Source organism: Macaca mulatta, chromosome 6 (assembly GCF_049350105.2).
Source record: "Macaca mulatta isolate MMU2019108-1 chromosome 6, T2T-MMU8v2.0, whole genome shotgun sequence".
Taxonomy (NCBI): Eukaryota; Metazoa; Chordata; class Mammalia; order Primates; family Cercopithecidae; genus Macaca; species Macaca mulatta.
This window is the reverse complement of record NC_133411.1, coordinates 105,779,475-105,921,502: the sequence shown is the minus strand read 5'-3', so window position 1 is coordinate 105,921,502 and position 142,028 is coordinate 105,779,475. Positions and strand designations below refer to the sequence as shown.

The window sequence follows — 142,028 nt, the reverse complement described above, 5'->3', positions numbered from 1 at the left end:
TCGTCTCCTTGGGGATTGTTTAAAAACAAGTCTGTTTGGGTTTGGAAAGAGAAACCTAAGACCCGCGTGCAGGGGTGGGAGTTTCAAGGTTCCTGGAACACAATGCTGGAAGGAATTCAGGCAAAATATTCCATGGTCTTCTGACTGCTCTCTGGTGCCTGTTGTGAAGTCTAAAAGCTGTGATGCTCCCCAGGAATGGCTGTGTTCTGAAAACTTTTCCAGGAGAGTGTCTTGAGCTGGACTACATTGTTACTCACTTTTGTAACAGACCAACTCTTGTGATAAGGAACCCACTCCCCCAATAACAACATTAGTCCACTCACCAGGGCGAAACCCTCATGACCTGATCACTCCTTAAAGATCCCTCCCCTCAGCACTACTGCATGGGGGATTCAGTTTCCAACACTTGAAATTTGGGGGACAATTTCAAACCATAGTAAGAAAACAATGGCAAAAATAAATTACTTATACAGTGTTTATCACTGATAATAAGGTATGCACAAAACATCATTTATAGTCTATATTCACTATAATATGTTGTGCTCTATTTTCATGTTAATTCATGCAAAGAAATAAAAAACAAAGAGAAAGATTTTCGAGAGAGGTATTAAGAAAGAGCACCATAACTTTTAGTGAAACTGAGGAACTGGTGGAAGTAATTGTTTTAAAAATCTTTTTTATTTGCTGGTTGTTTGGAAGTCAGTGGTGACATTTCAAGGAGGAGTTGTCATTGGGAAGGCAGATTTCAGGAGGCTTCAGTAAGAGTGCATGAGGAAGATGGGGAAGGAAGGAGGACAGGTGACTTAGAAAGATTCTTGGTGGCAACTGGAAGTGCAGAAATAGAATGGTGACTTCAGGGAGAAGCAATTCAAGGAATGTTGTGTTTTGCTTCTCTCTTTCTGTCCCTCTCCCCATCTCTCTTTCCATCTCTCTCTGCCTCTGACTTTGTCTGTCTCTGTTTCTCCCTCTCTGTGTCTCTCTCCTGGTTGCTCTGTCTCTCTCTGTCTCTTTTTAAGACTCTGAGTGTGTCTCTGTCTCTCTCTTCCCCTCATCTCTTTCTCCATCTTTCTATGTCTCTCTGTGTCTCTGCTTCTCTGACTTTTTCTGTCTCTCTCTCTGTCTCTCTCACTCTCCCTCTTCCTTTCTTTCTTTCTTTCCTTCTTTCTTTCTTTCTTTCTTTCTTTCTTTCTTTCTTTCTTTCTTTCTTTCTTTCTTTCTTTCTTTCTTTCTTTTTCTTTTTTTCTTTGTGTGTGTGTGTGTGTGTGTGTGTGTGTGTGTGTGTGTGTGTGTCCCACTTTCTTGGCATCTCACTCCCACTCTCCATCTCGCATCTCTCTTTGGTTTCACTATGCAAGCTGACTCTCCCCACCTGATGATCCAGTGGGATTAGCAGGAACCGGGTGGACTACCCCCCCCCACCCGCATCCTGTGCCCATCCATGAACTGGGGCAGAGGAGAGGACTGATCTCGCTACTTGGCCTGGCTGGACGTGCTGACCCTCAGGATCACAGGCAGTGGAAGGAGCAGCTCCTGGAAGGTCAGAGTGAGACCTGTGATGGATGGAAGCCACAACTATGTTGAGCACCAAAAATGATCAGCACTTGGTCTATGGCAGCAGGAGCTCAGAAGTGAGGAATCCTAGGGCCTTAAATGAGTCGCCCATTGTGGCAAAAAATTTTTAACAAAAAAATAGCCCCTTGGGCCGGGCGTGGTGGCTCAAGCCTCTAATCCCAGCACTTTGGGAGGACGAGACGGCCAGATCACGAGGTCAAAAGATCGAGACCATGCTGCCTAACACGGTGAAACCCCGTCTCTACTAAAAAAATTCAAAAAACTAGCCGGGTGAGGTGGCGGGCGACTGTAGTCGCAGCTACTCGGGAGGCTGAGCCAGGAGAATGGCGTAAACCCGGGAGGCGGAGCTTGCAGTGAGCTGAGATCCGGCCACTGCACTCCAACCTGGGCGACAGAGCGAGACTCCATCTCAAAAGAAAAAAAAAAAAAAAAAGCCCCTAAGGAGTGTTCCAATGGCCACCTCTTAAGCAATACAATTGACCCATGAACAATGCAGATATTAGGGGCACCAACTCGCCACACAGTTGAAATTCGTACAATAACTTTTGACTACGCTAAAAAGAATTTACTAATAGCCTATTCTTGGGTGGAAGCCTCAGTGATCACGCAGAGAGTCGGTTAACGCACATTTTTTGTGTTATATGTGTTGTATAGTGTATATAGAGACTACAGGTGTGCCACCATGTCCTGCAAGTGTTTTATTTTTATTTTCTTATTTTTTGTAGAGACAGGATCTCGCTATGTGGCCAAAGCCGGTCTCAAACTCCTGGTCTCAAGCTGTCCTTGTGTCAGCCTCCTAAAGCACTGAGATTATACACATGAGCATGGCACACAGCTGATTTATTATTTTATTTTCTCAGAACTCTATGCAACCTGATTCTTAATACATAAGGAAAGAGAAGCCAGACAAAGGTGGAAGGAGTTACACACGATGTGAGTGTCATTTGGCACTTAGACAAGAGAGGCGGATGATAAAAATAAAAGATCCGCATGTCGCAATTGGCGGTGGGCTTGGATATGGACTCCAGCCCTTTTTATTTTTATTTTTTTAAGAGATAGTGTCTCACTCTCTTGCTCGAAATGGAGTGCAGTGATATAATCGTATCTCGCTGTAATCTCAAACTCCTGAGTTCAAGTGATCCTCCTGCCTCAGCCTCCCAAGTAGCTGGGACTACAGATGTGCCATCGCTCCAGGCTAATTTCTTTTTTTTGAATTTTGTAGAGACGAGGTCTCCCCGTGTTGCTCAGGCTAGTCTCAAACATGTAACCTCAAGCAATCCTTCCGCCTTGGCCTCCAAAGCGCTGGGATTATAGGTGTGAGCCACTGTACCCGGCCAAGAAACCAACCCCACCTGTTTTCTATATAAAGTTTAGCATCTAGATACAAAGCAAAATAATTTTGAAAGATCAAGGAGTCTGAAGGGAAGCTGGTGGGAGGGGAATGGGCTGAAGGCAGCGTTTTCTGGTCTACGGTTTTGCTTATTCTTGGACTTTCCAAAGTCCCGAAAGAAGCAGAAGGAAAGTGAGAAGGGAGGAAGAGGCAGGAGGAAAGGGGGAGGGCTGCGCCTCTGAGGTTGCAGATTAGCCCAAGGCGGCTCAGTGGCTGGGAAGGAAGGAAGGAAACCCCCAAGGACGAAGGTGGAGTCAGAGTACTGGGTCCAGCAGAGACTGGAGGGGAGGAGGGTGCTGGGAGCCAAAGACCTTCCTGCTAGCACTGCAACCTCTTAAACTGCTTAGGTTTTTATCCAAATTTGATGCGTCCACATTTTGTAGACCTCCAAACAAAGTCACTCAGGGTAACCCAAGCAGGAAGGGGAGGATGATAGGAGAAGCTTCCCCACCTGATGATGCCCTTCTGGCTTTTATCCATTCCTGGGAATGACTCTTTCTCCAACTCGGGGGATGCCCCTATGGGAGAATACAGTGGCGTGGACCAGCAGTGGAGAATTCCAAGTCCAAAAAACGATTGGCATTTTAAAGGAAAGTAAGAAATCATCCTGCATATGTGAAATATTGGAAAAAAAGGTTGTTACTAATAATTCTCAAGAGACCACTCTGGTGAGATTAGGTTTCTTTGGGGATGTGTCGAGCAGGGTATATGTACCGAGTGGGCACATCCCACCCTTCAGACTCCTCCCTCAGCTCCTGTCTACTGTAGCAGTCAGAGGGCAGCTCCGGTCCTCATCTCCTCTGAGAGACCCACTCAGTCATTCACTCACTCATTCACTCACTCGTTAACTCATTCACTCACTTACTCATTCACTCCGTCACTCGCTCACTCACTCATTCACTCAGTCGTTTACTCATTCACTCACCCTTTTACTCACTCACTCATTCATTTACTCATTCACTCACTCATTCACTAACACATTCACTCACTCACACACTCACTCATTCACTCACCCATTCACTCACTCACTCACTTACTCATTCACTCATTCACTAAGCCATTCACTCACTCATTCACTCACCCATTCACTCACTCATTCACTCCCTTATTCACTCACTCAGCCATTCACTCATTCACTCACTCATTCACTCACTCATTCACTCACTCATTCACTCACCCATTCACTCACTCACTCATTCATTCATTCACTCATTCACTCACTCAGCAATTCACTCACTCACTAACCTTCTCTCATTCATTCATTTACCCACTCACTAACTCATTTACTCCTTCACTTATCCACTCACTCATTCACTGACTCACTCACTCACCCATTCAGTCTATTACTCACTCATTTACTCCTTTACTCACTCACTCACTCCTTCATTCATTCATTCAGCAGCACCCATGACAGGTTCACTCTGTCCTGGGCTCTGCTGTTGCCCTGGGCCTGCAGCAGGGAATAGTCAAAGAGCTCTGAATCCACGGCATTCAGAGTTCAGCAGGGGGACCGGTCGAGAAGCTCAGCAGATAGGTGAAATGCCCCATGTGTGACACTGAGGAGGATGTTTTAAGAGAAGCAGGGAGGGAACAGGAGTGTGCATGGAGCCCAAAATTTCTGCGAGGGTGATCGGGGGAGGCCTCACCATGCAGGAGACCTTTCAGGACAGACCTGAGGAAGGTGGGCAGAATGGGTAGGGAGAGGAGGGCGTGGCCTCAAGAAAGAGCAGGCTGGGCCTGAGGTTGTTGGGTACCCGCATGGGCCTCTGGGCAGCACCAGGATCTGATGGGACCAAAGGACAGGCCAGTGGGCCATGTGTGGGGCCTGTGACTCCGAGTCAGCAGAGAATATGCCTGAATTACATCCTGATAGGTGCACCCTGACTTTGAAGCTGAGGACACCCGAGGCATGGAAGTGGGGTGGATATGGGGGCAGAGCAGGGCATGGGGAGGGAGCCTGTGCCAGTCCAGGTCAGAGGTGGTGGCTTGGCCCCTGTGGCTCCAGATGCAATGAAGAGCCAAGAGGGACTTTCCTGAGGGACTTAGATGCCGGGGTGGAGGAGCACTGCAAGGTTTCAGCCTGAGTCCCTGGGAGGATGGAGTCACCAGGAGCTGAGGTGAGGAAGACTGAGTGGTGGGGGGTTGTGCGGCGGTGCAGAGGCCTGAGCTCAGTTCGGTCCCTGCAGATTTGAGACGCCCACTCCATGCACAGGCAGAGACGGCAGGGAAGGGGAAGAGGTTGCAGCTCAGGTAGCCCTGGAATGTGCAGCCCCACATGCTGGGGCACTGGGTCATGGCGCCCTCATGGCTGGGAGGATGCTTCCCTCCTGGGATGCCACAACTCCTTTAGGGCACATCGGCAGCTCCTGCGCTCACCACAGAGGGGAAGTGGGAAGGGCATCTGTCCCTATGCATGTTCTCTTTCACTTTGTCCTAGGCAGGTCCCAGGCAGCACCTCCCCTCCCAAGTGGCTCCCCTTGGCCCCTGCCCCTAGTGTTCACAGCCAGACCCTCGAAGAGGGCTGGACTCAGTGGCTCACTTCTAATGAATAGAACCAGGCAAAAGAGGTGGCGGTCTCTCCTGAGATTGGATTGGGAGGGGCTGCAGGTTCCGTCCACTGGAACTCTCCCTCTGGCTCTTGATAGGTGCTAGTTCTGGCAAAGCCATTCACCCGCCCAGGGCAGAGGGCGGCCTGAAGCTGATGCCACGGAGAGACTGGGGCCTTCAGTCCAAGTTTGTAAGCAACAGAATCCTGCCAGCAACACAGAAGCGAGCATGGAAGCATCTCCTCCGCTGATGAGCCTGAGCCTTCAGAAGACACGGCAGCCCTGGGCAGACACCTGCTGCAGCCGCGGAGAGCCCCTGGGGCAGAGGGCCCAGTGAAGCCTGCACTCCTGGCCCAAGGAGTAATCATACCTGTGGTTTAACTGTGTGCTGGTGTGGGCCACAGTTTAGACTAACCTGTTAAGGGACAATAAAGAACAAACACACACCTCAGGTCCTACTGGGTGGAAGCTGTACGGTCAGCACGGCATGTAATATCTTCCTCTTGAATTAGAAGATTCATTGCTAAGGCTAACGATTAAAAAAAAATACCTCTAGTTGTAGCACCATTAAAATACATGACGTGCAAAAAAAAAAAAAAAAAAAAAAAAAAAAAAAAAAAAAAAGAGCTATAGCTATTCTCTTCCATCTTAGCTACAGGCATATATTAATATATGCTAATTCCTTGACTGACTGAGCAATGGGCCAAACTCATGAGAACAGATGTGTGAGGACTGTCAGTGACCACCCTGACCCCAGCCCTTACATACAGACAAACTTTTCAACATAATCCGTAACCTTGGGGGTGTTGACACTCTAAATTTTATTGTTTTTTAATTAACTATTTCTTTTCCCTAAACAATACCTGTTCATTGGAGAGAAAAATAGCATTACCTGTACTAAGCAAAAGAAAGGAAATAAAATGCTCAGAAACATTTACATATGTATGCAGACTCACACACACACACACACACACACACACACACGCACAGGCTCGCACTGTGTCTAGGACTGCCTTTTCACTTATTGGTATGTCCTGAACATATTTCCATGTCAGTAGACACTTATCCTCGTAGCGGTAACAGCAATTAAATATTATTGCAGCATCTATTTTTATCATCATTTATTTAACTCGTCATGGTTGAACTGTTCGGTTGTATCTCTCGTTTTCTGTATTACAGGCAATTTGACGACAAATGACCCATCCCCTAATGTTCAATATACAAATATCTAGTGTATAAGGAGATAAGGGGTATTTGGCTAAAATACAATTCAGCGTGCCCCACCTTCTCCACATGTAATATGCTCTAAAAAGGCATGAATAATTAAATTAGCCCTTCTATTCTCCAGCACAGATCCTGAGCCCAGCGGTGGGTGCGGGTGCTTAGAGCCCCGGTCTGCTCTCCTACCCGCCAAAAGGCAAAGGCCACTCAACTGCCACCTTAAGACACCCAGGATTCTCCTCTTCTTTTTTATTAATAGAATAAAGCTCAGGCTCAGTGCATGAGAGCAGCGCTCTTCGACTTTGCATTCATCAGAGTAACCTAGATGGCTTGTTTAAAAATACACATTCCCTGGCTGCGCTCGAAGAAACTGGACTTCAGTGGTTTAGTGGGGGTGTGCATAGGCCAGGTGATTCTGAGGACCACGAGGGGTTAGGGACTGCCCCGTTAATTCCGGCCAATGGAGAGATCAGACCATCCAGCATTGTCTGCAGCATATTTCTTTTTCCTCTTTTGCAATGAATATTTGATGCTCAGCGGGATGAGCCCCAGGATGACGCACACATGAAAGAAAAATCCATGCCTCTCCATCTTTTCCCCAGGATTGCCCTTTGGTGAGACTCTCTTTTGCGACTGCTTCACTTTCCCCGGTTCACAGAACAAACCTCTTCTTAGTCTCTTTAGTTGTCTCTTATCTGTTCAACAAACACCCACTGCGCAGGACCATCCTCCAGTAAGCCGTCCAGTGGGGCCGTTTGGGAGCCCTTCTTCGTGGGGTGAGCACTGAAGGAACCGGGGCCCCATAAGCCCGTGCTTTTGTCGGGGCTGCCCCCTCTCCCATCTCAGGGTACCTGGCACCAGGCTGTTAAGCTGTGGATAGGCAACCGCACATCCCATTGGGTGTGCGTATTTCAGCACGTGGAGTTGGCCAGTGAAGCCGGCCGATGTCGGCACAGCGTACAGCAGCGCGCCTGTCCGTGGGGAGGAAGGGTCGTCCCGCCTCCCCTCCAGGCCAGTCCTGTTGCGCCTCCTCCTGCCCCACTCTGACTTTCGCGCGCCCAGGGGTCTCTGAGGGTCGCGCCCGATACCCTCCTCTACCCCAAGGCTTCTTCTCCCCAAGGGCCGGGCTGGGGACCCAGGAGCGTCACAGCCTCCGTAGGCCCCGGAAATCGCAACTTGGTCAAAGATAAGCCTGCCGCGATCAGCTTTTCTCACCACCTTGGGGATCCACTCTCCGTCCGTCCTTCCCGACCTCAGGCTGCAGAGAAAACTTGGGGGCGGCGGTCGAGGAAGCCGCGCCCCGAGGCTCCCAGCACAGCCCCAAGAGGAATCCTGCCGGCAACAAAAAGCTGTGCGCGCGGCCGGGCGCGAGCCTCCGCGTCCAGGTGGGGTCTCCGCGCCCCAATTCCACCCCGCCCCGCATCGGCGCTCCCCGCAAGTGAGGGGTTTCCACACGCCCCGGCGTTCCCGCACACTCAGGGTCTCCCTCGACCCCCCGGGAGATGCTCCCCGCTTTCTATCCCGCCCCGCTCTGGCGCGCCCGGTAAACGATGTGACCCCGCCCCGCTGCGGTCTCCCCTCCCCAGGACACTGCCCCCGTCCCCACTTGTGGTGCTCGGGGCATCTCTAAAGCCCCCAACCAGAGTCCTCCAACCCACCCGCGAGGCTCGCGCACCAGCAACGCGGCCCCGCCCGCAGGGACCCCGCCCACCTGTGGCTCTACCCCCGCCTCTGCGGCCTCCCCCACCGCTAGCGCGGCCCCCACCTAGGACGACCCCCGCGTAGGTCCTCCTGCCCACACCCGCCCCCTCGCCAGCCCCTGCCCCAGCCCCTAGCCGTGACCCCGCCCCTAGCCGCCCCCCCGCCCCCGCCCCGCAGCCCCTCCCGTGCGCTCGGGCCCATCCCGTCACCGCCCATTGGCCCTGGGTCCGCTCAGGGGCGCCGGCCTGGCGGCGGTTCCGAGTCGGGCGCGTGCCGGCAGGGTTCCCATTGCCAGCGGCGCAGCCAGACTAGGGGCTGCCCTCCGCCTTCTCGCCATGGACGCGGACGACTCCCGGGCCCCCAAGGGCTCCTTGCGGAAGTTCCTGGAGCACCTCTTCGGGGCCCGCAAGGCCATCGGCGTGCTGACCAGCGGCGGGGATGCTCAAGGTGCGCGCCCCCCTCCCGGCGGCGAGGGAGTGACGGACGGAGGAGGGAGAACAGGGCGAAGTGGATGGGGCGACGGGGCAGAAGAGGGGGAAGCGATGGGAGGACCCGGGGAAAGGTGGGGAAGCGATGGGAAGAACCGGGGAGACGAGCGGGGAAGCGATGGGGAGAACTGGAGAGAAGCCCGTGACCCGGAGCGGCAGGGGTACCTGCGGGGCGGCGTGAGCCGGCAAGGCAGCCCCGGGGTCCTTGCCGGGTGGGGCGGAGGAGGAAGGGACACGGCGGTAGGAACCTCCGTCCGGAAGAGAGTGAGGTTTCCACCCCCTCCGGTTTATGTTTTAAATTGAGCCTGGCAGAGGGGGTCGCCTGGAGCGCCCTTTGGGGACGTTCTCCCTCAGAGCTGTAGGACAGGGCCGGGCTTCCCCTCCGAAGCGTGAGTACAGCGCGATCACTTGCTAAGTGGCCCCCCGCCCCCTAACTCCGCCCCACGTCATCCCCCAGCATGTCGCTTTTCCGTTGGAAGAGTTTAAAAAAGGGTTTCCTAAAAGGATTTAAAAAAAAAAAAAAAAAAAGGGTTTCCTGCACTAGTTGCTTTTCGGCTAGTGACGATACCGAAAACTAAAATGGGTCCCAGGCCCTCCCCGCCAGCCTCTGCGGACGGGAAGGACCAGGAAGCGGGGACTCGGGGACGTCAGCGGAGCCGGGGCGCGGGCTCTGGGCTTCCCCTTCCCTGCAATGTAGAAGCGGCTCTCCAGGAGGGGCCCGAGTCTGGGCCCACGACGCGGGCGCGCCGGGAGGACATTTAACAATGACGAGCCGGAGGTGGTGGAGACTGTGCGCCTCAGGCCCCGGGTGCACGTGGGGGCGCCAGTGCCCCGACGGTGGAGCGTCCCGATCCTTGCAGCCGCTGGATGGTAGATCCGCGCTTCCCAGGCGAACGCTACCTGGGAGCCTTAGCGATCGCGCGGGCTGGAGACGCGACGCGCCCGGAGCTGGGTTTTGATTTTTATTTTCCGGGTTCCTCCTGCAGCAGATGCGTGGAAAGGCCCGGATGGCGGATTTCCTCCCGTTTCGGGACCGCGCACTGAACAAGGATGGAGCCGGGATGGGCCCCCAGCCCACGGCCCCGGTGACCTTCCCTTCGCCCTTGAGCGCGCGGGGCGGGCGCGGGTGCTGCAGGTTGGGGCGCTGTGGGCCCCGCCCGGCCCGCCGCGGGCGCCTACGTGATGCCGGGCCCGTAGTCTCCTTGCGCCCAGGCCGGGACATCCGTCTGCTACGCACTCCCCGAGCCCGCAGCGTAGCCTCCCCAGGCCCAGCACCCCCCGCGGGAGACCCCAGTGGCAGCGCCAGACTCCGCCCTGCAGCCCGACCCCCAGCGCCCCTTCGAAGTGCTCTGGCGTTAGCGTTCTAGTAAAAGGACCCCCCAGCCTCAGCATTCCTCCTGTAGGGTTGGATTCTCAGAGAAAGAAAAGGTGATGCAGCAGACGCTGGGATTGGAGAAATTACCAGAGTGAAGTGGAAATAGTCTGGCCAGCGTGACTTAAACCGGCCCGGAGATGTGCAAGTACCAGTGGAACCGCCTGGGGTCGGGATAGGACCCAGAGTGGCTTCTCAGTCAAAGGCCTTCAGAAGCAGAGGGAACATCTTGAGTGACTTTACCCGGGCCGCGAAAGACAAGAAACCTTTGGCACGGGAAGAGGAACCGATCTCTGGAAGTCACCAGGGCGGGTGGAAGGTCAGGGGTTCAAGGTTATTTTGGAATTTAGGTGCTGTGGTTCCTGCACGGTGGCTCATGCTTGTCATTCCAGTGCATTGGGAGGCCAAGGCAGGAGGATCGCTTGAGCCCAGGAGTTCCAGAGCAGCCTGGACAACATAGTGAGACTCTGTGTCTACAAAAAAAAAAAAAAAAAAAAAAACACGAAAGAAAAACACATTAAGATGCTGTATGTATTGGAAAATATTGATGGGTCATTCTTTTGAGCTTCATGTCCAAAAGCTTGCTAAAATGCTTGGGAGTTTGTGTACAGGCATGTGAGATTAGGATACATTGGCAGAATCGCGGTGTTCTCTGTTATCCTGGTTTTGCCACCCGGGAGGAGTTACACATATTGAAGGTTAGTAAGTCCACGCCTCTTCTCTTCTGGGGAAAAAGGTACTTTGGAAACCAATATTATGTGGGAACGTGGCTTGGTTGGTACAGCCTTGGCTTAATGGGAGACAGCTGCCCTCAGCTCTGCAGGTGGCATCAAATACGGTGGCCTCGAGCCCACATGGGTCACACCTGGGCTGTCCCTGGGGAAGCCCGCCACGGCGGGTCACCTGGGCATTCTTTCCCTGGCAGAGCCGAAGTCACAATTTTTTTGTAGACTCTAAAGAGCTTTACCCTTCCGAGATATGATCTTGAATCTTTTGGAGCATTTGGACGCATTTCTTTTAAGGAAGTTCACCTCCAGATGTGCTCAGACGGCCTGGTCTTAGCTGCCACAGATTTACAAATTCTTACAGTAAGTAGGTTATTCCTCGAGAATTTATCTGTTGTGCCCCCATTCTTTTTGCCATTTTATTCTGATTCTATATTAGTACTTGATTTTCCCTGACATAGAAGACTTGCCTGTAGCTAGAGATCAGAGAACATATTCACATTCGAGTATTAATTTCAGGGGAATTATCTGTCAGATGTGAAATTATGGTAAAATTCCATATATTAAAATGACCATAGCTACCATTTGTTGAAAATATTTTGTATACTAGGAGCTTTACAATTCTTATCTCCAAGCCTAGATACATGATCCCAAGAGAGGCATGCCCTCATTTTGGAAGTGGGGAGAAAGACTCACAAAGAAAAATAACTTAGGTAAGGGCATGAGGGGCATAAGTGATTGTGGTAGGAGCAAAACAGATCCTAATTCCAAATATTGTACTCTCCCTTAGACCATGAAGAGTGCTTATGTCTGGCTCTGTCACCCAGGCTGGAGTGTAGTGGTGCCATCATAGCTCACTGCAGCCTCAAACTCCTGGGCTCAAGTGATCCTCCTGCCTCAGCCTTCTGAGTAGCAAGGAAGACAGGAATGCACCATCATGACCAGCTAATTGTTATGATGATGATGATGATGATGATGATTTCTGTAGAGACAGGATCTCACTATGCTGCTGAGACTGGCCTTGAACTCCTGGCCTCCTCTAGTGAGCCTCCTGCCTTGGCCTCCCAAAGAGCTGGAATTACAGACATGAGCCATCATGTCAGGCCTCCACCATACTTTTCATGGGACTTTCTTGGCGAAGCTCCTTAATCTAGTTAATGCTCAAAAGTGAACAAAACCCAACTTGCTCAAAATTACACAGATATTCTTTGGGTGGTTTTGTGAGGGGAATGGAAAATAACTTTTTATAGCGATAGGAGTCAAGGTGGCAAAAAATCATATTAAGGCTTAATACCAACGCGATGGGCTGCTTTTCTTCCCCCAGTAGAGTTCATATTATTTAATTATAAGATAAAATTGAAAATCTCTTTCCTGTATTCCTGACTCCCCAGGCCTTGAATGAAGAAAGTATTTCTCAGGCTTGGTTTTTTTTGTTGTTGTTTTGTTTTGTTTTGTTTTTCCTACTTCTTTGGGTATCTTCTGTCTCAGGCTGTGGGATTTTTTGTTTTTTGTTTCCCCCTGCTTCTTTGGGTATCTTCTGTTGTCCCAAGACATGTCTGGAAACTTAAATTGATTTTCACTCAATCTAAAATAAGCTCCCCAGCTCTTGATCACGGACTGATCATGACTAAGTGCCCACCGCCACGTCACGCTGTGCCACACACCAAGAGTAACTCATTGTCTTAGTCACAGGTTGTGGCTTCTGCAGGGCCTGATGCCTGGTGGAGCTGAGTGTACTGGGAAGTCCAGGTGCATCCTTAGGGTGGGCTGGATGCGAAAGCAGCGTCCTTTTTGCCTGTGGTGACAGGAACATCAATACAGTATTTATAGAAAGTTCATATAAATTGAGTATCAACCTTTCCAATCCTAGTGAGAATAGCTAGCGTTTAGTGACTCTCTGTTATGTGGCAGGCCCTCAGTGATGCTGGGCACTGACTTATCCCCACTTTACACATGAGCAAGGGATGCCCGAGGTGTTCCAGCTTCCCTGAGTTCACAGAGCTCCGTGGTGTGGCCAGGCCCTGTGGCTGCAGCAGGGATGTTCAGTGCTGCGTGTAGCTGTGTCTTCGCTGTGACTTTCCCATGCCCAGCACCACGCCTGGCGCTTGACAGGAACACAAATGTTTGCTGCCTGCCTCCCGCCTGGAATCTCCAGTGAGGAGCAGGAAACCAGGGCTTCTAGCTGTCTTCTTCATTCATGAAGTCCTTTAGAGGAATTCAACCCTCTCTAATCAAAAGTACCCAACATCCTCAGGTCAATATGTATACACTGTTAAGACTTCAAGATTAGTACCTTAAAACCGAAGTCAGAAGTGTGAGGTTTCAATTGACTGGACATGCATTAGGTCAATGACATACATATTTATTGGACACCAGGCTTGATCCCCACATGGGCACCTTTGGTGTCTGAAGCAATATTCCTTGGGTGGTTTTGTGAGGGCAACGGAAAATGACTTTTTATAGCGATAGGAGTCAAGATGGCAAAAATGATATCAAGGCTTAGTACCAATGTGATGGGCTGCTTTTCTTCCCCCAGTAGAGTTCATATTATTTAATTATAAGATAAAATGGAAATCTCTGAAGCAACGCTTCGGAGCGCAGTCGGATGGAAGGGGAAACTGAGAACAGTGCCGTTTCGCCTCACACAGCTCCGGCGCCCCTCACCATCCTGTACACACACATTCTTTGATGGGATCTTTTCAGTGTAAAGTGCAGTAATTGATTTTGCAGAAATTACTGGGTCTGGGAGGCAGACGATGAGTGATGGTGTCACCCCGTGGCACAGTGGGAGATTTATGTGATGGCATCATTTTCTATGAATGCAGACCGCTTTGTGTGCCATACTCGGAGGACCCTTCGAAGCTAGACATTTTGTCATCTTTCAAAAGAAGCATGTTTTCCTTCTTGGTTACAGAAAACTAAAAGCTTTTGATACAGGACTCCAACCTTTTATCAGGGAGAATCAGGGCTCTTTAAATAAGCTCTACCAATCGGATGGGCCATCAGAAACAATTAAAATTAGAAAGATGAAGATACGGTAACAACGTGGTCAGGGCAAACGTCACGATACCAGATTGCACGTTCACAGTTGCCTTTCTGCTAAGAACGTGCGGGTGAATATGGAACAGAGGGCCATGTGTCAGTAGTTGGGTTGCGTTTTGTGTTTCTTTTCTACAAGCCCTTTCTGGTGTGTTTGTGTATATTACAGAGTAGCTGCCCAGAGGCTGCCATTTCCCTCCCCACTCCTTGGTTCTCTCCATCTTCACCCCCAATTCCCAGTCCTTTGTTTGGAATTACAGTCATTGTGCTTGTCAGGATGGAAGAGGGAGCCAGACACATGGCAGACCAGAGCACTGAGAGGCAGAGACTTACTTATAAGTCCCGCCCTGGCCCTGCAGTCTGGAGTGCTGAGATAGGGTCTCGGTGTTTTCCTCTGCAGAATGGAGGCATCACTCGGTCTCTGTCTTCTCTCCCTGTCTCTTTCTTCACTCCCCTCTTCCCTAACACACATCCACAGTGAAAGTCTTCAGGAGGCAAAAGAGAAAAGGCTGGACTGTGCTGGGTCCCCCAACCCCAGGGCCCATTTGCTGTCTTCCCAGCTTCCATGTGCCCAGAGCTGCCTGGGGGAGCCTTCGGAGGTTCAGATCCTGACTGTGTGGGTCTGAGTGAGGCTCCCACTCTCACCGGTAGGGGGAGGGCGCCAGTGCTGCGGGTCCCCCTGGGGTCAGTGAGGCGGTTTGCAAATCCTGCAGATCAGCTTCTCCACTTCTCCAGGTTTCTCCAACGTGAGATGCTCCCAGGAGTCCTGTGGGATTGTTTTCTGACTTTGACCAGGATTTTGACGGAGAAGATTCATTAATATAGGACCCCTTGTCTTAACGTACATATGTAAATGATCTGATGTGAAGTTTTCTGAATGGAAAATGATTGAAAGGTTGGCATGCAGTAGACTTGGGGAGTCATTCCTTCATATCTTTTCAGCTGTGTCTTACTACAATTAAGATTTTGTTTCTGTGTGTGTGGGGTTTTTTCAGATGGAGTCTCCCTCTGTTGCCCAGCCTGGAGTGCAGTGGCCTGATCTGGGCTCACTGCAACCTCTACCTCCCGGGTTCAAGCGATTTTCCTGTCCCAGCCTCCCAAGTAGTTGGGATTACAGACTTGCGCCGCCATGCCCACCTGGGTTTTGTGTGTGTGTGTGTGTGTGTGTGTGTGTGTGTGTGTGTGTGTGTGTGTATCTTCAGTAGAGATGGGGTTTCACCGTATTGGTCAGGCTGGTCTCGAACTCCTGACCTCAAGTGATCCACCCGCCTTGGCCTCCCAAAATGCTGGGATTACAGGCTTGAGGCGCCACACCTAACCTTATTTCTGTGTTTCTGTAATCATTTCGCACATTAACCGACCGACTTCGGTGAGTCAGGGCAGGCTTTAGGCAAAAGAACCAAGTCCTTTATGCCCCTGGAGCTCTCACTCCTGCGGTGAGGCGTGGGTACAATATGCCTGTAGCTGGACCTGAGAAGAAAAGCTCCAGTCTTATGAAAGGGCCCAGGGGAGCCTCTGATTGGGGCCCTTTGACCTGACCCTACGGTGAGGGAGGAGTCGGTAGAGGAGGGTGGCCCAGAGGAGGACTTTGGATTTGTCTTAGGGGAACTGGGAAGCAGGTGGAGGGAAGCCGACTGACTGGGAAGCAGACTGACTGTCTCCAATTAAAGGTGGCTCTGTGGAGAGGAGAGGACAGGAGGAGAAGTAGTGAGTTTAGGGTCGCACAAGAAGTGGCCATAGATGGAAGCTTATGGGGTGGGGCATGTGGCAGGGCAGCCCTGTGCCCACAGACACACCCTGCCGAGGAGATCCAGGGACTTGAGTGTGTCAGGGCGTGGGGTAAATGGCCACTCAGCTATTACAGCCGGAAGGCAGAGCGTGTGAGCTGCGGCAGACACAGGCTGGTGGGGTAAAAGGAGAGTCTTCATAGCAGTGCTTAGAATAATAGAAAGTGGGAAAACCAGCAAAAAACTATCAATAGGAGATTAATGAATCCATTATGGCACCTGGAATGGAAGGAATTATTGTCAGCGTTTAATAAGGAGCTTTGTGCTGGTCGAAAGTCAAGAGCTGCACAGTACACTCAAGGGCAGTATTGAAGAGCCGAATCCAGAGCAGCTCTGCACAGTAGATCCCCCTGGGGCCAGAGGGGCCATTTGCAAATCCAAGCAGATCCCCTTCTTGGAGGTTTCTCGAACGGGAGCATCTCCCAGGATTGGGGCCTGCGTGGGTGGCTTGTGTTATATATGCAATTTTAAATGAACTAGTTGCCACATTAAAGAAAGGCGGGCCGGGACGGGGGGACACTGGGTGCCATGACTCACGCCTGTAATCCCAGCACTTCGGGAGCCCAAGGCAAGTGGATCACTTGAGCCCAGGAGTTTGAGGCCAGCCTGGGGAACATGGAGAGATCCAGTCTCTACAAAAAATACAAAACAATTAGTCAGATATGGCGTTGCACACCTACAGTCCCAGCCCCATGGGAGATTGAGGTGGGAGGATTGCCTGAGCCCAGGAGTTGGAGGCTGCAGTGAGCTGTGACTGCACAGGTTCACTCCAGCCTGGGCAATAGAGTGAAACCCTATCTAAAAAAAAAAAAAAGTAAAACAAAAAAAAAAACTTTTATATTCAGCCCATTATTTGATAACAATCAGTTATTATGTTGATTATTAATATTTTACACTGTTTTCCATACTAAGTCTTTGAAATCCATTGTGTAAAGAATCTTAAAGTACATCTCCATGTGGACGGGATGCACGTGGCCAGCGGCTCCTCTGAGGGACAGTGTGGTCACGGCGATGGGTGGTGTGTCCTGCCTGTATGTAGAAGGTCCCCGTGTGGGTGTTTCTGCGAAGGCCCTGAGGGATGTGCAGGGGAGGGCCGACACCGTCCCAGCCACGCAGAGGACCCTGGAATGCAGCACGCTGCCACCGCGCCCACGCCCCAGACCCTCTGCTGCCTGAGCTCTTTCCCAGATGTCCATTTAGCTAACCTCCCTCCCCTTCTTCCCTTTCCTTCTTTCCCCAAACGTCACTCTCAGGCAGGTCTGCAGGCTCTCCGCTTGTCAATGGCAGCCCTTCCCCTCCCCACCCTCTTAACACCCCCACCCCACTTGTTATTTTTCTCCTTAGTGCTCATGGCCATCCACCCCTGGGCATCATGCTTTTGTTCACTGTGTTTCTTGCTTTCGGGTCTCTCCTGATCAGAACAAGCTCTGCCCAGACCAGAGACTTTCCATTTTGTCACCGACGCATCCACATAGCGCCCGGCAGCGATGGCGCTTGGAGCACCTGAGGTCGACAGTGGGCCGGTGGTTGAGTGAAGAGCCCTACAGATTTATCTCAAGCCCTCCCCTGACCCTACCAGAAGACACGGTGGTCTGCACAGTCCCGATAGTCAGATAGGCCCCCGGCTCGGTGACTTTGAACCGGTGGGGCTGGGGAGGGGGCAACAGCACGTAGACAGAATCCCCCCTTGGTATCCCACCTCCCCATGCCTACATAATCCCTATATTGTCAAAGGAGAGACCCCTAGAAGGAGCTTTGGCAGCAGGAGTGAGATCAGCGCAGTGTAAGCTCATTTTCTGACAAACCAGTGGCAGCAGTCGGCAAACTGACTTTATTTCTCAAAAAGAATGTATGCATCGAAATTAACAAGTGAGTGATCAGCAGTGTGGGAAAATTCAGGAAAAGCAGTTCAGTGCTGTGAGAGAGGGCGAGGCAGGGAGCTTTATTACTCCAGACAACGGAGGAGGTAAAAGGATAGAACTGGATTATTTCATTAGATTTCATCTCTTCGAACTTTTTTTTTTTTTTTTTTTTTTTTTTTTTGAGACGGAATCTCGCTGTTACCCAGGCTGGAGTGCAGTGGTGGAATCTCGGCTCACTGTAACCTCCGCCTCCTGGGTTCAAGAGATTCTCTTGCCTAAGCCTCCCAAGTAGCTGGGACTACAGGTGCATGCCACCACGCCCGGCTCAATTTTCTTTGTATTTTTAGTAGAGATGAGTTTCACCCTGTTATCCAGGATGGTCTCAATCTCCTGACCTCGTGATCTGCCTGCCTTGGCCTCCCAAAGCCCTGGGATTACAGGCATGAGCCATCACGGCCAGCCTATTCCTTCCTTTTTTTTTTTTTTTTTTTTAAATACAGTTTAGATTTTATCAGAGCAGAATCCCAGGAAACTGAGATTTGTAAACTGGGAAATCCAGCTTCTCCAAGTAGCCGGGAAATAAGGGTGACCTCAGTCATTCTTGCTAGACCCTGGTATGGGCCGTGAATGACTCTGACTCAAGGAAGAAGCGGTCTTGTGACTCTCTTACCTGCACTGTGGTTTAGTAAGAAGCTGTTAAAAAGTGTGTCATATGAAGAAAGTGATTTAATAATTGGTCAGAGTAATGACCACTTATTTCCTATGTAACCACTCCCTCGTTATCTCCAACTTTATCTTTGGTTCTTATGACAAGATTATCACTTCCCTGAAAACTGGGGTTTTTGCAAATGACGAAGAGATGTTTTTCCAAATGGTAAGGTTCTTCTTTGGTGGGAAGATGTTTTCTCCTGGAAATCCTTAGGAAATTTTTTGGTTCTTGGGTTGGGCTCCCAAAACCAAAATGAAAGGAGATGGATTATCCCCAGGATACCTGAGCTATAAGGACAATCTGTAGCTTGAGTGTGGAGTGAAAGACACTGAAACTGCCCTTTGTCCCAAATAGCTGTGTGCTGGGGCCCTAGGACAGCCCTAAGAAGATGGTGAAACAGGTGACATTTACCTGTGAGGCTGAAAGCCCTCATTGCCAGGCTGTGAAAGCCCGCACTGCAGGTGTGCATGTCTTCCTCCCTGTCCTGCGGGTGACAGAGCCTGCCAGTAAATGCTGGTGCATTTCCTTCTTATTTTTCATCCAACCATGTTCTCCTCCCTCCTAACCCCTTACTGAATGTTCCTGGGGCTTCCTCAGGTTTCGCCCTGCAGGGCCCAGCAGGAGGCAGCTGATATGCACTCCTCACCATTCAGAAGTTCAGAGGGAGGGCTTAGAACCACACAGGCTCCACCCCCAGGCAATTAAGTGAGCATCTGGCCTCAGCAGGCATTATTTTCCTTCAAGTTCCCATTGGTGACTCTAAGGCACAGGCATTGTAATAGAGGAAATCAGGAAGTCTTGAAAGTTAAAATGAAATAAGACTATGGTTTACACTGCAGCTTCACCACTTCACTAATGTCGTTACCTTCCAGTAATCAGTTTATCCCCCTCAGAGCCTCAGGTTTCTCATCCCTTCAGGGAGGTGTCAGGAGCTCTGCGGGCTTCCTGTGAGAATCATCCCCGTGAGGGCTCTGGCTGTGGGTGTGCAGTCAGCAAGGGATGCCCTACTAGGTCCCACCAAGTGCTGCCAGCCCCTGAGCTCAAGGATGACACGTGAAGAAAAGCCCTTCGCAATGTAGGGCTCCATCCCAACAATGTGCAAGTGAATAGAAGTCCTTTCAGGACCTAGTGTTGTGTATTTTTAAGTGTGGTGCCCTGTCACCTGGAAATTGTTAGAAATGCACGTTCCCAGGCTCCCTCTCCACCTGTGAAACCCTGGGGGTGGCCCAGCTACCCGGGGTGCGGCGGCCGCCGCTGGTGATCTCCTGCTGTGGGGTGATGTCACTGTTCTTTCTGGGCGGGTGCAGGTGGACACAGGGTTGGGTGGTGGGGAGAATGCTGCAGGGACTTCAGGGACTAGTTTAGTGCTGGGATTCATTTTTACTCTGCACAGGAGTCTCCTGGGGTCACCTTGTGTATCATGTCCAGCTTTTTTTTTTTTTTTTTTTTTTGAGACAGTGTCTCGCTCTGTCACCCAGGCTGGAGTGCAGGTGGCGCAATCTCCGCTCACTGCAAGCTCCTCCTCCTGGGTTCACGCCATTCTCCTGCCTCAGCCTCCTGAGTAGCTGGGACTGCAGGTGCCTGCCACCATGCCCAGCTAATTTTGTATTTTTAGTAGAGATAGAGTTTCACCATGTTGATTAGGCTGGTCTTGAACTCCTGACCTCAGGTGATCTCCCCGCCTCAGCCTCCCAAAGTGCTGGAATTACAGGCATGAGCTACCACACCCACTGGGCTAATTTTTAAGTTTTAGAGATGGATTCTCACTGTTACCCATGCTGGTCTCAAACTCCTGGCCTCAAGCAATCCTCCCATCTTGGCCTCCCAAAGTACTTGGATTTGCAGGCATGTGCCACCACACCTAGCCAAACATTGATCTTTCATTTTAAACTTCATCTAGAGATGTGGCAAAAACCAAAAGAGGTATTTGTTAAAATACTTTATAACCCTAGTACAGTAATAGAGTAATCCAACTGACAATTTCACAAAACTCAATTTTTGGCAACAAGTTCAAGGTTATACATATTAATACAGATAACACATTTATTCAACCAGAGGAAAAAGGTCACAATGACAGAATTTATCTTTTTCTTTATTATGTTGCCTGAGCTATGGTTAAGATTTGGGGAACTAGTACCTTAAAGAACCTTCAGAAATGTCTTATTCTAGAATTTAGAAACAAACTTTATACTCTCAGGGTTGAGAGAATCCAGGAGCAATCACCACCCCTAGTGTCCACATGCTACTCTCCAAAGGCCCTTCCCCACTAGCCACAGAAATCAGAGCTCCCTGGGAAACAGACAGTTGAATCTCTGGAGCAGGGAGGGCCTGGCTGTGCATGCTTTAGGGAGGTGGGAGTAGGGGTGTAGAAACCAAAGAAGTGAGACCAAAATGGGCCAACAGCTGGAGAAAATGTGGGCATAAAAATAAATTCTACCTGATCACATAGTCTCAAATATGTACATATACAGAAATATTTCTGTGAGGTCACAGGGGTGCTAAAAAACAAAACAAATAAGACTGGGGGGAAAAAAGAAGAAAAGAAAGAACTCTCTTCTCCATGTTGGGCGCAATGACTCACGCCTGTAATCTCAGCACTTTGGGAGGTCAAGGTGGGCAGATTGTTTGAACTCAGAAGATCGACACCAGCCTGGGCACCACGGCAAGACTCTGTCTCTACAAAAAAATATAAGCACTAGCTGGGCATGGTGGTGCACACCTGTAGTCCCAGCTACTCAGGAGGCTGAGGTGGCCCAGGAGGCTGAGGCTGCAGTAAGCTAAGACCATGCCACTGTACTCCAGCCTGGGGGACAGAACCAGACCCTGTCTTTAAAAAAAAAAAAAAAAAAAAAAGACAGCCTCTTCTGTCATCATTAGAGGTAGTTCCTGCACCGCCCCTCCTCTTCAAACTGGAATTCCCAGGGAGAGCAGCCGCCCCTGCCTTTTCCACTGAACCATATTTCAAGATAACCCAACAGCCCCAGCTGATGTGGAGCTCTTCTTTGAAGAAGTCCAGCAAACGAATGAAGAATTACAGAATTTGAAAACTTCACAAACTCTAATAAATGATTCAGACAATAATCCTCAATGAATATGAAAACCATTAATAGGTTGATGAGAAACTCATTATCACAGGACACCAGAAACTCAAGTGCACCAGCTGCTCCGTGGCTGAAGGGAGAAAGCAGATCTTCACAAGACAGTGGCCGACTCTCAGCATGCACCCCGCTGGCGTGAGACCCCCCAGTGGAGGCAAGCAGGCCTCACAGGATGGTAGAATGTGGCCATCTATGCAGAACTCCCCACGAGGGACTCTGCTTCAAAAGGCACAGCCTGACTCAAACTAAGTCTTTGGATCTAAGTTCCAGTTCTCAGGAAACACAGGAACATGGCACCCAACACCACACAGAAGCAGCCAGGTCACCTGGAAAGTGAGAGCGCCCGGAGGAAACCCGGCCTGCACACTCCGCTGCCGTCCGAGAGGGTGCCCAGGAGAGACCCGGGCTGACCAGCTGCGATCTGTGGGACCCTGTGCCACAAACACTTTGAGGCCAACTAGAAAATTTGAATATGGAATAAGAAATAGGCAGTTTTAAGAAAGTATGTTTTATTCTATCAAAACTGAAAATTGCATTAGCTCATGTAAGAAATAATCCTCATGTTTTAGAGTCATAAATTCAAATATTTAGGGGTAAATGATAACATTTATAATTTACTTCCGAAAACTTCACAAGGAAAAGGATATCTATTATGTGATAAGTGTTTAGGGGCTCATTATCCTAGTCTACTTTTCTGTATGCTTGAAAGTTTTCATAATTCTTTTTATGTAAAATAATCTTTCAAATATGTTTTTACGTTAGCATTTCTATGTAAATTATTAGTGTTTTATATAATATATAAAACTATATTATTATGATAATAACCTTATATTAGTGACATAAGAAACAAGCGATGTATTATAAATTATGCTGCTATAAAGACACATGCACACGTATGTTTATTGCAGCACTATTCACAATAGCAAAGACTTGGAATCAACCCAAATGTCCATCAGTGACAGACTGGATTAAGAAAATGTGGCACATATACACTATGGAATACTATGCAGCCATCAAAAAGGATGAGTTTGTGTCCTTTGTAGGGACATGGACGCAGCTGGAAACCATCATTCTTAGCAAACTATCACAAGAACAGAAAACCAAACACCGCATGTTCTCACTCATAGGTGGGAACTGAACAATGAGATCACTTGGACTCAGGAAGGGGAACATCACACACAGGGACCTATCATGGGGAGGGGGGAGGGGGGAGGGATTGCATTGGGAGTTATACCTGATGTAAATGAGGAGTTGATGGGTGCAGCACACCAACATGGCACAAGTATACATATGTAACAAACCTGCACGTTATGCACATGTACCCTACAACTTAAAGTATAATAATAATAAATAAAAAAAAAAAAAAAAAAGAAACAAGCGATGTATCAGAACGTGAGAATGTAATTAAGGTTCTGTGACTGCATCCACTGTCGGAAGAGCACTTCTCCGTGCCAAGGACAGACTCGAAGCTTCACACACCCTGGGTCGGGGTGGGCACCATCCATGCACCCCCACTCTCCATGCAACAAAGCTGGAAGTGATGCAAGAAGCTGGGGGCCAGGACCCTCCTCTGGGGGTCTCTAAACACCGTGTTTGTAACCACCATTCTGAGCCCACCGAAGGCTATCGTTGTAAATGTCCAAAATCAATGTCCAAGTAAGATAGGCAAACTTAGGCCAAGAATCTTACCTACACTTAGACATTTCTTAAGCATCGCTAAATGTGAGAGAAGCCATGTCATGAAAATGTAAGAACATAAACAAGTCAACTTTTCACAATCCACCATCAAACTTTTCCAACAAAATATTACCTAGCATTGCTTGGGTGATAGTGAGTGGCATGAAATTGCTTAAGCTGCTCCCACGTAAGCTCCGGGATGCAGAGTGGGTCACCCCCAGAGACCACTGAGTACGTGTGGTGGGGAAGAAGTCTGTTTTGAAGGTGCTGGGAGAATATCCTCTCATTGTCTGTCTTGAAATGTGAAGTAAATAAATAAGAATATATATATATAAAATAATACACACACACTACATTCCTTTCAATATAGCCAATCGATCACATTCTGGTGCATATGCCTGTAATACTTTGCAAATAAAACTCTTCTAATGGTAAAAAAAAAAAAAAAAAAAAAAAGACACCCCTGTAGGCATTGTTTAACACTGTATTCAATCACTCATCACCCATGCACAGAACCCAAGGATTGAGAACAATGGACTTTTGATGTGTGTTGCAACAAACTCATAGCCGAGGGCTGTAAATCGGAGGGATCACCAGGTCTGCCTACCAGCCACCAGGCAAGTGGGGAGAAGCTGTCACCCCAACTTGAGTTTCAAGAAGACTCCTTGGAAGAAAAGACGACCAAATTGAGAATGAAAAGGTAAGAAATGGTTCACCAGCTGAGGGAGGCTATGGAAATCAGAGAGCAGGCCACCTATGAGCCTTAGGGACACCAGCACAGGCAGGTTGTCAAAGTCACAAGGGGACATGAAGACACAGACCCAGGACAGCAGCTCTTAATCCAAAATGGTCTCAAGACTCCTTTACACCCTGAAAAATTAACCCATTTATGCCTGAGGTGGCAATTTTTTTTTGTAAAAATCAGACCTTGGCAATGACCTTGAGCTGTAGGATATAAATAACTCCCACAAGCTTAGGATTCCAATAATGGAACACTAGGCACAAATGGGTTTTAATGAGGACCCAAACAGCTTTTGATTATGTAGGCTTTTTTTGCCTGTGTAGGTACCTGTGTGTGTTTATATAATTTTTCTATATTCTAAATTAAAGTTGATTAAAAAATTAAAGTATTAAAAAATAATTATACATTAAGGTAAGCCATCATTACATGTTAATATAAATATGTTTGAAAAATACTTCTCATAACAAAGTAAAACACTACTTAGAGTGATGCTGTGTTGCCTTTTTTGCAAATCTCTGTAGTGTCTGGCTCAGAGGTGAAGCTGGACTCCCTCATCTGCTCTGTATCCAGCTTGCTGTGTGTCACACACCTCGCCACACAACCTCTAGAAAGTACACCATGTGCTTGGGCAAGAATGAGTGTAAAAGACAATGTGTTGATAGTGGTATGAAAACAGCTTTTCTCTCCCTGCAGATCATACACGGGGGTCGTCAGACATGGTCTGAGACCTGCTGGGAAGAACAGCAGCCTGGCGCTGCTACCCTCTGGCTTCTGTTCACAGCACTGACCCCAGCTAATCCAAGAACATGTCACCTATAATGCGAATATTGAAGAAAAATCAACCATCTTCCAGATGTGTCTATATCATGATACGGTACATGGGTAAGGTAAGCTGAACACAACATAAAAAAGAAAACTTACAAACGCTCCCTTCGTCTCATTAAAGATGACTCCTTTAAAGATGAAGGGCATCTGGGGGTCGCTGGGGTTCTCATATTCCAGCCGCCATCTTTCCTGCCTGAGGACAAATAATTATAAGCTGACAGTGACTCAAATACTAAAGTCTGTATCAACTAGTTAATCACTCATGACATACCAGAAATCCAGCTCATGTAAACCTGGGGAAAAGGTCTCATCCAAATACACTGAGAGGAGATTCTGAAAGTCCTTGGGATTTTGTGTGGAAAATGGATACAGAGTATAATCACTAGCTGGGTACAAATGAAAAGTGAAATTGTAAAATTAAACAGATTTCTACTAAAATTATTGAATCTCAAGCCTCATTTCCCCTTTGTCCTAGGATAGTAAGTTGTAGCTATTCTTGAGATCGGGCAGTGGCTCCATGCTCTGGCCCCCGACCTCAGCAGCTGTCCCAGCTCATCACCCTGAGTGCCAGCTTTCCCATCTCATCTCAGGATCTGCACTGGACGGGCACCAGGTCTTTCTTCAGCGAACATCTAAACTCTCTCAAGTGTCTCCAGAGACTTTCACACGTCTACAAAGATGACCTCATTCTGTAGCAGCATGGATTTAACTTGCTCTTCGATGTCACTCCTTCACAGAGTGCACTGTTCATTGTCACCCTATCCACTAGTGTCAGTCTTACTAAAAGTCAAACATCAACGTTAGTGGTAACTCTGGAGGCCTGGCATTGTAGCGATATCCCAAGAGAAAATTGTTTTGAACCTTTCTGGGAAAAGTTCACGTACGTTTTATTCAAACACTAGTTTTTATAACCTCGCTACCATGTGGCTTTCCTGAAGGATGAAATTTCTGACGTCCTTCAAGTAGAGAGAGATAAAAATTTTTCTAGAACATTAATTGCCCACTCCTCTCATCCCTTCTCAGAAACTAACTGAATTCCAGTGGGTGTGCCTGGCAAACCCAAACACGGTTTTCCGTTCAGGATGCTGGTCTTACCTGTGAAGGCGTTCATGAAGGTGGAGAGGGACTGGTTCAACATTTTGAAGAAAGGGTCTCTGCACGGATACTTCCGAGACCCACAAAGGATGGTATGCTCAAGAATGTGAGGAACACCGGTACTGTCCATGGGAGTGGTCCGGAACTGCACGCTAGGGAAGAAGGAACGGCACGCCAGGGAAGGGAGAGGAACAGAACGCTAGGGAAGGAGAATGGCTAGAATACAAAATGTTCATCTTAGTGCTGCGGACACAGTTCCCAGATGCATCATCACCTCAGGCTACTAGAAATCATCATTCTGACACCATAATCCTCCAACACGGGGTTTCCCAACTCTAATGTAAATCGTTAATTCAGACTATAAAATTGTATTTTGATGAGATTGTAAGTCCGTGTAAGCTTTTCCTTATTTTTCAAGATGCTCTGTCAATAAAAATACTAGTGAGATGATATTTAAACCACATAACATACAGTCAGTGCTTTAAACCAAGCTTGTCTAACCCACAGCCTGCAGTCCGCATGCTCAGGATGGCTTGGAATGCATCCCAACACAATCCCTACACTTTCTTAAAACATTTAGGTCCTCTATTTTTTTTTAAGCTCATCAACTGTCCTTAGTGTTAGTGTATTTTGTGTGTGGCCTGAGACAGTTGTTCTTCTAATGTGGCACAGGGAAGCCAAAAGATTGGACATCCCCGATTTAAATAAAACGTTCAAGACCATGTTCTTACAATGCACCACGTACCTGAACAGATTATTCGTGTCTTCTCTGGCCAGGTGTAAATACCTGGCTCCTCTGTCATCGTGGCTGAGCTTCATGACCGTCAGGAACAGCTCGGGAACAGATGTCACTTGAGTTAACCAGAAAAACACGAGTAGTTAAACGTAGACAAAATAGCCTGTGAAATGGTGATCTTCGACACACTGAGAAAACTGGCTTTTCTGCCTGAAATTAGGTGATACCGGGAAGCCAGTATTTCAGAGCTGGAGAGAACAGAACTGTCCTGTCCAAGTCCCTTATCCTACAAACAAGGAAAGTAAGACCTAAAGAAGGCAAATGCGAATGTGTGCGTATTTATGTATATTTTTGAGTGCTTATTACTGGCTAGGTATTTTTCATTTTTTTATTTTTAAATTTTTTATTCTGTTTTGGCTAGGCATTTTCTAATCATGTCACATAGAATCTGTGAGGGAGGTATTCTCATCCTCATTTACAGATGAAAAAACTGAGGCTCAGGGTGATGAAACAAGCTGCCCGAATCAGAGCCAGGATTCAGGATTCACCCTGGTGTCTGCCCTTCCCACGGTACTGTGCTGCACCTAAATAACACAGCACCCTTTCCAACGCCTGCTGAGTGCCTCCTGCTTTTGTGTACTGCACCTCAGTAACACAGCACCCCTTTCAACATCGGCTGTGTGTCTCCTGTTTCTGTGCATATAATCTCCTGTAGTGTGAAGCACAGGCCTGCAGGAGGGGCAATGCTGGAGTGGGCTAGTCGGCGACAGTGGGGAGAGGGTCCGGGATCAGTCTTTGCTTCCCTTAGTTTGGGATGGATTCTCGATGGTAGCTGTAAGCACAAAGCTGGGGCTTCCAGAACAGCTGGAGGGGCTGGGAGGATAGAAATGCCCACCAAAAAGATGAAAGGCTCCCCACTCCTGGGGCAGGGTGGAAGGTCTTCTCCTACCTTAGGCAAGCCTCCTGGTAAGTGTCCATACTCCTCGGTATGAAAGAAACTGTCTTCTCTTCCAGTCATGCCAGCCGACCCAGCCCTCTCCCTCAATCACATACCACGTCCCTGTGATCACCACATCACTTGCCACCCCCTCCGTCCAGGTGCCATGAGTCACCTGGCCAAGCGCACACAGCAAATCGCTGGCAGATGTGAGACCTCGGGTCTCCTCAGCCCAATCTAGGGAGCCTGCCATCCAACAGTCATGCATAAAGCGGCCCACTACGACCTGCATCATCTACCGCTGTTAAATTACTTGTTTCCAAGCTTACCGTACTTTGTATCAGATGATCAATGCATTTAAAATCAGCAGATACAGTGAGATGTCTGCTTTCTAATAATATATAGCTTTAATAATAATAGCGTTCATGGTAGCTATTTCTCAAACAAGAAACATGACTTATCGTAAGTTTCTATGGCTGGACACAGTGGCTCACACCTTTAATCCCAGCACTTTGGAAGGCCAAGGTGATATGGTTTGGCCTCGTCCCCACCCAAATCTCATCTTGAATTGTAGTTCCCATAATCCCCACATGTTGTGGGAGGGACCTGGTAGGAGGTAATTGAATCATGAGGGCGGTTCCCCCATGTTATTCTCGTGACAGTGAGTATGTTCTCACGAGATCTGATGGTTTTATAAGGGGCTTCCCCCTTCACTTGTCATTCTCTTCCATACCACCCTGTGAAGAGGTGCCTTCCACCATGATTGTAAGTTTCCTGAGGCTTCCCCAGCCATGTAGAACTGTGAGTCAATTAAACCTCTTTACTTTTTGGCTCATTCATTATAAATTACCCAGTCTTGGGTATTTCTTCATAGCAGTGTGAGATTAGACTAATATACAAGACAAGAGGATTGCTTGAACTCAGGAGTTTGAGACCAGCCTAGACACAAAGTTTCCACCTACACCTACACCTACACCTACACACACACACACACACACACACACACAAAATGAGCCAGGCGTGCTGGCACCTTGTCCCAGTTGCTTGAGAGACTGAGGTGAGAGGATCGCTTGAGCCCAGGAGTTCGAGGCTGCAGTGAGCCAAGATCACACCACTGCACTCCAGCCTGGGCGACAGGGTGAGTCCCAGTTTCAAAAATAAGTACATTTGTATAAAATTTGAAAAATAAAGGAGAAGAATCTACCACTCTGGGTGAGGCCCTTATTAATAGTAGCCAGTACTATAAACTCAGGTGTCTGTCTGCCCGACCTTTGCAGGATTTCACAAATGCACTAAGTCTGTTGTCAGGACATCCATGCCTGGACCTTGCCTGGAACCCCCTAGTCACTTGCCTGGCTCCCTTTCTGGAGCCCTGCCCAGAGGCAGCTGCTTTCTCACACCACCCTGTCCAGCTCTTCCCTCTCCCCCCAGCAGCAGCAGCTCCCACTCCTCCTCCCGCCCTTGTCCTTGGCCCTCTGCATGGCATCCACCATGTGCCTCCAGTCACAGCCACGTCAGTCTTTCTAGACAGTAAGCTGTTTGTCTTTTACATTTGCTACAACATCAAGCATAGCACAGAGCCAACAGCTGGCCAAATATGTGAAGTGTTGTCATTTTTAGTTACTATGCTAAAAAAAAAAAAAAATGGAAAAGGTTTAAGCAAATAACAAAACAAAAAACAAATGAATCCATTTTAATATAAACCCAAGTAAGTATAGGTCTACAATTTCTTCTTTATAATTTTGAAACCCAAATGGCTCAGAAAACTGAAAGATTCTGCAGAAGTTTAGAGCAAACTATTTGATGGCAAAACCTGACTGAACAGATCAGGGCACTGAGTCTTCGTGCTCACACTCGGCGAATCATCAGGTTTGGCTGCAGAAACCCTAGTGTGTCTAGGGTTTCTAGAAGGGCGTGCTATGTTGGGCGGGGCTGTGCAAGTGATGTGAGGAGCTTAGTGAGGAGTGGCTCTTTGCAGGTGAGGAGTGGAGCCTAGTAGGGTGGGGATGCAGGTGAGCTGGGCCTTGGGGATGGGGCTTGCAGGAGATGGGGTGGAGACAGTGGGGCGGGGCTGCAGGCAAGCTGGGCCTTGGGGGCGGGGCTTGCATGGGAGAAGCGTGGCCTTGTGGGGGCAGGGCTGGCAGAAGAGGGTGGGGCTTGGTGATGGACAGGGCTGTTCAGATGAGGGTAGTGGTCTCGTCAGGGGCTGCGGGAAGCTGGGCTAGGTGAACCTTGGTAATCCTCTCTGGCCTTGGTCATGTGGCTCAGGCTGTGCCCAGCAGGGAGGCCGGCCCCATCCAGCTGCGGTCTCCACCCTGAGAGCGAGGGCTCCTCTCCCCCAGCACGGGTTAAAGCAGGGAGGCCAGGCCCCATCGAGGGTGGGGGTCTCCGCCCTTCCACGCTGAGAGCGAAGGCTCCCTCCTCCAGGGCGGGTTAAAACACCATGTGTCCACCTGTGCAGTGGCTGGTCCCCATGTGACCTGGAGGGCAGAAACCCTGGGTCCTGCCGCTGGTCCGGGGCGTCTGCTTCCCCTTCCTGCAGTTCCTGGGAGGGTCTATGTGCCCAGGGGGCTCTGATCCCTGCCTCAGGACCACGGGTGAGGGGTCAAGATCGCCCGCTGTGGAGCTGGCCCGGATCTTGGTTCTGTGGATCCTCGCTGTGTAGTTCTGGAGCAGTTCTGTCCTCAGGAGAGCGATCCTCGCAGCTGCTTCCTGGGGTCGTGAGAAGAATTAATAGGCCAACCCCCAGGTAGCTGCTCGTAGCCCTGTGCGGGGCCAGCCCTGTGTCTCCACCAGTTCCTTCCCTTCGTGCTCCACCACACTGTCACATCGCCAGCCTTTATTTCCTTTTCCTTGGACCCAGGCAGCAAGTGCCCCGCTGGCCTTGGCAGCCCCTTCTCTAATCTGTCATCAAATCACTTCCTGACGGACAGCACTGACCAGCCATTGGTGTCACCAAAGCCCCAGAAAATAGAATCCAATTTTCCTATTAAGCTGTGCAGAGCTGTCCCAGCCCCACTTCCCACAGGCTGGCCTCATTCACCATGGGATCCGTGGTTCTCACCTGGGGCTGGGGGTGCCCCTGGCATCCGGTGGAGAGTGTCAGGGATGTCCCTCCAGGCCCAGTACAGTCCCCCAGCCAGTGGCCAGCAGACAGCAGCACCCAGCCTGATGTCCCTGTGGCTTCTGGTTCCCTGAGGCCAGTTGTGCTTTGCTGCCTCTTCATCCTCTCAGACGGGTGCCCTCTCTCCACCTTCACTGGTTAGCAGTGTTCCATCCATTAGAGCTCAATGCACTGCCTCCCGGCAGCACAGCCCCTTCTCTTGGCCTGCCGTCTGCGTGTGCCTCGCGGTCTGTGATATGTCCTCACTGGCCCATCAGAGCGAGGCTCCCAGGGACGGAGCTGTTCCTGTTTGCGTCTCTGTCCCACCTTCTCTGAACCTGGCACCGTGTCCTTTGCTGACAGAGGTCTTGGGTTGATTGTCAGCAAAACAGACAATCTATATGGATCTAAATGGCTGTAAACATGCTTGATTGGGGTATTTTAAAAATAATTGGATATGTAAACATTTGAGTGTGACACAGGTGGATTTTCGGGTGAATGGTCTTGTTCTTCAGGGAATAACCACAGGTCCATCCACAAGGACCATTTCTGGCTGATTTATGGAACACTGTTCTACCTGGTTAATTTTGAACGTTATCTCAGCCTGAGAGGTAGGTCAGCATGTGACGAAGATCACTGGTTTGAATCCTAACCTGCTCCTTCGGAGCTGCACCTTCCATGCCTCCGTTTCTTCCTTGGTTAGGTAGGAAAGGTATGAGCTACCTGAGAGTTGTGAGGCCTGCATTGAGTGACCACATTAAAGTGCCAAGAACTGCACCCAGAATGTTGGTATTTAAAGATCTTTAAACATTCTGATGCTGCATTTTAGTACCCAGGTAAAACAGCAAAGTTATGACAGATGCAGACACAGACCCTCGGTGAGGTGGGGGGCTGATGGCAGGAGGTGGATCACTGACCCTGGAATGAGGGCATGGTCTGTTTGAGGCTGAACGAAGTGCACATCATTGCATGTACCACAGAGGTCCCTCTGGTGAAGTCCTGGAAGGGTCCATGTGGCTGAGCCATGCAGTCTTTCCGTGATGTCCAGCAGGAGCAGAGCTTTCAGGTGCAGCCCTGCTCTTGTGTGCACAGCCCTCAACTGTCTCAAAAGTCTGAGGCTTAAAGCAGGCTTGGGGTTTCCTTACACCTCCCGGACATCTAATTTGCCTGGCAAACATGTTTTTCTTGGGTGTAAAGGTGAAGGAGTGGGTGACTCTGGTGAAAGTGTACTAATTACTGCACTTCTGGGTCAGTGGCGCTTGGTTGAAGACACTATCTGCCCTGGGTGGACATCTCTGGGGTGGTGAAAACCGGTGGCTGGATGTCGCGGGGTTGCCAAGAAGATGCCAGCTTTTTCCTCAGTAACAACACCCTACTTTGTTTAGGGAAGCAGCGCATCCAGCTAAAAAACTAATTCTCTTGCACGGCGGAGTGGCTGGTGACACAGGTCCAGATGCTGGGCTGCTGATGGGGGGTCCTGGAGAGGGAGGTGTCGGGAGGCTTTCCCGACCCACAGCAGCCCTGAGCCCTTGTCCGGCCTTCTTGCCCGGGGCATGATGCCTGGAGGGAAAGCAGCTTCAGGGGCCCAAGTGTCAGAAGACAGAGTCCTAGCATGTGGGGCAGGCCTGGGCCAGGCTCCTTGGATGATGTCACAGAGCTGCTGCCCATGCGGGGACCACCCACCTCTGAGCCCCATGCAGATTTTCGTCTGTAGCCAAGTGAAATCCTGGTACGGCGAGTGAGGCAGTCAGAGGCACCTTTTGTGGAAGGAGGACAAAGCTGGAGAGAAAGAGGTTTTCCTAAAAGGCACAAGGCACTGATACTTCGTTAGGGATAGGTCCTAGGAGTGTGGTTGCTGATGGGTGAAAAACTGTAGCCAGAGAATAAGTGGGAATGGCCCTTGTTGGTATTTAACTGATTCATTCACGAATGGTCGGAACAGTTGTAGTGAAAAGAATATTTTGGACACAGATGTTTTCATCCTGCTTGACAAGCAGCGTGACTGTAGGCTGTTCCATCCTTCCTGGGTGACAGTGAGAGGGTCTCAGGCCCTTCCGGCCCTGTGCTGGCATTTCCTCAGGGTGTGTGTCCCGTCCCGAATAGGCTGGAATGCCTCTGGGTGCAGCTGAGCCTCTTGAAAAGGTAAGAGTCATGTGACATGCTCTGGGTGAACAGGAAAATGAGGGAGGAGACGGAGAGGGGCCTGGAGGTGAGGAGGATGGTGAGCAACACTGGGGACAGGGGATGGAGGGTAACGCCGGGGACAGGGGATGGAGGGTAACACCACTTCTCCAGGTGCCTTTGGGGGATGCTGCCACCTCTGGCACCCCAGAGTGAAGTCAACAGGATTCTGTCCCCAGGAGTCCCAGAGACTGGCAGCAGGGATTGGCCCAGTATGAACCACCGTTCACTGGCTCCACACCCTGGGACAGGCTCCCTGGTGTTTCCACCGTGGTTTCCCATCTGGACAGTGGGATCCTGAGTGTCCCCATCACAGCTGCGCCCAGAGTCCTGGACTGCAGTGTGTCATTGGCACTCGTTAGCGTTTCTTTTGTCGTGGTCGTGGATGAAGTGGCTCTTTCTTTGTGTGTTCACAGCCCTCCTGCTCACTTTACCTTCTGGGAACACTTTTTAACATAACTTCCTATGTGGGGAGGACTTGAGTGATTAATCGAATGTTTCATCAGGTGTGGTTCTTCTGTTTCCCAGTTTTGACACAACATTTGGTGAAATTTCCAGGGACTCCTGTGGTCAACCTCACAGTTTCACTCTGTCACTTTCTAATGCAGTATTCTTTGGGAGTCTTTTAAATTAAGTGCCGTCATTTGAAAATAAGTTTTATAATATGCAGTTTCAGGTTAATTCTTTACCTTTGTGTGTCAGGCAGTGGCTCCTCACCTGTGAGTAGTCAGAAAGGTTCAGGCAGTTTTCCAGGGCGGTCTTTGCATTTACTGGAACTATTAAGAGCTGATTCTTGCTTAGGCCGTGATTGACACGCAGTGCACGTGAGGCCGTGCCTGGCTTAGCGACTTCTGCAGGCTTAGAGGTCTCTTTCTGTTCTTCCCCAAGCCTGCTCTGCTGTGCTGAGTGTTCACTGCGGGCGACGGTCACACTGTCTGGCAGGGGCCACCGAGGCCACAGGGCGGACTCCACATAGCGGAGCCTGCAGAATGGCAGAGCCCAGCCTCCTCGCCGCCCTTCGTGGGGAGCAGAAAGCACAAGCCTGTGATCAGAGCTGTGCTAGCCCAGAAAGCCTCTCAACAGGTTTAATTTAGGAATCGGCTCCTACCAACTGCCCACGTTTAGGATGTGTTTGAGTTTTTGTGATTTTTCCTGCACTGAAGCTACTGGACTGGCTCTTGAGTCACTGTCATGGGACTTCACATTGCCCCGACGGGAAGCCGCGGGGGAGGAGGGCCGCACAGAGGCTTGCGGCGGTGATAATGAAGGGCTTGTTTCCTCTTGGGACAGCGAGTTCAAGCTCTTTGTAATTGTCAGCGTAAACAGTGACCCGCTGAGGACACGGCTGTAATTCAGGGTGGCATAGTTGATTGTCATCGTTGATATCAGGTACCTGCCTCTAAAATGACAGTACCCATAGTGCAGCTCCAGGAGGGCAGCTCCTGCCAAACACACGTGGTCCTGGGCCCCTGCAGCCAAGGTCGTGCTGCCAGCCAGGCCTGCATCTGTGGGTGCACTGGGATCTTCATGGCACTGAGCGACTCCCTCGTTTGCTTGTGGGGCCCAGCCCTCTGTCCCTCCCGGTCCCCAGTGCGGCTCCTCCCTGTGTTCTCCCAGCCCCGTGCACACCTCCGTCTTCACAGCTTCCGTAGTTTTCTCGTGGACGCCCCAGGTGGGCGCCTGGGCAGGAATCGTGTGTTAGTCGAGTTCTCTCCAGCCATCCCTGGCTCGTGGTTCAGCAGGTCCCTTCACATGAGTCAGCCAGCTGTGTGGCTGCACGTTCAGGATGCTTGTCAGGGGCCTTCCTCAGGTCAGAGCAAGACCAAGGCTCACCTCTGTGGGACTTTGGAGCCCACCCTGGAGAGACTCCAGTCACGTCCAGAGGGGCTGCCTGGGTCCCCGCGGGCTGGTGGGAGTGACTTCTGAACCACTCGAGGCCCCACTTTCTGTTCCTACACCCCACAAAGCCATTTAAAGCACCATGTTCTGGTACCGTGTGCCTCTCGAGTGTGGCACACAAGCCTGGACGTGGATCTGAGCGGGCGCTGCCTTCCTCAGGCTGTGCTTGTGTTTTGGGGCCCCTGGAGCACTCGTGGCTGTGATTCCCGCCGCTGTCTGAGCTTCCCTAGACGGTCTCACCCGCAGCCTGAGGGCCACATCGGCAGCCACCGAGGAGCGAGGAGACTGCAGGTCCGGTGTTGGTCCCACTCAGTCCTTCTCGACTTTGGTGACAGAGGAGACAGCAAAACTTCAGCTGGGAACCCCAGGCCTTCTCTGCTTGGGGCCCTGGGACTGAGATAGCACAGATCCTGCCATCCACGTGCTGGGGGCCCCTCTGTGCAGCTCCCTCCTCTGGTCAGGGGCCACGCTCTTGAGCTGGGCAGCTCGGGGTCCTTGCACTCAGGGGCTCAGGGCGGGTCCTGGATGCAGAGAGGAGAAGGGCGGCGGTTTGAGCCCAACTGTGTTGGCTTCATTTTCTGCCTCTTGTCCCTAAATACATTTGCAAAGTTTTCCAGATGAAAACTCAGAAGGGATTTTTAGTGACTGGAATCTGTGAATTCCATGGAAGCCAAGTCTGTCCACCTCTTTCACCCACCTCACTTCTTCCCATTGGGGCTGATTTTGGCAGCGTTCATAGGGACATGGATGCAAGGGGTGGTGGCCAGCCCTCAGCCCTGCGTCCCTCCCCTCCTCCCCTCAGCGCCACAGCATTTCAGTGTCATCCCCTTCCCTGCACGCGTCCTCATGAAAACCAAGTGCAGTTGGAGGGAGACACCTGCGCCCGCTCCCGTGACCTTCCCGGCCAGCCCGGCTGCAGCGGCCCCTCGGCAGTCATCTGTCTGGTGCTGCCTCCGTGCCCCTCCTGTCACCTGACGCTCGTGCTCCTGAATCTTCACGCGTGTGCTCCGTGCAGCCACCTCACGGGCTTCCTGGGAACGGAGACTGTGTCTCACACTGGTCAGAATGCTGTTCTCTGTCCTGTCCACTGAATAGTCCAACACAGAATCATTCCTCTGTGATTATTTATGCTTTGTTATGTAGAGCTGGAATAAAGAAAAAGTGAATTTAGACATTACAGCCATCAAGTTGAAGCTAGGTAATTGCATTAGGGAATTAAATGAGAGCATTTGAGCTTCTCGAGTTCTAATTCCACATCTTCGTATCCCCATCACCCCATACCCAGTGTCTAACACAGCTCTTGGTCTAGGATTTTCTTGGTTAATGCTCATTGAATTGAACTGGACTGAGCTTAACATTCCCACCCAGAGTCAGAAGCCAGTCCCTGAGCAAATTGCATTTAGAACGTGAGTTTGACCTTACTGTGGTAAGGGGTATCCTACACGCCATAATTCCTAGTCAATATTGGGTAGTTAGTCAAATAGACACAAGTATAGAGAGGCATTGGCCCAACTGGTGAAAGGGCAAGGTACAGTGCTTTAGGTCCAGGTCCCCAATATCAACTATGAAAATAAAACGTTGTCAACTCCAATTACAGCCCTGTCCTCAGCTGGTCACTGTTTATGCTAACAAATATAAACAGCACGAACTTGCTGTCCTGAGAGGCAACACACCCTCCATTCTCTCTGCAGTGCAGCTGCCTTGGTGGATGGAACATGCCCCTCCTCCCTCCCTCCCCCCTCCTCTCTCCCTCCCTCCCCCCTCCCTCCCCCTCCTCTCTCCCCACTCCTCTCTCCCCCCTCCTCTCTCCCTCTCCCCCTCCTTCTTCCTGTCTTCTCTCACCTTTCTCCCCCCACCTTCTCTCCTGGGCGAGGGGCAGAAGAGAAGGGACCTCCGGAATCTTCTGCTTCATCCAAGCAGCTTGGGGGCAGCATCAACAGCTGCAATTTGGCTGCCCCAGCAGGTGCCTCAGGGCAGCCTTTCTAATGGGAATCCTGGAATCTTGTCTTTCCTTAATGTGTTCTAAAGGCTGGAGGACATGAAGTGAAACAATGCTCCATGCTCAGTCCTGTGATTTTGTGTATTTATTGGACTTACTTTGAAATTAAACTAAACGATACCCAAGATAGAGCATTAAAAAAAAGAAAAAAGGGCCGGGCGCGGTAGCTCAATCCTGTAATCCCAGCACTTTGGGAGGCTGAGACAGGCAGATCACGAGGTCAGGAGATCGAGATCATCCTGGCTAACACGGTGAAACCCCGTCTCTACTAAAAAATACAAAAAAAAATTAGCCGGACAAGGTGGCGGGCGCCTGTAGTCCCAGCTACTCGGGAGGCTGAGGCAGGAGAATGGCGTAAACCCGGGAGGTGGAGCTTGCAGTGAGCTGAGATCCGACCACTGCACTCCAGCCCAGGCGACAGAGTGAGACTCCGTCTAAAAAAAAAAGAAAAAAAGAAAAAAAAGAAAAAAACAGGCTGTGGTGTTTGAAAAACAAACAAAACCGTTTGGTTTGTTGGTTTGTTCTTAGACCTTCACAGGCTACTAGGTCACACGTTTCAGTGTCTCAGCGAGTGACTTTCTCTCTGGAAGCCATGTCAGCCTCTTGTTTGATGATGTCAGCCACAGCAGAAAGAAGCACTCCGTAGGCCCCGTGCTCAGCACCTTGGCATGAGCTCCTGCCATCTTCTGTTCATGCTCATCACAGCTCTGTGCAGTGGGCGTCCTCCTGATCCATGTGGGAGGATGGAGGATGGAGGCGGAAGGGTGAGTGACGGCAGGAGCACATGAGGGGTCTTTCCTGAGATAGGGAGGGGAACCGGCCCAGGACCTCAGTGCCCATCGCGTCCTTCCTCCTCCTCCTCTGCCTCTGTGACTGTTTGACTCAGACTGCAGCGACAGACATGAGTATGTGCAGAGCGTGTGTGCTCCCCTGGGGGTGTGTGCTCATATTGGCAGGGAGGGATGTGAGCGTGTACAGAGCGTGTGTGCACACCTTGGGGGTGTATGCTGGCATTGGCAGGGACAGATGTGAGCACGTACAGAATGTGTACACACCTTGGGGATGTGTGCTGGCATTGGCAGGGACAGATGTGAGTGTGCACAGAATGTGTGCTGGCATTGGCAGGGACGGATGTGTACAGAGCATGTGTGCACACCTCGGGGGTGTGTGCTGTTGTTGGCATGGACAGACATGAGTGTGTACAGAGCGTATGTGTACCCCTGGGGGTGTGTGCTGGTGCTGGCTGGGACAGATGTGTACAGAGCGTGTGTGTACACCTCGGGGTTGTGTGTTGGTATTGGCACGGACAGACGTGAGCGTGTACAGAGCGTGTGTGCACACCTGAGGGTATGTGCTTATGTTGTTTTGTAAGTGGCAAATACGTGGCCCTTGCGTCGGGAGGCCCTGCGCCCATGCTGAGTCCATCAGTGGCCCTCAGGTTGGGGTCTCCATCTCCCCAGACAGCACTCGAGTGTCTTGAGGTTTCAGATTCTTCCTCTCCAGGTACTTGGGCCTCCTCAGGACCAAACACCCAGAACGAGCCAACTGCAAACTACGAGAACGTTCAAATCCATCTTCAGTAGGAAAAGCAAAAGCAATTGGAATAATTTTCCAACATGACCTCGTGGTTAAGCCGTTAGATACTCCAGCCAGCAGATTGAGTCACTTTAAAATTCACGCCGATTAAAATGGTTTTGAGGGTTGCAGAGCTTTACCACTAAACCTTGAAATAATTGAAGCATTCTGCTCCACTTGCTTACTAACTAGGGTTGGAGATAACTTTCAGTCCAAAGTAGCAACCTTCTAAATCCAGCTTAGATGTGAGGCTCCCACTGACACAGGAAGAGACAGTGGCCCTTGTTCACTCTCCTGTGTTCACATACTTTGTCATTTTTTTTGTATCCTGATCATCACTTCTGCTTTTCCAATTGAAACTAAAGGAATTTTAGTTCTGTTTTGGAGAAGCTGTGGTTAGTGGTTTCTTTTCATGGTTTGCTTAATCTCTTAAGTCTGGTGCTTACGTTTACCCAAATGCACTTTTCTTTAGTACGACGGTGTTGTTGCCCAGGGCTTCTCCCTCCATATCTGCTCCCCAGGAGGCCCCCTAGGAATGGACACTGGAGATCCAGCCCCTCCTTCTTTGAGTCCATTGTAGGTTTGGCTCAGAGAAGAAAACAGACCTCTGGGTTAGGTGCCCCTGACTGCTTGCTTGTGAAATGTTTAACAATAAGGTGCCTTCCAAACTAATTTTACACACTGATAGTTGTAGCTTGAAGTATCACTGCAATCATAAGAACAAGAAACACTCCCATAAAGTAGATAGGCAGAAAAAAGCCATAAAAATTTAATAAAGTACAAATAAAATGGTGTTGTAAGAATATACAGTGGGAAATGCTCTCAGTCCAGCCAGATCGGCTGTGGCTTCCTCCTGTAAATACACTCAGCCACGTATGGCCCTGATCTCAATCACTACTGTGAATTGTGATCCAGAATGTTCTTGGGGGGCCGATGCCTGGACTTTGCCAGCAGCAGAGTCTGGTTGGGCATCGCGGTGGTGATGAGCTTAGCGCGGCCAGCTGGGCTGAGGGGTGGCCACTCGTGCACTCGCCACGTGCAGTCGTTATTCTGGTGATGGAGTTGCACGCGACGCGGCTTGTCCACCTGGGCTACTTAAAGTACCGGGAATCCAACTGTGGGGGGGTGCCTCCCGACATGGGAGCTGTCTTTCTTATCCAGGGCCCTCTAGCACTGCAGACCCCAGCCGCCGGTCCCTGAGCCCACGGGGAGGCACCGGAGGGCTCTGCTGGGCCATGGAGGTCCCCGAGCAGGTGGTCACTCATTGCTTATGGGTGGTCCATGGCCTGTGAGTTTATTCCCGGGGTCTGTGTGGACAAGGTTAACCAGTTCACAGCTGGGGACTTACACAGGTGACACTAGTTAAAGTGGAATCTATATTAGCTCGCACGGGAGTAGGTGAGGAGCTGGGAGGGTGGGGAGGCTTGGCCCGGCCCTAGCACTGAAGCCCGGGCTCCTGACATTTCTGCGTCTTCCTGTTGAGGGGCTGCCAGGGCCCCTGTGGGTCCTGAAGACAGTGGGTGCCCTATGGACCAGGGGAGGCGGAAGCCTCTAGAGGCTGCGGGAGGCAAGGAGAGGGTCGCGTCCCCAGAGCCAGCTCTGCCGGCAGCTCGACGTTAGCTGGTGGGACCTGTTTTTGGACTCCAGCTTCCAGAAATGTGAGAAAATAAGTCAGTGTTTAGGGCGCTAAATTTGGGGTGATTTAGTGGAGAAATAGAAAACTAGCCCAGGAAGGTGCACGCATTGAAATGTGCTCTGTCCAGGTGTTCACAGTGGCGTGACGGGGATGGCATCAGGGTTCTGGGAACTGCAGTTTTACTGAAGGAAGGGGGCTCACCACCCCTTTCCTCATGTGACTGAAGGTACGTATGCCTGCCACACTGCCCAGGACACGGGGACTAGAATTTTGACTTTATTATGGGAACCAAGCCACAGTCAGAACAAAGTGAGGACTGAAATGAGCTTCCTGCAGCCTGAACTGGGAAGAGGAATCGCAAGTAGTTTGTGTTTTTCTGCACAGACCTGTCCTTTCAGATTTTGTTGAGTTCTGGAAAAAGGGAGAAGCACACCTCGGCCAGGGACGGTGTTTCTGGAGGTGGGGCGGCTTCAGCCTGAACGTGGCCGTGTGGCTGGGAGGCTCGGAAACTGCCCTCCAAGGGCACCCATCTGTTCCTTTCTGCACTAATACTTCCTTTACAGAAATTCCAGAAATTCCAGAGCAGTGCGGGAAGCCTCTGGTCTGGATGGGTTTGTGGGGACCGAGGTCACGGGGTGTTGTCCCCAGTACTTATCCTGATGTTGCAGAGGCTCTGTTCCCAAATAATTATTCCACAGTTTCAGAGCCTATATCTGAGTGATAGTCTTAACTTTGTTGCATAAAAGCAAACAAAGTATGTCTTGAGCGTCTAAAAATCCATTTAGTAGTCATGACTGTAACCTCATACATGGGGGCTTTGGGATGGAGTGAAAAATCACCGTCACCTGGCGTGGACGCTGCGTGGTATTTCTAGCGTGGTGGCCTGCTCGTGCCTTGAGCTCCATCTGCAGCGTGAGCAAGAGCTGTGCATTTGAGAAATGTGGGCAGGTCAGCTTGCTCCTCCAGGGGGGCTGTGAGGATGTGGGTGAGGGGCCTGGGATGAGGCCACGTCAATGGGAAGGAACTTGGTTGTGTCAGCAGATATGTCTGCCTCTACAGGCCCGCAAGCCAGCCAGAACCCAGTTTTCCTTTGGTCATCTAATGCCAGAAAAAAACCCTGTTTCTTAGAGATTCTCATAATTTATATTAATGAACCATTTGACCCTACATAAAATGTTATAAATGCATAAGGCTTTACAACTTGGCAGATGTGTAACTCACATGTTAGGATTGAATCAAACTGTTGAAGATACTTGTTTCACTTGAAGGTTTTTAGCATTTTATGTGCAAACCAAATGCCAATAGCATTTTGAAAGAGTATTTTGGAATTTTAAACACAGAGTGGGACAGTGCTGGGTCTCTGGGATGCTGGTGGGGTGTATGTGACCACAAGCTCTTGGAGCTTGCAAGCAAGCAGGATTCCTAAATTGTCACACCTGCAGTGCTGGAAGTCAAAGTGGATTTCTGTAAACGAGGTATTAGTGCAATAAGGAACAGATGAGTGCCCTTGGAGGGCAGTTTCTGAGCCTCCCAGAGACCCCAGGAAGAAGCGGGGTAGGGGGGAAGTTACCCCCTAGATGGTGGAGCCAGGTTTGCTGGTGGCCCTGGGTGGCAGGTCATTACGTGCAATAAGGAACAGGTGAGCGCCCTTGAGGGCGGTTTCTCGGCCCCCTTTGCAACCGCAAGTGGAAGACGCCCCAAAGTGGGGGGTGTTGGGGGTCGGATTTCCAGTGGGGCCGGGTTTGCTGGTGGCCGCTGCGTGGCAGGTCACTGCGTGGAGCGATGGGAGGTGAGTGGAGTGGGAATAGTGGACGTACCCTCCACAGCTACTGCTGGGAGTTGGCTCTGGTAGCAGAGGGGGCATAGAGGGATTCCCATCAGGGGCAACACGGCTGGGGTCCCATGTGCGCTGGACGCCGAGGTGTGGCCATATGTGATCTCAGTCTCCACAGCCACTCTGGGAAGTGGGTTCAGTTACCTTCCCATCTCACATTTGAGAAATCTCAGGGGCTGACATCGCAGCTGGGTGGGGTGGAAGTAATGTCTCAGGCAGGACGTTGGCCCCAGAGCCCAGCTCTTACCCGCCCTGCTGTTTTCAGTCCACCAAGCTTGTAGAGAGGCGGGTGTGGTGGTGGGGGGCAGAGGTCGTGCGTTTCAGGGGGCTGCTGAGAAACCAACACAGTAGAAGGGGGGCAGGAAATAAACCAGGCAGGAGACACAGGCAGTGCTTGGGAGATCTGCGCAGGGTCTGGGTATAGGGGGCACCTCTGGGCCTGTGAACCCCATTCTGTGCTCCCGGCTTGCCCAACCTTGGCCCTCAGCCACATGTCCGCTTTAGATGAAATCTCAGTCCCTTGCGTGGTGCGGGCATCTTTTCTCCCTGGCTTTGCCTCTCCTTAAATCAGTCTCAGTGTGGGTGGTGGGGTGGGTGGTGGTCCACGGAATTTGCCCTCCACCTCCCCATCCTTGTCCTGTCTGGCCTGTTACCTGAATATGTGTCTCTTCAGAGCCTGCAAATGAGTGGGGGCCACGGCAGCCTCTCGCTGGCCGGCCTCAAACTTTTATTCATCAGAATCATGTTAAATGCTGATTCCTAGGCACCCCATTAGACTCTCTATGCCTGCCTGGCATGGGTACTTTGAGGAAGGTACAGAGGGTTGCTGGGCTGTTCCAGGAGGGAATTTGCATTTGTGGAATGTCTACTGTGTTCCTTCCAGCACTCTACTTTCCACACACACGTGGCATTAAACCTGGAATACCTCTGGGTGCTGTGCTGGTGAGGAAGCCCCACCTGGATGAGGGGCTGCTGGGGCTTGGACTTGATTACTGGGCTGGGGGCTGCTGATGGGATGCCCTGGGAAGTCCTGCTGTGCACTCGGGGGGGTGCAGAAACAGGCTCAGGAAATACAGACCATGGATCTCAAAAATCCTACTGGAAAATCTTTTATGAGCAAATTTGCATCTGACTGAAGATAATCATTGCTTGAGTAATTGGTTTGTTTATAAAACCGGTCCTATGAACTAATAGATTAGTTTTTATTCATGCCTTGTCTATAACGTAAATAGCTGTTACGGCAACCTAAATTAACTTTAAATTTTGTATCAGATTGCATTCCAGATTACAAACAGCTGCTTGATAATCTAATTGATAAAATGGAGGAATTTGGTACTTGGAACCCAGAGTGAAGAGAACAGAATTGCTTTGGTTTCTCAAAAGCGTGTGACGGGTGACCTGGGGTGAAGAGAAGTGGCTGGAGTCATTACACTCGAGGAGATGATCTGGCCCAGCTTTTCTCAGCTGTCTTCTGGATAAAACAAAAGAGCGATAAACGTGGAACAATTCAGTACTTAGTTTGTCTATGCCCTGAGCTTCTCATACAATCATTAATGTGACCGGGCTGTATCTGAAGCCTCCATACAGGCACAAAGAAATTAGGCTAGATTAAGGCAGCCGGCATCCTCTGGTGCCTGGGCCACGTGTCATCTCCTAAAGCCCTTTTGGGTGAAATGACAGTTGCAATGTCTGTTGTTTGGAGGAGTGTAATCTCACGTATGAGATGTAGATTTAAAACACCAAAGCCAGGAAGCTTGGTGGGAGTGGCTGTCTTCCAAGTGGTTTTCTGTGCTGCCATGGATGAGGTGTGGATGTGTCATCCATTGGTGAGATCCACTGGTGAAGGGGCTAAGCAAACCCTTCGCGGGGGGCGGGGTTGTGAAACTACATCTCTTCTGGCATCCCAAGTAAATACATTTTGTAAAACTTGTGAATTTGACCCTGACCCTAACCCTGAGTGTTGAGTCTGCTGCAGTGTCTGGAGCCCTCTTCGACATTGAGGGTGACTGACTGTAAATGACCAATTCCTCAGTGGTGAAAGTTCAAATTTAGCTTCCCTGAGGAAGCCAGACCTCAGTCACACGTATCTCCATTGTAAACACTGTGGCTTCTACATGGGTGGCTGCAAGTTTCCAGGTCCTCTTTGGAGAAGCAGCCATGCGGTGCTTGGTGATTTGATAACATCAGCCACCTTCTGTCTTCTGTCTAATCATGGTACAAATGATTCTCCTACAAGGAAACGGATCTGGTTTCTTCCCCGATCATTGGAAGAAGCAGCCCACCTAGGGACTGCACCGTCCTCTGCATTTTCACAGCAAAGCCTGTGTCTGTGAGGAGTGTCATGTGTGTTATGGGAATCATGAGAATTGCCTTAATTCTTCCACTTTTTGAGGGCTCATGCAGCTCTGCCTGTTTTACCTGGGATGAGCAGCGGGTGGTCTCTGGCTGCTGTGGGACTAGGGCTTGGGGTGCATCATCACATCCTGTGGCCTGTCCAGGTGGACATCATTGTCTTTTGCCTGTTGGCTGAGGCAGCTGTGATGCCATGGGGGTCATACTTGTGTCGGGGCCAACCCAGTTCTTCCCGTGTACACCTCTCCTGCTGGAGTGCCTTTCCTTATGATGACGTGTTGAATTAGCGTGGAGAATGCAGAGAGGCTCTGGGCCTCTCCTTCCCATTCTTACTCCCTAGAGCTGTGATGCCCGACAAGGGAGCCCATAGCCAGAGGCTCCTTTAAATTTAATTAGAATAAATGTTTGATTACATAGCTAAACACATTTGAAAAGAACTTCACAGATTAAATTCCAGATTCAGCCCTTCAGGCCCAGTGGCCACATTTTGGGGCTCAGCAGCTGTAGGTGGCTGTTGTCTTTCTGTGTTGGCTGAGCAGATTGGGACGTTTCCGGTTCAGCAGGCAGTTCTCTTGCATGGTTCTGCCTGTGGTGAGGACACCTTGGCTGGAGAGCCTCGTGGCGATGCCATAGGCCTCTGGCTGCAGCCAGGCTGCACGGTTCCTGTGCCCCGCGTCCTGTGCAGGGCCAGATGGATCCCACCACAGAGTGAGCACTGCTAGACTTGGGTACTGTGTGTAGACAGCAGAGGGGCATGTCTGTGCCTTGCTGACTGGCCTCCTTGGCCAGGCTCCCGTCTCCAAGTCTTCAGGGGAAATGCATCCACCATCCACACCGTGCACCAGAAGAAAACTGCAGGCTTCTCTGTGGGTGGTGAATTGAGATCATGCAGAGTGACTAGGCTTGGGCTCCTGGCCAGCGTGGAACCTGATGATAGCTTTAGGTGGAACCCGACATGCCTCCATGTGTACATGGCGAAGAGAATGCAGTGTTGTCAACTTGAATCCAAATGTGCTCCCGTTTTGAGGTGGAAGGTTCTGGGAGTATTGGCCGTTGCTGATTGTCCTGCTGTGGAGGACTTTGAATGCAGGCACTGGTTTAGGGTAACCCTGGTTTCCTGGTCCTGTATGTGGGCATCCCTGAGTGTGCTGGGCTGGAGGAAGGCAGGGCAGATGGGAGGGTGACAAGAAGTCAGGTGTTTCCAGCTGTGGGGAGTGATGCCATCAGATGGCCAAGATCAGGAGGGTGGTGGCCAGGGGACCAAAGCGGGGGTGGGTGGAAATGCCATGTTTCCCGGGGCATGGGGAGGACCTGTTGAGCTCTATTCCTGGGCAACAGTTCTTCCATTCTCAGGAATCTGTGCCATTGTAATTGAGTAGCAAATTCTGTAATTGCTCTAATTACTTTCTGTTAAGTCCCCATCCCAATTACCATGAATTAGCAACAGTGACAACAGTTTCCCTGATCAATCTTTGCCAAGAAAAAACAGTGGAACTAGTTTTAGTTACCTTGAGTTCCCTCCAAATCAGATTCCTTAGTGGCTTGTGTCCCCAGAGCTGCTGCAGTTCCTCCTGGGCCTAGCAGACACATTCCAGACATTCACATCTCAGCTCAGATGTAGGCGTGCACATTATTTACAGAAAATCGCACTGTGCTGTGATCGGCTTGAGCTGACGTTCTCTAGGTGGGAGGCAGAGGCCAAGGACCTGTGAGGGACTGTCCGAGTGTCCTCTCATTGACTTGGAGCAGGTGCACATCTGTTCTTCAAAAGTTCTAATGGGATGAAATTAGAAATATGAATTTTTAAAATTCATGTGTTATGAACACTGTTCCGTGATTTCCTCTGAAATGAGAGACTATTTGTGGACAAGGCAGTTGGCCTGCAGCTCTCCTTAGAACTGTCCTAGACCTCGATGCCATCCTATGGTCTCTTCCTGGGTGTGGGGTGCACTGCTTGAAGCAAAACCAAAGGAAAGAATGTGGTCAGTGTGCATCACTACTGCAGCCAGCTCAACGCACCCACCCACTGGGAGGGGGGCCGGATCACTTAACATTTTAAATGCATTTAACACTAAACCAGCAAATCAGCCAGTACTTTCTGTAACTGAACTGCCTGGCTCATGGGAACCTGACACTTGACTTTTCAGAAGAGAATACTTGCTTCTGTGGAGTGTCAATATTTGTCTCATTTCTTGAGACTTTGTTCAAAGTGATGAACATGTGTAAATTAGGCCACAGAGCTCTCTAGGCACAGTCAGGGGAGTAAAAGGCTGTGAAAGATGCGGCCTGATGTGAGCTGTGGCCAGGCACTTTGGAACCTGGGATCCCATCTCCAGCCTTTCAAAGGACATAGAGGAATATAAAATGCAGATGGGAGAGTTCATATTTTAGGCTTCTCTGTTCTTTTGAAATCAAAGTGCAAAGAAAAAGTTTTGCCTTGAGGTCTTATCCCTTACTTGTTTTTCTCCTGAGGTTTTAAAATTTTCTTAACTGCTTTTTTCTCCCCCGATCCTTGGGGAACTTCTATCTTCTTATCTTCTTAAAAGATATAGTTAAATTGAACACTGAAATTTAAAAACATGCTTTCATATTATTTTTCTTTTAACGTATGTATCTGACATTGGTGAAGAACTAAGTGGGCGTGTTGCTTTACTTTTAGTTTAGTTTATTTATTTTTTTGAGACGGAGTCTCGCTCTGTAGCCCAGGCTGGAATGTAGTGGCACGATCTTGGCTCAGTGCAGCCTCACCTCCTGGTTCACGCCATTCTCCTGCCTCAGCCTCCTGAGTAGCTGGGATTATAAGTGTCTGCCACCATGGCTTGTTCATTTTTGTATTAGTAGAGACAGGGTTTCAACATGTTGGCCAGGCTGGTCTTGAACTCCTCACCTCAGGTGATTTGCTCACCTTGACCTCCCAATGTGCTGGGATTACAGGCATGAGCCACCACACTCAGCCTGAGATATTCTTGATTGTAACTGTAATAGATCCCTTTAATAAAAACAGAACAACAACAACAACAAAAAGCTGTCTGAAAAGTCCCAAAATTAAAGAGCTCACTTGGAAAGGGATTTGGACACCAGTTGAATGGCCCAGCACAAACCATAGTTACATGGGCCACTCGGTCTGTTAGATTCTTAGGGTATTTGAAGTGGTGGGGATATTTGCATTTCTGCCTCTGGATATCGTGTTAGTATGAATTCGGCTAGTGTTTGAGGGCCAGGCTCAGATCCGGGAAAACAAGAGCCCCTGACCTCACGGCACTTCTCTTCTATGTGTGTGTGTGTGAGGAAAATAGAAAACACAAGAATATTTTTTTTCAATGAGCTGGGAAGATGGAAAAACAAGCTTAAGATGTTTACTTGTTCAGAAGAAAGGAAGTGCAGGGAACACTCAGCTTTGCTGCTGCTGAAGGAGGCCCCTGGCGGAGGCTGTTTCAGAGGTTGGGTTTCTCTGAGAAAGGTAAGAGGCAAATAGGATGCCCTATCTGGTTTGCCAGAGATGGGGAAAGTTAGTATCCCCAAAACAGCCTCAGCATTCTTTGAAAGGCTTCAGAAAACCAGCTAGGGTGTGGGACCCTTGTTGGCCGCTGGGTAGAAGGAAAACATTGCTGGTCCTGAGGACTGTATTGTTCTTCCACTGCTATAAAGAACTACCTGAGGCTGGGTAATAAAGGAAAAAAGGCTTAATCGGCATACAGTTCTGTGGGCTGTACAGGCTTCTACATCTGGGGAAACTTACAATCATGGTGGAAGGTGAAGGGGAGGCAGGCATGTCTTCACATGGCTGGAAGAGGAGAGAGAGTGAAGGGGAAGGTGCCGTGTACCTCCAAACAACCAGATCTCAGGAGAACTATCATGAGGACAACACTTGGGGGATTGTGCTAAACCATTAGAAACCACCCCCATGAGTCAATCACCTCCCACCAGGGCCCACCTCCAACACAGGGTTAGAGTTCAGCATGAGATTTGGGTGGGGACACACAGCCACACCACGTCAGGCTTCCCATTCTTCTCTTGCACGTGCTTCCCAAATGGTTCTGTCATTGGTTTTTGTTTTTGTTGATACATAATATATGTACATATTTTCTGAGTGCATGTGATATCTTGATTCATCCCTATATTAATCAATCTGGGTACTTGGGATATCTTTCACTTGAAATATTTTCTTTTCCTTGTGCTGGTAATGTTCAAGTTATGTTCTCCTAGCTGTTTTGATAATACACAGTAGATAACCCACTGCCATCCCCTTGCTGATTTACCAATAGTAGGTCTTGTGCTCCCATTAGGCTGTGTGTTTGTGCCCATTAGCAGCCTCTGCTTATGAGTGGGCTCTGCTGGGCCCTGTTGACCACCTACTCTTAGCCTCCATGAGATCTCTCAGCTCCTGCTTATGAGGAAGAACATGCACCGTTTCTTTGCTTGGCTCGTTTGCTTAATGTAAGGTCCTCCAGCTCCATCCATGCTGTTGCGGATGACAGGGCTCTCCGCTGTGTGGTGGAGTATTGCTCCTGTGTATGTTCAGGCCACGTTCCCTTCATCCCCTGTTGACGGGCACTCAGGTGATTCCAGACCTTGGCTGCTGTGGATGGTGCTGCATTGAAGCTGGGAGCTGTCACTGGCCTCATATTCAGGGGACATGAGCCACTTTGATGTTCTCAAGCAACCTATCCCCAAAGCCTTCTGTAGAATGCCGCATTCCCTTGTGCCCATGGCTTCCACTAGGAGGAACCACTGGGAAGGGGCTTTGAACCCTTGGGTTTCTGTCTTTAATTGGTACCCGGGTGCACTGACCAAGCAGGGGTCCCAGTGACCCTGGACACTACCTCACATAAGGTCCAAAGATGCAGTTAGGTTCTTTTTTAACTTTAGAAAAAAAACGCTTTGGACCTGATTAAGCTATAGCATTATCAGTTAGTGTTTTTCCTATTAGAAAGGTGTATATTTTATTTTCTAGGAAGAAAAGAAATCCTGTTAAATACTCTAACCACAGATTAACTCATGTCAAGGAAAGAGGTACTATTTTGGGGGGAAATTGTCCCTTCATGTCAAAGATCAAGGGGATGACTTCCATTGTTTAATTGAGTTAATTATGAAATCTTAAGTGGTTTGAGGGGCTGTGGTGAGGGTTATTACAGAGTCGTGTGTCTTAGCGAATGGCACAAACGGCCTTGTGGGCCTACTTTGGCTTTGTTTGAACCTGTAGATTGTTAAACTAATTTTAGTTTAACATTCTGAGGATTATAAATTGATTCTTGTCTAAGAAGAGGTTTCTGTTGTCTTTGAAGACAGGAGCCACAATACAGAAGGTCCCTGGCTCCCAATGGTTACATTTGTGTTTTTTTTCAACCTCGTGATGGTGCGAACTAGGCACACTCAGTGCATTGTTTGGCCCGAGATGGGCTGCCTCTGGATGAACTCCTTGTAAGTTGAAACTATTATATCAAATGCACTTTCTATTTAGGATATTTTCAGCTACGCTGGGTTTATTGGAACAGTTTCATCCCATGGTAAGTCAGGGAGCATATGTGCTCATAAAAGTAGAGACAATCTTATAGATACCATTAGGTATAAAGTCTGACGTTACAGAGATACGATGAAAACAATCAAGTGGGACTTGGAAGCCTTAGAGGGGCTCACATGGCGGCTCCTGGAATGCAAACGTGAGCGCCACTGGCTTCTGGATGTGACGTCTGTGCCTTCTGCTCAGCCCAGTGGGTTATCAGCTGCTCTCGAGGGCAGAGCGGTCCAGCGTTGCTGTGTTTAGGTGTTTGAGCTGCCTTAAGAGGCTAGGTCATTTCTCACTGGTGTTTCAGGGCTTTAGGCCTTCTGAACAAGCAGGAGGAAGGACGACTTTGTAGAGCTTTGGAAATCTCAACGGACTTCAGGGCCATCCCCCTTGGCAGGAGAGAGCCCCACTGGAGGTGAGCAGGGTGCCGTGCAGGCCTGTGCTGGACCCAGGCATGTACGGACGTTGTGAGGGCCACAGGACACAGATCGGTCTTGGTTCACAACTGGTGTGGATGGCCACGCAGCATTTCTGGCAGGTACATGAGTGCGGGGAGGTGGGTTTTGGGGTGTGCTTCCTTGTTGCCTAGTTGCTTGGAAGACCCCTATTCAGACCCCATCCTGAGTCACCGTGACAGGCCTCCGGCTTCACACGCCACACAGAAGCCTTGGTGTCGGTCACTGACGCCCACCAGATGTCAGATATGCCTATGTATCTTCCCTGGTCTCGGGATGGGTCTTGTTTCGAGGTTATAGTAAACGTCCTTTAAGAGGGGTTTTGGATATTTTTTTGTTTGCAAGGAGGCAGCAGGGAGTACTTGAGCAGTGAGATCCCCTTCCCAACCAATGAGAATTCAGATCACAGCAGGTAATTATGGCAGCGGGGCTGTGAGATCACCTTCCCAACCAATCAGATCACAGCAGGTAATTAAGGCAGCGGGGCGGGTGGCCAATCCTGAACTGTGGCTATGGCTGGAGTCTTGCCCCGCGGACAGAGCGTGCTGGGGCCTCGGTGGTCCACTGTGGGGTGGGTGGAGCGCATGAGCTGTGTGCTGCTGGGCCGTGGCTGGCTCCCCAGCCTGGGGTTTAGGCAGGACTCGTTCTGAAGACAACTTGGAACCCAGGAAGCAGCACGAAAACAGGTTTGTGCGTTTCTAGATCCTTGGTGCTCCCCAGTCAGACAGTGCGCAGGCTCTGAGGGGTCTCGCCAGGAAGACATGCACAGTCGGCCCGGGGTGGATGCGGCTGCAGCGGGTCTTGCAGGAGCTGGAAGTGGGAGTGTCTCACAAGTGGGACCTTTCAAATGGGTCCAGCAGGATGCATCTGTGGAAATGCTGCCACCTAATGTAGGACTGCGGCCAGCAGGGCCTGAAAGGCTACAGCGGGCTCTGTTTCTGCTCTCTTGAGAAAGTCTCTGCACGGTTTTCCTTGGTTTTTGTCTGTCTGGAGGCTGCTTCCCCCTTTCTTGGGCTTACCTAGCCTTCTGAGCTTCCTTGTTGAGTATGACAAAGCCCTGAGAAGGCATTTTTATCGCATAATTGTGTTATCCTGGTGGCAGGATAAATGACCTGCAAATGTGGGTGACTCAGTAGCTCTGAGGGTGTTCAATATCCAAGACAGAGGTGGGAATGAAATGTTCAGACAGGTGTCAGAGGGTCTGTTCTCTGCTTCACACTGGGGCCCTGGTTTGCTGTGACAGTCTTCACACTCGATCCAAAATGGGGATAATGAAGTCTCACGGATTCGGCTTCAGCTGAGAGCTGCCTCCAGCACAGTCTTGTGTGAGTAACAGTTTATATGTTTGGTGCGAAGGGCGGGCCCCAGTTGATCTTATTTGTGGTGGTGCTTATGGTGGCTTTTCCATAAGGAATGTAAACTTTATTAGCTTTGGCAAGGAAATCTTGAGTAAATCTGAAGAATGTTTCAGGAAATTCTGGAACCTACAGTGAATCTGGAATCTGCATGAAATTGAGATTTGGATTCTCATGATTTCCTAATGCTACCCCGAAGCCCAGTAGTTGAGATAGTCGTAGAGCTTCAGTTGTGCTGCCCAGTTCCCCATTTTAAAAGGAACACGTTGATTTCATCTAGAATGTTCTGATCTCTGAGTGCTGCCAGCGGTGTGACCAGCCCTCTGCATCAGAGGGGAAGCCAGGGCTGCGCTCACGGCATCGCGGCAGCTGGGAGCTGACCCAGGACCTCAGGCACGTGTGATGCTGACCATTTTCTGTAAACTCCAAGGGTGCAGTGGTCTCCTTGGCGCTTTACAGTCTTCTGAAGCTTTTGATGTGTCTGCACTTTATAGATTTTTCAGAAGTAGATGGCCTTTTCCCACACCCTTGGGCTGAGTTTCGTCAGAGGCTGGTGTGTGGGAAGCACCACACCCACATTCTGACAGGGAAGACTCTGGTGCCCAACTGAGGTCAGAGGGGAAATTTGTTTTTCCTTCCCTCCAGTCTGGTCCAGCTGCTCCCTGGTTGGTCAGAAGAATATCATGCTTATCCAAGTCATAGGCAAACCCCCTAAGTCAAACATTTGTCTTTTTTCTTTAATATACCCATTTCATTTATATGGGGCAAGAGATAGAGAAATGTCTTTTAGGGGAAAATTAATTTCTTTAATTACACAAAACTTTTTGGATAAAAACTGTAATCAAGAGGCTATTTTTGTAGAAAGATCTAGTTAAATACTATAGTTGGAAAGCTCCTTATATTTGATCTTAAACTTGGGCCCGGTGTGCATGTCAGCACGCTCGTGCTCATGACACCAGGCTCAGCTGTGAACTACAGGCACCGGTACATATAGCCACCCCATCGATTGCTTCCCCAGCCGTTCCTCCTGGCCTTGTTTCCCCTTCCCTGTGAAGGAGGGAGCAGTTCTGCCTGCTCTGAGATGCCGGCAGGCCTGCCGTTGGAGCAGTGGGCACCTCCCACCTTGAAATGGTTCTTCGTGGTGCAGTTGCACCACGGTAGGTGGACTTGTCTTTGTTGCCTTCCACAGAGGACGGTTAGGGTGGGCAGGAAAGAATTCTCTGCTAAAAGTTTGCATTCCAGGCTGTTTCCAGAAGTGGGAATTCTTGTGCCCTGGAGTCTGGGAATGAATTTCTAGTTTCCCAGCTTCAGGTGGAATTGAAAATGAGTGAGGCAACCCACCACACCCATCTGGAGCCAGGAACTAGAGCCGTTTTTAAAGTGGCAGTTTCTCCATAAGATTAGCAAACAAAATGCACTCAGCACGTTTCTTTCTTTCTCATATGCATTTGTCCATCTAAAATGGGAATGGTGGTTTTTGAAGCATGGATGTAGTTTTAAATTTTGAGTATTATAAACCTTAATGTAGCTTGTTAAAATGTTGGCCTGATTATCTGGAGATTTACTAAACCTTTGGAGTGGTAATAATGAGTTGATCTATATGACTTTGCTTTCTAGGATGCAATGAAAGTACTATAATTAAAACCTCTGCAGTTAGGTGCAGCAGGCGATTGGCCAAAACAAATTTTGCCTTTTGGTTTTCTTTAACCAAACAAGGAAGTAGAGTGTAGGCTGAAGTGGCAAATTCATTTCAGAGCATGCCAGAGCCCTCAACGATTGAGCAGCCTTCTCAGGTGAACGTGTAACATGCCGTGAGTCTTGGCAAGCCTGGCTACTGATGTGTGCACGTGACACCACGGAGCCACACCTAGGAAGATGTGGTTTCTGTAGCAAGATTTGGAAAACCAAAGTGCAACTTAATTATCCAACTTTGTTACAGAAAGAGCTTTGACCAGATTGCCAAAGACCTGATTCTCTTACAATCGAGACTTGGTTATAAAATTGCCCTTACTTGGTGCCAATCAGTGTTGGTCCACAGTGGTACTCCTCCAACCTCACTGAATAGTTGGGAGACTGAAATGAGACTGTGAAAATCTCCTTAAGGTGAAAAGGGCTCTGGGGCACCCGGGAATATCCGCACACCCGTGGCCATTCCCCTTTAAGGTGGAAAGGACTGCTGGGTCACGCGGGAGCATCCGCACACCCGTGGCAGTCCTCTTTAAGGTGGAAAGCGCTGCTGGGGTGCCCAGCAATATCCGCACAACCGTGGCCATTGTGGCTGTTCCCCTTTCTGCTCAGTCACCTCTGTATTCCCGCATTCAGGCTTTGGGACACTCATGAGCAGCTCATCCCCTGGGCTGGTGAGGAAGGGGAGTGGGAGGTTGTTCTGAGGCTCTGTCACCATCTGCCCTGTCGTGAGCTGGGCAAGGCAGTGGCAGTGACCCCGGAGGAGTCTGGTCAGTGAGGGCTCCGGCAGGAAGTGCTGAGGCTTGAGGTGGCTGTGCCAGTCGTAACGAAATGTCTTCCCTCTTATTTCCATGATTCTTTCTAGTTCTGCGCCTTGCACTGCAGAGTCTCTGTGTGTCTATAAATACACATTAGTTATGATACAGGTGCCTCTTTCCCCTCTGGGGCTGGGCCCGGGGAGTAAAGTGCAAGACCCCCTCACTGCTGGATGCCCACCAGCACGAGGCACTGCCTGCCCTGCTAACTAATGCCTTCAGCGAGTCCTGGAAGCCCCCTCCTGAGCGCCTGGCCTGTTGACAGTGTACACGGGAGACAGATGAGCTCCCCTTGCCCCACACTGAGCAGAGACTGGGGAGGCGGCGGCAGCACTGTCCCCCATGGTGCATCCTGGGTGCATGGAGGAAAAGTCTGTTCATGCTTCAAACAGCCCATCCTCTCAAAAGCAGGGAGACAACCACATTTCCATCTGGAATCCTAAAAAAGGGCCCTTTTCTTTGAGGGAAGAACGTGGTATGTATGTGTGTACCTCTTTTTTTTTTTTTTTTTTTTTTTTTTGAGACGGTCTCCCTCTGTCCCCCAGGCTGGAGTGCGGTGGTGTGATCTCAGCTTACTGCAAGCTCCGCCTCCCGGGTTCACACCATTCCCTGCCCCAGCCTCCCGAGTAGCTGGGACTACAGGCGCCCGCCACCACACCTGGCTAATTTTTTATATTTTTAGTAAAGATAGGGTTTCACCGTGTTAGCTAGGATGGTCTCAATCTCCTGACCTCGTGATCCGCCCGCCTCGGCCTCCCAAAGTGCTGGGATTACAGGTGTGAGCTACCACGCCAGCCCGTATGTGTGTACCTCCTTTCAAGTCTTGCCTGACCTTTGCATTTAAATATTATTGAAAAACTTAAGCACGTAACTGACAAGAACTTTATAGGTTTCTCCAAGTAAAAATATGGAAAAGTTAAGTGAACCCATAATATGTTTATTAGTCCCACACTTGGATTTTAAAGGTGGGCAAAACATCTCCCAGTTCTTCAGCCTGATTTCCATGGAATCGTGAATGAAACGTGCTGAAGTTGCCGTGCGGATTTTGTTATGTGGCGGTGACAAGTGGGGCTGGTCACTAAACAACTGGAGGGATCTCTGTCCTTTCTGTGCTCCTGTTGGACACTAGGCACGTGCTTGGCTGTTTTCTGTGTGTTGTGTGGGCAAGATGAAGACAGAATTTCCAGATGATCCACACGGTGGTATCTTCTCCCTTTTCTGTTAAAACGTGTCTTCTGCTGCTTCTACATAGACCAAGTGTTTCTCTTGCCTGTCTACATAAATGCTGTTTAACAAAAACTGTATTGTAGACATGTGAAGTTGAATTCCACATTATAAAGCAGATAGAGATGACTGAGCATTGTTTTGTGGAAGAAAGGTTTAAAATGATTTTTAGCTTTTTCCCTGAAAGAGGGAATAATTTTAACTTTTTCTCTGAAATATGGAATAATGAAATGGGAAAATAATTAAATTTTCCCGTGTAATTGTTAGATTATATTTAATTATTTGTTAGATTATTCATGTATTGCAAGGGAAAAGGAACTAGATCACCTCATGCACCCAAATGAAAATTTAAAGGGTATGGGCAAATTCATTTGGACTTCTTTAATTTTTTTTTTTTTTTGACAGTCTCACTGTGTTTCCCAGGCTGGGTGCAGCAGTGCAATGACAGCTCACTGCAACCCCAATCTTCCAGGCTCAAGTGATTCTCCTGCCTCAGCCTCTCCAACTGCTGGGATTTGCAGGCATTAATCACCACACACAGCTTATCACCTCTTGGAGACTAGCTTTGAGTTTGGGCATTCAGTGAACTGTATTTTGGTTAATTCTCAAAGTTTCTCACTGTTTATCTTTAATTTGCTAGAAATCTAAATGTATTGTGAAATGCATTACATTTCCTTAGCATTCACGGATTCCCAGTTAATGGGGCAGAGACGCAGAAGGGCAGGAGGCGTTCGGACATCATCAGGGTTGCAGTTGAGTGCTTGCCCCGAACACACTGGAGCTCTGGGCTCTGTGGCCCCACGGGGGTCCTCTGTCCACTGAGGCGGCCGGGTTACCTGGAAGGTCCCTCCAGCCTCTGCGATTTTGCCCTTTTCAGGTTAACATCTTGTCGTTGTCCTGGGCAGCGTTGCCTTTCGTTCACTGACCTATGACTGAACAGCTGGTCAGTGGCCAGTGCTGCCTCCTTCAGTTGGGAGGTGGTGACGTGATTACACTTCCGTGGAACTTGGTTCTTGGTGTATTAAGGGTTCAGTTGTGTCTTGATTTTTAATCTGCACCTCTGAATTGGTCTTTTGATTGCAAAGAGATTACTTGCTGGATTTGTTTCTGAATATTTCTTGGATAAGAGAAGAACCTCGCTTATCTGTGTGTTCCTTTAATGTGTTTTTGCAGGCATTTAAATGGGTATCTTAGCCCTTAGCCCATTTTCTGTGTGTGGTAGATTCATTCAAATCTTTTACGCGAAGTATCTCTTCCATTAAGGCCAGAGGACGTGCGGTGCTGTCTCCGTAAACTAGGGGGAAATGGCATTGTTCTGCCCTCCTCCCTGGGAACGCTGGGGTTTCCAGGTCTCTGGACTTGGCTCCCACACTGGGAGAGGGGCTGTGGCTTCTGGAGCCCATTTTGTGCGGGACTGACTCCTTCACTTGCTTTATTCCCCACGGTCTTTGCTGCTTTATGACGCAGGAATGAGGGAGTCGGGCCCGGGGGCTGCGCCTGTGCCTGAAAGGCTGGATGCAGAAACTCCTGGTGGGAAGGATGTTCCTTGAGGGCAGCTTGGAGTCTTTTCCTACTTTTAACAGAGAAGTAGCTCTTCACATGGTTCTATTCTGCTAGTGATGTTTCAAAATAATTGGTGTAGAGTTATGCAGATGTCCAAGACACCCATGATCCACTCCGGGCCAGTGCCAGGCATTGTGCTCAGATGCCTTCAGACCACATTCATATGCCAAAGATTCTTGCTTGGCTATTCTCAAACTTATGAGAATCTAAAACAGGAGCCACGGTGTGGATTTTCTCTTAAGCCCTCATGCCTTTGCTTTGTGTTTTGGGGATGAATGACTTCATCAAGGGGAAAGAATTTGAGGAAGGAGCCTCTGAAGCTAGGAGGGGGTGGGGAGGGCCGGGAGGCAGAGGGAAAAGGAGCTGTAGGGGGAGGAGCCAGGCTGGGGCTTCTCCCTATGATGTTCGCCCACCCCTGGGGTGATGCCCCAGGGATGGACTGACTTTCCCACAGGAAATGTGTATGAGGATTGCTTGTCTGTTTCGTGGGCTGGTCATTTGGATTGAGGGAATGTCCATGTTATGATTCCTTATTGATTCGAAGGTTGAAAAGCTTTGTGCTCAATACAGGGGTCTCTTGGTGTGATGGGAAATGTGATCGCAGCCGCCTTCGGTGTGGGAAGGGCCCTCGAGACCCTCAGTGGTGGCCGGTGCTGGCCTTAGCCTCCCTGGGTGAGCTGCCCTCAGGGCGGGAAGGGAGGTCTTCGGTGGTGGCCGCTGCCGGCCTTCGCCTCCCTGGGTGAGTGCAGCTCCATCCCCAGTGTCTCCGACTCCTTGCCTGGCACCTTCCTCGCTGAAGGCCGTGATCCATCAGCCGTGTCCATGCGTGTCCTCCAGACTAGTGCTGACTGCAGGTCCAGGGGTGGTCAGAGGAGGCCAGAGGAGGCCCTCATGATGTGAAGCTAAACGTTTAATGATGGCGCTGCTGAGTGCATGAGCCGCGTCAGCCCAAGAGTCCGGGTAGGAGGGAGCCGCGGGGTAGAGGGAAGGCTGGACAGATGGGTGCTTTCCTTAGCCCCTGGGGGCATGGCCAGGTCCATGCTCAGACCTGCTTTCTCCCATATTTCCATAAATAGCAAGGGAAGGACTCGGGGCACCCAGGAACCTCATGGGTATAAGCTGTGTCCTCGCGTGGCCCCAGCTGCGGCCGGTGACGTTATTCTCTTTAGCCTCAGGCTTATTTTGTATAAAAACACAAAGGCACAGAAGTAGTTCAAGGGCCTCTAAAGACTTATGTAATTGTTAATAGGCCTACTTTTATGATTTCTTATGTATTAAGAGCAAATCATGAAACAAACTCATTTCTGTTTGAAGAAATCTTTACCGTTCTCATTTTTGTGGCAAGCAACCTTGAGTCTTTGCTTAGAGCGTTAGTGCCCTCATGCCAAGCGCCGCTGCCTGGCGTCTCCTCGGCACACACCTCTGTCCATTGGTTTCCGTTCACCTTTCCGCCTAGAATTCTAGGAGGGGCGCTGGGATCTTAGGGCTAGAAAGAAACTCTGAAGACCACTTCTAGGGGCAACTTTTAATCAGGGCTCTCCAGAGAGACAGCCAGCTGGGTGTGCGTGTGTCTCCAGGGGGATGTTTGCTGCAGGGGCTACGGAGTCCAAGAAGCCCCAGGACCCACAGCCTGCAAGCTAGAGTCCTGGGAGGGCGTGGCTTGAAGACTTGAAAAGCGGAGGGTGCAGATCCCACCTGGGTCTGAGGAGCTGAGACCCAGGAGCACAGGCGGCAGAAGACAGATGTCCCTGGCCCATCAGCCAGACAGGTGGAGTGAGCCCAGTCTTCCCCACTTGCTGTTTTATTCAAGCCCTGGGTGGATAGGGTGGTGCCCCCCACACTGGTGAGGATGGGTCTCCACTCAGTCCAGAGGCAAACATGCATCTCACACAGAAATAATGCAGAACCAGCCATCTGGGCACCTGGGGCATGCTCAAGTCAATGCACAAAACAAATGCCACGCGTGGCCCTGATGTCTGCATGTTCGCATCACTCCACTCACATTGCTCAGTCATCTCCTCGGTGAGTTTGTAAGCTCGTTGTGTGGTTCTGGGGGTCTTTGCCCCGGGTGGTGGTGGTGATGACAGGCTCCCCAGCACCCCAGCTCAGGTGCGGTAGGTGATGCCACCAACAGCTCCTTATTTCTCAGACACTTGAGCGGGTGCTCTGTGCAGCCAGTTCCACCTGCAGCAGCATCTGTTCCCTACGCCAATTCCATTGGGAGTGTGTGCCTGCCTTCTGTTGGGGTGCAGCCTTCTTTCAGGGAGGAACTGTGTCCTGTTTGCCTATGTCTCCCGTGGTGTATCTCATGGCTGAATAAGTACCTATAGGTTACCTCAGTGGCTGAATGATAGGTTCATTGGAAGGAAAACTTTATACTTTTTTTTCTTTTTGAGATGGAGTTCCACACTTGAACGCCCAGGCTGAAATGCAATGGCACGATATCGGCTCATTGCAACCTCTCCCTCCCAGATTCAAGTGATTCTCCTCCCTCAGCCTCCCAAGTAGCTGGGGTTATAGGCATCTGCCACCATGCCTGGCTAATTTTTGTATTTTTGTTAGAGACGAGGTTTCACCATGTTGGCCAGGCTGGTCTCAAACTCTTGACCTCAAGTGATGTATCCACTTCAGCCACCCAAAGTGCTGGGATTACGCCATGAGCCATCACACCCAGCAACTTAATACCTTTTTTTTTTTTTAATCATAATGGGCTTGTTAAATGCTTAAGTTAATGTTTATTTTAAAAAATGTTATCTGTGACGTTTCAGCTTTTCATAGCACTTCTCGTGTGAATATTCAAATAAAGGCCCTTTAGTCGTGGGGGAGAAGGGGTTATCCCTTTCAGCAGAGGGAGATGGAGGAACACGTCCTGGTGGGTCTGAGCACAGGCAGTCACCCCAGCCTTGGTGCTTGCTTAGGTCTGTTCTCCGTTCACCGTAGCAGCGTCCACTCTGATTGTCAGCTTGAAAATAAGCTTTTTCCTCTTTCTAATCAGAACAGTTAGTTTGTTAACTGTCACGTTAAGGTATCGAGAATGATGGCTTTCAGGCCTCAGATATGACACAAGTAGTAAATGCAGCTGACCCTGAACGGCATGGGTTTTGAGCTTTGAAGGATCACTTATGTTAATTTTTTTTTTCCAACCAAACCCTTACTGAAAAAACCTGGCTTTGTGGAGGGCCAACGTTTCCTACATGCGGTTCCATAGGGTGGCCGTGGGTCCTGTGGATATGTAGATTTGGGTAAACTCGGGGGGTGTTCTGGAATCCATGTCCCCGTGTATACAGAGGGACAACTGCAGCTTTTTAAAAGTTTGTGTCCTGCCTTGTCCTAAAAAGGCTCCAAGGTGGATGCAAAATTATTTCATTCTTTTGGTTTTCTTGGTGGGATACTGATGTTTATTCTTCAGGGTCTAAAATCCTGAGTGAACAGAGTTAGTGCTTCAGGAACAAAGCCTGTCTGGAAACACATATTGAGATATCCACCTTTTCTTCATGGTTTCACAAAAGGTCGTGATCATGTTTTATTCGTTTGAACCATAGGAAACTGCTAATATTTGCTGTTTTTGGCCTACAGAATGGCAAGTTCATACGATATTAAAAAGAAAGGTTTTCTGGATGGGGAAAATAGGAATCAGTAAGAACCTGAAGTTGTCTGTCATGGCCTGTGAGTCACAGGTAAATAAACCTGCATGAGGGGACGTTGGCTCTACAGTATTTTCCTTCTGTTTTAAGACTGTCAGAAAAAGGTCAGTTCTATTGTGTTGGGTCCCTGGACCTCACCTTTGCTGCAGAGGGGACTTGTCATTATGCCTCTTGTCCCAGTGCCCAGGAGGCTGACGCCACATAGAAGACCTGCAGGTCAGTGGACATGAACAGGCACCGGACATGCTGTGCACCTTGGGACACATCTGAGAAGTGTGTGCTTGCAGCAGGTCTGGGGTGAGGGCATGTTCCATCTCCTCTCCCTTCTCTGGCTTTACAGGCCTTTGAAGTTAGTCCTGGAAAGTGAAATTAGTTAATGCTGATCAGCTCGAGGTCAAACCCGGAATCAGGCTCATCATTTCCTGCAGTGTTCACAGCAGCAGCTCGTAAACTCGACGTGACCTGAACCCAGAGAGTCGAGGTTCCGCCCTGCTTTGTGACTCTGTTGTGTGTGGTCTTGAGAAAGTGAACATGCGTTTTCTTGACGCTGAGGGGCCCGAAGAGACCCTCCCTTCACTAGGGGTCTGAAGCATTGGACCCTCCAGTCAGGAGGCAGCAGGGACTCAGGAAAGCCCCACATGCCCTCCAGTTCCTTTATGTTGAAATGGTTTGTACTCGGCCATGCCGGGTCATTTTGGGAGGTAAGTGGGGGGTTCACATGGGGGTATGCAGTATTCTTAGGTGTCAGGTGTGAGAGTTGAATTTGTAGAAGCTGTGCAGATAGGAAAGGACCTGGCAGGGAATGCTGTTTACACCGAGCCAATTTAATGCAAGGTCTGCACTCTCCCTGGATCCGCGTCTGACCGGTGTCTCCCAGTCTGCAATGGGACGTTCACGTGACTTGGCGCCATCATCCCACTCTGTGTAGACGTCTGAGGATCTGTGCGTGGCTGCTCTGTTAGAGTGAGTTATGCTAATGAACTGAGAAACAGTGAACAAACCCTGAATTGGTCAGCACTGGTTCCACGGCGAGTTCTGCCGTGGTTGGAGTCATTCATCATAAAGTGTGCTGGACTCCTATGCAGAGCTCTGATTTTCAGAGGCCCTTTAACTTGGCAGCTAACCAGCGGCTTCCTTCAGAAGACATTTGAGTCCCCTTTACCTGCCAGGGTGACCCTGGGAGTTTGAAGATGAGTGAGACAAGCCCTCCCTGTCTTGTGGATTTTACTGTCCAGAGGGGAGACAGATGTAGATGGTGAAGGAGGCCCTATCAGAGGTCAGCGCACGTCGATTTTATTTCTGTAGCACTTGCTGTGTTCAGGCTGTGCCCCGGGCCATGTGCAGAGCATCTGGGGACCCTGCCCATGGCATCCCAGGCACAGCTAGCATCTGCGTCATCTTAATATTTGGCCTGAGTATTGAGGAAGTACCGAGGATGGCTTCTGCCTTTGCTGGAGAGGGTTGGAAGTCAGGGAAGTCCTCCACACGGGAGATGATCGCCAGCTGATTCCTCAAGAAAGAGAAGTGGTCCCCACATGGGCAGAGCAGGGCAGCATGCAGAGACATGGGTGTGGGGTCTGGGGCAGGTGCATCTGAGGGGGGTCTGCTGGGAGACAGTGGGGGTGAGGTGTGAAGGCATTTCAAAATTTACAGGATAAATTATCACTAAGGTGATGCTGGGGAAACAGATAAAATCGGGACTCTCTGGGGGTAAACGTGGACCTAGGGTTACCCTGGGCGTGGGTGTTTTCAAGCTCTGAAGGCAGAGATTTAGGAAATAGGGCAGAGTTGAGCCCCAGATGAGGATGAAGGCTACCCTTGGGGGGGATGTTGAATGAGACAGGGATGGAAACCCAGTGAATGTCCTGGTGTCAGTCTGGCAGGAAGGCAACAGAGGAGACCGGTGCCTTCAAAGGCCCTGTGGGTCCTGCCTCTCAAAGTGCTGGGATTACAGGCATGAGCCACTGCTCCCTGCCATCACTGGTAAAATTTCTAAGCTACTGTCTCTCATACCCACTCCCTTTTTTTTTTTTTTTAAACCAGGTTTATGGCTGTATTTTTTCCAAGGGAACCAAACAGTTACCTGTTTGAAGTACAAATAACACGATGTTTAAAAACCAAAAAAGGTCATTTTGCACAGAAGTTTCCAAATACCCAGTTGGTTTGAGCCTTGTATTGCAGTGCCACTACCTGCTCTTAAATTTCTACACGATGTAGAGATAGCGAGGCAGGGACCACTCATACATCTTCAAGTTTTGATTCTATTAACTTGGGTATATTTTCAATTATTTTGGCACACCTGTGGGTGTGGCAAGCAATGCTAGGGTATTTATTTTGAAGCTTGTCAAAGGAAGAGTTGGGAAGATTTTCACATTTTTAGAATTTTCATGGTAGTCATAATTTACAAAGAATGTAAAATTGTGTCGTCATTATTTTGCTTTTTTCTAGATGTGTCCCTAAACAGGGTTGCTAACTAATTCTACATCACAGGATTCAGAACTGTACCCTTTCGGAGCCAATGCCTGTAATCGAGGAATTCCGCCTCGTCAGTTTAAGCGTGTTTAAAAGGTTTTCTTTATCCTAGTTGGAACCTGTGGCTATAGTTTGTTTTCACTGCTGAGGAATATTCCATGATGGAAACCGTAATTCATCTGTTTGTCATATCGATGGACATTTGGATTATTTTGGGAGGGTGTGTATATCCAGCCTTCATTTTTTCAGGATTTTCTGTAGAAGATAATGTAATAGTGTAACATCCTCTGCTAGGGAGCCAACACGAACCCTGATTACAGCCACACAGACACTCACGCCTTGTTACCAATACACAGAACCATTTTCTTAAGTTGAAACACAGTAGCAGAACCTGAAGCCATGTGAATGGGTCCTCCGATCTTACACTCGGGAATTCACTTTTTATTACTATGTCTGCTAATTAGGAAGCATATCAATTATACAGAAATCTGAGAATGTATAATTATACGTTTATAACAGAAGAAAACTTATTTTTAATACCCCAGAACACATGGCTATGTTTTTCCCTCATGCCCTACCACATTTTTTTTTTTTGCTTGAAATGTGAAGTGACACTTGAATAAGGTTTTCTAGCGACTGTTAGACTGGCATAGTTCTTCAGAGACAGAGGATGTAAAGCACATGGAGAATTTCTGTTTGTGGAATGTGATTTCCCGGTGGCCTCATTCAGGCTGCCGCCGCCTTCCCCTCTGGCCGCCTGCACCGTGGGATGTCTGAGGAGGTCCCTGTTTCATCCTCTGGAAGTTCTGAAACGGAAGGAGAGGAGGGCGTGCAGGGTGTGGTACCTTTGTGTTGTCCTTCGAGCTTTTATTTGGAGTCTCGGCTGCCTTGGTGGTTGCTGCCTTTATGTCCCTAGCTCATGGCTTTGTCCTTGTGTCTAACAGGCAGACAGATGGAAAGGGAAGTTGTATTCAGCCAACAGCTTGATCTTATTCTCAAGGCTCAAATAGACTGGGTATTTGGAGATTTCTATGTAAATTGGAATTTTTGGTTTTTAAACATGGTGTCTTATTTGTACTTCAAATGGGTAATGGGTTCTCTTGGAAAAAATATAGCCATAATGCTGATTTAAAAAAAAAAAAGGGGGGGGGGAGTGGGTGTGAGAGAGAGAAATTACACTAGTAATCACAGGCCGTCGTGGCTTACGCCTGTAATTCCAGCACTTTGAGAGGATGAGGCAGGTGGATCACCTGAGGTCAGGAGTTCGAAACCAGCCTGGACAACATGGTGAAACCCCGTCTGTACTGAAAATATGAAAATTAGCCGGGCATGGTGACACAGGCACCTGTAATCCCAGCTACTTGGGAGGCTGAGGCAGGATAATCACTTGTACCCGGGAGGCAGAGGTTGCAGTGAGCCCAGATCGCACCACTGCACTCCACCTTGGGTGACAGAGCAGAAACTCCTGTCAAAAAAAAAAAACAAAAAACCACCCCGGTGATGGAAACCTCACTGCATCATCTGTGATGGAGATGGCAGATAATTTCGTTTTTAGTGACAGGATGAATTGGATATATTTGCCTTACCGTCTGAAGCCCCCAGCACCTGGTCGGGGCACCCTCCACTCTGAAGCCCCAGCACCTGATCGGGGCACCCCTCCCTTCTGAAGTCCGAAGCACCTGGTTGGGGCCCCCCTCCCCTTCTGAAGCCCCCAACACCTGGTCGGGGGCGCCCCTCCCCTCTGAAGACCCCAGACCCTCCTGGCCTGTGGTGCTGCTTCTCCAAATGCTGCCCTTGGCTGTTTTTGAGGAGTCACTGGCACCCGAGCAGTCTGCATGTGTCACTTCTTCATGGATCCGGGGTGTCGGTGAAGTCGGTGAAGCTCATTTGTCTCGTCTTCCTCCTCATGTGCCACATCTCACCTGTTGTCTGTCGGAGTTCGTGTGTGTGTGTGTTGTGCATTCTCAGGCTGTACTCAGTGCTTAGGTGACAAGAACGTCTTAGAGCAACGGACTGTCTGCTCCTAAAGGACGCTGTGTGTTAATCGAGACACAGTTTACTTGTGGGGTTTAAATTTCCTGGGTGTGTTGGAGGCAATTAGGGGGAAACAAGGTCTAAATAAAGCCCCTGGGAATGAGGAAGGGAATAATGAAAACAATAACTTTATACACACTTAGCAGTTGATTTAATTTGTTTTTTTTTTTTTTTTTTTGAGACGGAGTCTCGCTCTGTCACCCAGGCTGGAGTGCAGTGGCCGGATCTCAGCTCACTGCAAGCTCTGCCTCCCGGGTTCACGCCATTCTCCAGCCTCAGCCTCCCGAGTAGCTGGGACTACAGGCGCCCGCCGCCTCGCCCGGCTAGTTTTTTGTATTTCTTAATAGAGACGGGGTTTCACCATGTTAGCCAGGATGGTCTCGATCTCTTGACCTCGTGATCCTCCTGTCTCGGCCTCCCAAAGTGCTGGGATTACAGGCTTGAGCCACCGCGCCCGGCCAGTAGATTTAATTTGAAGGTGAATTTTGCATTTTGGGGACTCCTAAAGCTACTGTTCTTAGGGATTCCTTGATGAGCTGCTTATTTTCTGTCAAGTAGAAAGTAAAGTGGATCGGTTTTGCCTTTAATTCTGACTGACTAGAATCTACTTCCCTTTCCCCCCATTCACGTTAGGGTGGGGATTGGACTAGAAGAGCTGTAGGATCTCTTTATTTCTGATCTTAAATGAATTTTATCTTTACTCACTTTTTTTATTGGTGAGCTGCTATTTTTTCCTTCAATACACTGTTCTTCGGTTTGGGAAATGTGCTATATTTGTACCGTGCTTTAAATGTACACAATGGTTCTAAATTGCTACTTTAAAGTTAGATATAACATCTTAATCAAAATGTCATCCATAAATCAGGCACAGTCTGAGGCCTGGAGACCCCTCTTGTCACTTCCAGCCGTATCTCATTCCCTGGCCACGTTGCCTCTGGCCACATCTCCTCCCCCAACCACGCCGTGTCATCCCCCCACCACGTCACCTCTAGCCACATCACTCTGGCCTCCCTGCCTGCCTCCCTCCCTCCCTCCTGGTGGCCTCCGTGGCTCCTGCTGACTGCCCTCCCGAGGGTCTGTTTGAGGCTTCTTCCCCATTTTCTGCTCCTGAGTGGGTCTCGGGGATGTTTCACAGGATGCAAGGTTTTTCCCCTTCCAGCCGTGGGTCTCTGGGTGACAACTCCAGAGAGGGCACTAAGCTCTCCTTACCCACCTGGAGGCCCTGAGCCCTGACCGCCAGGGCTTTTCTGCAGGGTGTGGGGCAGACTCATGCATGAATTGGACTAAAAAGGTGCTTCCAGGAATCCTTGTTTTAAGTGCACTGGAGCAGAGATGGGGAGAGGGGACCACCTGGTTTGCTCAGAATTTGGTCCTGCTCACAACCAATTAGGCAACATAAGCACCTCCTAAATGAAGCATTCCACAGACTGATTTTACACATGACAGTTGTGATGGCTGGAAAAGGCTTCACACAATGAGTGAATTTGAGCTGCGTTTGAAGGAAGAACAGGTCCCTGCAGGTGGAAATGAAAGATAAGGGTGACCCAAGCCATCAGCAGCAGCGGGGGTGGGGTGAGGTGAGGTGGGGCGGACTCCCTATGGATGGTGGGCATGACTGAAATGCAGGAGAGGGCAGGGGTGTGAAGGAACAGCAGGGCGGCATTAAAATCCCCCTGCAGAGAGGGGAAGTGACTGAGATACTATCACATGTATACAACTGAGACATGATTTGAGGATTTCTGGGAGCCTGTGGGAAGAGCACGTGGTCATCACTAGTTCTCTGGATCTCTTTTTATGAAGTAGTGAAAACAGTCATGCCTCTGCTTATCTTGTTAGTTGTTGCGAAGGTCAAATCGGATAATCTTCAGCTAGCCTTGTAAATGCTAAAGCTTACGACAGACTGTTCCAGCCCCCTTGTCTCCACGTTCCTTTTCTGCTCGGTAACGTGAACCCTGCTGGGTACCTCACTATCTGCCTGACTTCCCCTCTGTAACGTGAGCCCTGAGCACTTGCTGGGTACCTCGCTGTCTACCTTCCTTCCTCAGTAACATGAGCCCTGAGTATTTGCTGGGTACCTCGCTGCCTGCTGTACAGCTGGGTGTAGCCTTGTCAAACACACTTGGCTGGCACATAAGCAGAAGTGCTCGCCGGGCCTTGGGAGTGCTTTCTGACATGTGGGTGCCTGCTTTTCCCTGTTAGGCTGGAGCTGCAGGAGCCCTCCTAGACCAGAGAGAGGACCAAGGCTTTGGCCTTGGGGTGGCGACTGGGGGAGCTCCCTGGGTTGATTGTGTGGGCGAGAGCAAACTTCAGTCCCGCTGCAGCACCGGGATTCAGGGTTCCTTCTGGAATGTTCTGAGTGAGAAACAGGAATGGTGCACAGGTGCATCTTCTGAGGATTTTATGGTTAATCTAGGGAGAGCCCTGGTGCCTCTGAGCTATGAACCTGCAGAACCACTTCTTCCACTGACAGCTTTCTTTATGTAAAGAAAGACTTACAAACAATGCCACTTCAGATGGAGATATTTGCAGGTGTGGCCTGAAAAATGAACAAAACGACTCTTTCATCTCAAGGAAAGCACCTTACATTATTCCCAGTGATAGACATTTGAGCTTTCCAGTGAATATTAAAGTATAAAAATCTTGTGTCCACCATTTTCTCATGTGATCAATGGTGATATTGATGTGGGTTTTTTTTTTGGGGGGGGGGACACATAAATGTGGAAGCTGCTCATAACTCTGAACCAGTGTTTTCTAACCAATGTGATTACAAAATCGTGTGCTGGTAAAAGCCATTAAAGTGCAGGACGGGCCAGTCGACTTAGAAGGAATTGGGGCAGAAAAGCCCATTGACCAGAGCACAGACTCCGCATTGCAGACAGCCTGTACGGAAGTGCTGCTTGTTACATTTGGCAGCAGAGAATTCTAATTGTATATCAGCATGGGGTCAGACTTTCTTCATAAACTTCAGCCACGGCTCTGCAGTGCACTGAACGCAGATGCAGGCATGAGAACCCTGCTGTCTGAGGTGCAGAGATGTTAGGGGTTTTCACAGCAGCACAAACTATTGCCACGCTGCTGCTTATTTTGGAAAATGGTTTCTTCTTTAAAACTGTTAAGATGTAATGACTTTATCATTGTAAAATGAACTAAATTGTTTCTTTTTGTGACGGAGTCTTGCTCTGCCACCCAGGCTGGAGTGCAGTGGTGTGTGACCTCAGCTCACTTCAACCTCTGCCTCCTGAGTTCAAGCGATTCTTCTGCCTCAGCCTCCCTAGGTAGCTGGGACTACAGGTGTCTGCCACCATGCCCGGCTACTTTTTGTATTTTAGTAGAGACGGGGTTTCACCATGGCCAGGCCAGTCTCGAACTCCTGACCTCAAGTGATCCACCTACCTCTGCCTCCCAAAGTGCTGGAATTACAGGCATGAGCCACCACTCCTGGCCTCATGAGAAGGCTTTTTGTGATCTTCAATAAAGTGCAAAGGGTTCCTGAGACCCAAAAGTTTGAAAACCACTGGCTTAAACCAACAAAATTGTCCACGATTCTTCAGTGTGTCTTCTGTTGATGGAGAAAGGACGTAAGGGTTGCTTTACTTTTTTCCTTTCACAACTCAATGGTGCTGGGACAACTGGGGTATCCACATGGAAAAGGATGGCCTGGGACCCTTCCTCACCCTACACATAAAGCTCAAAATGGATCCAACGTAAGGAGCCAATTGTGAGGGATCCGGGCCTACTTTTAAGATCTTGTGGGACCTAAATTGCCAAGATAAAGGCCTTGTATCTAAATACAGTGATATTTTGAGTTTCTGGGGTTGTGACTTTAACATGGGAATCTGGGGCATGAGGGGCAATTCAGCCTATGACATCTTTAGGGGGCGAATCCTGGTGAAACTGTTACGTTGGATTAGGCAATGTTTCCTTAGATGAGACATCTAAAGCATAACAAGCAACTGATGGGAAAAAGACGGTATCAAAATTAAAAATGTTCATTTCAGAGGATACTATTAAAGTAAAAAGACAACCCACAGAACAGGATACATTATCCCAATAAGGGCCTGATATCAAGAATATATTTAAAAACTCTTAAAATCCAATTTAAAAATGGACAAAGGATTTGAATACATTCTCCAAAGAAATAAATGCCTTAAAAAGCACATGAGATGTTTAACAGAATTCATCATCTTAGAAATGGAAATCAAAACCACCGTGAGATACCACTTCACAACCACCAAGATGGATAAAACCCCACTATTGGACAGTGACATGGTGAATTTGGGAAAACTGAAATCTTTAGTGGGAGGGGAAGTGAAATGGTACAGTTGCTTTGGAAAAGTCTGGCAGTTCCTCAGAAAAGTTAAGCATAAAATCACTGCACGACCCAGCAATTTCACTCCTAGGCTTATGCCCAAGAAAATTGAAAACACTTTTACAAAAAAAATCTTATGCAAGAATCTTCATAGCAGCACTATTCGTAATAGTAGAAACAACCCAGGTGTCAACAGATGAATGGATGAAGAAAATATGTACACAATGGAATATCACTCAGCCGTAAAAAGGAACAAAAGAACATGTGCTCCAACCCGAACGAGCCTTGGACGTGAAAGATGCCGGTGCCAAAGGTTGTGCACTGTGAGATTCCACTCACCTTGGACGTGAAAGATGCCAGCACCAAAGATCATGCCAAAGGTCACACACTGTGTATGATTCTCCTCACAACAGGTGTCTAGAATGGGCAAATCCAGAGAAACGGAAGACAGCTGACGATTGCCAGGGGCTAGAGGAAGGAAGGAGCAGGTGCTGACTCTTAATGGGTTCAAGATTTCTTTGGCCGGTGGTGAAAAAGTCCCGGAACTACATACTAGTGGTTGGTTGTTGTGCAGCTTTGAGAATACACTAAAAACACTGAATTGTATCCTTTAATATTGGGGCTTTTATGGTTTGTAAATTGCATTTCAATTTAAAAAGGAACTCAAGAACTTCTTTGGTGTTGATATTTAGAATGTGAAAGAGACAGTATCCAAAACATGTTACTACGTAACTCACGTCCCCAGAGAGTTAAACTTCATTAAAGGGTGTGTTTGAGCCTAGGAGACACAACGATCCTATACTAGACGTTACAGCTCATCTCACTGATTTCTATCTCACATAACAAGCATATTCAGGGAAAACGGTCTTGTAAACATGAGCTGAATGCTATGCAGAGGCACATTCCTCTTACCGGGATGGTCTTTAGTGGTGCAGTAAGAGATGCGGTCATAGCAACGTTAGTTTAATTTCCATGGCAACAGGAATTTGGCACATTGATGAGTTAGATGTCCCTGCACAGCTCCTAACAGGGTTGCCCATTTCTGTGGTGTCTGTGTACATTCTTGCTGTGGAAATAAGTGATAGCACCTGCACAGACACTTGCTCGGAAACGTGCACGAAGCTGGTGAAAGCAGAGGACAGGCGAGAGGGAAGCATGGCTCAGTCCTGGCAAAGGAGACGGTTATTCCGAATGCGGAAGATTCAGGAACACGATCCTTGGGAAGACTGGTGATGTCCGTGGATCTCACCGCTGTCGGGTTGTATCTGCAGCCAGTTACCGGAGCTGTCAGAACCGCATGTGTTGCTATCGGTGTCATCACTCAACGCTTCTGACTTTTCCTGTTGCTGAGGATGATTGCATGTGGCGGAAGCAAAGTGCTGACTTAGCACAGATCATCAGATCCCAGTTCTTTTCTATCAAGGGGGGCAGGGTTAGAACCCCGCCCCCCCCTACTCCCCCATCCCATTGTTGAAAATAATAGTTGGCTTGGGAGGGTTTTTACTCCTAAGGTTGAAACCGTGCATTTCTAGAGCCTGGGCTGTCAGTTGTGTGTGGCTGGGGAATGCTGGGTCTGTGGTCGTCTGGCCGCTGGCAGCCCTGCTGGTGGGTCCTGCCTCTGACATCGTTCATTTCTGAAGCTTGCTTTCCCTGGTGTTGGAAGTAGCAGCACTGGAGGAACAGCCTCCTTCCTACAGCGAAGCTCTGCCAAGAGAGAAGACACGGAGCGTCTGTTGAGGGATGTGACGTTCGGGTCACCGCACCATGCGTTCTGCTTCTCAGTAGTGCCTCCTGGTTGATGTTACCATCACCTGGCATTACCCAGGAGGTAACTCGCAGATGCCACACTGATGGAAAGCTACGGCAGCGTGGTTCGAGTCCAGGGCCAGCTGGAGCATATCAGCAAGGTTGGGCTGGATGCATGTGCTCCACGCAGTGGGTGGGTCTGTGGAGCTGGGGTGTCGTGAGAGCCAGAGGGTCCTGGTAGAACCCTGCCAGATGACAGGAAAGAGGCCCATGAGTAGAGGAACCAGTGGAATCGAGGCAGGGAACCGAAGGAGCGAGCCGTCACAGGGCGGAAGGCTTAGGAGCCAGCAGGCGAGTGGGATGTGGCCTCAGGGTGCTGCTGGGTTAGTGAGAGGCCTTCTGTGACTTTTCTGAGAGTGTAGTCGGTTGTACGGGTGGGTGCCTGCTCCCGCAGATAGAAGAGCCAAGCGTCCTGCAGGAGACCAACGTGTGCACTGGGAGTTCCCAGGTGCGTGTCCTGGCACGCGGCCCAGAGGCCCCTGACAAGGTTCAGTGCACCAGGCACACAGTGGACTGTTGGTGCCTGACCCAACGAGGGAGTGAGGGAGGGCCGAGTTACATGTGCGGAGATGCACGGGACGGGGTGCAGTCAGGTGGATAGTCATGCTGTGGGGTCCAGGAGAGACGGGTTCGAGAATAAATGGGACGGGGGTAGAGTCAGGTGGAGAGTCATGCTGCTGGAGTCTGGGAAATGTGTTTTTGCTTCCATCAGAGAAGCTGGACCTGAGCATGTCTGTGCTTTGACATTTAATCTGTGCACTATCCTCGACAGGGTGTGTATCTCTGTGGCAGAGGACACCCTGGGCACAGTGGATGTCAGTGGCCGTGGCTGGACTCGGGATCCGTGAATGTTGCGTGATCGAACGTGTTTGGTACATTCTCAGCTCCTGCCCAGGTGCCTCCCAAACCTCGGGTGTTGTGGCCCCCCACACCTTTCCCATCTACGTGTAGCATGACCACCACCTTCCTACCATGTGTTTGTCCTACCACGGCTGCTGTGTCTAATGGATGCTTTGCTTTCCAGCTACTTTCCTATAATCAAAACCCTTGACTTTGCTTGTGTTTCAGAGACGACAGGGTATTAGTCTTTCATGATTGCTCTGAGGATTTCAAAAAGCAAATATACCTTACAGGATGCAAGATATTGGAGACAGTAATTATAGATGACTTTTCTCAGTCTTTTGATTGTGGTAAAATTACATAGCACTCGAACCATTTTTAAGTGTATGGTTTGGTGGTATTAACTCTGGTAAGCACTACAGATTGCTTGGAAAATAGGCTTTCTCAGTAAGAGAAGGGGCAAGGAGAAGAGCTCTCAAGACTATCTTGAGATTTGAGGAAGTGTTTTAGGTTTTGCTCACTGGTTCCCAGTGTAAAGGAACTATTGAAGACGTGGGATGGCGAAGGTAAGGTCTGTGATCTCAGGAAGTGCTGGGATGGGCAGCTTTCCTACTGTGATGGGGGCACTTGCCCTCAAACCCTCCTGAGATAATCACTTGAGGATGGTGCTGCATTGTGACGGCTCTGAACTTGGTCTCCTTGAACGTTGCCAAGTGCATAAGCTTTGGCGGTTACCATCTAGTGTCTGCAGGAGACCTAGAATTTGAACGTTGTTGACTTTAGAACACACTCATTCTTATAACACTCTACCTATTCTCATCAATAGGAAATATGCTGTGTCCTTTTTTTTTTTTTTTTTTTTTTTTGCTCTAATATTTGGTGTTGCAGTAGCAGTAGTTGCAGCGGACGCTACTTCTAGTTCATGGTTATTGCCAAACACAAGTTTCTGGAAACTGTGTGAAAAATGAAGGGGGAAAGTGGTTTTCTGCATAAGGCTTTTTTGAACATCTTGTTTTTTTCTGGAATATCTGTCGTGGTGTAAAACATTTCCATATTTAGGGGTTTGTAATGTGTTTGATACTGGTTGGCTTTGAAACTCCATGTTTTTGCATGTCCTGGGGCTGCTTTATCCTGTTATTCTATGATATAGCTAGTTTTCAAAACTATTGGTTATTTCACTTTAAAAACCAAAGCAGCTTACATTATGAGTGTGATTCCTGTAAGAATGTAATTGTAAAATTGATTTGTGTTCAATAAACTTACTGGAATGACTAGTTAGATCAGTGGATGAAAAGATGATAAGAACATGTCAGGTCTCTGGGCCAGGAAGGACTTCCAAATAATACACGTGATACACAGTAATTTCTTAACAAAAGATTAGATTTAGTACATGACTGTTTAAAACCTCTGTATTTTCTATTATAGCCATTCCACAGTGCCCACGGGGGTGGGCTGCAGGACTGCCTATGGATACCAAGGTCTGTGGGTGCTCAGGTCCCTGGTATAAAACGGCATCGTGTTTGCATATGACATACGCACATCCTCCTGCAGACTTTCAGTCATGTCAGGGTTGCTCGTAACACCTATACCATGGATATACCATGCGAGTAGTTGTTAAACGATATTGTTTAATGAATAATAAAGTCTGAATGCTTAGTACAAACACCTTAAAGTATTCTTAAACAATGGTTGGTTGAATCCACAGGCCTGGAACCCCGGGATAGAGTACAAACTCTAGAAGCAAAATGAACAAATAAAGAACTTGAGGTTAGCAGTGACGGGTGTGGGATCACACTGAATCTCGTGTGTTTTCCTGTGTCACTACAGAGTGTAAATGGAAACCATTTTTAGCTTAAGGTAAAATAGGTAACAGGAAACACTACAGAATGGGCACGAAGGCGCGTCCCTCATTACCACGTGTTACAGCCAAGCGTCTGCCTCCTGGGGAAGGATCTGTCTTGTGGGGAGACTAGACGTTGATGACTTCTGGACGTGTGAAAGGAAATGCCCTCCGAGAAGCGTGGTTTTGGCCGGAGCACATCAGACGAGAGTTAGCGTGGCATGGAGTTGCCACAGTGCCCCTCATGTCTGCTGCTTCTCTCCTCCTCACCGCTGGCCCTGACTCTCACCAAGGGAGGAAAGTTCAGCTCCAGCTGAACCCCACACAGGGCTTGTCGGTCTCTAGGGTGGGTGCTGCCTTCTCCTGAACAGGCTGTGGCAGAGGAAGGTCTGGCCATACTTGAGCTGTGAGAGATGCTCTCAGAGATCCAGCATCCTGCAAACCCAGGTGCTGAAGGTTCCTCCTCCACCGTCCTGCAGGGAGAGGGGTCTGTTCCTGCTTCCCCTCAACCCGAGCTGACTTCTTGTCTGTTCTGTACACCCAGCTCTTAAGAGCAGTTATTGTTAAAAATAATCATTTAGCAGACAAACACCATAAGGTGACAGCCTGGGAGGGTAGATGGGGCTGGAGGGTGGTTTCCTGAGCAACAGGGTTCAGTTTTCTGTTTTGGCATCACTCGACCCAAGGCCCCCAGATAATTGAAATATTGTCAGCAAAACACCCATGTTGTATCTGAGGGTTTTTTTTAAAGGAATGGGTGCAAACTTCTAACAGGGACCTGACAAAAGAGAAGGATTTTTTCTCTGCAAAGTGAAGGTCGAGGCTGGGTGGCATTTGCCATCTGTGACTAGCAGGGACCCAGGCTGCTTCCCTCCTGCTGCCCAACTCCTGACCCTCCAACTCCTACACCTGTTCCCACCAGCAGGAAGAAGAGCGGGAAGGTGCCTTTTCCCCTTTAAGGGGATTAGGTGAGAGTTGCGCCTGCCATTTCTCTAGTCCCTGGGGTGATTCTCCAGCATGGATGGGAGTTGGGTTTGGCGGCCTGAGCCCTGTGAAGCTGGAGTTGCTGTTCCCTGAGCAGTAGGAAGCCTGGACTCCAGGAAGTGGGGTCAGAGGGTAGCCTTGCTGCATCCACAGGAGGGGGCCCCTCATTCCAGTTGACATCATCACTGCAGAGGGGGGTGTGGGCTTTCATGGTCTATTGATAAATAGAACGTTACTTTTTTTTTTTTTTTTTAAAGCACATCAAACCCTAATTCCTTCAGCCTTTACTAAAGTGGCATTTTGTAATTCCACATGATTTCATTATACCCGCAGGAGAGAATGTTTCCTGTAAACCAGAAGCGTCGCTGAGATAATTCTCAGCCCATTCAGAGAGTTCATTTTCCCAAGGTTAAAGACACAGCCTCGGGAGGGTTTGAGGACGCACCGTGACAGTCTCAGGAGGGGTTGAGGAAACACCCGGGACACAGCCTCAGGAGGGGTTGAGGACGCATCTTGACAGTCTCAGGTCCTGGACATGTGCCCAAGGTGTTTGGGGCACAACTTGGTCTTACACATTTTAGGGAGATGTGAGACATCAATATATGTGAGATGTACGTCGGTTTGGTCCAGGAAGGAGGGATGACTCGAAGCGGGGAGGGGTTTCCAGGTCACAGGTAGATCAGAGACAGATGCGTTTCCGGTGAGCCTTTCCGGAGAAAGCAGTAAGATCCGCATTTATCTCTGTGTGCAGATGGTGACTTTGAGTTCTTCCCTCTGTCCCTGAGGAATTTCCTTGTGGACCAACGGTTGTGAGGGAGGTACGTGGCTTTTTTTTTTTTTTTTTCTTTCTTCTTCCAGTCTCTGTTAGGAGCCTGGGAGGCAGGTTTGCCCTATGCCATTCCCCACCTTGTCTTCTCTTTAGCTTAGTGATTTTGGGGTCCTGAGATGTGCTTTCACTTCACACTTCTGAGCACACTGGCACTCTAAACAGTGTTGTAGGAGGCCGTCTAACTGATTTAGAAGAAAAAACTATTTGGAAGGACTTGAACACCTTAGTCCTTTGTCTATTTGCCCCGAGGCTGTTACGCCGCCCCGGGGTGGGTGGCCTTAGAAAGCTGTGCCCCTCTGAGTGCCTGCCTGTGGAATCTGGTGAGTTTGAAGTTAATCCAGCAGCTACATGTTTTGGAAAGCAGATTGTTTCTTAAAGTGTTGGTGATTATGATTCTAACACTGGAATTTCAATATGTGTTTTCCACCCTTCTTTCTTTGTCTCCTCATACCCTGAGATGCTGCTGCATTTGCCCTTAGGCTTCATTGAGGGAAGAGTCAGTTCTGGCCCTTTCTTTAGATATTGATCTTGAATGGACAGAATGGAGATTCAGAAAAACCCTTGAGCTGTGAGAGTGTGCCGATATCTATGTAAGTGGAATTCATGTGTTAAACTCAGTAAGAGTTTAAGAAATATCAATTCTAGGCTGGGCATAGTTGCTCACACCTGTAATACAAGCACCTTGGGAGGCTGGGGTGGGCAGATTCAGTTTTGAGCCCAGGAGCTTGAGACCAGCCTGGGCAACATAGAAAGACCCTGACTCTACAAAAAAGTAAATAGTGGTGGTGTGCACCTGTGGTCCCAGCTAGTCGGGAGGCTGAGGCTGGAGGATCACCCAAGCCTGGGAGGTTGAGGCTGCAGTGAATCGTGATAGCACCACTCTACTTATGATGCACTGTGCCTGAGTGACAGAACAAGAACCCCTGCCACCACACACACACACACAATATCAATTCTAAATGGACAAAAATGAGACTTTTTAAGTGGAAAAACATCCTGTTTGGTTGCTCTACTTAGGTAACTGTTGACTCACTTGCCAATAGGAAAATGCAGTGACCAGTTCTGCTGGGACCACCTGTTAAGGTACTCTGGGCCTCATGGTTTGAGAAGGGTCTGTCCAGGGGAGAGTGGAAGTGGCTTAAGGGCCTAGAAGTCAGTTCTTGTAGTTCAGTGTGACTGTGGGTGTGGAACTGGGGGCAGGGCTCTCCAGGGCATGAGTGGGTAAACGGATGGGCTTCCAGGATGAGCCCCTGTGACTTTGTCTGGTTCATATACGTCCAATACAAATCCACAGGCTCTTACTCTAGAAGCTTCTGCCAGGGCGGATGGACTGGCCTGGGGCCAGAGGGTGCCTTCTGGTTTAGGAAGAACACTTAGTCACCTAGATCTAGGATTTATGGCACTGCAGGGGACTCATCACACTCGGAGCAGCAGCCATCTGCTGCTAGAACCATCTAGACTTGGTTCTAGGCGAAGTATTTTGGAGCCTGTTGGTACCCTGTGTTCTGTTTATCTGTAAAACAAGATAGAGTTGTAACTAGTTAAAACCTATTTTTAAAATTTTGTCCCAGAATATGGCAGTTGTGGTGGAGCCTGTCCAGAGACCCCCACACTCGGACGCTGCTGCGTGCTGGGGTTGCAAGCTTTGCCTGTATCAGCTGCCCCTCCTGGCATGTCTGTGTTCCTGACATGGGAGCCCATCGAAGCTCGGCCTGTGGGACTCGTGCAGCCATTTGTCCGTGTTCCTCTGAGGTTCCGCAGACTTCACGGTCCTGTGGCAGAGCGTACGGTATCTACTTGCATCCTGATTTCCCCAAACCCCAGGACAGGCCAAGAATTCCTTAAACACAGCTGCAGAGGGCCCCGGGGCGTGGATTTGCTGGTGACACAGCCTTTCCCCAGCTTGGCCTTCATCTCCAGAGTTGGCTTTAGGGCGATAGAAGCTTCCATCAGACTGGGGGGCCCTGAAGCTTTGGTGGTAGGAATTGGGTGACCAGCATGGATGATACCCCATTACTTTACATTTGTAGCAATAGTTGTTAACATGACCACAAGATGCACAGAGAAAGGAAAAAAGGAGATTTTATTTTCAGAGTAACACACTGTGCTTTGGGAAACATGGTCTCAGGGGAGCTGTAAGCACGCGCCCCCCAGGAGGGGGGGAAGTCGCGGCGTTAAACGTTCCGGTTTTTGTTCGCTGTGTGTGTTCATCGGGCTCATGGAATGTCTGAACGTTTACAGGGAAAGTGGGGTTTCTTCATCCGGTTCATGGAATGTCTGAGCACCTAAGGGGAAAGTCTAGCACACGCGCAGTGAGTTAACCTGTAACATCCATGTTCGCCTTGGGGGAAGCGTAACATTTGAAATGAGGTGGACTCAGCGTGTCATGTACAAAGCTGAGCGGTTGGGCGCAGACGTTTATGCGCAGCCTCAGTCACAGCCAGGACTGGCTCAGGGTCTGCGGCTTCTGGCGGGAAAGGACACTCACGAGGCCATTCTGTCCAGTCGGGGCTGCCCGAAGGGTCCCAGGGTGGGGTTCTCTGGTCGGCCCACATTGGAAGTCCACCCGGGTCCTGTGGGCAGCGTTCCTCTAAACCAGGCTTCTGTCTGATGGCGGAGGAGACTTCAGGCTGGTTAAACTGTACAGGAGTTAGTGTCATGGGGCTTCGGGGCTGACCTTCTTCCCTGTGATGCCGCTTACATTTCTCTCCGGGCCTCATTGTAGCCACAGAGAATCCACCTTATCTGACAGCAGGGGCTTCCATGTTGACATAGTAATTTATTGTATTAACCTTTTTATTAGTGTTTTAATAAAAGTCCTTTTTTCTTTTTAAAGAGATAGGGTCTTGCTGTGTTGCCCAGGCTAGTCTTGAACTCCTGGTCTCAAGCAATCCTCCCATCTCGGCCTCCCAAAGTGCTGGGCTTATGGTCATGAGCCACTGTGCCCAGCCTACAGCCATGTTTTTAAAACTCAGCAGTTTAAAAACACTAATCCTTTCACCCCCTCAAGTTGGCCTTGTACAAACTGGGGTGTCAGGACCTTGGTCCTCCTCCTATTTTTCCCTTTCTTTGGCCTCAAGTTCTGATGAGAACAGCAGTTACAAAATGGGCATTAGGTGATTTTTCCGTTACTAAAGCCAGAATTCTCACTAGTTAGACATGTTTGTCCCCAGGATCCCAGAAAGCTGTTTTGAATGAAGACCATAGCAAATAAGTAAGGAACTAAAGCCTTGGTCCTCTGCTTAGTATCTGGGGAATGTGTTATTGCTGGCACCCTTTGATCTGTGTTCACGTGCTGCATCTCGTCATGGGAAGCAGAGTCGCCCTGTGGAATAAAGCCTGGCTCACGGTGGCACGTCGGGATGCTCCAAGCTGTCAATCCCTTAGACGGCGGCAGACATGGAGACTCAGCATCGCGTGAAGAGCCCAGGCAACCGGGGTGCATCCTCCTTAGAGACCACACAGCCGGTCGGCAAGGTGGGCGTCCAGGCAGATGGCCCTGACGGGCTCGCCACGCTGTGGTGAATTAGGAATTTGTTAGCAAAGAAATGAAACTCGCCTGTGGGTCCCAGCTACATGGAAGGCTGAGGCGGGAGGATTGCTTGAGCCAGAAGGTCAAGGCCGCGATGAACCATGATTGTAATACTGCACTCCGGCCTGGGCGACAGAGCGAGACTCTGACTCAAAAAATAAATCAAGCTAAACCTTACTTTCCCTAGCAGAAGGGAGAATTTATCAAAGTAACTGCAACAAAAATCTTAGATGATGATATAATTTCAGTGGCTAAGTGAGCTGTCCAGCCCACGTGGCTGGCTCACAACGCAGCAGACAATGGTGCTGCTGCAGCTGCCCTCCCAACCGATCGCTTGTGGACATTTTCTGTTTTCCCATATCTCTCTTTTTGGATACGTAGCTCGCTCCTTTATAGCTAAGCATCAGTAAAACAGGTTGTCTATTTTGAGATCTAACTATTGTGTCTTTTAAGGACAGAAAATGAAGCAGGTGACAGGAGCTTGGCAACGTGGTGAATGGAATTAGATGAATATTTAATACTTGGTACCACTCTGATCCCTTCTTCCTCTCTCATGCTTAATTACAGCTGCCGCCTCCTAGGACAGAACACTTTGAGCTCTGTGAGTAGGAATTAAACATGTTCTCAATCAGAAGTTTCAGTCAAGCAGTATTTTACATGAATGCCCAGTCCCTAAGTGCTCACTGTGCTGGTGTGTGCTGTAGAGGAAGGAATGGGCACTTGGGGCCGGGTCTATGGTGCAGTGTCCTGGTTCCCATATGTGAGATGAGGGCCATGAGATGGCCTTAGAAGGTTCAGAATGTGGGATTGAATGGATCTGCCCACTCCTGGGAAGCCACGAGTCTAACTCGACTTGGGCTGGTTTTAGGGAGATGCCGGCAGCGCTGTCCTCACAGGTCACTGGGAGGGGCTCTGGCACCGTCCCCGTCAGGTATCTCATGATCAGCCCAGCTTGCCCATCTCAGAAGCTGCTGGTCGTGTTCTCCTTCCTGTTGTTTCTTGCGTGTTACTTAGGTTCTGTTCATGTGGGGACCTAGGAAGTTCCACAGTGAGAGGAGAGCAGCTGAGCGGCCTTCCTGCCTGCACACCAGCCCCACGGAGGACTGTAACTGCTTGAGGTTGGCTTCTGCCCCTGGCCTCAGCTGTGGATGCATTGATACAGTGGTACTTTCTAAGCTCCTGGGGCACACAGCGCGGTTGTGTGGATCCACAGGACACTGTGGCGTCCGAGCACGTGCTCCCAGAGGAGAGGACCCTGTGGGCGCTGATGCTGGGAGCTGGCCGAGAGTCCAGCGTGTGAGACTCCCTGGGACGTGCACAGCTGCCATCTGCACAGCCCCTCCTGACGCCCAGATGGTCATGCGATAAATGCACAAAGCGCATCTCCAGCAGGAAGCCGCCAAGTGTCCACACCCAGGATATCCACCACGGTGGCTTTTGGTGTTAATACGATGAATGTGAGCAGCAGGTGGTCTGCGTTCTGGGTGTGTGTGACTGTGCCACTGCAGTTTTGTTCTCATGTCTTAATGAGCATGAACAGTTCCTGACGAGGGTAGGTAAGGATGCTGTGATCAGAGATTCTGCAGTATTGTAGCTTGAGGAACCAAGGAGGTTCTCTCTCTTGCAAACCCTTCAAGGCGAGGAAGTTCCAGGCTGGTGACTACTCCATGAAGTATTCAGGGATCCAGGTTCCTTCCAGACCCCTGCTTTGCGTTCCCAAGGACACGGCTGTCCTTGCTGTGATTGGGACTGGGTGATTGCCACGCTGCTGGGGCGGGAGGTGGGGGAGGCTTGGCTTAGGGTGAGAGTGGCCATGATTTACCTAATCTACATAATGACAGGGAGCTGGGAGTAAAGTGTAGCCATATCCTGGAAGATGGATGATGGATGTTGGTGAACGACTGGCTGCACTCAGCACAGCTGGCCCAGGGATGGGAAGGATGGCTGATTATGTCGTTCAACGGTACCTGGTTCTTTCAGATTTGACTTCCTTATGGATTTTCTGCTATAAAGAGGAGAGAGCCTGTGGTTCTAGGCCAAGCATCTCACTCATCTCATAACATCTTGTATCCCTTAAGCCAACATTTATATCAAGTTTTAGAAGTCCTACAAACTGGCAAGCATTTCTCAATCTGGTTTAACCATTGGATTTTATATCTCTGTCTGCATCTCTATTTACATCTATGTGGTTATTTGACACTGTTGTACATTTGTAATAGGTTCTATTTGGTGGAAGTTACTTTCAACAAACCCTTGCTGCTTCTAGAATTTTCAAGGTTGCAAGTTAGAAAGGAGAGAATAAAAACCACATCTTCTCTAATTTTAAAATTTGTTCCTCAAATCACACCAGAAGTACAAATACTACAAATTACAAAAGCAGCCAGAATCAAGGTTAGAGATTTCTGGGTGATTCTAGCTAATCAGCAGTATTTGCTGAGGTGTGTGCAGCAGAGCAACATGCCAAGAAGCCCGGGATGGAGGAGAGTTGGGAGGCCAGGCTGTGACTTCAGAGGTGCTGTTGCCTCAGGGAGAGGAGCTAGATGCAGAGAGGATAAGTGGCCGCAGGTGCGACCACCGCCATCCTTGCTGCGGTACAGGGTGCCTTAGTGAACTGAGTTATGAAGCAGGTGAAGTCCGTGCACGTGTCAGAGAATCCAGGCCAGATGCGACGGGTGGAGGCTTGGCAGAGGTGAGGAGCCAGACAGCCTCGCTAAATGTGTGGTGGCTCACTGCAGACAGCGTCCATCAGTCACCAGACAGACGGGATTGATGTTCAGTCCTTATGACAGCTGCCATTATCCTGTCTGCCTCCACCTTCTGAGGCCTATAGGCGTCGCAAATGTGTGTTTTTTAAACAGATTTGGATGACTTGCTTTCTGCACAACACACCTGGAAAGACGGAGGCTGGTTCTCCACAATGGCACCGGGGACTTGGCGGGGACTGGCGGGACAGAGCCTCAGGGGACAGCACCATCTCCCTGGGAGAAGACGGTGCCTGCGGGATGGAGGAAAGAAGAGGCACACAGTGCTGAGGCGTGAACTCTAGGTTGCTCTTAGACATGACACACATGCCTTCCGGAAGTTTCCACGAAGCACCGTTAATGCCACCAGTGTGGACAGGTCCTGAGATCACGAGACCCAGAACATACTTGTATTTGAAATCATTCAGGTGCTGCAATCTCTTCAAAGAGGATCACAAGTCCTCTCTAATAATGTTGCAAAATTATTTTTTTATTAAGTGCCATGGCTTTTTGTTGTTGTTGTTTTTTGCTTTTTGTTTTTGTTTTTGTTTTTGTTTTTTTGTGTGTGGGGGGTAGGGCTGGTGTGTGACAGTAAAACAGATGCAATGACACTGTGTTGTTGGTGTTGGTTCTCGGCCCCAGCTGGCCAGTTGTATGAAAAGAAACTGAAAAGTCTCCACAGTAGTATGAACCGAAACACCTGGATTACGTGTTTTCCTGTATTTAACATAAATGCACATGTTTGTATGCAAAACACACATTTTTCTATATGTAATAAAATTCACACCTTCAAGTATTTAGCATAGAAACAGCTGTGCAGCATCTTCTCCCTGCCTACAGCCACCCGGACGTTCTGAGTGGAAACTGCGCTGCTGTGGGCTTTGTGAGTGGTGAGCTGTGCACAGATATGTGCTGCGTTTGCTGTGTCCGCTGACATGAACCCTGGTCATTCCTGTTTCAGGTGGATGCTTTCTCTTGCAGTTCCCTTCTCTTGTTCTGTTGGTAAGTTCAGTAAACTCGGGACCAATGGTGAGAGTAGGCGTAGAGGAACGCGGTGTCGGCAATTGAGGAAAATCCATACCAGTCGTTGCAGAAGGAGGAGGCGTGCGGGGTTCTGCTGCCTGTGTGAGCCATGACTGGTGAGGGCCTCTGGGCAGTAGCTCAACTGGGCTACTTGGAAATGCAGATTCCTGGGCATAGACCTGAGAGGCCCTGGAGTGACCACCCTCCAGGGATTCCGCCCAAACTTGGCTATCTTGTCTCTTGGCAGGTCACCCGTGCCCAGCTGTCTCATTGACATGCCCGGCCATTGCAGAGTTAGCTAAGTCATCTGCACAGCTGGTGTGGGTGTGCCGATGGGTGTATGAGGCTGGCCCATCTTCCTTTCTCCCCCTATGAAGTGTTTGAAGGTCTGTTATCCTACCCTATTCTCTCCCTGTCCTCAGTGGGCAAGCAGGAGGTTCATTTTCACTTGCAGATGAGGAAAATTCTGAAGTCTCGTAAAGAAGCCAGGATCTTCTTCAGAATCTTCTTTGTTCCAATCAGCTCTGATATTTTCACTCGGAAAGACTTTTCCTCAAACACTTTGCCTTCGTTCTGTATGAGAAGTGCTGTATACTTTCCTGTTGTTTTAGTAATTAGTATCTGTCCTGTTGTCCATCAAAGTATATATTTTCATTCTGAGGCATGCTGAGTCAGCCTTTGTAGTCCAGAGGGATTCCATGTGCGTTCATAGAAGCTTCCATCAGAAACCACATTCCAAATAGCTGTGGACATACAACCTGCTTGTGACTTTGGGAATTGCCAAAGTCCAATTCTATCCCGATTTGAGGCTTTAGGACCTTTAGAAATTTTGAAATTAAAAAAAGAAAATATGACAAAATTAAGTGGATTTAAAACAAAAGAGATTTTATACTGTGGTTTTTAAGGGTTGTGATGCACTATTTTGTTATTTTTAAGGACTTCATGTTCCATTCAAATTACAAACACATTAAATAAAAGGTGATGCCTTCAGAACATCCTGGATTTCGTCTTGATCTTCTGCCCTTGAAAATGTGATTTTTTTTTTTTTTGAAAATGTGATGGTTTTAAACTGTGGGTCTAGACCATCTCATCTGAATTGCTTTGGAAACATCTCCACGGGCATCTTTCTATTCTTGGGTACATATAGAGAGACATCATTACACTTTAAAATAGCGAAAGTCCCGTAGAGCAGTTTTTCTTGAACTAATGAGTTATGGTTGGAAATCAATGTGTGTAGCAAGTTATAGAATCTCTCAGCAAAAGTGATTATTTAAAATAGAAATTGAGAGAATGCAGTACATTCTTGGTTTTTAAAATAAAATGCCAATAAGAGAACGTTTTGTTCGCAAGAATGTAAAATATTACGTCTTTGTTTAGAATTTAAGAATAGTAATTTGCTTGTGAGATCTTTGTGACTGAGGTTTGAAATCTTAACTATGGCTTATCATCAATGTTTTATACATATGCACGTATACATATGTATGTAAGGTACATGAAAGGAAAATAAGCATGTGTATATTTACATTTATATACACTTCTATAATGTGTATACTTCTAGTCACACATAGGTCTAAGTGACTATGATTTGATGACCGTGAGGATAATTAAATAATTTTCCTGCACTTAGCCTTGCTTTTGCATCTGAGCAGGGACCCTGCGAAGTGCACCTCCTGCGTTCCAGGCCTCACACAGCCTGTGCCAGGTTTTGGAAGCAGGAGTTTGTCTGCAGCCACTTCGGAAAGCAGGTGGTTACCAGGATTGCCTAGAGCTCCAGGCTGTCTCTAGTCCCAGCCTCCCTGGGGTAGAAGCTGCCCCACCAGGGGCCTGGACATGGACGTTAGGGCCTGGAGCCAGGAACTGCTCTGGAAGGAGGGCTCCTGTCACTGCTGGGCATGAGAACCGAGGACAGGAAGTGGAACCAGCCTTGGGCCACTGCACGGCCTCCCGGGAGTGCTTGCGGGAAGCCCCAGCCACCCTTTCCTGACCCCACAGCCAGCACCAAACTCTGTGAGATCCCCTTGGCCCACCCCTCAGGTTCCTAAAATGGTTAGGGTGTCCTGGGCTGTGAGTTTTTAAGTCTAGGCTAAAAAGACTCACAGGGTTCTTTATGTAGAAACGACGAGTGTGCTGTTAACTCAGAGCAGGCACTGCACCCTCACTCCAGGGTCCTTTGTGCCAGGTGGAAACGAGCATGTGGGTCAGGCAGAGTCCCTGCATCCTCACTCCAGGCATTGCTCTTTGATTTCTTAATTAAAAGCCTTCAGAACGAAAATGTGTTCTCCCCAGAGTAGAGTTTCTGCTTATGGAGGCTCACCTGTAAATGCCGTGCCAGGTCAAATATGCTGAGATCTAGGCCAGGTCCTGCTTCCTGCCCATGGCCAAGGCAGGTACTTCATTTGGGAGGTGACCTGGAGGGACATCTGAGAGGCCTGGCCTGTCCCCGAGAGATGAAGCTGCTGGCCTTCTCATGCTGCTCCAGCCTCCATCAGCTCCTTCCTACCTGCACACTGCCTGCTTTTATGTTGCCATCATTGGAGATATGTTAGGGACTTCATATGGAGCGACCCCCACAGGACCAGCAGACCGTGGAAAGGTGGGAACCAGGGCTGGGAGGGTGGTGACCACAGCCAAAATGAGAACAGTGGTGGGCTTAGAGGTCCATCTTCTGTCTAAAGTGTTTTTTAAAAATAAAACACTGTCTCAGGAGCATGAGAGGGCAGGCCACTGATGGGGAGAATGTATCTGTAAAAGACTCATCTGATAAAGGCTGTTATCCAAACCGTGCAAGACACTCTCAAAACTCAACAAGAAAATGAACAACCTGATTAAAAATGGACCAAAGACCTGGACAGATACCCCAACAAAGAAGATGCACAGATGGCAAATCTACACGTGGAAAGATGGCCCGCATCTTATGTCGTAGGGCGAGGCGTCACTGTGCACCCAGCAGCCTGGTCCAATACTGGAACTCTGACACCACAGCGTGCTGGCGGATGTGTGGGCATCAGGACCCTCAGTCATCACTGGGGGAAGTGGGGCAGCTGCGGCGGGAGGCAGCGTGGCGGTTTTCCGTGGAACTAAGCACTCCGACCACAGGAGCAATCACAGTCCTGGACTTTTACTCAGAGGAGTTGAAAGTTTACTTCCATGCGGAAATGTGCACACAGATGTTGACAGCAGCTTTATTTATAATTGCCAAAACTAGAAAGCAACCAAGATGCGCTTCAGTAGGTGAATGGATAAACTGTGGTATGTCAGAAACTGGGATATTATTCAGCGCTAAAAAGAACTGGACCACTAACCCATGGGTTGGGGAAGGGAGGGATGAATGGGAGGAGTGTAGGGTGGAGAAGCAACTCCGGGTAGGGCTTTCATGGGGGAATCCATGCCGTTCCACGTCTGTGAAACCCACAGAGTGAGCAGCAGCAGACTGAGCCCTCTTGTGTGCTGTGGACTCTGGGTGGTGGTGCCGTGATGATGCGGATCTGTCAGTCGTAAAGACTTGCTGGTCCCGTGGGGGCAGGAGAACGATGGAGGCTCTGCCTGTGCTGGGGAAGAAGATATGTGAGGACTCCGTACTTTCCTCCTGATTTTGCTATGAACTGAAAACTGCTTTTAAAAACATCTACTGAAAAGGCAAAAAAAAAAAAAAAAAGAGAGTGCTAGCCAGATAGCATCTGTGTGAGGGTGTGGCCTGTGTTCTACGTTCAGGATTTTCCTGTTAGGATACATGTATCTAAATTATTCAGAAGTTAAATTTTGCATTAAGTAACTCACTACAAAGTTAATTACAGTATCAGCTTGAGCACTTCCAGGATAGCCAGGATCCTGTATCCTGACCAGCTTCTCCCCTCACAGGTACAGTGACGCCCATGGCCTCACCCCAGTGAGCAGCAGGGCTGGGACAAGGAGTCAGGCTTTGGGGGGCAGAGAGGAAGTGAGATCGAGGAGCCCGTGGCAGGGAGCCAGCAGGGATTTTTTTTTTAACCAGTTTTCTTTATTGCTGAGGCCTTCTTAGACTTGGGGAGTCGGGAATCCCCACTCTCAGGCACCTCCGAAAGCAAAGGCTGCTCCTAATCCTCATGTTCCAGATGCCTCAGGGGAGGTACCTGGGTTGTTGGGTGCAGTTCCGTTATTTGCTGTTCAGTGGAATTTGCCCGCAGCATTTCTGATTGTTTTTAAGAGCTGATGCTTGAGCTGCTTAAAATCACATATGGATATTCATTTACCTGTAAAAGTTAAGAATGGAATTTGAGTTCAAAGATTTGTGAAAATGCTCAAGTTTGTGTACTAATATATACATTACATTTGTGAAAATATCTAAAAGTCCAGGATTTTTATTGAACACTTATCTTGATTTTTGTAATGTCTACTTGTCATATTTCCATTTGATTAATAGATGTCAAAGGGCTTAAATTTTGAGTGCCTGAATTCACTGAATTTAAAACTTCTTACATCAAATGTAATTAAACTGACTGTAGCCAACAGCACATGCTTTTATAAGTATTGATTAAAATATATATAAAAACACATATCCATGAACATGCAGATGGGGGCAACATATTAAATCATGGAAGTAGAATTAGTGTTCTTTGTTTTCTGAAAAGACAAATTTTTAAAAAGCCAAGAGAGTCTTATAACTTTTTAGTTTCCAACTTATTTGCCCTAAAGCGAAAGTTTAGCAGCAGAAGATTGGCAGCAGCAGAAGAGGATATCCTGGGCCAGTGCAGGCTCTGGGAGCAGCCAGGTGAGTGCCGGAAGGAGCTGGCTGGAGGCAGAGCAGGGAAATGCTCAGGCAGGTCAGGATGGCCTCAGGGCACGCGGCTCAGCGAGTGAGAAAGGGTTCACATTTCCTGGAGAGCCCTTGTCTCTACCCACGGAAAACCCAGACTCCTTCCAACTGGGACGTGCATCTCATGTAAAAGTTGTTAAGCCCAGAAAGAAAGCCAGTGGATATAGAATTTTTTTGTATGCAGAAATTACTTTAAATTTGTTTCTAACCTTATCCTTTTCTTCCCCCATCTTAGTGTCTAGTAACTTTCTGCAGGTAACGCACACATCTTAGAGCGCTGTATTTCAGTTGCTGTTGGCTCTGATGTGACTTTGTGGTGTCTGAGGTTCTGCCCAGAGTGTGGCACTCTCTGCTGAGCGTTGCTTGTTGAAGGCCCGTGTGGAAACTTTCCCTGTAAGGTTGTCGACCCCAGCAGTCTTGGTTCAGAAACCTTTGGACTTGCTGAGACTTCACACGGCCTTCTAAGCTTTCTTCCGTGACCTTTTCATTTTAGTGTTCCCCATAATTCAGATGTTTTCCAGAATGTGTAAGTAAGCTGCTGAATTCAGGGTAGGGGGTGCCCTCCATTGGCCCTGGGGAGAAGCATCGCTGTTTCTCCGGGTGGAGCTTCCTGCCCGCCATGGTGTGCTCCAAGATGGAGCAGAGTTCTTTGGCAGAAGTAACTGTCAAAGGCTCCTGTCTCAGCGGCAGGGTGGCTGTGGGTGTGCGGCCTCGCGGCCATACCGGCCCCTTCCCGTCAATGGCACCAAGGAGAGGAGCACGGGGGGAGGCCTGGAATCTGTGCTTCCAAGACTGCGTCGTCTGTTTGTAACTAGACATGCCCAAAAAGTGTTGGAGATAAGCAGGAGACCGTGTCTGTCCCTAATGAGCTCAAGTGTGCCCTTGAGAGGGTCAGGTTTCTGTGTGGTTGATCTGAATTCAGCCTGGCTGTGGCAGTGCAGGTGACTGCTGGGCTTTGGCAAGGCTGCACCCACTGTCCGTCTGAAATGGCCCCCTTCCCAGGCTCGTGGTGCCAGCTGGGAACCCAGGCCTGCCTTCCCGCCAGGACGGAGGCCCCGTGTATGTGTGGGGGGGAGGTGGCGGTCCTGCTTTATTGCCTTATCTAATGCCACGTGGGGTCAGCACTCAGGAAACATAGCTGTGTGGGTCAGCGATTGAGTTTAGAAACCTGGAAAACTCAGCAGTGCAGGCTTTGGGCATGACCCGTCCAGCCCTGGGGCTCTTTCTCTGAATTTCCTTCCATGGCATCCTCCTCATCTCAGGGACCCCTGTCCCCACACAGCTGTTGGCAGCTTCACAGCTTCCTCTGCCTCCCCTCCCAGGCCCTGGTGTGGCTGGGGCAGCTAGTGGCTGTGCAGACCCCACAGCCAGTAGATTGTTGGTGCCAACGGCTTGGGCCTGGGTTACCTGAGCCAAGGACTCCAGTGCACGGCTGAGCTCACCCTGAATGGCTGGATCGGAAGGCCTTGGGTTGCAGAGAGGGTGGCTGGATATTGAAGGAAAATATGCAAAGGAGAAGGGGAAATGGGTGTGCTGGATGGACAGCTGGAGAAGTCTGTGCAGAGCCTGGGACCCGGTGCAGATGCAGAGCTGGCATGGGGAATCCAGTGACACGGCCACCGTGGAAGTGGGCAAAGTCAAAGGCTTCAGACCGGCATGGAGGGGCTGGTCTAAAACGATCCTCCTTTTCCTTTAATCCTAGCAACTGCTGGCTTACGGGGTGGGGGAATGAGATCTGTGGTGGTGGCAAGGAGAGACAGGGATTTTAATTAAACCCCTCTTTCTAGGAGAGGGGAGTAGCCATCTCTGTAGGACAGTGAGCATTGTCATCTCAGGCAGCTCAGGCTGCTGTAATGAAACACCATTGACTGAGTGGCTTATGAACAACAGGAATTTGTTTCTCACAGTTCTAGAGGCTGGAAGGTGGGATCAGGGTGCCGCATTGGGGGGGGGTTCTGGTGTGGGCCCCTTCCTGGTTCACGCACGCCTTCTCACTGGCCCTGACACAGTGGGAGGGCAAAGAATTTGCTGGGCTCCTTTCTGAGGCACAAACCCCATTCACCGGGCTCCAGCCTCGGGACATCATCACCTCCCAAAGACCTCCTGACAGCATCACATTGAGGGTGAGGATTTCAACCTGTGTTTTGAGGGACAGGCAGGCAGTTCGTAACCGTCACCCTCTTTGTGTATTTCTGACTCAACATTGAGTCTGCATTCGGCTCTCCAGGGGACAGAACCTGTGTGGACACTGAGCGAGGTCAGAGCTGCAAGCATGTACACATCGCGGGCAGGGGAGCTGCCAGGAGTGCGAGAACTGGGTTTCAACGTCAATCAGAGTTGCTTTCCTGGCAAATGCACTCATAAGCTATCCTGGCAACATTTGCTTTTCACGAAGAGTTGATCAGGCAGTGGGAGCAGCAGGCGGTATTGCCAGAAGCTTGGAACTGATGGGCAGCAGAGAAGGGGCAGAGGCCACGACCTTGGGGTGGGCAGCAGTGCCAGGTGTCTGCCCTCCAGGTCTCATGCCTGTGACTGTAGAGACCAAGCCGACCGGGGCTTGCTGGCCAGTGTGGCTCTCATGCAGGTGATTATTTGGGCTTTCTATATAATGTTCCCTCAGCCCCATTCCCACCCCACCAGTTTCTGTGCCTAGTAGAAATCATGCTGTGTCTCCTTGATGAAGCATTGAGTTTCCTATGAAGGTGTAGAAATAGCACGATTTGGCTCATGTCAAAATACTTTGCAGTGAAGCTGCACAGAAGAGGATTCTAGGCTTCCATTTGACGTTTTAGACAATGCCTGAGTATTACAGGACCCTTTTGCTTGTTAAAAAGCACCAGATGAGAAAGGCTACTGGTTAATAAAGGAGACTTTTTACATTAGCACAGAGAGGGTGGCTTGAGATAAATTCAGCGTAATGTAGGTGTGTTTGTAAGCCGTCTAAAGGACCATCTCTCTGCTGGCGACACATGTTTTCCGGTATTGGTTTTGTTCTGAAAAAGGATGACTGGCATTCGGTAGAATCATTCCAAAATTCACCTGGAAGTCATCTACATAGTGCCTTGTTTTCTTCTGACATTCTGGACACCACAAGGAATTATTCTTGTCTTCCGCACTAGCAGGAGACTTCTCCTGAACTCCTGCTCCTCTTTGGCATTGTGGGTGTGAAGGGGTCAGAGTGACCCTGTCTTCATGGAGCTTTCAGATACCATGGGGACAGTGTGGCACGAGTGTCAGGCTCGGGTGGGACGGAGGCTTTCCCCAGAAAACAGCTGCCGATTCCAGGACAGCCCTCGACCACTCCTCCCTCTGTTCCTCCATGTCATGTCTGAATTAAGGCTGTTCTATCATAGCTGGGGTGTCATGTTAACTGGAAGTGTGCTTTTGTTCTGGGAAGTAAATAAACTAATGGTACATTTGCCAAGGACAGTGAGATTTGATTTGATGAATCCAGTGGGGAAAAGGAGAAGGGGCTTGGCTGGGTGGGGACGTGTGTGATGGGAGTAGAAAGGAGGAGCCATGCAGGCTGGTGGGATGTAGGGGCCACGCCCGCGTTTCCATGGGATCCGTCGATGTTTGTGCCCCTAGACCTGAACCTCTGTGTCCACTTCTAAAACCTGCATAATGAGGAAACCCCTGATGGGCCTGAGTTGTTACTTCCCACGGCCATTGCTGGGAAGTGCCCCAGACGCCTCTCCTGGCTGGTGATGGCCCCGGACCTGGACACTGGGTTCGTCCTGAGCTCTGCGAGGGGTTTGGGCTCCACGCGCAGCAGGCACCTGTGCATCCCTTTGGACGTGAGATGTTGGCACTCGGCTTGGAGGCCACCGCGATCTGGGTGTGGTCAGGACTGGCTCATCCTTTGGGGAGAGAGCACCTGCCCGGGGGCCCCTCTGAGGTGCGTAGCCCTGCACTTACCTCACAGGATGCCCTGTCCTGCGGGGACTTCCTGCCATTCCCCTGGACCCTCAGGTGTGGGAGCCAAGTGTGGTGTGTGTGTCCCAGGCGGGGGTGCTGAGGACACCACGTGCCTGATCGTGCGAAGACCCGAGGCACCGCGTGGGTTCATTTCCAGGGGGCCGTTGGCATCTGGGGGCCTGTGGGTGTCTTTCCACTGGCAGGAAATAATGGGTGGCCCATGTTACCTTTTTTGTCTATTTTTGCCAAAAAGCCCTAATGTCAATGTCGCTGTCCCACTGTGGGAACCACTTGTCTCAGGCCCACTGGCCCTCCTGTTTCTGGGCTGTTGCAGGGTTGTGTTGCGGTAACTGTGTTAACTTCGTTTGAATTTTCTTCCTGTTCCTTTGGAATAAGTGTTGATAGCTTGTGCTGCTTGTTCACCCCAGAGGTGATGGTGTCCTTTAGGCCTGGCAAAGCACAGCAGTGCAGGGAGGTGCTGGGCCTCGGCCTCTCGTGTCGTCTGCAGCCCTCACCGCACGTCTGCTCTTTGCTCCTCGTGCACACAACCGGGATCACGGGCTGCTCACTCTGCTGTTTGAGATCCTCAGAAAAGGTGGTGTTTACACTGAAGGGAGAATTGGCGGTGTGCGGCTGATTTTAAATAGGAGGAAATGACGGTAACAGAATGAGCAATGCCTAGCACTTAGTCTTAGGCTTGAGAAATTGTGTTTTAGAATCAAGGTATCCCCAACTCCGGTTTTCTTCAAATTAAATCTTTTAAAGTGTTCACAAATATAGCTAAAGCCTAAAACTATGCAACAGAGGGCCTAGAGCCCAAGCCACTGCCACCTCTGACTCCAAGACACCTCTGAAACTTGGTCCTCCTCCTCAGAGAACCCCCCATCTGCTCCTTCCTCCTCCTCCCTTCCCCCCCCCCATTCCCTAGACAGTTTTCTTCTTCTTCCCTCCTCCCCCTCCCTGTCCTTGGGCAACCTCCTTGGACCTCTGCTTGAAAGTCACTGGTCTGTGGGGCCGCCCATTTGACAGACGAGCATGCTGAGGCCCAGGCACAAGTGACTGACTCAGACCCACGCAGAGGCTGACCCAGCGTGGATGCCATCTCCGGCCTCCCGTACCACCGGGTTGTCCCTAATGGAAGAGAATCAATGATGCTGCTTCACTGATCTCCAGGGAAAGCTGGTCCTTTACAGGTTATGAACATGGGAATGTTTTGGAAAAGCCGTCGTCCACTTGTCAGCTCCATCTCTCTTGCCTGGAAGATGTAGGGAGAACCTGCCTTCAGCCCACCCTCATCCCATAACAGAACAGAGGACAAAGGGACAGTAGACCCAAGTCCTGTCAGTGTCCTCAGGAAACCCCCGTTTCCTCCTCATGGTGGAAGTGGAAACCATCCCGCTGGATGATCTTCCCGGGGAGACCCTCCACCCTGAAAGCAAGGAATCTGGTTTGAGCACACACACATTCTTGGTGCCATCACTTTCTGCAGCTGAACCCTGCATACGTGGCCCATTAATCTTGCTCGTCCGGTGTTACTGGGTCCTGGGAGTTTGTGTGGGCTGATGGCAAGTGTTTACCATTGTGTTTAGAGAGGAGAATAGAACTTTATTGTGTCAAAATCAGATGATAACCACTGCCATGTGATTCCTTGGGTTGGTTTGGGCAGGGGATGCTCAAGCTTCTTCTGAGGGCTAAGTGCTTGTTTGAGAGAGTCTCACTTTGTCGCCCAGGCTGGAGTGCAGTGGTGAGATCTTGGCTCACTGCAACCTCTGCCTCCTGGGTTCAAGCAGTTCTCCCTGCCTCAGCTTCCCGAGTAGCTGGGATTATAGGTGTGTGCCACCACGCTTGGCTAATTACAAAAATTTTTAATATAGGCAGGGTTTTGCCATATTGGCCAGGCTGGTCTCGAACTCCTTACCTCAAGTGATCGGCCCACCTTGGCCTCCTAAAATGCTGGGATTACAGGCTTGAGCCACCGTGCCCGGCCCGATCCTGACATCTTTTAAAGCTGCCTTCATGTACCAAAAACCAGTCTATGCTTGAAAATCAGGCTTGAAGAGCCTAGGAGGGAGGAGAGGGATATAGTTTAGCTAGGTAAATAACTATGCGTATGTTAAAAATAGGGGCCAAAATCTACCCCAAATGTTAACTCTTCCGCTTTGCCTTTGCGTTTTATATCCATTTATGGTTATCCATTCAGTATCAAGATTTCTGAAGATTCTTTTGATAATTATGGACAAATTACTGTTAAAACTCAGCTGCATTTGTAACACTTTAAAGAACTAATTGGATGGCATTATTTCTCTCGGAGGCATTTTGGATAGTTACATAATTAATGTTTATCTCTTTGCCAGATTTTTTTTTTTCCCCAGAACAGAAACCTGAAAAGAAACATTCCTTTGCATTAAGAGCTATTTCACTGTGTGACAACCAATTTTTGAATGTGAGAACAAGATCATCGTGTATTTTTGGGATAATTCTTGCTTAATAGTGATAATGCTAAGTGTTAAAATTATGGAACAATTTGATTCTTTGAAAATTACTATTTGCCTGCTCACCAGGTGGGAGCTGATGAGAACGTGGGTGTAAAAATTAAATTGTTTTTAGCTTGTATAAAAAAAGTTAAAAAAAAAAAAAAAAGCTTTTTTGTTTTGTGCTACTACTGAAGTTGCTTAGCTGTGGAAATGAGGTTATTGCAGGCACTTAGAATTTTATCTCCTTCACTTCCACAATGGGAATAAATTCTCCAACAAGCACAGGAATCTGACTTTCTGATATTGAGACTCCTAGGCATCAAGCCCCATGGAAGGGGTGGTGATTACCTGAGCGTTGATGTTGATGTGGGCATCCTCTAAGCCGGACGCAGGGAGCAGGGAAGGGCAGAAAGAATAGGCCCCTCAGGAGCCATGAGAAAATAAAGTGTTGGCAGCAGTGGTGGTGAGGGTTGGTGTCAGGGGCCAGGAAGAGGTGGTGAAGGGAGCATGTGCCTCAAGGCAGCCCTGGAACCCGCGGTCCCTGCAGTGAAATCTTGTCTGCAGGGGACGTGGACTGCCATGCAGCGAGGCCCACAGACAGCCTGGACTTGGCTGGCTCAGAACTCTGGTGGACGTTGCAAATGGCCCCACAGCGTTGCAGTGCACATTCCTCGGACAGAAAGAAGACGCTTGGAACTGTTCCCGGCACAAAGCCAGCACCCTGTGAACAGTGGCTGCTGCTGTTGTGACTGAGTGCTGTCCAACTGGGGGCATTTGCTCTGCTCAGTTCACTTAATTGGGCCAGGAATGGGGTTGCTCTGCCTTCAACAAGTTTGACGGATTGAACGAGGACTCAGTCGATAATGTACTCTGTAAATACGCTCTCCCGGCTAGAGTGAGCAAAGCCCAGGGAGCGGGTGGTTTTTCAGTATTAGCCAGGTGTTTGTGGTGGGGCCAGCTGTGCGACTGCCAGAGCAAATGTGACCAGGAAGCCTCTGTCCCCCCAAGGTGGCCAGCGTTCCTATTATACGTGCCGTAGGCAGAAGGTGGGCACTGCTGGGGAACTTGCTCATGTTCCTGTTTTCTGATTGGAAATTCAAGGTTTCTGAGCATCTTACATTGAATTTGGACATTGCTGAGACTGTACACATTTCAACACTTTTTTTTTTCTGCTTTTCGGATCTATACAACCTGGCATTTGGCCATGGCTTCCAGGACAGGCTGGATGCAGAGTGAAGCCCTCTCCTCACTGTCAATGTTTGCAGATGTCTTTTTGTATAAACTTTGTATTTCTTGAGACTTTCTATTAGGTTTTTACATAACTAGACTTTTAAAATTGCCATGCACATAACTCTGCCAGTTACAATCGTGAGCTAACATGGGTTTTTGGTTTTACTTTGATGAATGTTTAACATTTGCATCCTGGATGTGGGGGTGGAGGTCATTTATCTGCTTTTCATTTCCTTCTTGGTTATACTTACCTGAAAGTCACTAAGGTGTGGAAGGCGTGGTACAGGGTAAACTGCAGGCCGCACTGTGGCGCGGTGGACAAGAGGCACAGGCTGCAGTGGTGTGCACAGTGCATGAGAGAAAAGAGGAGAGACTTCCATCCTCGAGGGAAACACACAACAATTTAAAAAACTGATCATCTAGCTTACATGAGGTTTGCAAACCTCATGTTTTGAGGTTCAGTTTGCAAAGTTTAACTTCCAAGTTAATTGAGTAATTTTTCCCCTAAGTCATTAATTTAGTAGCTTATGTTTAAATATATTTCTTTTGTCTAAAGCAAGTCATTAAATTCTAAAATGAATGACTAAACATGTAACAATTTAGGCATACAGCACCTGAAGGCAAAACCACCAGTATGCTAAAACGTTGGATATAGATGCTTTAAAAATATAATGTAGCATTCTTGCAGTGCATGTGCTGTTAGCATATAACTTGGTGAGTAGTTTTGAGCTATGTTTGTAGGAATGTGTATCTTGAATACTTCAGGGCACCACTGCAGATGTGTGCGTAAGATGTATAAATACTGAATGTTCTTCTCCCTTCCCTTAAATGAATAGCATTAGCTCCCTTTTATTTTTATTTTTAATTTTATTTTTTTTGAAGTGGACTCTTGCTCTTGTTGCCCAGGCTGGAGTGCAGTGGCGCAATCTTGGCCCACTGCAACTTCTGCTTCCCGGGTTGAAGTGATTCTCCTGTCTCAGCTGCCCGAGTAGCTGGGATTACAGGCACCTGCCACCACGCCCGGCTAATTCTTGTCTTTTTATTAGAGATGGGGTTTTGCCATATTGGCCAGGCTGGTCTCAAACTCCTGACCTCAGGTGATCTGTCCACCCTGACCTCCCAAAGTACTGGGATTACAGGCGTGAGCCACTGTGCCCGGCCAGCTCCCTTCAGTAATGATTTATACAGTTGTTTTTGCTTTTTGTTTTTTTGAGACGGGGTCTCACTCTGTCGCCCAAGCTGGAGTGCAGTGACGCAAATCTTGGCTGACTGCAGCCTTCACCTCCTGGGCTCAGGTGATCCTCCCACCTCAGCTTCCTGAGTAGCTGGGAATAGACACATGTCACCATGACCAGCTAACTTTTTTTTTTTTTTTTTTTTTTTTTTTATATTTTTAGTAGAGACAGGGTTTTGCCATGTTTTCCAGTCTGGTCTTGAGCTCCTGGGCTCAAGCAATCTGCCCGCCTCGGCCTCCCAAACTGCTAGGATTACAGGCGTGAACACCACATCTGGCCCTTTTTTTTTTTTTTTTTTTTCCTTACAGGATTAGAAGTCGACTTTCAGAAAACCCTTCAACCTTGTAAACTTGATTTTCTACAATAATATGCCTCTAGGATAAAAACAAGATGGAAACAAAGAAGTATGTGTGGACTGCAGTTAAAAGTTTTCAACACAACATAGCTTAGGAGAGTTGACATTTACAAAGAGCAGGAGGCCCGTTCAGTGCCTTCTAGGCATTGGGAACGGCGGTCTGTGGGCGACCCTAACGTGTGCGGTGTCCTGAGACATGATCGTGGTGCTCATGCTTTTACCGAGGGCCTCCCGGGAGTACCAGAGGCTCTTCTCCTGCAGTCAGCCAGCCAGCCAGTAGCTGCTGGAGAAGGAACAAACAGTAAAAGACAGATGTACACGGTGTTATTGTGGCAGAGAGGTTAAAACTAGGCTCACTTTATTCTCTCACTTTGTTCTTACAGTTTTAAAAAAACTAATAACGAAGTCCTTAAATATGTATTGTATTTCAGGATTTTCAAGTAGTTGTGAGTGTGTCTGTCTCTCTCTCGCTCCCGTTCGGGTGCTCCCTGCGAAGAGAGCTCAGAGAGGCCACCTTTCCTTGTTGAAGTGACAGGGCCTGGAGAGGTGTGAACCCCGAGGTGGGGGGGTGACTGACTGGGGGGAGGCTGGGTCAGCGTGGGGATCCACCCCCACTCCACGTTCCTGTAGGGAATCCACAGTTCTAAGTCTTTATGATATGGGTAAAATGAACCTGGAAGAGGTGTTATTTTTTAAGAAGTAAGTGCCATGCTCTTTTTTCCTCATACTTCTCCGTGTTTAAGCAGCATTGAAAGATAAGGCACTAGTAGCATGTTGGTTTGGAAACAATCTTGCTGATTATTTTAAGTTGAATCTGATATTAAGGTTGTCTGGTAACAGAAGTTTTCCTTTAACAACATGGAACTCTGTTGAATCTGTTGCCCCATTGGCTGAGCCGTCTGAAGTCAGTGCGGTGGCACCTGAAGAGTCCGCTTCCCCTTGGAGGAAGCCGCTGGATTGGCAAGAGGCACTGTCCTTGATTGAGGGAGTGAGGTGCCTTTGCAGGGACCCCACGCGGCACCTGCGGCTCTCTCCTGCCCCCTGCGGCTCTCTCCTGCCCCCTGCTGGATGGCCAAGCAGACTCGCGACAGTGCTCAGCGTGAATGTTCACGGGGTAGGCCGAGGCTTTTGTTCCAGAAACACTGACTTCAGAAACGGCGGGCAGTGTGTGTTGAGCATGGCAAGAAAGACTTACTTGTGTCTTAAACCTCTTGAACAAAGCAAGTTGATGTTTCAAATGTATCTCGAAGGCTAATGACTTTGCTATGGTCAATATTCAGGAGAAAATAGGGTTTGATGAAATAGACAGGAGTGGCAAGTGACGTGCTTGTGCCCCGTATGACTAAGCGATGTCCTGGCCGTTCCACACCACGGCCTCTGAGGAGCCAGCGTGCAGATACTGGATCAATTTAGATGGGACTCCTGGAGCTGTCAGCTGCCCGGGAGAAGCACAAGGAGTTCTGTGTGCCCATGATCATGGTTCCCGCTACTGTGTCCAACAATGTGCCGGGTTCCGATTTCAGCATCAGGGCAGACACAGCCCTGAACACTATCACCGACGTAAGTCCGTGTGCGCCCCACCAGATGGGCGCTGGCTGACTCTAACCTGTGGGCCCCCGCCCTTTTTGTCTACCGAGCGCTAGAAACAGCCTTTTACAAATATCCTGAATGAGAGCTTCTCGTTATTTCGCCGCCCCTACCCCCGAAAAGTAGGCTTTTAGACTCTGAACATTTTTTATCTCACTCCCAAAAAGTTTTACCGCCTCTTCTGTGTGGCCACCGGCGGGGACGTAGTGTGGCCAAGACCCCGGGAGTGCCCGTGAGTACCTACAGCGCTGAGGAGGGCTGGGCCGCAGTCTCCTGTGATTGCACCAGCATTAAAATTTGCTTTTAAAAAAATTATTATTAATGCTGAGCCTAAATTTTCTTTGAGCATCCAATACCCATTATGATGAACCCCTGCCTTGATGCTGAGGGTAGAAATTGAACTGAATATTTTGTAATTGTAGTCATTGTCCTGAATGCACCATTGCATTTGTTTTCTCTTTGGTCTTGGCTGTTGACCTCATTTTCCCCTTTGTAAAGTGGGGATGTTAAATTACATCTAAGGCAATATTGGGGCTAATTTTTTTGCCAAAAGACAATAATAAAACATAGAAATATATTCTTCTGTTTTTTGTTTTGTTTTGCTTTGTTTTCTTTGTTTTACTTTTCTTTGTGAGACAAGGTCTTACTCTGTCACCCAGGCTTGAGTGCAGTGGTGTGATCTCGGCTCACTGCAGCCTCGACCTCCTGGGCTCAGGTGATCCTCCCACCTCAGCCTCTCGAGTACCTGGGACCACAGACACGTGCCGCCATTTCCAACTAAAAGAAATATACGCCTACCCCACGTTTGTGTGTCACACTTGGTGATTCACATGAGAGTCTGAAGATCCGTATCTAATGCAGGAAGTATTTCATTTTTTAAAAATTTGATGTCTAAAATTTTTCACTAATTCTCAAGTTTTAATTTTTCTTGTGTGACTTAGTTCTCACGAATACTTTTCAAAGTTTTCTGTTTTGTTTTTGTTTTTTGTAAACCCTTGGCATGAAACTTATTTCTAGCGCTGGTAAATAAAAAAACAAGCTTTTAACATACAGCTCATATGGCAAGTAATGCTTAGCACTTGTTTCTTGGTTTTCTGAGCGTCTTAAACTTTCTTCACTTCCTTTGTGAAGGAAACCTGTCCAGGTTTTCCCGTGTTCACTGGCTTTGGGGGCAACGTTCACCTTATTTTTGGCAGTCACTAATCTCTGACCTAGATGTTGCTTCTGCTTTGCTGGTGACGGGCGTCACGGCTTTGCTGCTGCAGGGCTGGCCCGGCTCTGGGTTTACCTTCGTGCTGGGAATGTGAACCTGAGTGTGTTTCACAGAGAGGATTCCAGCATGGCTTTCACTGCTCTTTCACCTGCTTTAGCTGGATTTTTGGGTCTGTGAAAGTTGGGTGTGCAATGGGAGGTATTGAAGCTTCCTTTTTCCCTAATAGTTACCTAATTGGAACTTACCCAGAGGGAATGAGTGGAGAATTTGAGAGCAGTCACTGCAGTTAGATGGGCATCTGAAGATGTGGGACAAAGCTGGTGTTGATCTCCCTGTGACTTTTTTTATTTTCAAGTTTCCACACAAAGCATAGATCCTTGTGGTATGTGATGTACACTTTCGGGCATGAAGAAAATCTCTCTTTAATTCCAGGGTCCTCCGCTATAAATAACTTTTTTTTTTTTTTAGATTGTAAATATGTAACAAATGTGTAGGGTCAAAATTTGAAAACCAAAATACGTGAGGCAAACACTCCGCAAATGATCAGTTCCACCCGCTTTGACTTCCCTTGGAGGGACTGTGTGATTTATTATGCGATTGTTTTAAATTCAGTTTTTCATTCATTCCAGTTTCTTAAAGCTAGGTTAAACAATTTCATTTTCTTTTCTTTTTTTTTTTTTTTTTTTTTTTTTTTTTGAGACGGAGTCTTGCTCTGTCACCCAGGCTGGAGTGCAGTGGCCGGATCTCAGCTCACTGCAAGCTCCGCCTCCCGGGTTTACGCCGTTCTCCTGCCTCAGCCTCCCGAGTAGCTGGGACTATAGGCGTCCGCCACCTCGCCCGGCTAGTTTTTTTGTATTTTTTAGTAGAGACGGGGTTTCACCGTGTTAGCCGGGATCGTCTCTCGATCTCCTGGCCTCGTGATCCGCCCGTCTCGGCCTCCCAAAGTGCTGGGATTACAGGCTGGAGCCACCGCGCCCGGCCCATTTTCTTTTCTTTTTTTTTTTTTTTCTTTTTCTTTTTTTTTTTTTTTTTTTTGACAGGGCCTCTGTTTCCCGGGCTGGAGTGCAGTGATGCAATCACGATTGACTGCAGCCTCGACCTCCCAGGCTTAGGCGATCCTCCCACCTCAGCCTCCTGAGTAGCTGGGACTACACGTGCTTGCCACCGTGCGTGGCTAATTTTTTGTATTTCTACAGAGACGAGGTCTCCCTGTGTTGCCCAGGCTGGTCTCAAACTTCTGGGCTCAGGCAGTCCCCCCGTCTTGGCCTCTCAAAGCCACTGGGGTTATAGGGATGAGCCACCACGCTGGGCCTTAAGTTAACTGATTACAATAGAGAAAAAACTGGAGTGTGTAGTTAGTTGAGCCTCCCGTTGGCCAGGCATAGCCACCTTGGTAAGTGTATGTGTGTGTCCTCATTGCCCTTCTGATCCTGAGCTCCGAAAATGAGGCTGTCTTGGGAGTGCTGTGGTTCTAGTCTCGTGATGGGTGAGTGACGTCGGCTGATTGAGGTCACCCTGGCGAATGCTGCAGCTGCTCGGGAGCTGGGGCAGGGACGAGAAAGCCGCTGAGGGTCCCTCTCTGCACCCCTGAAGGGAGAGGGACCGAGATGTGAACATGGCAGCTCTTTTCTCCAGAGCCCTGTTTACTGATGGCCAAACAGGGTGAATCCTGAGAAGGTTTGGATTTGGGTCTGAACTGGGCTCGCCTGGCTGTAGAACACAGGAGCTGGTGGCGAACTCAGGAAATGAGGGCGTGAGGCGACTTGACGTGGATGGCTCCAGGTCGCTCCAGCCACTGTCCTGAAGCCGTTGGAGCCTGAGGATGTGTGGGAGTGAGCGTCTCTTTCCTGTCCGGCCAACACCCTCTGTGACCCGTGACTCATGGCCTGGCCTTGGGCAGCATTTATGTTTGAGGTCTGTGGATGACTCCAGTTGTTCAGTAAATTTGGTGATTCTTATTGGGGTGATTGTGCCCCAGGGGATGTTTGCACCATCCAGGGAGGTTTCTGGTTAGAACTGGGAGAAGGGATGCTCCCAGCGTCTGGGGCTGGAGACAAGGGACGCTGCGGAAAGTCCCTCCAAGCAAAGGACGGGCTCCATAGCAGGAGTCTGGCTCAGGACGTGGCCATGTTGTGCTTCAGAAGCCCTGGGCGGATCTGATGTGGTGAAGTCGTCATCCTCGTGATTTCCTTCTTGGCAGCATTGATGCTTAGCTGACGCCACAGCCCCTCAGAATCTATGAGGCACTGGTGAGTGGGTCTTTCTGGCAGAACAGAAGGAATGAAATACCTCAGAGCAGGTGTTACACATTCTCAGGATATGACTGCAGGGAGTTTCGGTTGGACTCCTTTCATTCCTTAGTGCTGGCTGGTGCATTATTCTGTCCTGTAAGCTTGATCAGGTCACATCAGAAACACAGTAGGTGGGTGTCACGCTGCTGTCAGGTTTCGCGAAGGTGGCGGTGACTACAGCCTTGTGAGTAATTCCTTGTCATAGTGGCCCCACTACGGACCCAGGGGCCCGGCTGTGTTTGGTCTTGAGAGCTTTATGCTTTTCTGGGCAGGGTCTCTCCCCATCTTGAAGTCTTCCCTCCCCTTTTTTGGAGACTGAAGGAAGGAAAAGAGGAGCGACAGGGAAGAGGGGAGAGAGGATTTGCAGCAATGTGGCCATTCTCACAGATTTCAAGGCGGAGTTAAGGAGCCGAGACACCCCCACCTGCCCACTTGTGTGCCTCAGGCCCCTCCTTGGCCCCAGGTCACCCACACCCTCTGGCTTCCAGTGAGGGCTTCTTGGAGAAGCAGCCAGCTTCCCGCAGCCAGTCTTGGTTAGTCCTGGGCTAGGGTATTCCACAATAAAGGAGTGACATCACCTGTCTGAAGAGCATAAGGAGCCCCCCACGTGGTAGTGCTGACAGGGCCACATCCTGGGCACCAGGCCAGCCAATATCCCCAGATGAGTGTTTCTGGCTGGGAAGCAGGCTGGCATTTGGATTGAAGTCCTGCAAAAACTGCCATGGCCAGAGCCTGCAAGGCAGAGCCTGTACAGAGCAGCCCAAGAGCTGGGCATGTGCTGGGTCTGGGTGGACGTGGAGGCCATGCCATGGGGGCACGGGGGCCCCTGCTCACAGCTCACCTCGTGGTCACTCAGCACTGACCCACCCACCTTACCCTGCTACCCACCATGCTGTGAACTCACCTGCCACGGATCTGCACCCGCTGTCTGAAGTCCTCGGCCCACACGGGCTACTGGCCTTGGGATGCTTTGGGTTGCACCAGGGCTGCAGAGCCTGGGTCGCTCACTGTCCAACTCTCCCGGGGAGATGTGGGACCTGCCTTGCATCCCAACAGTAGCATTTCTGCAGCAGATGTGGGGATATTCACAGTAAGAGGGACACGTCCAAGTCCATAAATAGTTGATTTTGCCACCAAGTGGATGACAAAAACACCTTGCTGTGTGGGGCCACTTGGAGCTGGGAACAGTGGGCATGTGGACCTGTCCTGCTGTTATCTTGGTTAACACCCTGAGGTGGAGCCTGAAAAAGCCCGGTGCACACGGGCTCAAGAACCGCTCCCCTTTCTGACACCAGAGCCCATTTCCCAGTGGAACCCCAGAGCAGCAACTCAGGTTCTTGCTCGCCTGTGTGGCTTTGTGTGTGACTTCCCGCCGGAGAGCAGAGATGTGGCGTGGGGCTGAGTGTGGCCCACTGGTAATCCAGCTGCCCGCCTCCTTCCCTGCCTGCGCGTGGAGGCTGCCTCTGCATGATGAAGGCAGTCACTTAGTGTGGTCCTTACAGCTGTGTGCCCCATACCACTGATTGTGACCTGCCTACAGAAAGCTACAGGACTGGCTTTGCCTTTAAACGTCCTGACCGCCCTGGCCTCCCTTACCCACGATGAGATGCTGAGAGCTGAGCTGTCCCGCTCGTGACTAACTCGCCGCTGCCTGCAAGCTGCTCTGCTGCCGGCCTCACACCCACCCTGCTGTGCTGCCTGCAGGCCTCCCCTTTCATGAGGACCTGGGCTGTGCCCAGGGAGCCCCCTGTGTCGCTGAGGCCTGTCCTGCTCCCACATGGCCTCCAGAGCTCCCCTTGGTCCCCTGACCCACATGAACTGGCTTCCCCTGATGACTCAGGTCCCTCCTGTCCCTTCCTGGACCTCAGCGGAGGCCCTGGGGCTGGCAGGTGAGCACCCAGCACCCCCGCTAACCACTTGGCCCTGGTGCTTCAGGCTTACAAGAGCACGTGCGACATGGCCGAGGCGCAAGGCCGCCACCGGGAGCTTTGCATCCCCCTGTGTGTGGTGCTGGCCACGATTAACAACAATGTCCCGGGCACAGAAATAAGCCTGGGCGCCGACACTGGCCTGACTGCTGTTGTCCAGGTAAGAGAACCCCGTTTCCTCGCCTTGCTTTCTTTATTTTATTTTAGCAATTTGTTTCTTCTGTGCTAAGAATGAGCCAGATTTATTATTACTCTTTCCCCCCCACCCTTTGTTAACTTGGCTTTATGTCAGGCACACTGGCCAGAACAGGGTAAATTTTTTAGCTTCTCTGCCTTAGGGAGAACCTGTCTTTATTGATTAAAAGTGAGATGATATATCCAGTCCTTGGGGTCGTGTTTCTATCCCACCTAGACTAGGGGAGTTTTGAGCACCTTTTCTCTGGAGCCGGCCTCTCCTGCCTGCGTTGAGTAGCGAGGCTGCAGGGCCAGCTGTGGGAGCCTGCAGGAAGGGGTTTGAGTGCCTGGTACGTACGAGATATGGGACAGAGCTGTGACCACTGGGGGCCGCTGCCTGGAACCACAGCCTTCCTGTTGAGATGAGAGGTTCTTTAGAGAGCCCAGATCATGCCCTCCTGGGCAGGCAGTTTCACCAACATTTGCTTTGGGAGGAGTGGATTCTGCTGGTTATGGGCGTGGTGCTGACACCTGCAAGGTGGCCCCTCAGGTCCCTGATAAGCTGACCAACCTCTATGGTCATGAGCTGGACATGAGGACCTGTGGTAGTTCCACAGGCCTTTGCTGCAGAGAGGGTCCTCACTCGGCTGCAGACGGGATGGTGGCCACCTTGGCACGTGGGGTCATGTCAGTGGATTGGCCGCCGGGTGTCTCCTGGAGAGCAGCCGCTGGCCTTTAGCTTAGATGTTCACGTCCGAACCAGCTCCGGAGTTTGCGGTGAAAACTCCCAGCCCTGTTGGAGACTCCTTAGTTCAGCTTGGCACAGAACCCAGGAAAACAGTAGTTCTGTTCTGGCTTCTTCCTTCAGAACTGAGTTCCAGTGCAGGGAAGGGAGTGGAGGGGTCGTGAGGTCGACTGCAGCCTCCTGTGCCTCCCACTCGAGTTGAGGGCCATCTCTCTCCTGGGCTTCTCCCTGTTGCGTTCCCTGGTGCTGTACTGGCCTGGCAGAGGCTAGCCCTGGCTTGTTCCCTGGACTTCCTTGGGCCCCCGCGCTTGACCTCTGTTCACTGAATGCCATTAGGGTCCAGCCATCGCTGGCTTCACTCTCCTTTAGCACCTTGTAGATGTCCACACATGCTTCCACCCTCGCACCCCGCACTCAGCGCAGCACTACCCCGGCCAGCGGCTGTGCTTTGCTGCAGGTCCCTTGCTGTAGCAGGGATGGGAGCCCCACCCCCTGCCCCTTCTGGCCACCGACTTCAGCAGAGGCTCGGCTGCCATGAGGGATACCAGTCATGGGAAAACTGGCCTCCCTGCAGATTCACAGAACAAGGTGGTTCTCACAGAGAAGTCAGTGCCTTTTTTCTATCTTAACACTGTAGCAAACACCACCTTATCTTTCACCACCAATTTATGTTTCTTAACACCAATGGAGCAAAGTGCTGGTGATGTTTGAACTGTAGCCTGGGGCTCCTGCTCCCATGGGACTCCTTGGGGAATTTCCTAGCAGGATAGTGTGTGTGCCCTTACAAGGGGTTGTGTCTGCTGGGCACATCCCATTGTGAGGCAAGAATGGCTGAGGTCACAGGCTCTGCCTGACAAGTGCCACTTACAACTGCTGTCCACGCAGGGCCACGCTTGGGATTGGCCGCCTCCTTGTCAGTGCTACTTCGACTAATTGCCTGAGGCACGGCCAGAGTGACTTGCTATTTTTAGAAGCTAATTCAGGCTTCAGATGCGATCTAGGTAATGAGGAGAGAGTTCAGGAAAGCTGTATCTAAGCTCCAGCAAAGGCAGACACTTCCATCCCAGCTGTCACTGCGTTTACACTCAGAGGAGCACACGGTTGGGGGCATGGCTCAGCTGTCAGGGCTCCACTGTTCTACACACCCACAGCGGCAGCCTGGCGGGACCAGAACTCAGACACGCTCGGGCACAAATCAGCCTCTTGGGAGAGCTGCTTTGCCTGCAGAATTCTTTTGCCATTAAGCAGTTGATGTCATTCTTTGAACGAGTGACAGTAATTCCCCACCTCAGGGTGGGCTGCGGGGGAGATTCAGTTGGAGAAATAATCTATGAGGCTTTGTGCCTCTGGGGGTCCTGATGCCCCACCAACATTTTTCTTCCCGTGCCTGGGATTCTCTAAGACAAAGGGAAAGTCTGAAAGCCTTACAGCATCTTAAGTCTTAGATCACAATTAGAGACCCAATTACAGACAGGTGGAAGAGTGAAACCCTCAGAATTCTGCACTGGCCCTTCAAGAAGGCAGTTGTGGGCTCTTTGGACCCTTGATGGGTTTCTGTCCTCTGTCCTCCCTAAGCACAAAGACAGTAATTCTTCCCATTGCCTGTTTCTCTCCCCATATGGGCTTTTACACAATGCAAAGTGGCCCTCTAACTAGAGCCCATGTTCAGTTTTGAATACGTCAACCAATTATTTTGGGAGGAAAAGAGTCTGCCAAAGAAATGAAGTATAGGTTGGAATGGTTTAATCAAGCCTGTGTTTATTCAACAAAATGTGCTTTTAAATTTCATCCGAAGTACTCAAGTGAAAATTTCCCAGTGGGTGTTAAACTTTGGTGCACAGACTCTCGTGTGGCTCCCAGTCTCAAGTCCACACTCCCACTTCGTGCTTTTACTCTTGGTTGAGTCCCATGGAGGCCTGTTAGGGAATCCTGCAGGATCAGCCCTTGACCCGGACGGATGGACGGACGGACGGCTGGCTGGCTGGCTGGGGGATACTGTGCTTGTGTCATTCAGAGACAATCATTTCTTGAGCGCCTGCTGTGGGGGCTTGGCCGGGTCCTGCTGATAGTGCAGTGGTGTAAGCCCAGCCCACAGTTCCTGCCCTCATGGAATGTGCAGCCTAGTGAGGACTGCAAGTCAAATAACCACGAGGTAACTACAGGGAGACACCGTGGTGATTTCTATGAAGAGAGGACATGGGGTGCCCCGAGGGCCCCTGACAGAGGGAACTTTGCGGTCCTAGAAACCAGGTGACGTTTTCCTGAGGAAATGACATTTCCCTCGGGGTCAGAGCTGAGGAAGGTGCCTGTGTGTGTCCCGTGGCCACTGTGACCCTGACCACACACCTGGGGCTGGAAAATACTACTCATTCTCGCACAGCTCTGGAGGGTGGGAGCCATGGGCTGAGGCCAGAGTGTTTGCTCCAGGAGAGTCCCTCGTGGCCCATTCAGGTGCCCAGAGCCCCGGGCATTGCACGCCTTGTTCCCTGGCACCTCCTCCTCCCATGTGGGTGTGCAGCATCCTGCTCCAGGGCCTCTGCACCTCTCATCTGCCGATGCAGGTGGTGGCACTTAGGGTCCACCTGGGTAGTCCTCAGGATTCACCTTTATCACCTCATGAGGGAACATCCCCAGGTTCCAGGGATTAGGACCGGGATTCCTTTGGGGGCTGCTCTCCTGCCCACCACTGTGCCTGAATGTGATGCACATAGCGGCCAGCATATGGAGAGGCCCGAGGAGGACCTGGGGTGGCTGGAGCTAGAGCCGGACCTGGTGTCAGAAGCAGGAGGGGCCAGGGATTCCAGAGAAAGGCTTGACGTGTACTTGAAGTGAGCAAAGGGTTTTGAATGAACCAAGAACTGATCAGATTTATGTTTTTTATAGATGGGTCTCCAGTCTGTGTGAACAGATTAGAGGGGGCCGGGGTGGGAGCTGAGGCCCAGGCAGAGGCTTTGCAGAGTGCCAGGAGAGGGTGCTGTAGCCCGGACTGGTGTGTGGGTGGGAAGGTGGCCGATGCATTTCTCTGCTGTCTTTCTCCCTGCTGAGCTTGGGTCCTTGTGGAGGGCGGATGGCAGACATTTCACTCTGGGACCTCATGCCTATGCTATCCGAAAGACCCCCAGGCGCCTGTGTGTAAGAACCACCATCTGCCTTTGAGTAGAGTTTCTATTAATGTAACATTCACCAATGGATGGAAGACGGCCACAACTCTAAAATCACAGGGAGCTTTTCTGAAGAAAATAGAATAGCACAGCTGTTCCCATGGACAAAGCTGGCAGGTGACAGCCCCCTAACTTCTCAGCTCACACCTAACCGTGTCCGTGTCTGGTGAAAGCTGCTTCAGCAGGGACAGTCGGAGAGCAGCATGGAGTGAGCTGGCTTATGGGGTCGTCTTTTCAGTCTCCTCCTATGGGGCCTGGGAGAAGGGAGCGGCAGATGGCCAGGTCCCCACCACAGGTCATCGAGGTCACCTCCAGGTGGCTGGCGAGGGGGGGGGGGGCATGTTCACACCCACTCCGAGGCACATCCTGGCTGCTGCACACCCTTCACCCCTGTGCGATGCTGGGACCGCATGCTCAGGCACGGTGTGGGGCCTTGCTGCACTCACTGGTAGGGGAGCTCTGGGATGGTGGGTGCACCCTGGCCCTAGGCTGGAGTGACTGATCTCTTCTCTGACCAGACCTGCGACCGCATCAACAGTTTGCCAGCGGAACCAAGTGGCGCGTGTTCATCAAGACCATGGGCGGCTACTGTGGCTACCTGGCCAACATGGGGGGGCTCACGGCCGGAGCCGATGCTGCATACAGTTTCGAAGAGCCCTTCGACATTGGGGATCTGCAGGTATGTGACGGGGCTGGCCTCAGGGGACCGTCCCCTTGGGATCCTCTCGGTGCTGCGGAGCGAATCATCGTGTCTAGGGTGGTTTGCTTTTCGAGGGGGCATGGAGACGGAGGTGCTACCGAACATGCCACGCTTGATGCCCTTCGCATCGCCCAGGTGCCTCTCCCAAGTGTCAGGTGATGGCGGACGTGCCTGGTTGAGGACACCTTCTAGTCTCTTGTGTGAAACACAAGCTTGTTTTTTTGATGTAGTCTGTTGTGTAATGTTTTCTCACTTCTGTCACAAACGATTTGAGTGCCTCCGCTGACAGTCACCACCCACGTCTGCGACTGGTTCTGGAGCTGGCTGCAGCATCTTTTAAATCTTGAGGCTTCTGATGCTGCGTCTGCCTCTAAACTGACACAGACACGGCCGTGGTTTCTTGGCATCTGTGGCTCTTTTAGGGAAGGGTGTCGCCGACCCCGGGGTCTGCCCCTGCTTCGACGGCACAGCAGAATCCCGGCCTGGACCCTGCAGTGTTCAAAGTTGCTAAACTCCATGCAGGAGGACAGGCCTTGGCAGATAAAATGCAACTGAACAATTGTCTTTAGTTAGTTATATAAATAAATATATGTTATATATTACTCTGTCAGCCAGGCTGGAGTGCAGTGGCATGATCTTGACTCACTGCAACCTCCGACTCCCAGGTTCAAGCCATTCTCCTGCCTCAGCCTCCCGAGTAGTTGGGATTACAGGCGCATGCCACCATGCCCACCTAATTTTTGTATTTTTAATAGAGATGGGGTTTCACCATGTTGGTCAGGCTGGTCTTGAACTCCTGACCTCGTGATCTGCCCACCTTGGCCTTCCAAAGTGCTGGGATTATAGGCGTGAGCCATCGTGCCCAGCACCGTTGTCTTTTAAAAAGTTAGGATGTTACTTGTTTCTGAGCCAAATAGATCAAGTAAAAAGGGCCTTGGTGTTGTCACTAATTATGTGACATGTGAATCATGAATTTCTTCACTGTGTCATAGTGACTGCTTGTGGAGTCGTTCACTACATTGTGATGTTGCTGTCAGCAGTGGGTCCCATAAGATGATAATGGAGCTGCCCCAAACAGGTGTACTTTTTTTTTATCTTTTATAAAATTTATATATATATATATATATATTTTTTTTTTTTAGACGAAGTCTTGCTCTGTCGCCCAGGCTGGAGTGCAGTGGCCGGATCTCAGCTCACTGCAAGCTCTGCCTCCCGGGTTCACGCCATTCTCCTGCCTCAGCCTCCCAAGTAGCTGGGACTATAGGCGCCCACCATCTCGCCCGGCTAGTTTTTTGTATTTGTCAGTAGAGATGGGGTTTCGCTCTTTTCCGCTGAGAGCGCCGAGTAGAACATTGTCATGAAAATAAATAAGGGGCAATAGAGCCGTGAATGAGTGCTAGGAATTATCATCTTCAGAGGGACCCTGTTGATTCTGGAAGGCATTTCTAGTGGCCGCCATGAGGGCTGCTCACTGTGCCCTGCGCTCAGCATTCATCGCTGCAGACATGCTCTCCCCGACTGGGGGAGGCTCCCCGAGACCTGAGCCATGAGAGCTTGCAACCTCCTTGGCCACACTCACCGCCACGCTTGGTTGGCACTTCCCGCCCTGCAGGGCCTGGCACACAGTGGGTGCTTAGCGTAAGTTTATTGTCTGATTAACAAAATACTCTTTTCCAGTCCAATGTGGAGCACCTGATGGAGAAAATAAAGACCACCATCCAGAGGAGCCTTGTGCTCAGGTGAGTGAGAGACCAGGGCTGATCTTACGGTCACTGTCACACCGCGGTTCTTAGGTTCTGGTGACTTTGGGCTGGATGAGTGGTAATTTCTTTGCTGCTGGAGTGCACTGCACACTGGGCATATGCAGAAGAGAGTTGTGGTGTGTTGCTCTAAAGACTTTCTTGCATTTAGACAACTAAAACTTTTGCTTTATAGTCTTCCTCTATTAGATATCTCGCAATCATTTCTCTAACACCTGATGTTTATGAAGGAGGAAATACAGCCATCCCTCTTAGCCTCAGGGAATGTGTCCCAAGACTCCAGTGGGTGCCTGGACCTGGGGATAGTACCCACCCCCTGTATACATAAGGGGGTGGGGGCTGATAACCATCTGATAACCAAGGTGGCTACTGAGTGACTCAGGGGCAGGAGGCACAGACAGCATGGAGACTTTAGGGCACAGGGATGATTCACGTTCTGGGTGGGACAGAGCAAGACAGCACAAGATTTCATGACTCCCTGTTAGCTGGGCTTAGGTGAAATCGACATCCTGGGTCGGTTTGTTGTGTTGCATATGTTGTGACTATACAACAAAATGATCTGGAGTATACGCATACTCCCATTTAGCTGGGAGACATTTTTTTTTTTTTTTTGAGACAGTCTTGCTCTGTTGCCCAGGCTGGAGTGCAGTGGTGCAATCTTGGCTCACTGCAACCTCCACCTTCCAGGTTCAAGAGATTCTCCTGCCTCAGCCTTCCGAGTAGATGGGTGTACAGGCGCCCACTACAACGCCCAACCAATTTTTGTATGTTCAGTCGAGATGGAGTTTCACCACGTTGGCCAGGCTGATCTCAAACTCCTGACCTCAGGTGATTCGCCCACCTTAGCCTCCCAACATGCCAGAATTACAGGCGTGATCCCCACCGTGCCCAGCCAAAACATCTAAACTTTTAATTCATGCCAAACATCAGCAGCTTTAGGCTTCTAGTCGTTGGTGAGGTTTGAGTAATGGGGATTTTAAGGGAACTGTCAGCTTTCATGAAAACAGTGACACCCCCATTACTTGGAAATGCTTATTCAAACTAAACACGGCATCAGGTTAAAAACCAGAGCTTCCTAAGATTTAAACTGGATTATCAGACGTGTAAGATACTTGACACTCACCCTCAAATCAGAATGACCTGGAATGAGCTGCATGCAGGCACACGCGTGTTATGAGTTGAGCCTGGGACACAGCGGTCCAGGATTCCTAACTCCCACACACTCCTCCTTCACCACCTCGTATTCTTTATACTTTTAAACCAGAGCCCGTGAACTTATTTCAGAGAGCTCATGAATCCCCTGAAATGATGAAATAGTAGGCGTCTGTGTGACTTTGTCAAAGAATCCACAACGGTTATCAGATTCTTAAAGCTGTGACCCATCCCCACCCCAGATGAGTCTATGAAACCTTGATTTAAGATTTTAAAATATTGGAGATGGTTAGTTGACTCGTTCCATTTATTAAAATCCTTCTCTTACTGGGCAGGGGGGAACACTTGATACTTTTGCTTAGCAGGCTGAGTTCAGGCTACAGGAATCACAGATTTTGTTTTGTTCTGTTCCAGCTATCCCTAAAGACTTAGAAACAAAAACATAAATTCTGTGAAATAGAAATCGTCATTTCTATTTCACAGCAAAGTGTGACTGTATAACTGATATTTCATATGACTCTAACCCCCAACAGGGTGGGGCACCTTCTCCATTTGATAGAAACTTTGGAACCAAAATCTCTGCCAGAGCTACGGAGTGGATCACTGCGAAACTCAGGGAGGCCCAGGGCAGAGGTAAGGGGTCCGGGGAGGGAGGCCGTCTGCCTTGGTGAAAATGCTGTCCTATCGGGGAGAAGTAGGCTGCTGGTTCCTTGTTCAGTTCAGTACTGAGCTGCGAGTGATGTTCTAACTCCTGCTGGTTTCTGAGCATTGCTATTTAACCAACCTTGGATTCCTGGGTGTGCGTGACATGTTCTCTTTTATCACTGCTAGATTCAACCTGAAGTTCTTTTGTGTAGGCTTTTTGCTCTGGAGATCCTGAGCGTCAGCCCGCAGTTTCCCTCACAGTTGAAGTGGGGCCTTCTATTTTGGGGATGTTTGGTAGGACAACCTCCTTATGACTCCATCCATCAGAACTTCCAGTTTTGAGGAAGATTTGGCTGCTGAATGAATTCTTCGTGTTTGTAGAACTATGCATGTTTTTCCTTAAATCAGTTTTGTAAGTTACATATTCTAACAAATCTTTAGATAAGCTGAAAAGTTTTGGAAAACATGACACATTACTCTTGTTAATGGTTCCAACATGGCTGGTCCCTACTCATTCCTGAGTGGTTATTTGTGCCAGCATCTTTCTCACCCCCACCCCCCTCAGCTTTCTTCAGTCATACCAGATGTGTGCTTTTATTAGGGCAATCCATTATCACTGCCAATGTCCGACTTAGAAGAATGACAGTCTACAAAAAACAGTGATGTGAATAGTTTCAATCGGTTTGTCTTTTTGAAGAACTGACTGATTCTTTCTACATCCATTTTCTCTTGCTAATTTAGCTACGGATGCTTCTCGTGCCTCAGTGTGTGTATACGTGAGCATCAATTTCTTATTAGTGTTTTGCCATAATTTAAAGTAATTTCCCTATTCCACTATTTAGTGAAAAATTCTCTCCACTGAGAGAAAAAACAAAAGCTGCTTTCCAGGAAGCCATCAGGGTGATCCCACAAGAGCAGAGCTGTGCAAGCCCAGGCCAGGCGCTGGCCACACTACACAGCTGTTCTCAGCCTCCCCCAGGCCTCCAGGCCAGGTTCAGCATGGTTCCCAGGAATCTCACCCCGTGATTCTGCTCCCCCACCTGCCCATGGGACAGGGCAGTGTTAATCTGTTTTTAAACCTTTTATAGGAAAAACATTGACCACCGATGATTCCGTTTGTGTGCTGGGAATCAGCAAAAGAAACGTTATTTTTCAACCTGTGGCAGAGCTGAAGAACCAAATGGATTTTGAATAAGTCGGGGTCTTATTGCCTTAGCAAACCCAGCCAATGTGAGTACAGGACAGGGGAATGTCCATTGCTGTTGCATTCGGCAACTCATTCAGGGATTTGAGGAACTAGCTTTTCTGAAGCTCAGTTAAAAAATATTAGGTCTTGGCCAGGCACGCTGGCTCATGCCTAAGATCCCAGCACTATGGGAGGCCTAGATGGGTGGATCACTAGGTCAAGAGATCGAGACCAGCCTGGCCCACATGGTGAAACCCCGTCTCTACTAAAAATACAAAAAGTAGCCGGGCGTGGTGGCGCACACCTGGAGTCCCAGCTACTCAGGAAGCTGAGGCAGGAGAAACTGCTTGAATCTGGGAGGCAGAGGTTGCAGTGAGCTGAGATTGCACCACTGCTCTACAGCCTGGTGACAGAGCGACACTCTGTCTCAAAACAACAACAAACTACCACTAGGTCTTTGGGAAGAATTTTTAGAAATATAAAAACAATGGTTTTGTTTGATCTTGAAATTGGCTTTATCATCTAGTTGATTCAGCCGACCCTACAACCCCCGTGTTTCTGGCAAGACCGCTCGCTGTGCTGGCCGTGGCATCTCCCAGCCTCACTGCTGTCCCCCCCCTTCCCTCCACAGGCACAGGATTCCCAAAGAACGGTGGTGGCTCAAGCTGCGGTTCCTCATGAAGATCCTGGCCAAATACAAGGCCAGCTACAACATATCAGACTCAGGCCGGCTAGAGCACGTGCAGCCCTGGAGCCTCTGACCCAGTCCCACCTGCACGTGCCTGCAACCTGGACTCACCGTGGACCATCCATTTTTGTAACACTTAAGTTATTGATCAGCACTTTATGCAGGTATTATTGACATTAAAACCTAATCAGTGAGCACCTGTCACCGCCCGTGTGCCCCACCAACTCCAGTGCGTGCTGTCTGTGGACTGTGTCTCATGCTTTCAGATGTGCGTATTAAACATTTGCCTACAACTCCAAGTAGGGTGGCTACTAAAGGTTTTCTCTGCAGTTTTGTGGGCAAAGATTATCAAAATATTTTTATAGGGATCACTGAACTATGTGCAAGTCATAAAAGGAGAACAAAGCCAGTAGTTTACACAGGCCAAGGGGAATGCCATGTTTACTTACCGTTACATATTTGCTATGTGTCAGTTTCCATCCACAGCAGCAGGCCAGGACCCTGGGCCTGGACCCCAGGCTCCTGCTCTCCTTAGAAAGTAAAAGAGAACACAGGAATCTTATCTACTCGGCCTCTTGATTGCAATCCTAGCTGCATGTTAAGACCACCAAGGTGGGGGTTTGAAAAATCTGATAGCCAGCTTCTCATCCAGTCCAAGCCACCATCCTCACTGGGCCCTAATTTGGAACTCTCCGATGACTCTTGCCAGAGTAGACATGGGTGCTGGGGTGACAGCCCTGCCGCCCTCGTGGGACCCCTCCTGTAGGGACAGTGTTTCTGCCTCAGTTCTAGACTGCAAGAGACCACAGCTGTACCTCAGAAACGTGGGCGGAGAGCTGTGTGGAGGGAGAGGAGACACCAAAAACCAGCTGTTTGGGAAATCAGAGTCCAACGGCCAAGAGCTGGCGTGGAGCCTTTCCTTTCTGGCTCTGTAAAGACAAAGCGAGGGCTTACTCACCCCAGCCCATCTACTTCCATCTGGCCGCCCTGTTGAACTTCCGTCTGTTAGGAGGACGCTCCCACAGGGCCTAGGTGTGATCAGTCTCACGAGTCAGCACAGGCAGAGGTGGGACACCTTTGTGTACCTTTTCATTTTACTTCTGCTTTTTAATAAAGGCCCTAAATGCTACTTAAAATAATGACTCAAGCAGAGGTTAAGTCAGAGTTGCCCTTTATTTTTAGATTCTTAAATATTCTAGAACTAATGAGGTAAAACTAGCCTTTGTCAGTAGAAAGTAAATTCTATGTGGTGCATCTTTGGCACTTTGTGCATAACTATTTCAATGAACGTCTTCTTGGTTGCTCTTAAGACTGACTTGCCAGTCAGTGGCAAAACCTTAAGAATGACATAATGTTCCTGGAAAAAGCAGTAGCATTTCTGACTTTTCATATTCAGCTCTAGAGGCCGATTTTCTCAGGGGCTCCTGCACAGTCAGGCGTGCCAGGGCCACTCATCTGATGATCCAGGATGGGTCCTTGGCGATTTTGGGGTTCTCGGGTCCGAGTATGGCCAGGCCGTGCACGCTCTTCCCAGTGCCGAGGTACCCGAGGGGAAGGCAGGCGAGGTCAGCGAGGACTGGCTTCTGCGTCAGTGCCGTTAAGGCCTCCATTCCCAGACACCGTCTCCCCCGCTCCCCACTCACCTATAGCTGATGGTGAAGAGCTGCTCCCTGTGGGCCTGCTTCATCTCATCTGAGAGGCCATACAAGAAGAGGTCCATTCCTAGAAGACAAACTACAGGCACAGTGGGCTGTGCATTTGTGTCCCGGAGTGAGGCACCCCCTGCGAGGTGGGGAGTAATAGCCACCCCCTCTCCCCCACCTTGGCTATTGGGAGGCATGGTGGACTCACAGCCTGTTTAGGATATTGTGAGTAGTATCATCTGCCCCTCTGGAAATAATGAACTGGATGGGAAACATCCAGGCCCCGAGACCCACTCAGGAGCAGAAAACGGGGAAGGAGCCTTGAACAGACCCTCGGGAGGGCAGTCAGCAGGAGCCATGGAGGCCACCAGGAGGGAGGGAGGGAGAGAGGGAGGCAGGCAGGGAGGCCAGAGGTGACGTAGTGGGGAGAGGAGACGCGGCCAGAGGCAACGTGGCCAGGGAAGGAGATACGGCTGGAAGGAAGTGACAAGAGGGGTCTCCAGGCCTCAGACTGCGCCTGATTTATGGATGACATTTTAACTAAGATGTTATATCTAAAGTAGCAATTTAGAACCATTGTGTACATTTAAAGCACGGTACAAATATAGCACATTTCCCAAACCAAAGAACAGTGCATTCAAGGAAAAAATAGCAGCTCACCAATAAAATAAAGGTGAGTCAAGAAAAAATTCATTTAAGATCAGAAATAGATCCTACAGCTCTTCTAGTCCAATCCCCACCCTAACATGAATGGGGGGAAAAGGGAAGTAGATTCTAGTCAGTCAGAATTAAAGGCAAATCCGATCCACTTTACTTTCTACTTGACAGAAAACAAGCAGCTCATCAAGGAATCCCTATGAACAGTAGCTTTAGGAGTCCCCAAAATGCAAAATTCACCTTGAAATTAAATCAACTGCTAAGTATGTATAAAGTTATTGTTTTCATTATTGCCCTCCTCATTCCCAGGGACTTTTTTAGAGCTTGTTTCCCCCTAATTGCCTCCAACACACCCAGGAAATTTAAACCCCACAAGTAAACCTTGTTTCGATTAACACACAGCATCCTTTAGGAGCAGACAATCCGTTTGCTCTAAGACGTTCTTGTGACCTAAGCACTGAGTACAGCCTGAGAACGCACAACACGCACACACACGAACTCGGACAGACAATAGGTGAGATGTGGCACATGAGGGGGAAGACGAGACAAATGAGCTTCACCGACTTCACTGACACCCCAGATCCGTGAAGAAGTGACACACGCAGCCTGCTCGGGTGCCAGTGACTCCTTGAAAACAGCCAAGGGCAGCATTTGGAGAAGCAGCACCGCAGGCCAGGAGGGTCTGGCGGCTTCAGAGGGGAGGGGTGCCCCCGACCAGGTGCTGGGGGCTTCAGGAGCGAGGGGAGCCCCAATCAGGTGCTGGGGCTTCAGAGGGGAGGGGTGTCCCAACCAGGAGCTGGGTGCTTCAGGGGAGGGCGCCCCGACAAGGTGCTGGGGGCTTCAGACGGGAAGGTGCCCTGACCAGGTCCTGGGGGTGGCAGGACAAGCCCTGGGTCCCCTTGTCACTTTTCACTCCCTACTCCCGAATCTCGCCCTGAAGTTGCAGCAAGTCCAGGTATTCATTTACCCATAAAATTAAGTATCTGTGAGTGACACAAGTCACTAATCCACAGAGATCTGAGTCCACAGATACCTCCCAGAGATGCCACCATCCATTCTGGTAGAAGAGCAGCCCAGGGGCCCATGCTGCTAGGAAGGGAGACTGTCTCCAGCCTGACGCTGCAGAATTCTCAACACAAAGTCTACCTTCTGGAACCATGCCATCTCCTACAGAAGCAACTAGCGGCATGTAGGGTTTTTTAAAATCTCTTTATTCTTAAGACATTCTCACTCTGTCACCCAGGCTGGAGTGCAGTGGCACAATCTCAGCTCGTTGCAACCTCTGCCTCTCAAGTTCAAGTGATTCTCCTGCCTCAGCCTCCCGAGTAGCTGGGATTACAGGCGCCTGTCACCAGGCCCGGCTCACTTTTTGTATTTTCAGTAGAGACGGGATTTCACCCTGTTGGCCAGGCTGGTCTCGAATGCCTGACCTCATGTGATCCACCCGCCTCGACCTCCCAAACTGCTGGGAATACAGGCATGAGCCACGGTGCCTGGCCCATATAGCTGTTTAAATTTGACTAAAACTAAATGCAATTAGAAGTTCAGTTTCTCATTTGCACTTCAAGCATTCAGTTACCCACAGGCGGCCACGGACCAGAGGCTGGTGGAGATGTCACACTCCACACTGCAGAAGGATCTACGGATGAAGTGGCTCTAAGATCATCTCGGCATCTTTATATCGAAGCTACTGAAGTTTTACTCTGCTTATTATAGACATCAGCATTCTCCCATTTTAAAATGTCAGTGCTATTGCAACGATCAGATCTGTGACTTCCCAGCACCTCTTCTCTTCCTGTACAGATAACTGCAGAGCATCTGCACTCTGCCTCCACACTAACAGACAGCGGAAGCCTCCGTGTAAAATCAGGGGGAGAAAAAAAATGAATCCCTAGTCCCTCTCCCTACAATTTTGTGAAACGCCTCTTAATATTCAGAATAACTGCCGGAGTTACAATAAACAAGCATCCCTTGACCAGGAAGCAACAGGGAAGCAAGAAAAGGGAGATGTGAGGACCCTCCATTCCCTCTGGGACCCCAGGCCCAGCCAGGACTGAGAAGGGCAGCACAGCCCGACAGACCTGCACACCTGATGCGAACCGTGCACATGGCTTCCCTGGGCCTCGGTCCCCCGCTCTGCCCTCACTGGCCGCTGTGGCTCTGGTAGAGGGAGCTCCCTCAGCCCCAACACCCACAGTCAGTTTCCTCCTTGCAGGTCTCAGCTCTGCTGTGACTGCCTCAAGTGCCTCCCTGATGCTTCTCATCATCATCCGGGTACGGTGCCCCCTCTACCCCACAGCCCTTGCTACCACCCACCCCACCAAGAAGCCTGGCACACAGCAGGTGCCTGAGATACCCCAACGGGCGGGCATGCCAGGGTAGGGCTTGGAGATCCAAGGGCCACGTCCCGCATACCACCACAAGTGCCACGGAGGCTGTGGAAGGGGTCCAGGCTTCAGGCCTGCACTCAGTTTCTCCCGCCCCCGAGGCCAAGAACCTAGCAAGGGAACGCAGCCAGAAGCAGGATCCCAAACCCCTTCTTGCTCCTCAAGAGGAAAGGGGCCTCAGGGCAAAACCCCACAAGTGCCTTCCTCCTGCCAGGCTGCCTGTCATAGCCCCCACACCTTCACCGCAGGGAAACCCACTCCTGTGAGGAGAAAACCAAGTACCACAGGAGCCACGTCCACTGGCAGCGTCTGCTGAGCCCAATTAGTGACAACAGCAGCCGGGCCCCCACGTGGCATGCACCGACTCTGACCTGCCCCGCACACCACAAGGTCCTGAGGCTCAGCTTCAACTCATCAGGGGCCTCTTCCAGGAGAGCTCGGCATGTCTATCTTTCCTGGGCTCACAGAAAGCTGAGGGACTCAGCCCTGTGTGAACAGAGTCAAGCTCCCACTAGCTGTGCAGACAACCTCCCCAGCCCTGGCCTGGGAAGGGGCCAAGCAGAAACAGGCATCTTTGGCCCGCACAGGTACAGAATTCAGCCAGCTCTCTCAATGGAGTCATGACAGGTCAACTCCAGGCTCCTCAGTGTTCTGGGGTTCACCTCGGGCCACTGCACCTTTGAAATGTGGCTGCAGACTCCTCTAGACTGCTCGGTGTCACGGCCCATTTCATTCAGACACTGCAGGCCCCTACCCGTGGTGTCACTACCCAGGACACCCCTGCCGGCATCCTCTGATATGCTGCTGCAGCTGCTGTGATCTGAGAATAGCCACACGCAAGCATCAAAGGGAGGGCTTCTCAAGTCTCCTCCGAAAGCAGTGGCTACAGCTTTGGAAGACGTTGCACTGAATCCTCGGTGAGCCTGGCTCGGTCTGCAATCTAAGCCGGGTTGCTGGGGAGATGCACTCTGTTGTAACTGATGGAGGCTGTCGGTGGCAGCTCTACCAAGACCAAGGATGGCAACTAATCTGAGATTTACAATCCATACTTTCTATCTGATGTTTACAAGGAAAGCATCGTGCAAGTTCCAGTAGCAAGAAATTTTCTGTAATCTATCACATCAGGATACAGCAGAAATGTAGCTCAAAAGTTAATAGGGTCTATGCAGAAGAACAGATGGGTCTATTTCAGGAAAAGTGCTTGCTGGCTTTTTTAGAAACAGAGTGAAGTCCCTGCCAAGTACAAGGTTGTTTATACTTTTGCTTTGGAAACAGAGGGAAAGTTCTTCCTTATTATTCAAATACATTAACTACATTTAAGTGTTCTGGTAGACTAAGTATTCAATCTTCAAAAATAAGTAATTGTTTGGTCTATTTCATTCCTTAAATGTAGCTTTCAAAAACTGACAAACACCTGACCGGGTATGGTGGCTCACGCCTGTAATCCCAGCACTTTGGGAGGCCGAGGTGGGCAGATCACGAGGTCAGGAGATTGAGACCATCCTGGCCAACATGGTGAAACCCCGTCTCTACTAAAAGCACAAAAAATTAGCTCGGCATAGTGGCGGACACCTGTAGTCCCAGCTACTCAGGAGGCTGAGACAGGAGAGTGGAATGAACCCTGGAGGCGGAGGTTACATTGAGTGGAGACAGCGCTACCGCATTCCAGCCTGGGTGACAGAGCAACACTCCCATCTCAAAAAAAAAAAAAAAAAAAAGTGACAAACACCCCATGTCTGCCCTGGCTCCTGCCATCTTCACGGAGTGGACAGAGCTTGGGAAAAGCTCACTGTGGAGGCCCAGAAGGCCGGGCCAGGCCTTTGCTCAGCAGATGAGCGAGAGGGTCAACCACCCTAGGGAAGAAGCCCATATTTGCTACGTTACTGACAATATCCACGTAAGTTTCTATTTTGCCTCCCACACAGACCTAGGATCCATATTTGAGCAAGTGGCTCATGCCAATACACCCTCCATGCCATCGTTTTCCTGACCTCCCCAAGAAGAGCTAGGCCAGGCAGCATCCCCACACACAGGCGCTGGGGCCCAGGAAGAGTCGGGTCCTGCCCCCTTCTCCCTCGTCCCTGCCCCCTTCTCCCTCGTCCCTGCACTTGGCTTGCTGTGGAAGCCCAGCAGTGCTGACTGAACCCACGTTCACCTGGGATATTCAGGAGAAGCCTCTGCAGAAATCAGCTGGGAAGCAGGGCTGTGTGTGCTGGCAGGTCACTTGAATGGATTTGAGGAACTGAGTTTTCAACACAGGTGCTGCCAACCAAGTCCCTCAAGCCCTTCGTGAGCCTAGAGCCACAGAGCCATTTGCTGCACTCTATCTCTAACCACCCTGCACAGAAGCCCAGTTTATCCAAAGGACCATAAAATTGTGCGTGTAAACACTTGAAGTTTGGCATAATGAATTAAAAGTGAAATCACCACTTCTATTTTCCATTAGTCCATGCATTCAAACAAGTGTCTCTTGAGTATGTGCATTGAATACTGTGGAATTAGGATTTAGTCCATGCCGTCAAAAAATATACATCACAGAAGAAAAGGTATAGCTTGTAACTGTAACGGTGGTGAACAGGCAAGAAATAAACATCATAGAAGAAAAGGTATAGCTTGTAACTGTAACAGTGGCAAACAGGACAGAATTTCACAGGCTCATCAGGAGACGCCAAGGAGGAAGCGATGATTCATTTCCATCTGCAGTAGATAAATGTTTCCTGGAGAAAGTAACTTTTCTACAGTGACATCTGTTCCTTATTGTTTAGATCTTGCTTGATAGGGTATTAAAATTATCACTTTCTATGTGCTGCTTATATAAAATACATCATTGTCAAGGGAGGTTATAAGTTATAAAATAACTTAAATACTTCACATAAGCTTGGGCTGTAAATGGTGCAAGGGAGTGGGATGATGTGTTCCCGTATTCTTGAGACACAGAACGGGCAAGACCCTGGTTCCCTTCCGCTCTCCACTGCCCTGTTCCCACATAAGGGGCAGAGGCAAGGCCGCCATGCAGCCCTAGAGCTGGCTCCAGGGCCAGGACACCACGCCCTGACTCTCTGCGCCCCATGAGAGAAATACAGAATGGGGGGAAATCATCGAGTTACCTGGCAGTGGGGAGAGTCCTTCATCAAAAGCCTGTGCTTCCAGGATCCAGGACTAAGAAGGAGCTCCCAGGAAAACTGTTCTAGGTGCTCCTGAAACCTGAGCACAGAGTCACAGCCTGGCAGGAAGCCCCAGTGATGCAGGTGTGCCCAAGACTGGGAGGATAGACAGATGCTTGGAGGCCAGACTGTCCTGAAGGAGATGACCACTTCTCTCTCCGGTTCATTAGAGACAGAGTCTGGGCTTCAATTTTGTATCTGGAGTCTCACAGTACAGAAATATCACAAAGGGATTAGACTTTGTATACTTACCCCAATTTTTTTTCCAGTTAAAAAAAATCGTGTTTATTGTGACTAATTCTAAATCCAACAAAGAAAAATAATTAAGTGTAAAAACACATGCCTACAAAATGTAAACCACAATCTCTTTACCCATAGAGACCCAAAATTTAGTTTACGTTTTCTTCAGTATTATCTGATTTCTTTTTTTTTTTTTTTTTTAAGCCATTACTGAGGTGTCTCCTCACTGCCCCATGAGGAGGTTCATGGGCTCTTCAGGGCTCTTTGCTGTTTTATCGTTTCTTAAGTTTAAGGGCAGGATCATTTTCCCACACTTCTTTGCTTCCTTGATCACCAATTTTTCACAAGGATGTCATTGTGCATCGGAAAACCTAGTAACTGAACTTCATTAAAAGTGAGAACAATAAGGACATGTTGGCTGCTATGACAGCATCCTCAGTCACCGAATCTCCCTGGGGAACCACACCCCCAATCTCCTTGTAACCCCAGCATGCAGGTATCGCTGCGGCTGACGGGACTGGCCCACCCTGGGGGAGGCATGAAAGCAAAGAGAAGGCAGGTGACTCATATTTAGGAAACTCGGGTGATCCTCTCGAGTCACGTTTCTCAGGGTGTCAGGGGACCAGCCACATGCGGGGAACCTCCTGGCCTGGCAGGTGGCAGATTCTGATCACACACGTTAATCAGAGAATCTAAAGGCGGGCGAACTCTGAAAAGTATCTGTAAAGGAAGGACTCAAGCTCTGCTGTGAGCCCACTACACACGGGGTCACGCAGGATGCAGCTCCCAAAAAGCCATCCAGCGTCCAGTCTCCACTCCACCCTCATGGGAGGAACACCTGTCAAGTCACAGAACACGGGCTTCAGCGAACGCCTTCCTGCGCCACCTCCACTGTCACCCAGCCCTGCAGGAGTAGCCTCTGAGTAGGGGAAACAAGTCTGCTCCTGACCCTGCCCCCGACACACCTCACATTCTCACGGGAATCCCAGTAGAGTTCAGTCGCAGTGGCCTTTCCCTCACAGCACCCACCTCTTCCACAATCGAATCCCAGGCTTGTCCTAGGCCCTGCTGCACACGCCACCGTCTCTGGCACCCGGACCTCAGGCTGTCCTCACGCAGCCACCCGCACCTTCCCAAGAGGGGGATCCGCACGCCCCAGCAGCCGCTACCCGTCTGTACCAGGACATTTCGGAGATTCCTCAGCAAACTCGACGCCCTTAGACTGACGCCCTTAGACTGTGAGGCTCTTCCCTCACAGACCCTGTCACTCCAACACGTCACCATCTACCGGCCACATGCAACAAGCCTCTCTCCCTCCACACTGTTGCCCGTTGGCACCTGGCCCTCCGTCCTGTCCACACTTCCATTCCAGGACATTCCTCTGGGATCAGCAGCCCCAGACTCACCCCCTACACCTACCGCACTGAAAATAACCTTCTTCTTGATGCATCAAACAAAACACAGAAAACCACCCTCAACAGGCACGTACCTTGAGTCACAGAGGAACACCCTGTGAGCCCTGACCCTGAAAGGGATCTGTGAATGTGAGTACTTCTAGCCCTGTCCCGACCTTCAGGGCCTGGCAAACCCACACGCATGCTCTCCTCTCTCTCCAGCTCCCAGCCAGATTCTGCCATTTTCCTCAGCTTTAAGGCAACACCCAAGGCTTCTCACATGGCCCAGAAGCCAGCCCTCGATGGCCCCATGACCTCCCTCCTGGGGCTCATACGGCTGCATGCTCCCTCCTGCAGAGCTCAGGGCTGGTCAGTATGGCCCAGGGGACCGGCCACCTTGACGCTGGGCATAAGACCAGCACTCCCACGTCTCTGGGGAAAGAAGCGGCCCTGGGCAGGGATGCACCTGGCACCCCCAGGGAGGGGCCAGGTATGGAGGACTAGGCCTCCGCCCGCAGACATGTCAGCACAGCATCCTGGAGCAGAACCTCCAGCCCAGCTGAGCCTACAGATGGCCGCAGCCCTGGACAGGGACAACATCTTCACAGTGACCCAAGGGGACTGGGCCAGAACCGCTCAGCAGGGCTGCCCTGAATTTGCAACCTGTAGAAGCTGTACAGTCATACGTGTATGTTGCCTTAAGCCACTAGGCTTTGGGGTCACTTGTCACACAGCGACGCACAGTGGATGCGCACGGGCTCCCAGGACACGACGGCCTCTGCCGGCCTCACCCGGGCTGTCTCATCTGTTCCCGCGACATCACGTTTCTCAGAGCCAAAGGCTGCCAGGGCCCCCTCTTTTCTTCATAAAGTCATTATAAGCTCACAATACAAAGTGAAAAGCAATCTGTAAAATACAATGTATGACGCAATACAGGGTGGTGAATGCACAGGCCTACACGTGCGAAACAGGCACATGCGTGAAACAGGTGAATGTACACACGAACAGGTGTACACATATGAAACAGGTGCATGCATGAAGCAGGTGTACACATGTCAAACAGGTGTGCATACATATGTGAAAACACCAGACATGAAGGGCTGTCTTTGGGAGCCTGGTTTTTAGGCATCTCCCTAACCCTTTTAGCATCTGGCACAATCACAAACACAGCACACCACAGTACTGAGGGGAAGCCCCAGCTTCTCAGGGGGGCACATGAAGCTTTTTATGTATGCCACAGGTTGCATCACTACTTTCTAGAACTTCAAGGCCCCCCACTACCAGGACTGGGTCACCAGCCCACACGGACCTGCCCCTCGGATGGCGCAGCTGCTTCTGAAACAGAGGCTGAGCCCCACCCAAAGACCTGCAATATCTGTTATTAAATCAAGACTTGGCCATGGATGAATGTGAAGATTTTTATTAAATGTGACTCTGGAACATTCAAAGGACCATAGCTGAATGCTTTCTGCAGCCCACGGCATGTCCAGATGCTCATGGAGAAGGCCAGGGAGTGAGAACCCACGGAGCCCCGACAAGGCAGACTCGGAGCTGTGTGGCACAGTTAGCACCGATTTTGTTTTGACACTTGCCTTTTATATTCAGATTAAAATGAAAAACAAGACACAAAAGTAGCTCACATTCTATTTCAATTCTCTGGATTTCTGTAATAACTGGGCCACTTTCCCTCTGGTTTCCCAGCCAAGAGTTAAATAGGCCCAGCTGGGATTTGTCAAAGTCTGGGCCTCTGTTGTAGAGTAAGTGAGGGGGGCAGGGAGGGGAGCGGGGGATAGGGAGTGACAGAGGGAAGGAGAGAGAGAGAGAGAGAGAAACCCCCGAGGGCTGGAGGCAGGAGGGATGCTCCCTGGCAGCCTCAGGCTCCCCCTTCCTAGGTATCTGAGAGCTGGCATCATGCGTGCGGTACCGTCATATGACTCGGCTGACAGACACCAGAATTACAATAAAATGCTTAAGGAGAAGAGTAAGCACCAGCATCTTCAGATTAGGATAGTGTCCGAGTTCCATGCTTGCCTTGTATGACATTCTATAAATTGTAAAGATAATGCATTTTCTTACCAGCCACGCTGTTCAGCAAATACTAACTATAATAAAGACCAGACAGCATCTGAGTACTGAGCGTGTGTCAAGCCCGGTGAGGTAGGAATCATTTACTTTGTTAGAGAAAGAAACAGGCTCTGAGAGAAACTTCCTGAGGCCAGGCAGCCATCTCCAAACCCACCTCACGTCTCCTGACCCTGAATATAGAGAACCCAAGTCATTCACGTGAATAATTTACCCACATGCATGTCAGATTGAGATTCAGCCCCCAGATCTAATCATCTCTATACAGAAATGTGTCAAGGAAGGTACAATTCTATGACCTCGAGCTGGGGGAACCAAGGCAGGCACCCTCGACACAGATGTGCGGCGGAGGCGGGCGCCCAGCGCAGGGGCAGGCAGGAGCACGTCCAGCCCTGCCCAGTCACACAGCCACCCTGCCATGCCAGTGCAGGGGCCGCCACCGCGTCTCGGGGTAAAACAGCTTCTCCTGCACAGGAATCTACCCCTGAAAGTGTGTTCCTGAGAAGGTGTGGACCAACATCTCGGAAATCAGACACTGTAACACGCTTATCTATACAAGCTGCCTGTGTCCGGGAATCACCAATAATTCCCATCTTGCCATCAATTATTTCTGGTAAATATTGATTCAGTTAACTGAGTGAACACAGGAACAAAATAATGGAAATGTCAGTGAATCTGCTCCACCTGCTGAAGAGCTGGGACTAATGATGAAACGGAAGGAATCCTGGAGAACGCAGCAGGACCCCAGACCCCGCGGACCACCCGGTCCTCCCCCACGGACCACCCCAGCCTCCTTCCACAGGAGAGTTAGTCGTGGGGCCAAGGAGTAGTTTCCAAGGAATCTCAGAGGTTCTCAAGGTCTTCAAAGTTTAACGGGAATTGAATATTTACATCTGAGTCCCAGGAGCACATTAAAAGTAAAATTTCTCCTTTACACTAGAATATTGAGCTTGGTTCGGTGGCACTGGCTGTATCTCATGCTCACGAGATGTTTAGAGGCAGTCATGCGTCTCAGGTGAATCATTTTAATAATGAAAGAAGTGCTTGGGCCCTCGATCCAGGATCACAGACCCCATCAACGAGGGTCTAACCAGGACAAGCCTCAGCCTGGAACGGCTGGTGTTTGTGGGGGCAGGGAGGAGCACCAAGGAAACGCAGGGACAAGCCCCACACAAGTTCGGCATGTGCTACCCCATGCAGTGGACATCAGCCTCTTTTGTTTTTTGTTCAGGAAGGAACATATAAAAAAGTCTGGGGCCCAGGGCCTGGACTCCTCAAAGCTCCCCACAGAGCCGGGTTAATTGGCATCTTCCCTCATGTTAAAATCAACTATATATGGCCGCTGAGGGTATCTCAGAGCAGGTGCTTTCTTGCTGTCTGGGGAAAGCAGGAATTCTAGGCCTCTGCCTTCCTACCCCCCCAGAGGCTCTGGTCCAGGTGAGCTCAGCTTCTCCCAGGTAAGGAGCACAGACCAGCTTCTCACATGTCCCTCAGGTCACACAGGAGCTGTGCAGACCCTTGTACCTTGGCACGAGCCCTTGCAACCCACCCTAGAGGCAGAAGCCCAGCCCTGTGGCCCCGGCCTGGCAGGAGGCAGCTGCTGGGGCCCCTGCTCAGGGTTCAGCACAGCAAGGTCCAGCCACAACGGTGAGACATCTGTCACCCAGCCATTCGTCTTTAACCTAAAACAGACACAGGGATTCGGCAAGGGGTTTCTTCCCCTGACAAACCCATCCTCCCTGTTCTCATCTCTCCCTCCTGCCCTGTCATGGCCACCCAGCACTGCACACAAGGCCTGACTCCCAGTTTCACAGGGAATCCAAGATAATTATGATTTTGAGAAACTGGGAGCTACATAGAAAGTGAGTTGGGAAAGCCAGTGTCCACTGATCCCCCACTCCACACAACCGAAACCCCACAACCAGCCTCTGCCTCAGCCACACCCTCTGGAAACCCCACATCCACACCAGCCACACAGGATCAGGACAGGGAAGGAGCAGGACTGTGTCTTGAGAACTTAAACTCTGGAAGCTGAGTTAAATCAGTGCCGCTCAAATCTTGTCACCATCGATATTGTTAAATTGGGAGATTCCATCTCTGGGGATCTGGAGGGAACCTGAGGCTCTGCACTGAGTGAAGTGAGCACTCGTGCTGGAAGAAGACGTCAGGGAAAGCAACCGAATCTGGAGTCGCAGCTGTCTGAGGCTTGGGTCCCACAGGGAAAGTGGCACCAGGGCCCTCAGGACAGTGGCGGAGGTCCCAGGAGGCAAGTCCAGGCGCAGAGACTCTTGGATCCAAAGCTTGCTCCAGTGACAGGAGGGGCTGCTGCGCTGACAGCCACGAGGCAGGCAGCCTTCGAGCTCCTCCAGCTGCCATCCTGCAGGCAGGGAGGACAGTGTGCCCAGACCACCCCGTGGGCTCCCCCAGCCTGCCAGGCTGGTACTCTTACTCCAGCCACAGACAACAGTACCCATGTTCCAAGCTAGGTTGAAACAGTGCCCCAGGCTTCGGGACACATGCACCCCTGCAGGCCACTCCTACCCAACACCGATGGCTATTCCCACACATCCCCAACTCACAGCAAAACTTAAAAATGAAAGTCGGAAGATACAGCCAGGAAACCAATGCTCAAGAAGCAACTCCAGGGTGACTATTCCTAGAGCTATCGCTACTGAACATCTTTACATTTCCAGGGACTTCCTAGAGCTATTGCTGTTGAAAATCTTTAAAATTCTTCATTTCAAAATTAGCTTTCATTACACTGTCTCCCTATTCTACCAAGACTCTAGAAAACAAAAGCATTAAAATTCCAATTCTATCTTATAGCAAGTTAGAAATGCACATGTTTCCTCAAAGGATTCTATGTGTTTCCGTGGCGATATCCTTTCTATGCCCCATGCTACTGCCTGCAACAGGGAAGGCTTTTCCAACCCAACACAACCCAGCGGCCCTGAGACACGCCCCTAATGAATCGTCTGCAAACTCCATCTTCCATAAAAACAGTATTGAAAATGAGCTTACTCCAACCCAATCCGGGTACCGAGACAGGCTTGCCTTAACGAATTGTCTGCAAACTCCATCTTCCATTAAAAACAGTACTGAAAATGAGCATATTACCACTTTTTAAAAATTACTGTAAAGTGGACAGTGTTCAGTTCTGTGGATTTCGGCACAAATATTCCCATCATCATCATCATCACACAAGCAGAACAGTCCCACAGCCCCAGACCCACTCACGAGACCTCATAAGCACACCCGCCCATTCCCAGCAATCACCGTCTCCATGTTCTCCATTCCCACTGGTCTGTCTTTTGTGAGTATTGTCGGAGGGGCAGGTCACAGCACAGCAGGCTCAGCCTGTCTCTTTCCTGGGCATCGTGCCTGGAGGTGCACCCAGGGTGTCCTGTTATCAGCAGCCCCCTGTCTCGGGGCTGCTGGGTGTTTATTATTCCATGTATGGCTGCGGCACATTGTAACCTGTTTTGGGCAACTATAGACAGTGCTATTAACATCTGGGCAGTTTTTCTTGAACATCAGCTTCTGTTTCTCGAGGGTAAATACCCAGGAGTGGGGTCACCAGGCCCCACGTTTATGTGAGATCAGTTTTGTAAGAAACCGCCAAGTTGTCTGCACCGTGCTGAACCCCAGCATCGCACAGGAGTCCCGACTGCCTGTCCTCACCAGCACCTGGGGCTGTCGGAAGACCTTAGGTGCTCCAGCAGGGGTGTGAACAAATTCACTGCGGCTTCGGTGCACATCTCGGTGCAACCAGTCATGCTGAAGGTCATTTCAGATGCTTTCGGGCCATCCTCCCATCCTTCTCAGTGAAGCATCTGTTCAGGTCTCTGCCCACTTTTAAGTCAGGTGGTTTGTTCTCTGTCATGAGCCATGGGAGTCCTGTGCATTCTGGATACAAGTCCTTTGCTGGCTGCATGGTTCATAGACATCTTTTCCCCCTCTATAGAAAATGTGTCTCTTCAATACCCTAGGGGTGTCTTTTACATTAAAAGTTTAATTTTGATGAGTCTTACCCTACTTGTTTTCTTCCTTGATTATGGATAATGGTATCATGGCTAAGAGCTCTAACCCTAGGTGTTGACAATTTCCGTTTCTTCTACAGGTTTTGTAGTTTGGCATTTTACATTCAGGGCTATGGTCTACCTTAATTTTCATACAGGAATTTCTCCTTGTTTTCACTCTTTTGCATATGGCTGTCCCATAATTCCAGCAAAATTTGTTGAAAAGACTCAAATTCCACTGAATTGCTTTTGCGTCTTTGGGTCTGTTCTGGACTCCACTCTGTCAGCTGACCCGTGTGTCTTCCTGAGCATAATTTACAACTTTAGTGGCCATCTCTGTGAAAAAAGTAATTCTGTCTGGAAGCAAAAACCACATCAGAAATGCTCTAAATAAGATTCTTCCTCTTGTCAGGAGAGCAAAGCCACTGCCCTAAGCAGAGGTGAGGCCTCAACAGCTCCCAGACAAAACCTTAACACACAATGGGGAACGCAATTCATTTCAAGATAGTTACCAAGGGCCACAACCTGAGACCAGCGTAGCCATGAAAACTGCAATAATTTCACAACAGAATGAAATTCATAAAGAACCACTGAGAAGCGTGTGATAAGTTACATAAATCACCGTACCTTAAATTCTGACGGTTGACTAGAACAGAAGTAGCTTCACGGTACAGTTCAAACAGGAGAAAGGTAGGTAGGGGTGGTTTCCACACCACACAGGGCCTGCAGGAAAGGGACTCTCTTCCTCTAAACGGGAGATCCCGGGAGTGGTGTGATAAACCACGGTGACAGGCATGGAACTGTGCAAGCCGGAGTCGCGGCCTGGGCCCCACCACGGAGCCTGTGTCCATGAACGATGAGGCTCGACTGTGAGGCTGGAGGCAACTGAGGCAGTTATCAGGGGACAAGAAAATGAGCGCACGGTGTGAGGCAAAGGTCTGAAACTGGGCAGCAACTTCGAGTCAAGTTGGACAAACGGACTCAAAATACAGGTTCTAAAAACACCACAGCGAACTGTTCCTCGGCCCTGGAAAGGCTAAGTGACTAATGTCCAACACTGAGCATCTGCTACCAGAGACGACCCTGGTGATGCAAGGCCCAGCTCCTCCGAACCCGCGCAGAACCTCAGCGAGGAACTTTGCTGGTATCTTACGGCATATCGACATGTTCCTTTAAAATCTGGTATTTCATCAACAATGCAGGTGCCAGCTTTGACTCATTCACATTTCAATTAAACAAATGTGACCACGCCAGGTAAGAGTTTACTACAATCTTTAAACAGAGCCAGAAGCTACAGTTTGCTCCTACACAACACCACGTCTCTGCAAGTTTGATGGGTTTATTACTTTCCATGTCTTCACTTGCCTAGTGCTAGAAAGCAGATTAAAAACAGAAGGAACCCAGAAACACTACTGAATGAGACTCAAATATCTTGCAATCATCCTGATGAGATGTTTATTAAACAGAAATGTTCTTACCTGTAGAAAGCAGCACACATATCAACACGCACCTAGAACTGTCGCCAGCATTCCAGATCATCTTCCCTTCCACGGCCACAGTGCAGGGCGATGGACCACGCACACCTGCAGACCCACGGAAAGCGGGGTGACACAGCCGATTCTTGTAGCGAGCAGGCCAGGGTGCACTCAAAGTGCATCTCTTTCCAGAGGGCCGCCACAGAAAGTTACACATTTATTCCACGGTTTAGCGGCGCTGCACCAAACATTTCTGTAAGATTCTCTAAGCAAGCCTTTCCTTCTGCCTAAAATGGCCCAACAAACTGAAAAAGCTCTTGGAGCTGGCAAAGACTTCAATATCTCCTTAACTACTGTCATGCGCGTCCATGTGAAGAGAGCACCAAACAGGCTTTGTGAGCGCAACATGGCTGTTTATTTCACCTGGGTGCAGGCGGGCTGAGTCTGAAAAGAGTCAGCGAAGGGACGTAAGTGTGGGGCCGTTTTATAGGATTTGGATAGGTAAAGGAAAATTACAGTCAAAGGGGGGTTGTTCTCTGGCGGGCAGGAGTGGGGGTCACAAGGTGCTCAGTGGGGGAGCTTTTTGAGCCAGGATGAGCCAGGAAAAGGAATTTCACAAAATATCATCGCTTAAGGCAAGGACTGGCCATTTTCACTTCCTTTGTGGTGGAATGTCATCAGTTAAGTCGAGGCTGGGCATTTGCACTTCTTTTGTGATTCTTCAGTTACTTCAGGCCATCTGGGCACATATACGTGCAAGTCACAGGGGATGCGATGGCTTGGCTTGGGCTCAGAGGCCTGACAATTAGAGTCTTCAGTTTTAAGGTGTGGGGTAAGATCATATAATCCCCAACTAGGCTCCTGATGTTGTGTGTGGCATCCAGCAACAGCACGTTCCATTCCTGGATTAAATTTGAGTCAAGAGTCCACAATGAGAACGATTTCTGGTGAATGAAACACCAGGCAGGAGGGCGATTCCGCTGGGCAGCTCTTCACACACAGCCCAGGAGCTGGGGGGAGACGAAGAGGCCGACTCGCGTCCACCGTGCTCATGCCCCCTTCGAATGCCCCCAACTCCTAGAGGCCAGGACCCAAGGGAAATCTGACCTGAAAATGGGCAAACCCTCACTTTGGCAGAGGGACAGGGATTCGGGGCCACACCTTGACCTCAGAGCAACACAAGTGCAGACACAGCACCCCAGAACACCCTCCCCACCCAAATTCAAGGAAGAAAACCATCGCCCCGCCCCCTTGCGGAAACCCCCAGCTGCTTGAGCAGACGCCTGCCGCGCACCGTGTGCAGCCTCTCCCGTCCACGTTCCGGTCTCAGCACCTGTGCCTCAGCCCTGGCACTGCTCGCCACACCCACAGGTGTGTCAGGAGAGGCAGGTCCGAAGGTCTCCACTACACCAAAGCCTGTAAAGCCAGGGGACCGCTCCCTCCAGCAGGAGTCCAGAAGCAGTGACTGCAATAGCATCACGGCATGAGAATTCTCCCCTCGGTCTCCGAGTCTCCAGTCTGTTGCCCACCAGGGTCTTCTGCCAACGGCGAGGCCCAAGCTGGGCGTCACATTTGGTTCTGACCATTTCCCTTGTCAAGATCAATACTGCAAATATATCCAATTCATCCTGTCACTAAAAATGAAATAATCCGCTATCTCCATCACAGATGACACAGTCAGGTTTCCATCACTGGGGTGGTTTTTTTGTTTTTTGTTTTTTTTGACATGGAGTTTCTGCTCTGTCACCCAGGGTGGAGTGCAGTGGTGCGATCTGGGCTCACTGCAACCTCTGCCTCCCGGGTACAAGTGATTCTCCTGCCTCAGCCTCCCAAGTAGCTGGGATTATAGGTGCCTGTCACCATGCCCGGATAATTTTCATATTTTCAGTACAGACGGGGTTTCACCATGTTGTCCAGGCTGGTCTCGAACTCCTGACCTCAGGTGATCCACCTGCCTCATCCTCTCAAAGTGCTGGAATTACAGGCCTAAGCCACCATGGCCTGCCGTTACTGGTGTAATTTCTAAGCCGCTCTCTCACACCCACTCCCTTTTTTTTTTCTTTTTTTAAACCAGCTCTATGGCTATATTTTTTCCAAGAGAACCCGTTACCCATTTGAAGTACAAATAAGACACCATGTTTAAAAACCAAAAATGCCAATTTACGTAGAAGTCTCCAAATACCCAGTCTATTTGAGCCTTGAGAATAAGATCAAGCTGTTGGCTGAATACAACTTCCCTTTCCATCTGTCTGCCTATTAGACACAAGGACAAAGCCACGAGCTAGGGACATAAAGGCAGCAACCACCAAGGCAGCCGAGACTCCAAATAATAGCTCGAAGGACCAACACAAAGGTACCACACCCTGCACGCCCTCCTCTCCTTCCGTTTCAGAACTTCCAGAGGATGAAACAGGGACCTCCTCAGACATCCCACGGTGCAGGCGGCCAGAGGGGAAGGCGGCGGCAGCCTGAATGAGGCCACCGGGAAATCACATTCCACAAACAGAAATTCTCCATGTGCTTTACATCCTCTGTCTCTGAAGAGCTATGCCAGTCTAACAGTCGCTAGAAAACCTTATTCAAGTGTCATTTCACATTTCAAGCAAAAAAAACAGTGGTGGGGCATGAGGGAAAAACATAGCCATGTGTTCTGGGGTATTAAAAATAAGTTTTCTTCTGTTATAAATGTATAATTATACATTCTCAGATTTCTGTATAATTGATATGCTTCCTAATTAGCAGACATAGTAATAAAAAGTGAATTCCCGAGTGTAAGATCGGAGGACCCATTCACATGGCTTCAGGTTCTGCTACTGTGTTTCAACTTAAGAAAATGGTTCTGTGTATTGGTAACAAGGTGTGAGTGTCTGTGTGGCTGTAATCAGGGTTCATGTTGGCTCCCTAGCAGAGGATGTTATACTGTTACATTATCTTCTACAAAAAATCCTGAAAAAATGAAGGCTGAATAGACATACACACCCTCCCAAAATAATCCAAATGTCCATCGATATGACAAACAGATGAATTACAGTTTCCATCATGGAATATTCCTCAGCAGTCAAAACAAAGTATAGCCACAGGTTCCAACTAGGATAAAGAAAACCTTTTAAACACGTTTAAAGTGAACTGACGAGGCGGAATTCCTCAATTACAGACATCGGCTCCAAAAGGGTACAGTTCTGAATCCTGTGATGTAGAATTAGTTAGCAACCCTGTTTAGGGACACATCTAGAAAAAAGCAAAATAATGACTACACAATTTTACATTCTTTGTAAATTATAACTACCATGAAAATTCTAAAAATGTGAAAATCTTCCCAACTTTCCTTTGACAAGCTTCAAAATAAATACCCTGGCATTGCTTGCGACACTCACAGGTGTGCCAAAATAATTGAAAATATACCCAAGTTAATAGAATCAAAACTTGAAGATGTATGAGTGGTCCCTGCCTCGCTATCTCTACATCGTGTAGAAATTTAAGAGCACGTAGTGGCACTGCAATGCAAGGCTCAAACCAACTGGGTATTTGGAAACTTCTGTGCAAAATGACCTTTTTTGGTTTTTAAACATCGTGTTATTTGTACTTCAAACAGGTAACTGTTTGGTTCCCTTGCAAAAAATACAGCCATAAACCTGGTTTAAAAAAAAAAAATACGAGAGTGGGTATGAGAGACAGTAGCTTAGAAATTTTACCAGTAACGGTAGGGAGCAGTGGTTCATGCCTGTAATCCCAGCACTTTGAGAGGCAGGACCCACAGGGTCTTTGAGGGCACCAGTCTCCTCTGTTGCCTTCCTGCCCGACTGACCCCAGGATATTCACTGGGTTTCCATCCCTGTCTCATTCAACATCCCCCCCAAGGGTAGCCTTCATCCTCATCTGGGGCTCAACTCTGCCCAATTTCCTAAATCTCTGCCTTCAGAGCCTGAAAACACCCACGCCCAAGGTAACCCTAGGTCCACTTTTACCCTAGGGAGTCCTGATTTTATCTGTTTCCCCAGCATCACTTTAGTGATAATTTATCCTGTAAATTCCAACTGCCTTCACACCTCACTCCCGCTGTCTCCCAGCAGACCCCACTCAGACGCACCTGCCCCAGACCCCACACCCACGTCTGTGCATGCTGCCCTGCTCTGCCCCTGTGGGAACCACCTCTCTTTCTTGAGGAATCAGCTGGCGATCATCTCCTTGTGGAGGACTTCCCTGACTCCAACCCTCTCCAGCAAAGGCAGAAGCCGTCCTCGGTACTTCCCCCAAAATTCAGGTCAAGTACGAAGATGGTGCAGATGCTAGCTGTGCCTGGGATGCCATGGGCAGGGTCCCCAGATGCTCTGCACATGGACCGGGGCACAGCCTGAACACAGCAAGTGCTACAGAAATAAAACCGACATGCGCTGACCTCGATAGGGCCTCCTTCACCATCTACATCTGTCTCCCCTCTGGACAGTAAAATCCACAAGACAGGGAGGGCTTGTCTCACTCATCTTCAAACTCCCAGGGTCACCCTGGCAGGTAAAGGGGACTCAAATGTCTTCTGAAGGAAGCCGCTGGTTAGCTGCCAAGTTAAAGGGCCTCTGAAAATCAGAGCTCTGCATAGGAGTCCAGCACACTTTATGATGAATGACTCCAACCACGGCAGAACTCGCCGTGGAACCAGTGCTGACCAATTCAGGGTTTGTTCACTGTTTCTCAGTTCATTAGCATAACTCACTCTAACAGAGCAGCCACGCACAGATCCTCGGACATCTACACAGAGTGGGATGATGGAGCCGAGTCACGTGAACGTCCCGTTGTAGACTGGGAGACACCGGTCAGACACGGACCCAGGGAGAGTGCAGACCTCGCGTTAAATGGGCTCCGTGTAAACAGCACTCCCTGCCAGGTCCTTTCCTATCTGCACAGCTTCTACAAATTCAACTCTCGCACCTGACACCTAAGAATACTGCATACCCCCATGTGAACCCCCCACTTACCTCCCAAAATGACCCGGCATGGCCGAGTACAAACCATTTCAACATAAGGGAACTGGAGGGCATGTGGGGCTTTCCCGAGTCCCAGCTGCCTCCTGACTGGAGGGTCCAATGCTTCAGTGAAGGGGGGGTCTCTTCGGCCCCCTCAGCGTCAAGAAAACCCATGTTCACTTTCTCAAGACCACACACAACCGAGTCACAAAGCAGGGCGGAACCTCGACTATCCGGATTCAGGTCATGTCGAGTTTACGAGCTGCTGCTGTGAACACTGCAGGAAATGATGAGCCTGATTCCGGCTTTGACCTCGAGAAAGTGAAACTAATTTCACTTTCCGGGCCCAACTTCAAAGGCCCGCAAAGCCAGAGAAGGCAGAGGAGATGGAACACGCTCTCACCCCAGACCTGCTGCAAGGACGCACTTCTCAGATGTGTTCCAAGGTGCACAGCGTGTCCGGTGCCTGTTCAACTCCACTGACCTGCAGGTCTTCTATGTGGCATCAGCCTCCTGGGCACTGGGGGCAAGAGGTATAATGGCAAGTCCCCTCTGCAGCAAAGATGAGGTCCAGGAACCCAACACAATAGAACTGACCTTTTTCTGACAGTCTTAAAACAGAAGGAAAATACTGTACAGCCAACGTCCCCTCAGGCAGGTTTATTTACCTGTGACTCACAGGCCATGACAGACAATTTCAGGTTCTTACCGATTCCTATTTTCCCCATCCAGGAAGCCTTTCTTTTTCAGCTGAGGCTTGTGGCTACGGACACTAACGACACCAAAATCAGAGTACGCAGGTGCAGTCAAGTCATATGAATTCTCCACTAGAATATGCACAAATGTTCATCAGCAAATCTGATCTTTGCTTTACCTCCTCCTCCCATGATCTAAAAAGGAGTTCACCACACACACCCCACTTCGAAAACATAATTCATACTCGCATTCAATTCTGGGCATTCGGAATAGACCTAATGGGGAATTAAACCTCTCCTCCAACCCATTACTTAGTCTCCTTAGAGGATGAAGGATTTTGCATAACACAAGGCAGCATATAAAATATCTTGTATAGAAACATACTTTCAAGTGGTCCTCATTATAATAATTCAACTAATATACAAAGGACCCAACACACAGCACAATGTCTATTAGAAGAATGATTAATTTGTTTCCCTAAAAATCCTAATATCTACACAGAGAAAATGCCCTATACACATTTTATCATTCTTTACAAGTATAGTCATACAAACAAAGGAGTATCACAAAAGCAAAAGAACACATTTGGTTTGACTTGCAGTTCTAAATTTAATATAAAATTGCTAAAACCACCAAGACAAACATGACTATGAAATATTTAACGATCTTCACCTAAATTCAAGTCATCATTCAACCACCAATACCTCTGCTCTCCTTACAGGAACTTTCCAAAAGTAAATTCTGGAATTAACAGGACAAATTTTTCTGGTGATATAAATTAGGAATAAATTGGTGGAAGGCTGTTTCCTTGGCTGTCAAACTTTTCCTCAATATTTTGTAAAATAAAAGCATCAAACCAATCTTTACTTTAACTTACAATCTATCAAGCAATACTGGAGCAAGCTTTAAATATTAGCCACATTCTGTCAGGGCTGACTAACGTTAAATCAGCATCAGTCTCATGTTTTGCAGCATCCGCAGCTCGTCTTCTCAAAACCACTTAAGATTTCATAATTAACTCAATTAAACAATGGAATTCATCCCCTTGATCTTTGACATGAAGGGACAATTTTCCCCCAAAATAGTACCTCTTTCCTTTACATGATTTAATCTGTGGTTAGAGTATTTAACAGGATTTCTTTCCTTCTTAGAAAATAAAATATACACCTTTCCAATAGGAAAAACACTAAATTATAATGCTATATCTTAATCAGGTCCATAGTTTTTTTTTTTTCTTTTTTTTTTTTTAAGTTAAAAAAAGAACCTAACAGCATCTTTGGACCTTATGTGAGGTAGTGTCCAGGGTCACTGGGACCCCTGCTTGGTCAGTGCAGCCGGGTACCAATTAAAGACAGAAACCAAGCGTTCAAATCCACTTTCCAACGGTTCATCCTAGTGGAAGCCAAGGGCACAAAGGAATGCGGCATTCCACAGAGGGCTTTGGGGATAGGCTGCTTGAGAACATCAAAGTGGCTCATGTCCCCTGAATATGAAGCCAGTGACTGCTCCCAGCTTCAATGCAGCACCATCCACAGAAGCCAAGGTCCGGAATCACCTGAGTGCCTGTCAACAGGGGATGAAGGGAACATGGCCCGAACATACACAGGAGCAATACTCCACCACACAGCGGAGAGCCCTGTCATCCGAGACAGCATGGATGGAGCTGGAGGACACTGCGTTAAGCAAACGAGCCAAGCAAAGAAACGGCGCATGTTCTCACTCATAAGCAGGAGTTGAGAGCAGATCTCATGGAGGCCAAGAGTAGGTGGTCAACAGGGCCCAGCAGAGCTCACTCATAAGCAGGATGGGCAGAGGCTGGCAACGGGCACAAACACACAGCCTAATGGGAGCACAAGACCTACTATTGGTAAATCAGCAGGGGGATGGCAGTGGGTCATCTACTGTGTATTATCAAAACAGCTAGGAGAGAATAACTTGAACATTACCAGCACAAGGAAAAGAAAATATTTCAAGTGAAAGACATCCCAAGTACCCAGATTTGATTAATATAGGGATGAATCAAGATATCACATACACTCAGAAAATACGTACATATATTATGTATCAACAAAAACAAAAACCAATGACAGAACCATTTGGGAAGCACATGCAGGAGAAGAATGGGAAGCCTGACGTGGTGTGGCTGTGTGTCCCCACCCAAATCTCATGCTGAACTCTAACCCTGTGTTGGAGGTGGGCCCTGGTGGGAGGTGATTGACTTATGGGGGTGGTTTCTTATGGTTGAGCACAATCCCCCAAGTGTTGTCCTCATGATAGTTCTCCTGAGATCTGGTTGTTTGGAGGTGCATGACACCTTCCCCTTCACTCTCTCTCCTCTTCCAGCCATGTGAAGACATGCCTGCCTCCCCTTCACCTTCCACCATGATTGTAAGTTTCCCCAGATGTAGAAGCCTGTACAGCCCACAGAACTGTATGCCGATTAAACCTTTTTTCCTTATTACCCAGCCTCAGGTAGTTCTTTATAGCAGTGGAAGAACGGTACAGTCCTCAGGACCAGCAATGTTTTCCTTCTACCCAGTGGCCAACAAGGGTCCCACACCCTAGCGGGTTTTCCAACGCCTTTGCCAGAATGCTGAGGCTGTTTTGGGGATACTAACTTTCCCCATCTCTGGCAAACCAGATGGGCCATCCTATTTGCCTCTTACCTTTCTCAGAGAAACCCCACCTCTGAAACAGCCTCCGCCAGGGGCCTCCTTCAGCAGCAGCAAAGCTGAGTATTCCTTGCACTTCCCTTCTTCTGAACAACTAAACATCTTAAGCTTGTTTTTCCATCTTTCCAGCTCATTGAAAAAAAAAATATTCTTGTGCTTTCTATTTTCCTCACACACACACACATAGAAGAGAAGAGGTGTGAAGTCAGGGGCTCTGGTTTTCCCGGATCTGAGCCTGGCCCTCAAACACTAGTCGAATTCATACTAACACGATAACCAGAGGCAGAAATGCAAATATCCCCACCACTTCAAATACCCTAAGGATCTAACAGGCCGAATGGCCCATGTAAATATGGTTTGTGCTGGGCCATTCAACTGGTGTCCAAATGCCTGTCCAAGCGGGCTCTTTAATTTTGGGACTTTTCAGACAGCTGTTTTGTTGTTGTTGTTGTTCTGTTTTGTTTTTATTAAAGGGATCTATTACAGTTACAATCAAGAATATCCCAGGCCGAGTGTGGTGGCTCATGCCTGTAATCCCAGCACATTGGGAGGCCAAGGTGAGCAAATCACCTGAGGTGAGGAGTTCAAGACCAGCCTGGTCAACATGTTGAAACCCTGTCTCTACTAATAGAAAAATGAACAAGCCATGGTGGCAGGCACTTATAATCCCAGCTACTCAGGAGGCTGAGGCAGGAGAATGGTGTGAACCAGGAGGTGAGGCTGTAGTGAGCCAAGATCATGCCACTGCATTCCAGCCTGGGCAACACAGCAAGACTGTCTCAAAAAAATAAAAGTAAACCAACACGCCCACTTAGTTCTTCACCAACGTCAGATACATCAGTTAAAAGAAAAATAGTATGAAAGCATGTTTTTAAATTTCAGTGTTCAATTTAACCATATCTTTTAAGAAGATATGAAGACAGAATTTCCCCAAGGATCTGTGGAGAAAAAAGGAGTTAAGAAAATTTTAAAACCTCAGGAGAAAAACAAGTATGGGGTAAGACCTCGAGGCAAAACTTTTTCTTTGCACTTTGATTTCAAAAGAACAGAGATGCCCAAAATATGAACTCTCTCATCTGCATTTTATATTCCTCTATGTCCTCTGAAAGGCTGGAGATGGGATCCCAGGTTCCAAAGTGCCTGGCCACGGCTCACATCAGGCGGCATCTTTCACAGCCTTTTACCCCCCGACTGTGTCTGGAGAGCTCTGTGGCCCAATTTACACAAATAGGTCCTAATTTACACACGTTCATCACTTTGAACAAAGTCTCAAGAAATGAGACAAATATTGACACTCCACAGAAGCAAGTATTCTCTTCCAAAAAGTCAATTGTCAGGTTCCCATGAGCCAGATAACTTGGTTACAGAAAGCACTGGCTGATTACTGGTTTAGTGTTAAATGCGTTTAAAATGTTAAGTGATCCGGCGCCCCTCCCAGTGGGTGGGCGCGTTGAGCTGGCTGCAGTAGTGATGCACACTGACCACGTTCTTTCCTTTGGTTTTACTTCAAGCAGCGCACCCTACACTCAGGAAGAAATCATAGGATGGCATCGAGGTCTAGGACAGTTCTAAGGAGAGCTGCAGGCCAACCTCCTTGTCTGCAAATAGTCTCTCATTTCAGAGGAAATCACTCAACAGAGTTCATAACACGTGAATTTCAAAAATTTGTTTTTCCAATTTCATCCCATTAGAACTTTTGAAGAACAGATGTACACCTGCTCCAAGTCAATGAGAGGACACTCGGACAGTCCCTCACAGGTCCCACGGCCTCCGCCTCCCACCTAGAAAACGTCAGCTCAAGCCGATCACAGCACAGTGCGATTTTCTGTAAATAATGTGCACGCCTGCATCTGAGCTGAGATGTGAATGTCTGGAATGTGCCTGCCAGACCCAGGAGAAACTGCAGCAGCTGTGGGGACACAAGCCTCTAAGCATCCGATTTGGAGGGAACTCAAGGCAACTAAAACTAGTTCCACTGGTTTTTCTTGGCAAGGCTTGACCAGGCAAACTGTTGTCACTGTTGCTAATTCATGGTAATTGGGATGGGGACTTAACAGGAAGTAATTAGAGCAATTACAGAATTTGCTACTCAATTACAATGGCACAGATTCCTGAGAATGGAAGAACTGTTGCCCAGGAATAGAGCTCAACAGGTCCTCCCCATGCCCCGGGAAACATGGCATTTCCACCCACCCCTGCTTTGTTCCCCTGGCCACCACCCTCCTGATCTTGGCCATCTGATGGCATCACTCCCCACAGCTGGAAACACCTGACTTCTTGTCACCCTCCCATCTGCCCTGCCTTCCTCCAGCCCAGCACACTCAGGGATGCCCACATACAGGACCAGGAAACCAGGGTTACCCTAAACCAGTGCCTGCATTCAAAGTCCTCCACAGCAGGACAATCAGCAATGGCCAATACTCCCAGAACCTTCCACCTCAAAACGGGAGCACATTTGGATTCAAGTTGACAACACTGCATTCTCTTTGCAATGTACACACGGAGGCATGTCAGGTTCCACCTAAAGCTATCATCAGGTTCCACGCTGGCCAGGAGCCCAAGCCTAGTCACTCTGCATGATCTCAATTCACCACCCACAGAGAAGCCTGCAGTTTTCTTCTGGTGCACGGTGTGGATGGTGGATGCAT

At 49.4% G+C, this 142,028-nt stretch overlaps 2 protein-coding genes and 2 long non-coding RNA genes across 8 annotated transcripts; 3 read left to right on the top strand and 1 right to left on the bottom strand.

Moving 5' to 3' along the window:
* The first annotated feature begins 8,717 nt into the window (after nt 1–8,717).
* On the top strand, nt 8,718–11,598 carry LOC144341505 (uncharacterized). 2 transcript variants are annotated; one of them, XR_013418466.1, is made up of 2 exons: nt 8,718–9,307; nt 10,322–11,598. XR_013418466.1 is itself a non-coding variant. In XM_078005067.1 (2 exons), exons 1-2 carry the CDS (start codon nt 8,766–8,768, stop codon nt 10,099–10,101), a joined length of 309 nt encoding a protein of 102 aa, XP_077861193.1. In that variant the 5' UTR covers nt 8,718–8,765; the 3' UTR covers nt 10,102–11,598. The 2 variants fall into 2 exon arrangements, 1 of the variants encoding a protein (XP_077861193.1); XM_078005067.1 differs by having other exon boundaries at nt 8,718–8,877; nt 9,905–11,598.
* A 12,143-nt stretch (nt 11,599–23,741) lies between these two features.
* On the top strand, nt 23,742–26,307 carry LOC144341508 (uncharacterized). Its single transcript, XR_013418467.1, has 3 exons — nt 23,742–23,887; nt 24,623–24,816; nt 25,230–26,307. It is a non-coding gene; the product is annotated as an uncharacterized LOC144341508 (long non-coding RNA).
* Nucleotides 26,308–32,592: 6,285 nt separating this feature from the next.
* On the top strand, nt 32,593–114,309 carry LOC144341506 (ATP-dependent 6-phosphofructokinase, platelet type-like). Of its 3 annotated transcripts, none has more exons than XM_078005069.1 (6): nt 32,593–32,767; nt 108,381–108,541; nt 110,240–110,301; nt 112,008–112,107; nt 113,208–113,349; nt 113,937–114,309. In XM_078005069.1, exons 2-5 carry the CDS (start codon nt 108,440–108,442, stop codon nt 113,217–113,219), a joined length of 276 nt encoding a protein of 91 aa, XP_077861195.1. In that variant the 5' UTR covers nt 32,593–32,767; nt 108,381–108,439; the 3' UTR covers nt 113,220–113,349; nt 113,937–114,309. The 3 variants fall into 3 exon arrangements, with proteins under 3 accessions (XP_077861195.1, XP_077861196.1, XP_077861194.1); XM_078005070.1 differs by lacking the exon at nt 32,593–32,767 and adding an exon at nt 49,471–49,522; XM_078005068.1 differs by lacking the exon at nt 32,593–32,767 and adding an exon at nt 70,169–71,071.
* LOC144341509 (uncharacterized) lies at nt 106,440–136,160 on the bottom strand. 2 transcript variants are annotated; one of them, XR_013418468.1, is made up of 5 exons: nt 136,025–136,160; nt 115,637–115,727; nt 114,809–114,922; nt 114,443–114,523; nt 106,440–109,113 (listed from the first exon to the last, which is right to left on the bottom strand). It is a non-coding gene; the product is annotated as an uncharacterized LOC144341509 (long non-coding RNA). The 2 variants fall into 2 exon arrangements; XR_013418469.1 differs by lacking the exon at nt 106,440–109,113 and adding an exon at nt 110,293–110,415.
* Nucleotides 136,161–142,028: the final 5,868 nt, after the last annotated feature.

Coding starts and splice junctions, on each gene's coding strand:
- LOC144341505 (XM_078005067.1), top strand. CDS start 8,766: ATGGACGCGGACGACTCCCGGGCCCCCAAGGGCTCCTTGCGGAAGTTC. Junction 8,878..9,904: donor CAGCGGCGGGGATGCTCAAG/GTGCGCGCCCCC, acceptor TTCCTCCTGCAG/CAGATGCGTGGAAAGGCCCG.
- LOC144341506 (XM_078005068.1), top strand. CDS start 70,963: ATGTTACCATCACCTGGCATTACCCAGGAGGTAACTCGCAGATGCCAC. Junction 108,542..110,239: donor TCGACATTGGGGATCTGCAG/GTATGTGACGGG, acceptor ACTCTTTTCCAG/TCCAATGTGGAGCACCTGAT. Junction 110,302..112,007: donor CAGAGGAGCCTTGTGCTCAG/GTGAGTGAGAGA, acceptor AACCCCCAACAG/GGTGGGGCACCTTCTCCATT.